At 43.4% G+C, this 122,500-nt stretch overlaps 2 protein-coding genes across 3 annotated transcripts; both read right to left on the bottom strand.

Annotated features, from left to right (window-relative positions):
- Nucleotides 1–11,661: 11,661 nt before the first annotated feature.
- LOC142493918 (serine/threonine-protein kinase PDIK1L-like) lies at nucleotides 11,662–70,187 on the bottom strand. Of its 2 annotated transcripts, XM_075598655.1 has the most exons (5): nucleotides 69,424–70,187; nucleotides 67,041–67,251; nucleotides 53,429–53,619; nucleotides 12,105–12,232; nucleotides 11,662–11,768 (listed from the first exon to the last, which is right to left on the bottom strand). In XM_075598655.1, the coding sequence occupies exons 1-5, from the start codon at nucleotides 69,985–69,987 to the stop codon at nucleotides 11,750–11,752; spliced, it is 1,113 nt and encodes a 370-aa protein (XP_075454770.1). In that variant the 5' UTR covers nucleotides 69,988–70,187; the 3' UTR covers nucleotides 11,662–11,749. The 2 variants fall into 2 exon arrangements, with proteins under 2 accessions (XP_075454770.1, XP_075454771.1); XM_075598656.1 differs by lacking the exons at nucleotides 11,662–11,768; nucleotides 12,105–12,232; nucleotides 53,429–53,619 and adding an exon at nucleotides 63,691–63,952 and having other exon boundaries at nucleotides 69,424–70,186.
- Nucleotides 70,188–106,601: 36,414 nt separating this feature from the next.
- Nucleotides 106,602–110,150, bottom strand: LOC142492204 (uncharacterized). Its single transcript, XM_075594881.1, has 3 exons — nucleotides 109,616–110,150; nucleotides 108,143–108,220; nucleotides 106,602–107,777 (listed from the first exon to the last, which is right to left on the bottom strand). The coding sequence occupies exons 1-3, from the start codon at nucleotides 109,890–109,892 to the stop codon at nucleotides 106,753–106,755; spliced, it is 1,380 nt and encodes a 459-aa protein (XP_075450996.1). The 5' UTR covers nucleotides 109,893–110,150; the 3' UTR covers nucleotides 106,602–106,752.
- Nucleotides 110,151–122,500: the final 12,350 nt, after the last annotated feature.

The raw sequence follows: 122,500 nt of genomic DNA, 5'->3' as shown, positions 1-122,500 counted from the left end.
TGTTACAAAAGCGCCGCTGTTTGTGTTTTGTTGATACTTTGAGGATCGGGCTTAGGCCCTGCCTCCATGACGTGTCTCGTGACGCCCCCTGCACTGACAAGATCATGTGCAGGTGCCGCCCATGGGTTGTCAAATGCTGGATCCAAACACAAGTTAGCACTGACAGCAGAACAGCTGACTAATCTAGGACACCTGCAGTGCTGACTTCACCCCGTGATGATCAAGTGGTACGATAGTGATTATCATATTCTGCTGTGCTCCTTGTCTTTGATTGGCTCTACAATCATCTGCTTCAGCTGTGTATCTCTCATCCAATTGGTTCACTGACCTTTATATTCTCAGTGATCCCTTCTCCAAACCGTCTGACTACCTAGTGACAAAGTGCTGTCCAAAAGTTTCTGCTTTCCATACTGTAACCTGTCTTGCCTTGCACTACCTTCTCTTGCATTCCAGTTACCTTGGCCACGGAACCCTACCCTCGACTTTAGCTTGGATATCTACCTCTCTACCTTCTGCAACCCTCGACCTCGGCTTGGATTTCTACGGCTCTACCTTCTACTACCCTCGAACCTTGGCTAAGTGACCTCAACTATCTTCCAGTCTCCTACCCTTGATCACAGCGAGTATATATACGACCTTACCTCTCCAAACCCTGACCCGGCTACACGACGTCGAACCTGCACACCGGACGTGGCATCTCGGCTTCAGGTCGGTGTTTACAAATCCCCACCTTGGTCTTGCGGTCCTGCCCTGCTTGTGGCGAGCACACGTTACAGATACATACTGTAGCATAGAGGCAACAGCATTAGCCTTGTAAGCGTTACTAAGAAATCATTACTTTGCTTTTTGCTCTATGCAATTCAGATATCCAGATATACCAGGCTGTATTCTATACATCTATTCATCCCTCAAGCCTCACAGCTAGTTTTAATCACACTGTTAGTAACACTGCATTTATTTTTACTATATTTCACGTTAAGGGTTCTTTATATGTATAAATGTCACATTTTGGAGCACATTTGTCTTATTAACAACACCATATCATTCCAAGTGTTTGTTACTAATTTGAAGAGAGTTTAAACTGCGATCCCTACACCATTAATACCAAAGGTGCAGCTAGTTAGCCACTTCAGATGTGGCACAGCTGGGATTTCTATAACTAATCTCTCTAATTAGTTTAATTCTTTAGAAGATGAATTTATTTAAAATGTACCAATTAAATATTTTTTAATCGATGCTCACAGAAATACTTTATCATATCAATGATATGAAATTAACATTAACATGATATATGTATTATTGCTGATTAAAATAGGGTGTGCACCAAATAAGAGGAACTATTTTTCTTTAAGTTACCTTTTTTTATTTTCAATAGTTCAGTGTTAAATTTCATATATATTCATATAGTATTTGGAGCACAAGTACTTGCTGCTCCTAATAACTTCTGGTAATTGGATGTGCACCATCAAACTCCCAAATCCTGTTGATGACAAGCTAATGTTGCTTCAGCAATGAACATGTCTATACCTCCCAAGGTTCAGTGTGTACTTGTTCAACTTTACGCTATTTTAATTCTGAAATTAACATACTATATTTGTCATTAGCCTGTTGTGCTGTTTAATGAAGGATGCTTAGTGACGTACACTGCTCTGCAGTGCTTGTACTGCCACAACGCCAGCACTAATAGGACAAGTTCATTTTCTGGCACTGTGAAACCATTTCCCCTCAAAATAACAAGAAACATATCACATTTTAGTAATAATATATATTTACACTGTAATAATAACAATAAAAACACTCTTAGCAACTGTAATAAAAAAATTATTCTTAATTTGATGTTTAATGCAAATGAATGTATGCATTATTACATATTAAAATATGGCAAATAAATCCTCCCTTAAATTCTTTTTTTTTCATGGATACACTAAAATGTTGATTTCTGATACAAATAGCACGAAATAATAGCAAAAGTGATACCTTAATTCAACCCCTTCTTAAAACGATGTTAAACCGGAATATCCCTTGTAGTTCTTGACATGCCATAAACTTTGAGTGCTTTGTCCCATTGTGATTTTCTGAATTCAAGAACAGTACAACTAGTTACTTAATGACACTTCTACCACTGCTTTGATATACTGATGCAAAATGCAGTATATTCTATCTGTCATTTAAATGGAAGACACTACCAATCCATAAAACTTATAGGCAAAAAAAGTCTATAGAAATGGAAGTGAACTTCAAAATATATAAAATGTATATATTTTGCCCCCCTAATTTAAAATTTTTTTTTTAATTTCTTTATTACAAGTGAACATAATATAAAACAGATGTTAACATATATTCACAGTAATAGCACATCATTGTAATACATAAATACCTAAAAAGAAAACAAATATATGGCTGATATTTGATATAGATTCCAAATGCAGAATAAATGCCAGAGTATTCCATTAATAGAAAAACAACAAATTACATATTTTGGCAAGTCCTCTAGGTTCACTTATTTTTTTATATATTTTTTTTAAACCTTCTTACTTTTCTAACCAGAAGTGAAAAATTGGGAGGAGCGCACGAACCGAATGGAGCAGAAAAGGACCCAGAATCAAAATATATAAAAAGGGTACTTTATTGTGTCATGAGACCCATCCAACGCGTTTCGAACGTCACAGCGTTCTTTATCAAGGATAAAATACAATGTGATACCACCCATTAAATACCCGCTTACTTGCAGCCAATTCGCGCCAAAACAACAACGCGATGACGTCATGACACAATGCGCAAAGACTTGCGCATGCGCAGAACGCCACCGCGTGATCTAAGGGCGGAAGTGTATATGCAGGAAAGAAGAAAGGCTAAAATAAATGAGGGCAAATAAATCCAATGGCCTCAATAGAACAAAAAGGGGTCCGGAAACCAACTCAAGTAGGGATAATAACTAATGATACTACATACCATAAAGATGAATAAAGGACAAAAAAGAAAAAGAAAGCACTATAAGACATATATGAACCCAAAGAATATTAAAAGTAATTACAATTTAAAAACAAGAAAACATTGCTAGCTAATAAATGGAGATAACCAATATGACACAATAATACATCAACAAAAATATAACTAATTAAGATGTCAGATGATAATATGTGGACTTAGAACATAATATATAAAATATAAAAGAGACATAGAAAAACAAAAAAAGAAGAGAGATAGAAAAAAACAGGAAAATATATAAAAATTAAAAAATATAAATAATAATTCAAGAACGTATTTATGAATAAGAATTCCTTGGTTCAACAATGATCTAAACCTACAAGAAATGGGCCAATTGCCATTCAATATTTAAACCCATAGGGAAGCGCGTTCTAAGAAGAAAAATCCAATACGCTTCCCTACGGTTTAATAAATTGATACGGTCACCTCCTCTAGGTCTATTATGAACTAATTCTACTACTGTATGCCCAAAAATGAAAAGTTCCCAATGCCTCCCTGTCTACATTCGGAGAAGTGTTTGGATACTGGATGATTAGTTTCATTCAATCTTATAAGTCTTAAATGCTCTAATATCCTGACTTTAAGAGCTCTGATCGTTCTCCCCACATATCTTTTACCACAACCACATGTTATGAGGTATACCACAAATTTACTATTACAATTTATAAAGCTGTTAATGTACAGTAGAATTTTTTAATGTGGTTGCCCACTTTATTATCATGTGGATGCGGTAAACTATCCTGATTTTTTTTTTTAGAAGGTTTCATGTGTTTGCAACCACTACAAGAACCACATTTGAAAGAACCCCTGGTGATAAAAGAAGAATTACTGATTCTAGGGATAGTTATGTCACTTGGGGAGATATATGAACCAACAGTTCTCACTCTACGATACACAAATTTGGGACCTGAACCAGTATCCTTATTCAATACTGGGTCCATAGATAAGACATTCCAAGGCTTGGATATAATTGATTTTATCTTTCCACTTTGGTTATTAAACTGTGAGATAAATAGTGGACATTTATAGTCAGATTTATTGTGTCTTTGGTTCTTATATTTATTTTTGTAAGTTTGTACATGTGTATCAAGGGGAGAGTGTCCAATATCCCGAGTGGGCAACAAAGATGATCTCTCTGGGGTAAGATGCTAAGTGTAAATGAGCGCTAGTGCAATACTTATACAATACACACAGGGGGAACAAAACCTGAGATACAGTCCTTGGATGAAGATAGTCCTTGAGCTGCCTTGGGGGTTGATCTGGGATCTTCCACCCAGATTAGGAAGATGTGTGTTGAAAAACCTCCTATGGCGCTGAGGATGGATGGATGGAACAGAGTCTTGTGCAGAAATGTTCCTATGAGGATTACCTCAGAGAGGGAAACAAGAGAAATGCAAAAAACACCACAATAGTGTATTACCCTTTAGACAATGTAAGACATAATGATTTGAAGTATAAAGAGCATTTAATAATTAAAACAATTGTATCTACAATTGGTGTAAAACATGAACTGTAATAATAAACAGTAGATGATCTTCTGTTGATAAAAAACAAAAATAGGGGCTTCCCAGCGCTTGCCTTGCTGCTCCGCCAAGAGTAAAACTGAAATCCTACTCACCGTCCTTGAGTAGGACATGTGCAGTGGTACGGGGTCTTTTGCCAGGGGTTGCCGTCTGCTGCAGGGTGCCTGACGTCTGCTCAATGCATGCGGGGAGATTTCCTGGTGTACTCGTGGTCTCTAACACGCCGAGTGAATTACAAGCGTCTCCTCCGCTGACGTCACAGCCGGATTGGTACAGCTACGGTGTCCCTGGATGCCCACAAACCTTCCTACGCGTTTCGAAACACCTCGTCACGTGTCTCTTCGTCAGAGACCACGAGTACACCAGGAAATCTCCCCGCACGCATTGAGCAGACGTCAGGCACCCTGCAGCAGACGGCAACCCCTGGCAAAAGACCCCGTACCACTGCACATGTCCTACTCAAGGATGGTGAGTAGGATTTCAGTTTTACTCTTGGCGGAGCAGCAAGGCTTCTTTCAGCACAAGCGCTGGGAAGCCCCTATTTTTGTTTTTTATCAACAGAAGATCATCTACTGTTTATTATTACAGTTCATGTTTTACACCAATTGTAGATACAATTGTTTTAATTATTAAATGCTCTTTATACTTCAAATCATTATGTCTTACATTGTCTAAAGGGTAATACACTATTGTGGTGTTTTTTGCATTTCTCTTGTTTCCCTCTCTGAGGTAATCCTCATAGGAACATTTCTGCACAAGACTCTGTTCCATCCATCCATCCTCAGCGCCATAGGAGGTTTTTCAACACACAAAGATGATCTCTCTGTATTAAGGGCAATATCAAATGCATCATTGATGCTAGTCTCAGAATAACCTCTGTCAATAAATCGTTGACTAAGACCCCTAGACTGGGAAAGGAAACTACCAGGTGTAGAGCAGTTCCTTCTCAGCCTAAGGAACTGTCCCTTAGGAATAGCTCTAATAACATGGAATGGGTGGCAACTGTCCGCCCTTAAAAAAGTATTTCTTGAGTTTAATTTCCTATAAACATCCGTTTGAATTATTTTATCAATGTCCACAAATAATTGTAGATCCAGAAACTCAATATGGTGTGAGAGAAAATTAAGAGTGATTTTGAGATTGTAATCATTGTTGTTAAGAGTATTAACAAAAGAGTGCAGTGTAGTGACATCCCCTTTCCAAATAATAATTAGATCGTCCACAAATCTTTTATAGAAAATGATATTGTTACGAAAAGTGTTGGTGCATGAAAAAATAAATAGTGCTTCCCACCACCCCATAAAAAGATTTGCATACGAAGGGGCAAAGCTCGTACCCATAGCAGTGCCAATTAATTGTAAATAAATTGATTAACAAAAGTGAAAAATTGTGCGTGAGAAGAAATAAAATAGCATCTAAAATAAATGCAGATTGAAAGATCGAAATTTCTGGTATCTCAATGAATTGGTGGACAGCTGCCATCGCATGATCATGCTGTATGATTGAATAAAGAGATATAACATCAAGTGTTACCCACAAATAATGATTGTCCCAAGTGACATGCTTAATTTGACTAAGAAGAGTCCAGTATAAATGAGGGTAACTTTTTTTTTACAAAAGGTTGAAGAAAATTGTTAACATATCTAGAAAGACCATCTCCTAAAGATCCAATACTAGAGACAATTGGCCGACCAGGAGGGTCGACCAATGTCTTATGGATCTTTGGGAGATGGTGGAAGATAGGAACAATAGGGTGTGATGGAATAATATACTGAACCTCATCACTGGAAAGAACCTCCATAATGACACCTGAATCTACTAGTTCAACAAGGGCTTCCAAAAAGCGCGGTGTGGGATCCGTGGATAGCACAGAGTAGGACAAGCCATCATCAAGTTGGCGTAAAGCCTCCCTGACATAACTGTCTCTACTCTGCACCACCACAGCACCCCCCTTATCTGCACTCTTTATAACCAATGAAGAATTAGTTTGAAGAGCTTTCAAAGCTAAACGTTCGTCTTGACTCAAATTATCATGATTGATTCGTGAAAAAGAAAACCCTTGGGCTAGAAGACGAAGGTCCCTGATAGCCAAGTTTTCAAACATTGTTAAAAATTGACCATTAATGTGAGTGGGGTAGAAGATAGAGCTCTTTTTTAGACCACAATTCCATTCGGAGAATGTAGGGACACTAAATTCATCAGGAATCTGCTCTGTTAAAAGATCATTCATATCGTGTAGAGTGCAAAAATCATTAAAAGTATGCAATGCAGTAGATACCGGAGGAATGGTGTCAGGTGAGGGGACATCACCCTCGGTAACGGGTGGTGTCCCCCCATCCAAGCCACCTACCCCAGTCGAAACATCAACACTATTATCAAATCCATCAAAACAAAATTTCAAGTATAATTTGCGGACAAATTTATACATATCAATTGTAGTACCGAATAAATCAAAGTTCATAGCAGGTGAGAACTTAAGGCCCTTATCCAGGAGTGACATTTCAATTGGAGAGAGAGTAGTTCCTGAAATATTAATAATATTTGGAAAGTCACTCAAAATTTCTTCCTTTTTGGAGCAGACCTGTAACCTCCTCCCCCTCCCCCTCTTCTAATTCTTTTGTGTCCTTTTGAAATAAAGGGAAAGACTTTTGTTGTTGTCTTTGTTGATGGTCCTGTTGATGATAAGAATGTGCATCGTGGGTAGATTCAGAGGCAGATCCAAATTTAGACTGATGACCCCAAAAGGTGCGACTTCCTCTGCCTCTTCCCCTAAAGGGAACACCACATCCATGATGACCATCATGATCTAATGTGTGAACAAAGGATACAGAATGAGAGGTAGAGGCCGTTTCTGCATCTGAGATGTCAGATTCACCACTCGGATAATCTGTGTTCTTGGTCTTTAAGATAGATTTATTAGGATTAGACCTAAAATGAGTGTTTGAATTATCTTTCTTGAATGATCTATCTTGAATAGGAGTTACTCTCTGCCAGTGATATATTTGATGTTTTTCATAATCATATCTGTCTCTATCATATTTACTTTGTTTTTTAGACATAATACCACATTCAATATCTTTTACTGTTTTGGAGAGTATAAGATCAAATTCTGTGAAACCATTTAAATCTTTGAAGCTATATAAGTTCTTTTGTAGATCTATTATTTGAATATCTAACTGATCCTTTTCCTTTATTTTCTGTGCAACTATTAAGTCCATCTAGCGAAAGGAGCAATCATTTAAGAACGCTACCCATTTATTCTCAAGGTCCAAATCCTGGAAGCCAAAAGTTGGAGCTTTTTTGACACGTTGTCCTCTAGGTATTCTTTTACATTTTGAGTAGTTCTCCAAACTTATAATATCCCACCATAAACGATTTTTATGAATTAATAATCTTTCCAACTTTTGAAAATGGATTTTGAGATCAGAAATGTCAGTGGTATCCAAGACCACAATATTATCAAAAACACGTAGTGCTTGTTTTTTCATTTGTGTGTCATCACAACAATTGAAGGTATATGCTGAAGAAGTTTCCTCTATGTCATCAGTGGTATCTCCTATCTCCTCCATAATGGATGCAGTCAGTGTAAAAGGTTCTCAGGTCATAAAAATAAAAAAAATGAAAAAATATATATATATGGGTCCTTTCCTTAATCTCTGAAGAAATCGTACCGACAAAACGCGTTGAATCAGTGTTCATTCGTGACGCGAAGTCCTGGCAGTCAGAGATTCCTCCACACAGCACTTCCGCCCTCAACTTCACCCAACCGGAGGTGACGTAGACGAGAGCCGAGACGCGGAAGTGAGTTTCACAGCGTGTGTACCGGTCTAATACGCACAGAGGAGAGTTGGGATTTCGTACCATGAATTGATTTTATGTACAAAATGTGAGTGCACATCCATGTTTTTATTGTTCTATTTTTAATACATTTTGAGATATACTGCGCAATTAGTACTTTTCGATTATTTTCCTGGGTATACCAACCACGGATGGGAAAAATTCACTAGCAAAAGGGGTTTCATATGCAGAGTTCCTGATCCATTGCTCCATTCAGAGAGAGAGAAAGGTGTCTCTGTACTGCTTTATTGAAAAGGAGAAAGTGGATCTATTTTTCACTTAAAACAACAATTAATCTGGTTGAAACTGTACCATACTATGTCGTTTCTATTGTTTCTTTCATTACGTCGATGTGAACACTGGCGCTCCCCTGACCTTTTGAAGAACATTTGAACGCAGCGAATGAAAGAAGACTAGATGACTCTCAATTTCCAAATGAACAAACTCCGATTTACTAAATATCCAGTCTCTGACATATCGCACCAGTGCAACAAGATTAAATATCCTCACATCTGGGCGGCCGAGACCTCCTTCTCTAAATGATTGTATTCTGGCAATATGGACCTTTTGTTTCCTATTATGGCAAATACAATTTCTAAAATATCTATATACTTTGGAGGTATCTTTCTTTTGACTAGCCAGCGGTAATTGTAGGAACTTATTTGCATCTATAAATAGACCGACATTATTTGGTCCTACAGCCGGTACAAAGTTCAATCCTTTAGCTATTAATTTCCCTTGGTCTGAAGTAATTCTTTTTGGCTTACTGTACATTAAAAATGCTAGTTATTGTCTTTTTGTTTTGGAGGGGGGAAGGGGGGAGTTTCTCTCGCCTTCCTCTAAAGCTCTCTTTCTTCTTATTGATCCCTGGATCCCCTGATCATGAAAATCTGTTCCTGGTCTCCCAGGAGTTCTGAGGAGGAATCCTCTCTATAAAATTAGTTCTAGGTATAAATGTATTAATGGCAATGGTTGCCTCACGATTTTCTTTGTGTATGTAAAAGATCCTGAATCAGCCCTTCTTTAGGGAGTGTCAATGTATTTCCTATTGAATTCATTTCCTTCATATATTCCTCTTTTTGAGAAAACATTTCTACTATTTTCTTCCATACAGTATGTCTTGTTCTGGGGGTATTGAAAGGTCTATTTTCATGGCACGTGTATAATTTTGTTGTTGTTACCTTCTCTTAAGAGTTGTTATGCCTCTCATTAGAATATTCCCTATGGGTTTTGTTGGAAAAATCTTTTTTTCCTTTGTAATATTCTGTGGTCTTGGGAAATTTCTCTCTCCCAGATTCTCACCCTTCTTTATGATTTTTATTCCAACTTCTATAGTTCCCTTTAGGCTGAGTTTATACTCTGTGCTTTTGTGCTTACGAGTGAGTGGGCGGCAAAAACAAATTCCAGACTCCCTATGAGGCTGCCCCTTTTGCGCGCGAGTACACGACGGAGAGCGATGGCGGGTAAGCATTTTCAAAAGACAAAGATTTTTGTCTTTTGGCGCGGCGGCCGAGCAATGGTCACGGCGGTGGCTCAGCCAATGAGTGCAAACCAGCCATGTGACGTCACTGCCCGCCCCTCATCGCCTGAACATCGCTTTCCAAGAAAGTTTACAGATCACTTGTAAGCAAGCGGAGTGTATAATCCCAGCCTTATTAGAATAGTCTTCCTTATCCCTTTTGCATTTCTTCTGTTTTACTTCAAGTATGTTTTGTTCCAAACTGTCTAAATTATCTTGTAGTTCAATATCCTTAACTTTAAACAGATTGAAATTCAAGTGGTACTAATTTATTCTTAATTAAGTTAATTTCTTCATCTAGATTTTCTAAACTCTTCCTGTGATGCATACTGTAGTTATCAAACGCATGCGTTCACAGGAACAGTTATCCAGAACTTTGTTCCAGGCTAAAGTGAATAAATCCTCATTCAAATAAAAAATTAGAGCAGTACAAGACGCAAAAATTCAATTTATGGATTAGCAGATGCAGCTAATTTCTTTTCTGATCTCTGATATCTGACTGGCAGTGAAAATGTAGTCGGATTGATAGAGACATTTCATTTAAAAAAAAAAGTCCCACCTTCTGTACTCCAAGAAATATTCATGCACAGAAACGCTTTAGGGTGTGCTATAAAAAAAGATACAGATTTAGCAGGCTTTAATACTCCCACTGCCATGTTGCAGCGGAAAACACACACACAATGTGCCAGAGGGAGCAGACACCATTGTGTTTAGCTGTGAGACAAAAAAGGGGGAGACGGATGCAATAGCAATAACACCTGCTAAATCTGTATAAGTAGACTCCAGTCTAATACTGCCCCCAATGCCCAAGTGAACTTGGTCTATGACTTGAGTGTTTTGAGAAATATCACAAACTCTTAAATTACTGGTGTTAAATTCCAGCTACCCATAAGTATTTACCATAAACTTTGAGATTGCATGATAGGACCTTCTTAACATAAAATGTGTACGATACTTTTTGTGATACAGTCACTATCTCTGTATGGGCTGGAGTGAGGCTGCTGCTGTTCTTTCCAGCCTACAGGGTGTTAACCTCCTCTGGAGCAGCTAGCTGTAGTTGCAACTATATAAACAAGCAGTACTCCTGATTGAACAGGTGTAAAAGGCAGGCAGAGAGCTGCACACAGAGATTGCTCTCCCCAGAGAGGGGGTAGAGTGATTTCTCCCCAGCAAAGAGTAAGCTGGCTGGCACAGTCCCATAGGCTTGCTGAATGGTGGTCACAGAGCCTGCTGGGACTGCCTGGGTTGCACACCCAGGAAGAAGCAAGGATGCGAGTCTGCTGTGGAAGCAGGGCTGTCCTGTCCAGGACATTTGATCCAGAGGGATTTCCTGGACTCTCATTGGACCGAGTCCCAACAACAGATAAGGACTAAATAAGGTATATTTGGGGTTCCCTAAGGACTGTTGATATTGCTGCTAACAGGGTGGGTTATTTAAATCTGGGAACCAGTTTAGTTGGCGAGCAACAATCAGAGAGGGAGCTGATGTTTAAACATTCTCCTGATAGCAGTAGGCTTTCATTTTACGATTTATTTTTCCTTAAAGGGACAATGGGCCTATTGTTATTTAACCTATGTAAATAAACCCCGTATAAAGAAATACAGAGTTTCCGGCCTTAGTATGGGACTCACGACTCCACAACGTGACAGAGGTATCACAATGTATTGCTTTATTTTGTTGAGGGATAGGGTCATTTGTCGAGAGGAGGCGTTTGTTGGTGAAGGGCATTTGATGCAGATGGTAACCCTTTGGTGAGTGAGGGAGTGTAGTGGTGGCATTTGAGGGGGCTATTGTTGAGTAGGCTGGACATATCTGGGCTCGTTCAGTAGTGGAAGTAGAGGGCCATTCCCAACCTAGATAGTTCCTGGACCACTGTCCTGGCTATCCCGCCTTCGGCAACCTTGAGGAAAAGTATGAAAACATATACATATGTAGCATCCCCAAACTCAACAAATTCATATTCCTTTCTATGAAAACACTGGGTTTTTTCCTAACTTGTGTTTATTATTTTATGCAGTTAATGGGGAGAGTACAGAAAGAAAAATTATGACGGAGGGGGGGGGGGGGGGGGGTAGAAAGTACATATAAGCTTTTAGTTACATCACAATAGACCTGGCAATGTGTACATACAATTAAAATAAAAAACTGGATTTCAAGGTTCCTAGTGAAGGAGAGCAGGCCGGTGAACAGGGGAAGGAAACTTGGCATGAGACTTTTGATTGGAATACTTTTATACCTCATAGGGGGATCCAATTCATCATAATGGTTGGGCTCCCAGCTCATATTGTCAGAAAGAAATTGTCCGCCTCCCTCGAACCCATCCATGTCAGCCAAGGGTCCAAGGTTTTTCGGAAACAGTGAATTCTGTAATTTAAGAAACTAGTCAGTTTATTCACGCTCATTATAAACCATATTTTTTGAGGGTTATTTGGGCTAGGGTTGTGCGTGGGCGGTTTCCACATTACTGAGATACAGCACCTGGTGGCTGACAGTATGTTTGTGGCTAGTTTTTCTGGGTGATGCCCTCAAACTGCTTATTAAGCAGTACTGCCCATGGGGCCAGGGAAAACCTGGTTCAAAGAAAGGTGTTAATCAGGCTTTGCATCCATCTTTATCTGTGGGCAGGTCCTCCACCAGGTATGGAACATTATGCTGGGTTGTCCACACCCTCTGAAACACAATGGAAATGCTGTGGAGTAAATTTGATGTAATATGGTTTGGGTAGAGGTATCCCTTGAGTCCAGACGCAAAGTGCATTTTTCTTGCCTTCAAATACTTTCCTGGCAAACTAATCTGCCTATTTGAACAAGCTGCTTACCCCTATTACACGCAGCACTTATCTTAGATCTGACTCTAAAACACTGCTCAAAGTCCAAAGGTACAACAAGGAATCTGGTCGCTCCTTCTCTTACCATGCACCTTAGGACTGGAACAACCAACCAGAGACTCTCAAAACCACCTCCAGTATAAGTAATTTCAAGACTTCAGCTGTCTCTCATTTTCATATTGTCTGTAACTGTTACATACGCCCATAACCATATTATCTCTAACTGTCCTGAAATGTCTGTAAATTGAATGTAGAACCTCTGTTCATTTAATGTAACCATGTATTTTCACCATAACTCTGTGCCCAGGACATAACACATTGAGAGTTACCGCTCATTTTCTAGTATTTCCTGGTAAAACATTTTATAAATTAATGTACCATCTATAAAAAACCTTGCAACCATTTTCTTTTATGAGTATATTGATTGATCCCTTAGCCACTGCCATGATTTCCTCCCATTCCTCCTCATCCAGTGTCTCCCCAATATCACATTACCACTCAAATAAAATTTGTCATCTGGTTTGGTGAGAATAAAATTCTGGTAGAAGACTGACCAGTGCTTAATGGAGATTGACATATCACCTCATGATGAATGTTTGTGTAGAAGGAACAAGTATTAAGGGATTGGATAAAATGTCTAATTTGGCTATAACAAATGTGTTCAGAATAAGGGACCTCATGTCTAACCCTGAACTCCTCCATACTGTAGGTCTAAGTACCCCCAACTGGAGGAAATGTCCGGCTCGCGTCAGCTCTTTCTTTTTCTACCACTGGAAGTTAAGGTCTTCCATACCTGGAGAACTGGTGAATACTGAAGAGGGGTAGCATAGGAGAAGACCTAGAGGTGAGGCTGTACTTTCATTTGAGGAAATCCCACAATTTAAGAGAGTGAAGCAGTAATTGGTTAAAAATAGTATTATCATGTGACCTGCATTTCTCTGGAAGCCAAAGAAGAACTTACAGTTGGATAGGGGCAATATCTTCCCTTTCTATATCCACCCAACACTCTGGAGCCCTTGTCTATGTGTCAGAGGACCAGTTGGTTCACTTGGACTGCTCTACAGTAGGAAATAAAACAGGGGATGGCAAAACCTCCTGCATTAGTGGGGCGAACCAGAATTCTACAATGTACAGATGCAGCCACCAGTATTAGAACACTTACCTGGGAAATTCTGGGGCAGTCTCACAGTAAATGCCTCAACATTTCTGTGAGATTCTTAATGGCCCATCGGATTAACACATCAGGGGTCCCTGCAGTACTATTCAGTTTGAATGAGACTGCAGGGACCCCCTGCAGTGTTAATGCGAATAACACCCTGTGCATCTTATCTGTCCAAATGAAACAGGATGTTTTACGTTGGAACTCCTTTATATCTGCAGTCTTAACCAGGAAGGGGAGCATGCAGAGTATTTTAGGGAGGACATTCATTTTGACCACCTGTATTCTCCCTATCCAAGAGATTGCATACATCGTCAAGGATTCCATGCTTTTGGACATGATGGGTAGTTGGCCTTATGTAGCGAGCCCACTGAAGTAGTGAAGTTAACGCCGAGATATCTAAGCTAGGATTTCTGCCATTGGAAATCAAAGTTGTAGCTAAATAGCTTGACGACCTAGGTCCTGGTTAATCCTAGCGCCTCTGATTTGGAATGACTGATTTGAAGCTCTGACAGAACACCAGAATCTTAAAGTAGGTGGAAAACATTAGGGAGAGAAGTCAATTTGGTTGGTAAGCGTTAATATGTTGTCTGCAAAAAACACTCTTGTGGGTATGGGCTCCTATTCGGGCACCTGAAATGTGTTTTTCCACATTTGATCTTTCATAGCAGCTAGCGGTTCGATGTATAAGGCAAAAAGTAGAGGGGAGAGCGGACATCGCTGTTTAGTCCTACCACGAATGGAGATGATCTCGGACCTGAAACCTGAATTAATTAACTCTGCTGTGAGGGAGCTATAGCGGCTTTTAATAGTGGTTAAGAATCTGCCCGATATCCTGAACATCCCTAGGATCTGAAAAAGAAAGCACCAGTCCACTTTGTCAAAGGCTTTTGCTGCGTCTAGGGCAAGGACCACTGTGGGTTTTTTGGTAATGTTAGCCTTGTAGATCAGGTTCATTAATCGTCTGGTATTGTCAGACACCTACTGTCCCGGCAAGCTTTATTCTAAAGCTTGCCGGGTGCATAGCGGGCTAACCGCGGGGCTTCTCTCCGTTTAAAACGGAGTTTCCCACGCGGTGGCCACTTCAATAGATAAGCGCTAAAGGCGCTACTATTGAAAGCGCCCGAGGCGCGGGAAAACCGGCCGAAAATAGCCGCGCGCCGCCCGCAGCTGTTTTTAAACTGCGGCGGCAGCCGCATTAGTTTTAAACCGGCCGCCACTGTATGTGCGTGGACCAGGCCGGGTATGAATTTATTTAGTCTGTTAGCCTTGATTTTGGCAGACATCTTTGCCTTCCTTCGGTATCAGGACTATATTGACCTTTAACATTTCTTTTGGGATGGGGGTTTCCTTAAGGATACTGTTGCAGAGGTTTGTGATATGTGAGAGTAACATGGCTGAGAATGTTTTGTAGAAGAGGTAGGAGTAACTGTTTGTGCAAAGGGTTTTATTTGGTTTTAGAGCCTTCATGACGTCTACCATCTCTTCCACCGTGACCATATCATTCAACTCGCTCAAGGCTGTTTTATTTAATTTGAGAAATTTGATTGTGCTCAACATGGAGACCGTGGGCTCACTGGTTGGATTATTCCGAGCAGTACTGGTGCCATCATAGATAGCACTATAGTAACTAAGGAACTCTTTTAATATTAATTCTGGATTTGAGGTTAAGTTTCCTGACTGTTGTTTAATGGTGTGGATGTTCCTATTTTGGATTTTGTTGTTCACTTTATTGACTATCATGCTGTCTGGTTTATTCCCTTTCTCGTAGAACTATTGATTGGTCCAGCTCAGCGCTTGTTCAGTGGGTCAATCATACAGAGAACAAACAACACACAGAACCCCAGCAAGACCTTTTTGAGAACCCCTGAGCCCCCCACAAAATACATATGTTGTGATGCCATCACTGCCCTCTAGGGGCTAGAATGGGGCAGTTGTGAGATGTTGCAGCTCTCAGTTAATCCTTCTGGAAATGGCTGTTCAGCTGGTAGTTAATGAAACTAATTAGCCTGTTCTGAATAGTCAGTAAGTGCTTTAAAAGGATGGAAGCTGCAAGAGGAGCTCCCCAGCTAATGGAAGCTGGTTAAAAGAAGTGTGAGAGACACTGATGAGAGAGCTGTGCTGAAGCAGTGACGGCTGGTTACAGAGCAACCACAGGAGTTTCTCTGAGTTCCCGTGGGGCTGAATCCCAAAGAGAGGGAAAGACGATAGACTGTGCTGAATCAGTGATGTCTGCGCCAACACCCGGACTTACAGATAAGCCAAACTCTTACTTGATGTATACAGAGACTTTATATGCTCAGCAATAATAATCTGTTTGGGGTGGAATGAGCTTAGCTATACACCCAGGTTAGTAAGAGTTGGAGCTGAATGTGTAGTTAGCTTTCCTAATGGAAATAGGATTTTATTTTATTATTTGTTTTTTCTTAAAGGGACAGTGGGCCCATTTATTTAATCCCTGTAAATAAACCCCTGGTTAGAAGATAGTGTTTCCAGCCTTATTTGGGACTAAAAGAGACTGCAACGCTGTGTAGGAATCACAATGTATATAAGTGTCAAAAAGGAGAGCTATTGAGAGTGGCAAATGTATACAACAAGCGACAGAGAAGCCCAATGCTACATCCAATATGACAAAAATACACAGTAAAATACTTATATATTCTCTTGAAAAAGGGTAATTTAGTTTAACCGTTTGGCCAAAGCATTGTAAGCCTGTGAGCCACGACAAGGCAGACCCAGTTCACAGGTCCTAACACTACCAGATAAAATACTAATATACCTCTATTAGGATTACAATTCTCATTTACCTCTATAAGGAGGGAGAAAGACCAACATTGGATCTATATCCAGTAAAATGAAAGTGACCTGCTGACTTGGGAACTGGGGGGGGGCGAGCTTAAAACCTGGGAAGGAGGGGCCACTAACCTCCAACAGCTGAAACAGTTGACATTTATATACATATATATTTTGTGGGGGCTCGGGTTCCCAAAAAGAGCTTACTGGGGTTCTGTGTGTTGTTTGTTAACTTATATTCAGTTCACACAGGGAGAAGGATGGTAAACATGGAGCAAGTAACGGTGTATCCATAAAGAACCTGCTTGTTCTAACGAGCTATTGGTGTGTGTGCAATTCCGACGGGGAATTATCTATGTTTTGATTAAACGTGTCATTTTAGTGACTTGCAACCTGGGGGAGGGGAGCGTTGGGACCCCTTGATTCAGAGAAGGGAACAGGCACATGAAATATCGGTAACATCAACAACAAAACCAAGAACCCAGAACACACCATCGCCTCCAGGGGAGTCAAATCCCCTGAGCGCCATAGCCTCTCCTTTGCCTTGCAGTCAGCATCACTCATGTGGCCCCCGGAAGCCAAAACCCAGCTGGCCTTGCGACAATCAGGTCTGCAGTGGGGATATCTACAGGGAGAGTAAGTAGATTAGAATCACTTGCGGTAATCACATATAGCTGGATTCACGAGTCTGGATTAGTGGTGCGACGAGCAGCAAAGAGTTTCCAGGAGGAGCACGCAAAAGAGGTAGGCAGGCAAGCCAGGATCAAGGCGGGCAGAATCGTTAGACGAACCAGGGTCAAGGCAACAGCAGAGAAGGAGAAAAACTGGAAGGTATCAAATACTGTAGGTATCAAAAAAGTAGAAAGGAGGGTGCGTATCCCATAAAAAGATTATTTATTGGTCATGGAAAATCAGGGCAATGGAGAGCCCTACCAACGTTTCACGCTTCACAGAGCGCTTTCTCAAGGTATACATATCACAACTTTATTAACATATATATATATATAGGCACAGAATGACATAACCAGCCAATATTCACAGCTCACATGCAATCCACCCACTTTGATTGCTAATGGTCTTCTGATGTGTATACACCTAATCAGTATATTCAGACACAGAGATGACAGCGACTAACTCCACCCCCAACTACCAATCCGGAGACATGCATGGTCTAGCAACCCCCAGTAGTACGCGCTTGCGCAGTAACCAACTGAGGGAGAGTCCTCAATGTCAATGGAGGCCGTGGGGCATGGGGAGAGCGTGTCATCAAATGGCCCTGACTGTATACCTCACTGGGGCTCTAAGTGCACACGCAACTGCGCTCTGCAAGACACTAGTCCCTCCCCGCAGTGGGAGAAGACACAGTGAGCTCCGGACCATCGGCGGAGTGCGCTTGCGCAATACCAACCGTCGCGTCAGAGGCTCACAGAATACCCCAAGTGCGGGGTGGGAGAATGAAAAGCCAGAGCGCCGAATTATGCGCAGCACAGAGGGTGAACACATAGTGTGCTGTGAAATACAAACACATAACATTATTAAAATCAATAAACTTAAAATATATATAACAAAGAAAACATATTTGTAGAACCCCCCTGTCTTAATCTCTTCTAAATGATGTTAATCGACCAGAAGGGGTAAATAAAAACTGACATTTGACATATGTATAGTCAAACCAACATCCTGATTTGTTTAGGGAGCTGATGATGGTGAATAAATAGAGTGGATATAGAATGGCAAGCAAAGAACGTGAGATTGAGTGGAGAAACCTAATATAATGTGATGATAAGATGTTTTTTGTCTAGAAAGGTTCCACCATACATATATGCCCATGGTTGCTTTGCACATATATCCACTATATAACCTTAGCCAGTACATTCAGCTGTTGAAACATAACGAAGTATATAACAGATATACATATAATTGACAGAAAAAATACTCTATCGTAGCTTCCAAGATCATTTTGAAGCTTATTAAATAAACAAGTACAAAAAGATGTAAGAGCAACCAGTTAAAGGGAGGAGAGCAACATATTGAGGAAACATTTTGAAAGAATGACATCCTCAAAAAAGCGCCTTAATAGAAGGGCATCTTGTTAAAAAATAATAAAGAAAAGAAAAGAAAGAAGACTGAAAAGAGAAGGCATAACCAAGACAATAATATTTACCATGCAATCATAAATCAGATTGCATTAAGTTACATGATTACATAATAGACCAACTCAGAGCAAAAAATAAATAAAAAACAAAAAGGGGGAAAAAAAAGCAAAAAACTACCAAATCAAAAATAATTATAATTTCCGCTGTGGAAAACAAAACATTGGGCGAACCCATTCGAGCCCTTAAGGTTAGAATTATGGAACATGTGCGCCTAATTGAAAGAGGTGATCTTCTGCACCCTGTATCTAACCACTTCTCATGTTGTAGTCAGGGAGGCTTGTCAGGTTTTTCCTTTATGGGAATTGAACAAGTCTCTTGTTCCATCAGAGGTGGTGACAAATTGAATGCGCTGAATCGACGAGAACTCTTTTGGATATTTACTATCAAAACAAGGGTTCCTTCTGGCCTGAACACCGATTGGGATTTGGGTCCGTTTCTGGATAACTAGACCACCCTTTATCTTTTGGGTAGGTTTGTCGGAATATGGATCATGATCCCATAGTGAACACCCTTTAATATTGAGCCACCCATGGATTGTACTTATGCATTTGCACTGCACCTGTACATTAAAATTTTCAATATAATTCTTAACATAACTTGATGAATGGAATGTTTAACGCAATTTGAACATGTATCTCAATTGGCTCTTGATCATTATTTTTGATTTGATAGTTTTTTGCTTTTTTTTATTTATTTTTTTTGCCCCCCCTTTTTTTTTGTTTGCTCTGAGTTGGTCTATTATGTAATCATATAACTTAATGCAATCTGATTTATGATTGCATGGTAAATATTATTGTCTTGGTTATGCCTTCTCTTTTCAGTCTTCTTTCTTTTTTTTTATTTATTATTTTTTAACAAGATGCCCTTCTATTAAGGCGCTTTTTTGAGGATGTCATTCTTTCAAAATGTTTCCTCAATATGTTGCTCTCCTCCCTTTAACTGGTTGCTCTTACATCTTTTTGTACTTGTTTGTTTAATAAGCTTCAAAATGATCTTGGAAACTACGATAGAGTATTTTTTCCTGTCAATTATATGTATATGTTATATACTTTGTTTCAACAGCTGGATGTACTAGCTAAGGTTATATAGTGGATATATGTGCTAAGCAACCATGGGCATATATGTATGGGGGAACCTTTCTAGACAAATAACATCTTATCATCACATTATATTAGGTTTCTCCACTCAATCTCACGTTCTTTGCTTGCCATTCTATATCCACTCTATTTATTCACCATCATCAGCTCCCTAAACAAATCAGGATATTGGTTTGACTATACATATGTCAAGTGATAGTTTTTATTTACCCCTTCTGGTCGATTAACATCATTTAGAAGAGATTAAGACAGGGGGGGGTGGGGGGGTTCTACAAATATGTTTTCTTTGTTAATATATATTTTAAGTTTATTGATTTTAATAATGTTATGTGTTTGTATTTCACAGCACACTATGTGTTCACCCTCTGTGCTGCGCATAATTCTGCGCTCTGGCTTTTCAACCTCCCACCCCGCACTTGGGGTATTCTGTGAGCCTCTGATGCGATGGTTGGTATTGCGCAAGCGCACTCCGCCGATAGTCCGGAGCTCAGTGTGTCTGCTCCCACTGCGGGGAGGGACTAGTGTCTTGCAGAGCGCAGTTGCGCGTGCACTTAGAGCCCCAGTGAGGTATACAGTCAGGGCCTTTTGATGACGCGCTTTCCCCACGCCCCACGGCATCCATTGACATTGAGGACTCTCCCTCAGTTGGTTACTGCGCAAGCGCGTACTACTGGGGGTTGCTAGACCATGCATGTCTCCGGATTGGTAGTTGGGGGTGGAGTTAGTCGCTGTCATCTCTGTGTCTGAATATACTGATTAGGTGTATACACATCAGAAGACCATTAGCAATCAAAGTGGGTGGATTGCATGTGAGCTGTGAATATTGGCTGGTTATGTCATTCTGTGTCTATATATATGTTAATAAAGTTGTGATATGTATACCTTGAGAAAGCGCTCTGTGAAGCGTGAAACGTTGGTAGGGCTCTCCATTGCCCTGTTTTTCCATGACCAATAAATAATCTTTTATGGGATACGCACCCTCCTTTCTACTTTTTTGATACCTACAGTAGTGCTCTTCCAGTTTTTCTCCTTCTCTACTAGCCTACCCCTTGGATGGAAGCACACCTGGGGACCCCTCACCTTTGGATCGCATGGACTGTGCAGCACTCAGAGTGAGTCAATCGCTTGCTACAAGTTTTCCTGTTCAGGACTTTATTTAGACAATTGGTACGTTATAGGGTGTCATTATGCTCAATCTTCCTGGTGTTATTGTTAACAACAGCATCACTTATTAGTGAGCTTACCATCCGGGACTGCAACCCAGTACCTGTCTTCTATCAAGTTTATGTTTAGGGGTCCCCCCTACAAGTATCTGGTTATTCATTCATTTATCCTACTGTTGGGGTCTTTAGCATTACGCAGTCACATGGTCAAGGCAACAGCAGGCAGAATGGTAATCAGCGGCAAGCTGGGATCAGAAACCAGGAAGTCAAAGGATATGAATTAGCAGGAAATGCAGCAAGAGAGCAACACAACCTCACGTCAGCACGCAAAGCTGTTATATGTTGTGAAGCAAGGAGTCATGAGATTGGTGCTTTTTATTGGCCATGGAGGCCGTGTGTTGCACAGTTGAGTGCTTAAGAGTTGTTTAGAAGGAAAGGTAGGAAGGAAAAACCAGGGGAGCGTTGATACCTTTAAGAAGAAAAAAAGACAAACATAGTGCAACCTGTAGCAAAATATGTTATAAGGAGCTCCCAGCCGGGCACCACATACTAAGGCCAATGCCTAATGGGATATAGCAGCAGGAACAAATCGGAGGAGATAATCTTTAGAAAAGAGAAGCACACGTGCAGTATCCAATAAAATACAGATTATCCAAAAATGATAAAAGTGGAGGCTTACAGAATCCCAATGGGAAAACAGCATTGACGGTGGTGATCTCAAGACCACATCACAGCGTCTCTGTGTCAGCAAACCGCCACGGTACACTTCAGCCTGGAGCCGTCTCGTCACTTCCGGTCTTGGGGCCGTTACGTCACTTCCGGTTGCGCCGCCGGTAGGAAAACAGCTACGGATACCCAGGCACTCTCTCCTTCTTGATTATGAGGTCACGCTCAACGCGTTTCGCCGTTCTTGCAGACGGCTTCGTCAGGAGTAGCAGTGACCTGTCCTGGGTGTCTTCTTTATACCCATACTACTATCAAACTCCCCTCCTCCATAGGATGATTGATAGAACATCCCCCAAAGTCACGGGCCAATTACATACATGTGACCGCACACAGGGAAATACATATACTTAAAAACAGTGATAAACATTTAATTATACAATTATAATAAAATAGTTTAATAGTATCAAAGCATATTTTAAAAACATATTGAAAATAATAATCCTAACTCGTAATAAAATACACATTAAAGTATATAAAAAACACATCAGCTATCCTACTCTGTCCTAGTCATATTGAGCAGGCGATAGATGAATCTTAAAAAGACAAAGAAATTAGGTTAGAATACAACATCAAATTCCAATAATCTTATGAAATGAGGCATAGTTATAAGGACTTATATAAGGATTTCCATATATCTGTTTTTGTTTAGAAGGAAGCAATCCCTGTGCGTGGGTCCTGAAAGTGACTCAGCACCTATGTAGGGGTCTCATGAGCAGTCAACTACCTCGAGGCGCTCGGACCAGTACAGGCATCCAGAGACGCAGCAACACCAGGGCCTCTTACAAAGTACTCACAGTCTGGTTCTCAGGTAGATTCTGCAGCTCCATCTCGGCCCGTGCAGGACCTCACTCCAAGGCATCCTGCCATCCACCAGCTCAGTGCCACTTCTACTCCGGTGCCCTAGTAGATTGCAACAGGGCCATAAGTTTCTCGCCTTGGAGATCTAGCCCGGGATGGGTGCTTCTGGCTGTGGGTCAGCCATTGCAGCATGGCAAAGGGACCCTGTCTGGGTACCTTGAACTAGGTAGGCCTTTGTGGTTTAGGCTGAGACCAGTCTGGGGATGTCCTCTTTGGATGAGGTTCCATCTCTCTAGCAGGGCCTTCACCTCTCTGGGGTCGCTGATGGACGCCTGGGCTCCATTGTAAGAGGCGGTTAACTTATAGGGGAAATCCTATCTGTATTTCATGTTTCTCTGGAGCACCTCTGTGATTAGCCTCATTTCCCATATCTTGAACAGGGTAGATGGAGAGAGAGAGAGTAAATTTGGATTCCGTCCAGATTGGACATTAAAGACTCCTTAGTCACATAATAACAACAACAACTTTATTTACAGAGCACTTTTCTTCCAATGGGACTCAAAACACTTCGCAGTTACAAAAAGGGAAAAAGAAGAAAACATTTAAGGTTATAAACGAGACCAAACGCAAGGAGAGATACAATACAGGATGGGACGGTACTGTAGTTATTAAATGCCGGACAGGTTGTGGTTCATTAATTAAATGTCAGGGTAAACAGGTAAGTCTTGAGCATGTTTTTATAGACTTCCAGAGAGGGGGCCTCTCAAACTGTACGAGGCTGACTGTTCCAGAGAGTAGGAGCAGCGTGGCTAAAAACTCGGGTCAAGGAGATTCTGGGAACTGATAGGAGTCTCTCCTCTGCAGATCAAAGTGAGCGAATTGGAGTATAGGGAACTAGAAGCTCTTTTAGATAGCTGGGACCCTGGTCATGTAGTGCTTTGAATGTCAACAAGCCAATCTTTAAATACATTTGCAATTTAACAGGCAGAACAAGTGTCACGTGGCAAGAATGGGTCTGGTTCGTTAACAACCTGGCCGCAGCATTCCGTTTTGAAGGATATATATTATGAAAAATCATAAAGTGTCTGGACACACTGTGTTTTTCATATCCTATTCTATGCGAATCTATATATGGGTACCTAGGAAAAACTTTACATCTGATCCAATAATCTATTTGCAGATATCAAATTTGATAGACTGTATATCCTGTAAAACGACATATGTCAGTCATATCTTCTTGAATGCCCTTGTAGCCTTCAATACATTGGGAGGACCAAGCGATTCTTAAGAATAAGAATCTTGGCACATCTAAGAAATATTAGAATGGGATATGAAAAACACAGGGGGGTCATGCACTAAGTGGTGAAAAAGTGCTGTCTGAACTCGCCATGTTTTTTGCGTGTTGCCCTCGCAGTATGCAGGAATGCCCGAATCCCTGGCGAATCCCTGCGAGAACAACATTTCCAAACATGGCGAGTAGCCGGTGGCGAGAAGGGCTCCCCTGCTGAGATCAGCCTGCAACAGAGAGAGATCCGCCACTCTCTCTGTGCAAATATCAGCTAAAAAAATAAATCTTTTTAATAAAATTTGTATTCATATTGTAGATGTGCAGGGGGTCTCCGGAGTTGGTTTTAGGTCCGGGGACCCCCTGCTTCCTGAGATACAGGCCCCGTTATGGGATGCCGGTATCCCTCTGCATTTAAATGTCCCAATCACTTGACCCTGGGATGTAAACAAAGCAGAGATACCGGCACCCCTCGGGAACCAGGGGGTCCCTGAGCCAGAAATCAATGCGGTTCAGCTCAGGAGACCGAAAATGATGAAGTAACGGGGGTCACTGCATACGGAACTCAGCCAAAGAATAAAAATAAAATCACGTTCTCTCTGTGATGTACAGCATTACTATTTAATAAAGCTGATTTTATTTTTATTCTTTGGCTGAGTTCCGTATGCAGTGACCGCCGTTACTTCATCATTTTCTTGCTACTATTTGGCTGGAGCACGCAGGCAGTCCTTTCTGCATTAGGAGCCGTGTCTCCTCTCCAGCGTGCAACGCATGGTGCCGCCCCCTTGGGTTGTGAGGAGCGCCAGAGCGCATGACACGCCGGGTTGTCCCAGAGAGGCTGTCCAGTGCCTGCGATGACATCACATACATGCGCAGTGTTTGCAGAGCTGGGACCGCAAGACGGAACGAGCAGTGAAGACACCAGGTCGGGTTAGGGCAGCAGGCTTTAGTATCCCGTGAGTACCTATTCCCTGCTCACTAGCCCCCCACCCAGGTTATCAGTCTGTTTCCCGTTCTCTGTTTAGACCTTTATTGTTTCATTGTATTATCTGCAGCAGGATTGCCATTTTCACTAAAATCATATACATCAGAAGTTGCACAACACGACTACCAGTCATATGCAGGTTAAGTTGAGCACCGGACATTACGGTGTTCACTCCCCTTACTTCACACAGCTCAGGAGACCCCCTACTCCCGTACACTACTATTAAAAATACATTAAAGCAGCTTCAGTACCATAGCGGCTATCCGCTAAGGCAATGAAGGGGTTAAGTCACAATAGCATGTTTATTGGGGACAATTGCCCCCAATAAACATTGCAATAAACAACACCCACCCCGTGTGCCCCAAACAACCCCTATACCCCCTAACATACAGTACATATATTGATTTTGGATGCACAGGAATGATACTATAGGACGGCGGTGGCCCTCGGGTGTTCCCCGCGCGTTCCCGGGGGTCCCCGCTTGCCTGCAGTACCAATTATGTGCCCCAAAAAGAATTTTAAAAATACATCAATACTTTTAAATAAATACACCCCCCCCCCCACCCCCTAACACATACACTACAGTAATGGGCAAAATTACTATTATCCACATATGGATAATAATGCATTTGCCCATTTCAAATACATTTATCACAATAAATAAAATAAATACATCTTGCACTCACCCTTGCCCGGCTGCCACACGATGAAGGCCGTCCTCATCTTCACCACCATTTATGTACCCCTCCGATGCTGCAAAACATACACAAGAATTAAAAGAGCCAATATAATGTCCCCTAACCCCTTAATTACCTTAGAGGTTAGTAACCGCTCTAGTAATCAAGAGGTTAACCCACCCTCCACCACCACTTACTCGGGAGGCCTAAACACCCTCCCCCACTACCCACCCGTGATGCCTACCCACCCTCCCTTGGGGACAATACCCCATTCCCCCACCCCCACAAGAAAAACAATACAGAGAACAGCCCCACAATAAACATTACTATATTTAATAAACAATACATAACACACACACACACCCGTGCCCTCCATAAAAACATGATTTATTCTTTTACATACAGGGTTAATATCACAGACCTAAGGGAGTCCTCGGTGGTCCTGGTGGGTGTCCGCAGGCCCCACAGTGCACTAGTACCCCAGGGTCTGGGCGTCTCCGGGTGGTTCCTGCCAGGTGCCGTGGGCCTCCAGGTGGTCCCCGCGGGCCCCAAATGGGGCCCACGGGTGTCTGGGAGTCCCCGGGTCAGCCCCACAGGTGTCTGGGGGCCCTTGGGTGGTTCTCATGGGGGTCTGGGGCCCTCGGGTGGTCTCTGCGGGTCCGTGGGCCCTCACAATTGTGTGGCCCCCGGTTCTTCCCCGCAGGTGTCCCCCATGTGTGGGTCCGCAGGTGGTACCCGTGGGTCCCCAGGTGGTCTCCAGAGGTCCCTGCAGGCCTAAGGAACCAACCCTGTTATGGCAAAAAAAATAAACATGTCATATACATTTAAATAAATCAATACAGCCCCCCCCCCCCCCCAACAAACACATACAGTACAGTAATGGGCAAAATAACTATTATCCAGATATGGATAATAGATTATTTGCCCATTATTAAACCCAACATTAGCATGCATAAATAAAATTTATAAAAACAGTTCTACTTACCATAGCAAATATGATGGTCATCCTTCTCTTGAAACTGCAAGTTCCCTCTGTCCTCCGTTGCCAGAAAAATACATAGCAAAAACATTCTAATGTCCCCTAACCCCTTAATCACCTTAGCGGTTAATAACTGCAAAAGTAATTAAGGGGTTAACCCTCACCCTCTACCCACCCACAAGGCCTAACCACCCTCCCCAGGCAAGTACCCCCACCCTTCATCCATTCATTTGTACAGTGGCTGCATTATACATACACACACACACACACACACACACACACACACACACACACACACACACACACGATTAACCAATATACAAATAAGACCATCCACTGAAAGAGTGTTTGAGCCGCACCTTTATGTTTTCACTTTTATTTCACTTTATTATTGTGAAATAGTATCACTTTACAGTGCACTTTGTATTCATTTAAGATTTGTTTCATGTACAGTGTATTTTGCTGAATTACACTTTTGTTACACTTACTATCAATTAAGCGCCCATCCTTGTACTTTGTTCTCACCCAGTGTTCTTCAGGCTCCTCTCATGCGGCAGCGGGTGAGGTTGCATTGTTAGCAGATACCAACGGGGGTTCCCCACTAGCAACTAACTGGGAACACTCTGGTCTGGATACAGTGAGTGCCCCTATTCACTTCTCCAGTAGTGGGTTTCCCAGCCATACTTTTTGCAACTGTTGCTCATCTCCGCAGCGCCTCCAAATGTAGCACCTGTTTCCCCCCTGCCATGGAAGATTTGGCCACTACATGGGTTTTTCCCCAGTGCTGTCGCTCACTTGCTTGGTTCAGGAGGTCTGAGTTGCTCTGCAGTTGGTAGTTGGAAGTACAAACAGGCAGGCTTTCTCCATCTCTTACAGTGCAGCACCTCCATCCCATGAGGATCCTGCTGAATGCAGCATGGTCCCCACAGGCAATACTCCTTCCCAATAATCACACACCATAGTTGGTCCAACGGCAGGTTTATTGCATAGCAGCATGGTACATCTCCGTCCCTGGAGCAGACACCAGGGGCTTGAGGCCCCAAGAGCCCCCCCCCCCCAATCTCCTTTACCCTCTTGTAGGGAAAATGGGTATCACACTGTACCATAATCATCACCAACCTCAATTTGGTGGAGTGTCAGCTTTTATACCGGGGGGAAGGACTTGTAACCCTGCCCCATAACAGGGCAGGTACTGACAGGCATCACTCCATATACATATTATCCAGTCAGTACCCTCCCCAGGTATGACACTGCAACTGCCGGTTTAGGCCTGCCCCTGGATTAGGCAACATAGTACCTATCCAGACTGCAATTGCAGGCTAGGCCCTGCGCAGGAGTTTAACCCCAACACTGCTTGTTCCTATCACGACTTACAGTGTTGAGGCAAGAAGAAGAAGTGACTGATTCAGTCTCTCTCTTACTGCGTGTCCATTATATACAGGTGCAGCCAGATAGGATTCACACCAGGCGAGTCCCATTAAAACAGAGGGACCCCCACTGTGTTAATCCGATGGTCCATTACAGCCTGCTGTGCATTATCTATCTGAGTGGTTGCGGGATGCTCAGGGATTTTCCTCAAACATTGGCTCAGAACCGGCAGTTGCATCTGTAAGTATAACTATTGCATAAATAGATTTAATATGCAGAAATTATATGCAGTAGAGGCAACGTTTATTCTAACATTTGCCGTAAACTAGCCGGGTTACATTCTGGGTATGTTCTGGGCTAGTTTGAGGCACGTTTAAGGCATTTCTGCATTGACTAACGACCCATAGGATTAACACAGCAGGGATCCCTGGCAGTCCAATTCAGTTTGAATGGGACTGCCAGGGACCCCCGCTGTTAATCTGATAGGCCATTAATCAATGCAGAAATGCTGGGGCTAGTTTAAGGAAATGTCCAGAAAAAAGGGAGAATGAACTCCAAAGTTCCATATGCTAAACAATCATATGTAGAAGTATACAATCACTGTCCAGGTAAAGCCAAGGATTGGAATCTCCAAGCAGGTATAAATTATAAAGTACATGAAATATAAACATGGGGTGGTGTTTGATTATATGAAGGAATCAGTCGGAGGTTAATGAGCAAATGTGGACCTGGGGCACAGAGAAAAATGACCACCGTCAGACTAACTGTGACCCATAAGAGTCCCAATAATGCTAACCTTACCGACTGGTCTCACAAACCACCCTTTCCAGCCGTGTGAAAGCTTGATGACGTGCCCCGCGATGAGCCATGAACCGCTGGCGGGTATGCCGTGGCTGGGAAAAACACGTGTGTGTGGCGTTCCTGAGAGAGACGCCGGCCGTGGAAACCGCCACTCCGCTGTAGGCTGGCAAGCCTGCCCCTCACCTCACCGATGTGTGTGGAAGCTGTATGGGAGCTGTGCCTCTGCAACCGACTGTGCTGGTCTGGGAGCCCACGTGATGGTACGTGCGCATGCACTGGTCTTCCTGGGGCTGTGCGTGAGAGTCAGCCGCGGCGCTGAGAGCGGGGATCGGTGTGCGGTATCCTCTGGCGTCTGTCAGCTGGATAACGCCTTCCGTGAATAATTATCACCTGCTGCGTTTGGAGATGCCTGTGTGCTCCATTCAGAAAGGCATAGCAAGGTTGTAGAAGGAAAAATGGTCACTACGTCCTGAAGCACCGATCACAAGCTTGGTAGATTAAAAGTTCTTTATTACAAAAAGCCATAATGTCTTGATGTCCAGCTTTTTGTAATAAAGAACTTTTAATCTACCAAGCTTGTGATCGGTGCTTCAGGACGTAGTGACCATTTTTCCTTCTACAACCTTGCTAGTTTAAGGAAAGTTTAAGGCATGTATTCAGAATGTACCTGGGTGTTTCCTGGGTTTTTTGGGGAATTGCCACTGGTTTTTGTTCGAATAAGAGTTGCCTCTACTGTAAACCACACGCCCAAGGTAAATGAGTACAATGGCAAAGGGAACAAATTAAAAATGTGAATATATTAAGTGTTACATCACATAAAAATAAATCTACTAAGAAATTTTAAAACATTAGTGTTAGACACACACATAGATCTCTGGATTCATATGCTGCTCTGTGGTCTGTAAATTGGAACAGAGAACAGCAAAAAAAAAAAAGCACGCAGAATACAATGATTAAAGTGTACTCATGACAGATATATTGAAACAAATAAAAACATAGTAAACCATAAGATAAAAACACAATACAGAACAGTATATCTGTTTTAATCATGTAGTTACCAGTAGGTGAGCAGGGTCCACTGAAAATAAAAAGTTTTTCTGCAATTGTTAAACAGAATTGGACCTCAGGAAATTCAGCTTTTTAAGTGGAATAAATGTTGGAAAAAAAGCCTGCATGCCTAATAATCCAAAGTAATTAAGTGAATGTCAATGCAGTGATCAATATAATAGAGAGGAGTGCTGCACACCTCAAAAATAGACAAATGATACAATTACCGGTGCTCCAATGTTAGAACGAAAGCCTGCAGTCAGTCCTGGATATATAGAAAAAGGAACAGGGGGCACAACGGATTTAGCAAATCCAAACTCATTTATTGAGCCAACACAACGTTTCGACCGTGATGGTCTTTTTCAAGTGACAATGGCATAAACAAAATCTCTTCTAACAACATATAAATAGTGCCCCAAATCCCCACAATGCAACCTGTTCAATCAGTGTTGATGGAATCCATGTGCTTAATCAGTCCCTTGAACCAATGTCCAGTGTATATACTTGAATAGGTGATCCCCAACAGATGTGAGTCCTCCTGTAGATATCGTGATGTTCATGTCCTCCCACTTCCTGGTTATTCGGCATCCATCTTCGTGACGTCATCATTCCGGGTCCTCAGTGGCTGGAACGCAAAATCCTCATGCATTTCAAGTGCGCGCATGCGCAGTAGATATGCGCTCGATCTCCATCTCCTTCCAATTTGAGACGCCTGAAGTGCAGACTGCATATGAGTCATTGCACAAGCGTCAGTCTTTAATCATTCTGGGTCCTCAGTAGTTGGAACGTAAGATCATCATGCGTTTCAAGTGCGCACATGCGCAGTAGATATCCGCTCGATCTCCTTCAAATTGAGACGCCTGAAGTGCAGACTGACATCACGAAGATGGATGCCGAATAACCAGGAAGTGGGAGGACATGAACATCACGATATCTACAGGAGGACTCACATCTGTTGGGGATCACCTATTCAAGTATATACACTGGTTCAAGGGACTGATTAAGCACATGGATTCCATCAACACTGATTGAACAGGTTGCATTGTAGTGATTTGGGGCACTATTTATATGTTGTTAGAAGAGATTTTGTTTATGCCATTGTCACTTGAAAAAGACCATCACGGTCGAAACGTTGTGTTGGCTCAATAAATGAGTTTGGATTTGCTAAATCCGTTGTGCCCTCTGTTCCCTTTCTATAAATGCAGTTATCAAGCCACACTAAATCAACCAAACCTGTTAGGAGGAGTAAGGATTGTTCAGCCTAAGGACAGAGCACTGGAGAGAGGTACTTGTGGCCTCCATTGTCAGGAGTTCTGGCGCCAAATTCAAAGTTGTGTGTTGCATGTGGAAACTCTTTTGCGAACACCGGTGGGCTCTTTGACATCCAAAATCAGAGATTCCAGGCAAAGGAGGTAGGCGCCTCGTCTCTGCCAGCTGATTTCTTCGCTCCACAAATTGCCGAGCACACTCAGCTGGGACGTTTAGGCAACACACAGCACCCGCACAGCACCAAGTTTGCTGAATCAAAGCTGGTCACATTTGAAGATCGTAGGAGAAATTTGAAACGCTGATACTCACAATTGCTGCAAACTAGCAGCCGTGCATGAGAAAAACAGAGTCCACAGATAGCGTTCCTTACTCACAGCTTGTCAGCTATTGATGAAATACAATGCAAATGTTGCAATACTGGTAGAGCTCGGAGTGCAAGCCACCCTACGCGTTTTGTAGCGCTCTGCAACTTTGTCAGGGTATGGTTTGCACTAAGACTATCTGGCAATATTTATGCGAGCCCTCTAATTTGGGATAATTATTCCAATTCGCCCAAGACTGCAGTCAATAATAACAGAAGATGAAAGATGTTACTTAATAGCAACAAACCGTGTAGTATATTGTAACGGAAGCCAATGGATATACCAGATGTATCTAATTTACATTGCCAGACAGTGTCAAAAAATGTGAAATGTAATGAATGTTGATCATAAAAATATAAATGATACTAAAACATGTATATATAAAAATATACATCATAATTAAATAAATGACGTTACATTTATTATAAAAAAACACACAAAAAGAGTGAGAGAGAGGAAGAGAGGAGAGAGGAAGAGAGGAGAGGAAGAGAGAGAGGGAAGAGGAAGAGAGAGAGGAAGAGAGGAGAGAGGAAGGAAGAGAGGAATAGAGGAGAGAGAGTGGGAGTCATTGTTATATGTATGTTGCAGTTAGTGTTAGCTATATTCTATTGCTGGCAATATTGCACTATAATTTCTCTCTGTGTTTTTTACATATCACGGAACGCACGGCCGTAACTTCATCTGACCATCTGGTAGCAAAGGATCAGAAGGGTTCTGGACACTTTCTCCATCTCTTTTTGGACTTCAAAGACTCACACTTTTTGGACTTGTAAGGCGCCCCTTTTTCTTTTTGTTTTACTGTTCATTCTGATTTGTACTAATCAGTTATTCACCAGGCAGCCTAGCCCGCCATTAGGGGGTTAAATTCCTATAGGCGTCTTATTATTCATTCACTCATTTTTAGTGCTAACATTACACCACCTCTTTTTCTGTAATTGCAACCAAAGTTACATAAAAATACCTTTTAACTCAGAGTCCTGATGTCCAAATTGACTGAGTGAATAAGAAGAAAATACTCACAAAATGGTATAAAATAGTCTCCTAACACTTTGGAGACTTGTATCTCACTGACCGTCAAGCTGGAGTTTTCTGCTGAATCAGTTGATATAATTATCCCGATATCTGTGGTCAAATTTTTTTCAAAGGTTCCTGCTTCTAAAATAAAAGGAGGGATGAAGAAAAGCCTCTCATGGCTGGGTTACCGGGTATAGATGGTAGTACGATCTTCTGCGGAGATTTCCTTGGTCTTTGGCACCGTGTTATTCCTCCACTGCTCTATGTTAAGACCTCTGGCTCCCTCTGATCCTCGGATGCTCTCCGCTGTACCAATGAGACCTCGCTCTTCCTCTGATCACCGGATGCTTTCCGTTACACAGTCGGGACCTTTCTCGTCCGTCCTCCTACGTTACACAGTCGGGACCTTTGTCGTCCGTCCTCCTACCGGCAGCCTCCCTTCGATATCCGGATCAGCTCACTGGTATTTCTCAGCTCCACAATGGCCCAACACTTTCTCCCACTTCGAACCCAGCAGTATCAAGCTGTATCCGATACGGTAGGGCCATAGAACGGAACCCGCCGTATTAGCGGGGCCCACCTGTACACAACAAAGTAGGTGTTACAATTTATAAATCGTTTGTCTGGATAATCTTGCCCGTGGATGGAGGAAAAAATCTTGCTTCTATGTTTCAAATATTTACATGTGATGCAAGAAGCTCCTCCACATCTATAGTGTACTGAGGGTTTAACAGGTAAAAAGTTGCAGGACTTTTGAAACCTTCTTCAATTTTGACGGTGCAATGATATTCTTAAGATATTTAACTTTTCTGTATATCATGCATGGTTTATTAGAAATGTGATCCTTCAATATGGGGTCACATATCAACACTTGTCAGTGTTTATTAACAATACTTCTAAGCCTGGATGCAGATTGTGAATATCTAGGAATAAAAGTAGTACGGGAATTTAACTCAGTTTTTTTGGATTCTATATCCTTAACTCTAGTCAAATGTTCTTGTCTACTGTATCTAGAGTTAGGGCTCGATTAAAGGATCTATCAAAAAGAGTGTTTCCTAGTAACCCTTCTGTAGAAAGCTATTTTTCAAAAGATGGGATTGGCGAATAAATTCCTTAGGGTCAGAGCAGTTTCTACACAATCTGTTGAACTGCCCATAAGAAAAATAATTCAGCCACACAGGAAAATGATTGCTACTATCCTCTATATAAATTGTTACGGGCCACATCTTTGTGATATACATTAGTTGCAATCTTCCCATTGGCGTCAATAGATAGGACAATATCCAAAAATTCAATAGATTGGGGTTGAATATTATATGTAAACTTTAAGCCCCTATTATTTTCATTAAAGTGGCAAAACTGGTCAACGAGACCAGATTCACTCCCTTTCCAAACAATGATGATATTATCTATATAATGACCATAAAGGACCAGGGCTGCCCCAAATGGACTGTTACGCCAAACCATTATCATCCTCCCAACATCCCATGAAGAGGTTGGCGTAACTGGGCGCAAATTTGGTCCCATGGCCGTTGCACAGATTTGCACACACAAAAAAACAACTCATCATTGAAAGTGAAATAATTATGAGTCAAAATAAATGTAGTGCAATCCAAGAGGAAGTATTTTTGTTTATCACACATATTATGATCTTTCTCCTAAAAATATCACAAACTCACCTTAGCAAACATGACACCCTCTACAATTCAATATACCGTTTTGTTCTCCAATGCAACTACCACACATCACTGCAAAATGCTCAAAGAACTAGATTTGTCACCACTTGAGTCTAGGTGCAAAGTTCATCTTTCCTGTCTTGCCTTTAAATACTTTCTGGGCAAGCTACCTGTCTACCTGGACAAGCTCCTCACCCCTACCATATGCAGCATTTATCTGAACAGTCCAAAAGACTGTTCATGGTTCCAAGGTTCAGCAAAGTATCCATCCACTCCTCCTTCTCTTACCGTGCACCCCAAAACTGGAACAATCTACCGGAGACTCTCACAGCCACCACTAGTCTAAGTTCTTTCAAAACTAAATCTGTCTCATGTTAATCTGGTCTGTAACCGTTACATACTCTTATTATATATATATATATAAATATACACACTATCTCTAACCGTGCATGCAATGTCTTGTATATAATGTATACCCTGTTCACTTATGTAACTGCATTTGTAACCATGTATTATTTGTCATCTTAACGCAATGCCCAGGACATACTTGAAAATGAGAAGTAACTCTCAATGTATTACTTCCTGGTAAAGCATTTTATAAATATAGAAATTCCTTCTCCGAGTTTGTGAATGGGTTGACCCATCCGCCTTGGTGCAGCGCAGGTGCTGTGTGTTGCCTAAAACTCTCCGAGTGTGTTCGGAAATTTGTGGAGAGAAGAAATCAGCTGGCAGAGACAAGGCGCCTACCTCTTTTGCCTGGAAGTTCAGATGATTTTGGATGTCAAAGAGCTCACCGGTGTGCACATAAGGGTTTCCCCATGCAATACACAACTTTAAATTTGGCGCTATAACTCTGGACTAAGGAGTCCACAGGTTCCTCTCTTCAGTGCTCTGTCCTTAGGAGCAGTAAAGGTTTTTCAGCCTAAAAGGTTTGGTTTATTAGTGTGGCTTGATCACCGACACTGTGCATTGACATTCATCTAATTACCTAATTAATAGGCTTGCATGATTTTCCCCAATACGTATTCCACTTCAAGAGCTGAATTTTTTGGGGTCCAATTCTGCTGAACAATTGAAAAAAAAATTTAAAAAAATTAATTTCAGTGGACCCTGCTCACTTTCAATTCAATACCTACTGTTAACTACATGGTTAAAACAGATATACTGTTCTGTATTGTGCTTTTATCTTGTGTTTTACGATGTTTTTTGTTACAATATATCTGTCATCATTAAATTGATTGCATGTTGATAATTGGATCCTGGGTGCTTTTTTGCTTTTCTCTGTTCCTTTCATGTTGCGCCTTACGGGTCTCTCTATTCCCATCACTCCAATAAAGTGGTGGCTTCAAGATGAGCTTCTCAGTATAGCAAAGGTCCACATAACATTAAAAAACTAACAGGTATCTTACTTTAGACTAAAAGTGACTAATGACATCTCATTCTCCACAGTGTAGGCAGCTGACAAATCTGTTTTGGAGGAGAAAAATAAAGTTTAGCCTCTTACAGGAAAAGAATGAAAAAAAGAACAGATTCAGTCCCTGAACCCTGAGCTAGCAAAATTAGAGTACAACTATAACAGAACCCCAAATTAATCAAACACGTTAAAAACTCTAAACCATATTCAAATAAGACACTGAAAAGGCAATGAGGTGAACCTTCTGGCGCCAACACTCCACAGATCTTTGTAAGTGCTAGACCTCTGTGACAGGATTGCTTTCTTCATTGATTACCCCTGTGGGATATTGCTGTGCACCCAGGGAAGAGTCCAAACTATGATGCGAGTGCTCCAACCACTTTCTATTAGAGGTGAACCAAACAGCTATTTTTTTAATATGCAATTTTTTTTATTTGATTGATTTTGACAGCAGGGTACATAAAAGAAAAAGGGAGGGGGGTGTCCGTTTACATGATTTACAACAGACATAGTCATAACATCACATTGCCGTACATAGTAGATAAGAGAAGCCTACATTTTCAGGTGCTTACCCTCGCTGCCCCTTCGGGGGGGGACCCGGCTTCGCGAAGGGTCAGGACCTCCCTGGCGCTTTCCTTTATCTCACTTCCAGGGTCTAACCGTTTTGGATTAGGTCCCTCTCACTTTGGCTATATATTGGGATTCCCCAGTACCGCCCCCTATCTAGATATGTTATATGAATGTCTTTATTTATATAGCGCCATTAATGTACATGTGACAGGAGGGGGTAACCAGGCTATAAAATAAAGGTCAAGCCCATGTGGTTATTATCCCTGCTCCATGTATAAGGGTCCAAGAGAGTTAGCTTTTGGACTCAGTAATTGTACCATTTCATTTTATTGTATGTAATAAAGCCTTTTTTTGTGTTTTTCCCTTTCCGGGCATTCAATCAAGCAGGGATTGCTAGTGTATGAGTTTGAAGGGGGATTTTGCGGAGGAACAGTTGTCAGAATTTGCCTAGGAGAGTTAACCGTTCCCAAATAAATGTACCCGGGAGTCATACCTGATTCTCGGATACATGTAAACACATTGTCCTAGCAATAGTTCCCCTTGAAAACATAAGCGTGACTCACCACTAGGGTACCCTGCTTCAGCACAACTCGGAAAGGAGAATGAGGCACGGGGATAAATATGTATTCCTGTAGATGAGGGAATCCCTGGGTTAAGGGTGGTACCCCAGCTAGTGCAAAAGGTGACCCACAAACAGTATATGGTTTTTGGGTGCCCAACCATACATAAGGTTGGGGGGACTCAGAGTCCAAACTGAGTGAAAGGGAAAGTGTGTGGGGAAATAAGGCAGACAGAAATAAAGAGACATGTTTCCTTTTCTGTTCCCTGTACCTAGAGACTCCAAACTTGGGGAGTCTAAGTCTTAGATAAGGTTTTGGGGTGAAAAGCAAGTCATTTTGAAGTCTGGGGATAAAGTTACTGGTGGCCCTATAATTCTCCCTGGTTTACTCGCATTATTTTCAGGTACCTGGGGTGAGTTGCATTTTGGCCTTACAGTGTCTCCCAGACTCCTACTTTTCAAACCCTAAGATCCTCACCTAATGTTCCAAATAGCTGAAGGGGTTCCCTGATTCTCAGCGTTTATTAAAACGTATTTCAGTGTGTTTTACATTCGGAACCGATGTCCAAACAGGCAACCCGTGCAAACAATAGGCACCGGTATGTCTGCTTTACATCAGAGTTCAAAGCAGCCAGAGGATGCCCAGAGATGTGAACGGCATTTGGTTAGTGGGGAAAGGCGAGTACTGGGTGCGGAGATCAATGGCCGTTCTGCGGGATGTCACTTGCTCTGCCAGACCTAGAGGCCAATCAGATTGTGTGTTTCCCTTGAGTAGGAGACGAAAGAGCGGAGGTGGGCTTTTCAAAGATGCTTTGTTTGTAATAGCAAAGCAACTGGCTTCGATTTCAAGCCTGCCCACCAGAGACCAAGTCCAGCATTTTAGTGAATGTAGCGGTGGCATATGGAATTTTATGCCGATTTGGGTTCCAGGAGATTCCAGGCCAAGTCCCGGTCAGGGTAAAACTCTTCCAAAGAGTTTTCAGCCCCAGCCCCAAAGTAAGTGTGTCTTTTCGTCTGTATTTTGTGTTTTATTGTGTGGAAGAGAATTTATGCCGAATAAATTACAATTTATTGCTCTACCTTGTTTTGCTCAATGAATGGTCCTGGCATAAAGTTGTAAATAAACTGGTCTCCCGTGACAGCGCTTCACAGTAGTAATACATGTGACAATCATGTACAGTAAATAATAAATAACACAAATAACAGATTATGGGAATAAGCGCTTCAGACATAAAAGTAACATTTAGGAAAAGGAGACCCTGCTCCGAAGAGTTTATAATCTAATTGGTAGGAGGAACATACAGACACAGTAGGAGGGCATACTGGTAAGTGTGTCTGCAAGGGGCCAAGCTTTATGTATCAGGTGTATAGTGTTAGCCACGGAGCTATTCATATGCTTCGTTAAGCAGGTGTGTTTTAATGGTGGATAGAGAGGGTGCTAGTCGGGTATTGAGGGGAAGGGTATTCCAGAGGTGTGGGCAGTCAGGAGAAAGGTATAAGGCGGGAGAGGGCTTTAGATACAAAGGGGGTAGAGAGAAGACATCCTTGAGCAGAACGCGAGTAGGGATGGTGCACAGCAAGAAATTAGGGCTGAGATGTACGGAGGGGCAGAAGAGTGTAAAGCTTTAAAAGTGAGGAGGAGAATTGAATGTGTGATACGGAATTTGATAGGAAGCCAGAGAGGGATTTCAGCAGGGGAGTCACTGAGACAGATTTAGGAAAGAGTAGAGTGACTCTGGCAGCAGTGTGTAGGATAGATTGTAGGGGAGACAGGCGAGAGGCAGGAAGGCCGGACAGCAGGATGTTACAGTAGTCGAGACGGGAGAGAATGAGGGCCTGTGTCAGAGTTTTTGCAGTCGAGCAACAGAGGAAAGGGCGTATCTTTGTAATATTGCAGAGGAAAAAGGTTTTAGAAACGTTTTGAATGTGAGGAGAAAGTGAGAGAGGAGTCGAGTGTGACCCCTAGGCATCGTGCTTGCGCTACTGGGTGTATGACTGAACTTCCAACAGTAATCTGGAAGGAGATAGTGGGGCCAGGTTTGGGAGGAAGTATAAGGAGCTCTGTTTTTACCATGTTAAGTTTAAGTCGGCGGAGGGGCATCCAGGATGATACCGCAGAGAGACATTCAGAAACTTTGGTTTGTATAGCTGCTGTAAGGTCAGGGGTCGAAAAGTAAATTTGTGTGTCATCAGCATAGAGGTGATATTGGAACCCAAGAGATTAGATTAGGTCACCTAGAGAGAGAGAGTGTACAGAGAAAAAAAAAAAAGAGGAGAGGTCCCAGGACAGAGCCCTGGGAAACCCCCACAGAGAGGTTGATAGAGGAGGAGTTGGCAGAAAAGATGATGAAAGTATGATGGGAGAGGTAAGAGGAGATTGACCTTACGTCGACCCCTGGATACCTGCTGAGAGGATATAGGGTTGCCATACTTTGAGGAATTCACTGCACGTATCGTTTGTCAGGTATTGGAGCTTCTCATATGGCATATGAATCCCATTCTATTCTTTATTTTGGGTTCTCTGAACCAGACAGCTTTTTATGACAAAGACAATAAAGCAAATAAACAATTTAGCAAAATATTTACGTGATAAAGGTCAAAACTGGGTCTTTACTTCATTGCCCGAAGCATATTAAATCGAGAATTGATAACATTTTTATGAATCTCTGGAATAATATACCAGGCAGTGTGTCGGAGAAAGCGATTAAAGACTATCTAGATCAGGCCTGCAAAACTCCAGTCCTTGAGGGACGCAAACAGGCCAGGTTTCAGGATATCCCTACTTCAGCACAGCTGGCTCAATTAATGGCTCAGTCATACTGAGCAGCAAATCAATGTAATACTCAAACAGAGTCCATAGGTATCAAAACAACTAGGTCAACCTTTCTCCATCGAAGAGATACTACTCAATAAAATCCCTTAAGCCCTCCAACGCGGCAGGCCCAGATGACTTCTCAAATCAATATTATAAAAAGTTTTCTGCTATTTTGGCCGCTAGATTGCTTTGTCTACTTAATAACGTTTTAAGAAGGGCTAAACTACCTATTGAGATGTTATCCGCCACAATTTCAGATCCAATGCTGATCATTCTTCCTGTAATTATACAGGTAAATAAGAATTTTAACTCAGGGAGTGTTAGGACCTGCTAACGGTTATGCCTTGAAGTTGGCTAGCAGGCCTAAGACGCTTTGGCCAAAGGGTTGAACTAAATGACCCTTTCCCAAGAGAATAAATAGGTATTGCACAGTGTATTTTTTTTTTTTTTATCACATTGGAAGTAGCTTTGGGCATGTTTGTTTGTTTTTTGTTGTATACATTTAGCCACGCCCACTAGCACACACACACACACACACACACACACACACACACACATATTTATATATATATATATATATATATATTGTGGTAATGTTTGGGGTTTCTCAGAGCTTGTTGGGTATGTGTGTGTTTACAATGAAAGGAAACTGTTTTTTTTGGGTGTGCTTAAAAACAAATCACATGACCCAAATTATCGAAGAAGCAACCAGGAGAGGGGCAATACTGGATTTGGTAAAATCAAACAATGTAAAAGTAATAACAAATATGCAAGTCCGGTAACATTTGGGAAACTGATCAGAACATGATCTCATTTGAAAGAAATAATCAAAAAACATATTATACAGGTTCAACACAAACTTAATTTTAGAAAGGCAGATTTGAATAAATTGAGGCATAATCTACAAGGAATAAATTGGGATTATGTTTTTCTGGGAAAAATGAGGAAGATAAATGGGCAGTCTTTAAAACATTGGTTGGAGAGGTGCGGATCGTTGAAGGTACTTAGCCATGGTCTGGATTAGAGATGTGCGGATCGTCGTAGTACTTTGCCGAGGTCGGGATTGGAGAGGTGCGGATCGTCGTTGGTAGCTGGGGTCAGGAGCGTAGAAGAGCGGAGTCCAGAGGAATAGCCGGGGTCAGGAACAGAGAAGCTAGGAACCGTAGTACAAGACAAGACTGTGGAGGCAAGGTTAGCAGTTAACACTTCACACATAGGAAGGTTTATGCTCAGCGGATTTGCCAGTGGGCTGGCTGAGCATATATAGGAGAGAGTTACCAATGAGGTTGCAGATAGGAGGGTGTGTGTCAGTAAGACTGACCGCAACTGGTAGTTTGGGTGCAGGAGACAGGTGTGGAAAGAATCCGTGATGGCGTGATATGTGCGCACGCTGACCGCGCACCGATAACGTAGCCGCGTGGGCGGAGTCTGGACCGGAGGGAAGCGTATTTACCTCTGCGCGGGATGCGCGCAACCATAGCATGGCGGCTGGTCATAGGAGGAGGAAGAGGAGTGCAGTGATTGACGGGTGGAGCGGAGGGCCCGATCACGGGTTGGGGTAAGCACCGGGTGCACTGAGCACGTCGCAGACCATGGATCCTGACGGGAATAGAACAAAAGTTGCAAAAGGGCAATTACATTAGCAAAAATGGATAATGAAAAAGGAATTGCAATAGAAAGTAAGATCCATCCTAACAAGTTCTTTAAGTACCTCAATAACAAAAAAATTAGAGAAGAAAATATAGGACCCTTTCACTGTGAGATGGGCAGGCAGATTATAGGAGATAAGGAAAAAGCAGAGGTACAGTATTAAACAAATTCTTGAATTCTGTATTTATCAGGGAAGAATCAATTGCAATAATAGTGCCACAATAGGAAGCCACAACCTCTATATTAACGAACAATTGGTTACCTGAGGAAGAAGTTCATAGGTGACTTGATAAAATTAAAGTAAATAAGACACCTGGACACAGTGGCATACATCCAAGAGTTCTTAAAGGTACTAAGTTAACTAAACCATTAGTTAATATTCAAGGACTTCATAACCACAGACTCAGGATCAAAAGATTGGCGTAAAGCAGACATGATGTCTATACTTAAAAAGGGAGCTAGATCACAACCGGGGAATTACAGACCTGTAAGCATAACCTCAATAGTGGGGAAGCTACTTGAAGGTTTAGTACAGGATAATATTCAGGAATACCTATTGGGAAACAAAATTATTAGTAATACTGTAGTCAGCATGGATTTATGAAGGATAGGTTGTGCCAAACTAACCCTATTAGTTTCTTTGATGAGTAGGAATTTAGATCAGGGTAAGGCAGTGGATGTGGTCCATTTAGATTTTGCAAAGGCTATTGATATCGTCCCACATTAGTTTAGTGTACAAAATACAGCTAATTGGACTCAGTAAAAATATTTGCACCTGGATTGAAAACTGGTTGAAGGATAGACAACAGAGTTGTCGTAAATGGTACTTTTTCAGGTTGGGCTAAAGATATGAGTGGAGCACCTCCGGGATCGGTACTGGGACCCCTGCTTTTTAACTGGTTTATTATTGACATTGAGGTTGGCACTGTTAGGACTAGTAGGTCAGGCAAGAATCTACGCTTGTGTTAAGCATCCATTTTGTCTGATCATAACTAGTTAAGATTCTGTAGTCAGCCTTCTGCTGAAATATAATTCCTAATGCACTCAGTTTCTGCCAAATTATATTTCCTTTCTTCCTGCTCAGGATATTGCTAAGATACTTTTTGTATTGTCAGTCTCCTGCTCTTTTAGTTAGAATATAATAGACCGATTCTCTGAAAGAGGCAAAATAGTATAATTAGTTGCTAAAGATTCAAGTTCTCTTTTAATAACAGACAATGAATAAGCTATGTATTCAGACATTGCCTGTATTGGGAGAAACACGTCCCAAAATCATGCCACTAATATGTCCTGCCCAAGACACACCCAGGTTACGCCTATGTTACACCTCTAACCAATATCTTCTTTTTCTGGTATAAAAGTCATTACCCTATGAGTAATAAATTGAGACAAAGGATTTGAAACTTTTGCGTTATGTTTCATTTCTTTCGTATTCCCGGCCTGTAAGTTCAACAAAAATCGGAGATTACAAGTCGCAGGGCGTGAAAGCTTCTCGGGAAGTCTGCTGCAAACGGTGCAGATTGTGTATCCAGTCACAAGGCCTTCAGCTTTCTTGGCAAAGGAAAGGTTCCTCTCAGTTCTGAAGCCTAGGCGAGGAATAAAGGTTTTCCTTCAGGCACAGAGAGCAAAGTCTCCATCTTTGCTGATGACACTAAATTGTGTAAGGTAGTAGAATCAGTGCAGGATTTAATTTCTCTCCAGAAGGACTTGGAGAGACTGGAAACTTGTGCAGGTAAATGGCAGATGTGGTTTAATACAGATAGATATAAGGTTATGCATTTGGGAAACAAGAATAAACAGGCAACTTACATTGGGAAAAATTAGGAGAGTCCTTGATGGTGAAGGATTTATAGTAGGTGTGCTTGTAGACAGCAGGCTTAGCAATAGTACTCAAAGTCATGCAGTCATGTCCCATTGGACATTACGTCATCACGCAGGGCTCCGCTTGCGACCTGAACGGACCCAGTGCACTCTGCATCATCCCTGGAGAAGTGTAGCAGGCAGCCTGTGGATCCATCCCGCCTTCTCTGGTTGAACCAACTTAGAGATCGGATCCCTCCCCTCACGGTTGTGAGTTGGTTATCGGAGGATACCGTCATCCGGAGCAGAACCTGTTGGCAGTGATTGTTGTTTCACAAATGCTATTAAATAGCATACATCTGTAAGTGTGCTTGTTTCCCCTCACCCCCTTTTGTCTTCCCCCTCCATTTTTATTAAACTTTTATACGCTATGGAGCATGCGCTTTTCGTTTTCTTAGGTCATTACTATTGGATGTGGTTCATCTTGAAAAGCAGCCTGGTCTCCTTCATTTGGATTTCCTTGTTGGACATTTTTTGGACACTTTTTGGAAAAGGGGTTTTGTAGATATATGTTTTGTCTTTGTTGTCTGTTCATTGGTTCATTCACAGGTGTATTTGTTGTCAACACCATTCACTGATATATTCACAATTAGTAATGAATTGGTTTATTGCCTACATTTACGTTGAATCCATTTTATGTGTATCTATTGACACACTTTATATATACACATCACATTTTATTCTAGATTTGGTGCTGCTTTTTTATATTATATATATTTCACTGTATTATGCAACCCATCCAGCATGAAAATCTTTTGACAGAACCAAAAAAGAAATCTGACAAAGATACATTTCCAATGAATTGATAAGACAGTCACTATGACAGTGGCAAATTAGTTTTTTCCCACTTTTGAATGACTTGAAATATAATACTATATTCTAGCACTGAATGAACTGAAGCAGAAAACCTATCTTCGAAATCAGAAAAGTGATGATCCAAAAAAAAAACACATATAAGAAGAGATGGCAAGCATTTTTGTGCCTTAGCGTTTCAGTCTTAATTTTTCCACAATGGTTGTCAAAAACAAAAATCACTTTCATACAGTACAGTATCATACATTTTAGTATATACATTGGCTGATCAAAGCCTTTAGGAAATCACAGGACTGATACAACTGTGTAAAAGGACATATACAGTACAAGTGAAGAGGTACAGTAATAAAGTGTCTTGACACTAGAATGTGCAACCATCTTCCCGTCTGCAATTACTTTGTACACATTTACCTAAACTTTGTCCTAAATTAAGAATCCAGGTCTTTAATACTACTGCTGGTCTATATGCAGGTTTTGCCATCTGAAACGATCTTGGCAAATGAATTTCCATCCATTTGTCGATTGGATCTCCAAATGCATTCCTATTGTTTAATTGTCTTGAAAGCTTTCTAGAAATAGTGGCATCGACTTTCAGTACTGTATCCCATCTCATAACGTCTTGTTGCAATAGAAATACATTTAGAAATTGTTTGGCAAAGTTGTTTCTTGTCAGGTTGTTCCCATTCCACTTGAATCATTTCCATGCACTAGCAATAAATATATAAATATAAATTGTATTGTATTGTATGTCTTTATTTATATAGCGCCATTAATGTACATAGCGCTTCACAGTAATAATACATGTGGTAATCAAATAAATAACAGATAATATAAATAACATGTAGCCTGGAGCTCCCGTGGCTCCTGGAGACCCCCCTCCCTTGTTGCAGCGCGGTCGTGGGTGCCGACGGACCCGACGGCTGCTTCCAAGGGTGGGGGCTGGAGCAGGGAGCAGCGCGGCTTCCCCCGCATGCGGCCGGTTGCCGGGGACGCGATCGGGCCGTTGCTAAGGCCGCGGTCGCGTCTCTAAGGTCCCGGCGGCTCGGGAAGCAGGGCGCTGCCATTGCTATGCGCGTGGCGCATGCGCAAGGACCCGATATCACGGAAGGCCCCCAGATAGCTCGCGCATGCGCGGAAGGTAGTGCAGGGGTAGGGAGAAGTCGCGCGAGAGCAGGGAAAGCCCATGGGAGGTTAGGGCAGCCCAAGATAGATCGCGCAGGCGCAGATGAGCATAGGAAAAGCCCGCGAAGCCCTAGCCTACCAGGGAAGGCTCTGAGCAGGGACTACGAGTCCCATGAGCCTCTGTATGCCCCATGTGACACCAGGGAGCCAATAGGGCTTAGGAAGTCTCAGCAGGCAAGTGGATACATTTCGCGCGCTGAGGCCACGTTAGACAGTCAGAGACCGGAGCAGCCCAGGGAAGGAGGTAGGGTACAGGAGTCAGGGACTCCCTGTACTAGGCCAGCACCCCCAGGGTCTGAGGTAGCTAGTTACCCTCTGAGAGTGTTGCCAGGGACTGCCCTAGAGAGGGGGACCCTGTCACTCAGGATAGTCAGTTGGAGCAGGGGAGCTGTGAGGGAAGGATGGGTGCGGGGAGCGAGTGCAGCTCCTGCGGCCCTATAGGTACCCACACCCCAGGTAGGCCCCAACCCCCCACTAGGTTAGTGGGTAATTGCTGAGGGAGGCCCAAGATAGGGACGCTGCCCTTAGTGTTAGAGTGCTGCCTTGTCAGAGTCATGGCTGTCAGTGCTGTGAGGTCTGACAGGCAGGCACCTTGTTGCGCAGCACGTTGGCTGCCAGCATCCAGTGAGCAACAGCTTGCTCCTGTAGGCGCTGGGACTCGGTAGGAATTAGTGAGGCGGAGGGGACTTGGAGAGTTAGGGGAGTGGGACAGGTCATTAACCCCTGTAGGCCCCTAGGAGTTTTCCCCAAGCCATTGCAGGTTGCTGTGCTATAGGGACGGCCTATAGGATAGCGCGTGCCACTTAGATTAGATAGGGACACAACGGAGGCTGCTGTTCCTGTGAAGCGGTTCGGACCCACGTTGGGGTCCACAGAGACTATTCCAGAGTGGGACCGCCCTGGCGGTCCGCGTGCCAGGAGTTCGGTTGGAGGATCAGAAGGAGTAATCGCCCGACTGATCCTTTGTGAAGTGTTGCTGACCCGAGCACCGGAGTGCTCGGCAGGTACCTACAGTCATAAGTGCACCACCGGGCCCTTAGCGTAAATAATGACTGCGCAGTCACCCATTGACTCTCATCTGCTAGAGTGCGGGACATTGGGTGGGGTTCTTTGGACACTGGGTGGGATCACCTGGTGTTGGGGAAGCGTCCTGCGAGACGTCGCGGTTAGTGTCTCCTCGTGAAAGGGACACAGGTTATTCTGAATGTGATGTGTTGGATTGCATGTTAGTAAAGTCCCTAGTTATTATACATGCTGTCTATGTGATTATTGTGTTTGTCCTGCGAGGAACCACTCCCCCTTTGGTGGGAGCCATCGCAGGTGGAGGCGCTGCATCGTTGTAAGTAAGTACCCCTAGTATAATTGCCCCAGGATCCCCGTGGCGGAAGCTCAGCCCTTCTGTGAGCCAACAGGTATAGCACCAGCACCGAGTAACACTATATGTTCCCTGCACCCCCACACTGTATCTGCGATTGGGGGGGGGGGGAAAACCCGTTACAAACAGATCATGGGAATAAGTGCTTTAGACATAAAAGTAACATTTCGGAAGAGGAGTCCCTGCCCCGAGGAGCTTACAGTCTAATTGGTAGGTAGGGAGAATGTACAGAGATAGTAGGAGGGAGTTCTGTTAAGTGCGTCTGCAGGGGGCCAAGCTTATGTATCATGTGTCTAGATATTTTCAGACTCCTCAATCTGCATTTTCTTTTGTTGTCTTAATTAAAGACTACTAATTCCACATTAGACATAGGCGGGGATTCACAATGCTAAGATAAGGGTTATTGTGGAATGGCCTTTGACCTCAATGGCAGTTAACACAGTATCAAGTATCCATATGCTGGATCAAAGCCTAATGAATTTCCCCAAGTCTCCTTCCTCCTCTGAAGACTATTGTGCTTGATTTGTATATAGTCTTTAAATCTGAGTCCCTGAATCAGTCTTGTAGGAGACCTGGATTTATTTGTGTACTTTTAGGACCTCAGACTTGTCTGACATTACTCTTTCATTCACCTTACACTTTATCCAATTCTGGTATTCAAATACTACCGCTTTCAAGTAATCCTCACGTTGCTTTCTTGCAAAGGTCTCAAGTAAAATGTTATAAACAGGACAAACCTAAAGAAAAAGTGCAGGCTGTGTAGAGCTATTCAAAAAACAATTGATAAAAATCAATATAGACACCCTAATAACAATATAAGGTGATGTAAATGTTGTGGGCTGCCAACTAAAATTCAGTAACAATCCCAAAGTGAGTGATAAAACAGACATAAAAAACAAAAGATAGGGGCGCCCTTAATCTAAATGAAATAATAAAAATAAAAATAAATGAAAGTTGGATTAACAATATTCGTTAACTCTACAGTGATTGTGCACAGATACAACCGTGTAATAATGACTGGATGCTGAAATAGTCCCAAAGAGTTCCAAGGATGAAGATAACTGGAACCAGCCATAGCTCAGCACATGAAAATTAATAAATAAAACAACATAGTGTAATATTGTTAGGAGACAATGCACCTTAAAAATAAACAAAACAATATATGGTAAAGTGATTGAGCAAGCACTAAATTAATAAAAACTATTTAATAAAAAGACAAAAATCAAATAACAAAAATCATTAAAAACATCCACTGATCCTGCGTCCGGCAACTACATATAAGAATCCTACTTACAAGCTGCAAGTAGGTCAAGCGCATAGAAATAACTCTGAAGGGCTGCTCCTCTGCAACAGGTGTGCTGCCGGGATGTCCTCTCCCTCTCCTACCCAGACCCGCTGGGTGTGCGGAAAGAACCACCGTCTGCTGGGGAGTTGGTTCGTTAGCCTTCAGACCTCTCCTGCTCGCAATCTCCAGCTCACTGCTCCGCCTCTCTCTCGCGAGAGAATCCACCATCGGAAGGGGCTGGTGCTGATGTCTGGCGCCAAAGATTCTCGATCAAGGAGGGTATGGGCATGAACGCGCAGATCGCCGAGACGCAGGGTGTGTGACGTCACCCTACGCGTTTCGCGGATTGATCCGCTTCTTCAGGGGTAAGATGTGCGGAAATAGTCCCTCCGCCTTAGATTAAATAGTCCCAAAAATGTCCACAATAATGGAAGTCATGTGAAATCCATCATTAAAATCACAACAGGCCTGCTCAACACTTAAAACATAAGAACATATTAGTTCTATAACCACAAATAGATCATAGTTTCATTCAGATTCAACCAATGAATAGTTACAAATAAGAAAAATGCAAATAAGAGAAATAAATGTATGTATGTATGTCTTTATTTATATAGCGCCATTAATGTACATAGCGCTTCACAGTAGTAATACATGTGGTAATCGAATAAATAACAGATAATATAAATAACAGATCATGGGAATAAGTGCTTTAGACATAAACATAACATTAAGGAAGAGGAGTCCCTGCCCCGAGGAGCTTACAATCTAAATCATAATAAACAATATCAATAGCAATGGTGGTATTGATCTTGATTATACAATTGATAATGTTTGAAAAGGGATCTTTCACCCATTATAAGTAATCTAATGTTAGAAATAAAAAAAAAAATAATAAATATACACATAATGAAAATAAAAAATGTTAAAAAATAAAATAATTAATAAAATTAAAAACCAATTGTAAAACGAATCATAATAACAAATATCCTTAATAGAAATGGTACTTGGGGATCTCAATATCGGTGATACTTAAATGAAGATCGTATTACCACCTTTACAATTGTACTAGGATAACAATGTATAATCAATCAAATTCAAACATATTGTACATATGTACATAAACCTAATCCTGTTCCTATATTAAAAAGAAACATGGATATATTTAGCAATCTGGGATGCAATATAGCTTGGAGAAAAAACAGTATAATATCCTAGAGATATATCATTATAGGAACATTATATACATTATATATATAGACATAACTGTAAATGTCAGAACAAGGAAGCGACAAATTGTAGGGAATTATTCTGGCATTTCATGGAATAAATCCAGAGGGGGGTTTTAAGCCCCCAGTGGAGCAAGAAACCCAGGGCTGCACTCATGAGAGAGAGTATATGATGGAACATACAATATGTCCCGGGCCAATAGCCCTAAGCTACGCAACAACAAAAAAGGTTTATTAAATATATATACAAGGGAAAGGAACATCCGTGTGGTCATACCCACGTACTGCAGGCCGCAGGGACATTCAAGCAGATATATGACCTATGCACAACTACACCTTATCTGAGTTTTGATATTATATTTGCAAGACGTGACGTTTGAAATGAATTCCTTGGCGTTACGACTAAACTTACAAGCTGTACACTTGTCACAACATACATAACCCTTAGATCTTGACGGTAGATGTTTGTTGATATTAACAGGACAACTGGGAGATAATTTTTGTTTGAAATTATTAGCTTTTGTAAAGATAATTTTAGGCCTTTCTGGCAGGATTGTGACCAGATCTTTATCTCTGCGTAATAGTGGCCAATGCTTTTCAAAGACCTTTGTGATGGTCTTTGAAAAGCATTGGCCACTATTACGCAGAGATAAAGATCATAACGCCAAGGAATTCATTTCAAACGTCACGTCTTGCAAATATAATATCAAAACGCAGATAAGGTGTAGTTGTGCATATGTCATATCTGCTTGAATGTCCCTGTGGCCTGCAGTATGATCACAAGACCCATTAAAAAGGAGGCTCTATGAGCATATCTATAATATCGGTAAAAGTTTAATTACCCACAATGTTTCTTTACATTTCAAAAATTACCATAACCAAAATCCGAAAGGTTTAAAAAGTGTGTAGCTATAGAGGCGCCCTTTCACAATTGGAGAGGTGGGGACAGGGCAAAACAATTGGCGAAAAGGGAGCTATACTGGATCTACGAGCTTAAGACATTGGCCCCTCAGGGGTTGAACGTAGAATTCAGTATAGCACCCTTCCTGGTGGATTAACCCCTTAATGCCTGTTTTGTTCCATGAAATACCAAAATAATTCCCTACAATTTGTCGCTTCCTTGTTCTGGCATTTACAGTTATGTCCATATATAATGTATACAATGTTCCTATAATGATATATCTCTAGGATATTATACTGTTTTTTCTCCAAGCTATATTGCATCCCAGATTGCTAAATCTATCCATGTTTCTTTTTAATATAGGAACAGGATTAGGTTTATGTACATATGTACAATATGTTTGAATTTGATTGATTATACATTGTTATCCTAGTACAATGGTAAAGGTGGTAATACGATCTTCATTTAAGTATCACCGATTATTGAGATCCCGAAGTATCATTTCTATTAAGGATATTTGTTATGATTCGTTTTACAATTGGTTTTTAATTGTATTATTATTTTATTTTTTAACATTTTTTATTATTTTTATTATGTGTATATTTATTATTATTATTATTATTATTTCTAACATTAGATTACTTATAATGGGTTAAAGATCCCTTTTCAAACATTATCAATTGTATAATCAAGATCAATACCACCATTACTATTGATATTGTTTCTCTTATTTGCATTTTTCTTATTTGTAACTATTCATTGGTTGAATCTGAATGAAACTATGATCTATTTGTGGTTATAGAACTAATATGTTCTTATGTTTTAAGTGTTGAGCAGGCCTGTTATGATTTTAATGATGGATTTCACATGACTTCCATTATTGTGGACATTTTTGGGACTATTTAATGTAAGGCGGAGGGATTATTACCGTACATCTTACCCCTGAAGAAGCGGATCAATCCGCGAAACGCGTAAGGTGACGTCACACACCCTGCGTCTCGGCGATCTGCGCGTTCATCCCCATACCCTCCTTGATCGAGAATCTTTGGCGCCAGACATCAGCACCAGCCCCTTCCGATGGTGGATTCTCTCGCGAGAGAGAGGCGGAGCAGTGAGCTAGAGACTGCGAGCAGGAGAGGTCTGAAGGCTGACGAACCAACTCCCCAGCAGACGGTGGTCTTTTCCGCACACCCAGCGGGTCTGGGTAGGAGAGGGAGAGGACATCCCGGCAGCACACCTGTAGCAGAGGAGCAGCCCTTCAGAGTTATTTCTATGCGCTTGACCTACTTTGCAGCTTGTAAGTAGGATTCTTATAAGTAGTTGCCGGACGCAGGATCAGCGGATGTTTTTAATGATTTTTGGTATTTGATTTTTGTCTTTTTATTAAATAGTTTTTATTAAATTTAGTGCTTGCTCAATCACTTTACCATATATTGTTTTGTTTATTTTTAAGGTGCATTGTCTCCTAACAATATTACAATATGTTGTTTTATTTATTCATTTTCATGTGCTGAGCTATGGCTGGTTCCAGTTATCTTCATCCTTGGAACTCTTTGGGACTATTTCAGCATCCAGTCATTATTACACGGTTGTATCGGTGCACAATCACTGTAGGGTTAACAAATATTGTTAATCCAACTTTCATTTATTTTTATTTTAATTATTTCATGTAGATTAAGGGCGCCCCTATCTTTTGTTTTTTAAAACAGGACAAACCTATTTTGTTCTGGACAACCTCACTATTTTGAAGCCTTAGATTCTTCCTTCATATGCACGTGGGCTAGGAGTCAAGTCAAATGAGAAATAAGAGAAAACATAGAACAAAAACAAATGTCTACACTAACAGGGCACTGGCTTACCTTCCCACCTCGGTGAATGGCCATTTATTACAGAAGATACAAGGTGATCTCTACATTGTTTGGCTCCTCTAACATCAAAAACAACTTTGAGTATGGTTGTATATCTTTATTTTAAATATATTAAAAGTATAACAATATTTTGGAGAGAAGGAGCAGCTCAGTGAGTAAAGACTTTGGCACAGAGTTTGAAGCAGGGAACCTGGTTCAATTCCCAGTGTCGACTCCTTGTGACCATTGCAAGTCACTTTATCTCCCTGTGCCGCAGGCACCAAAAACATATATTGTAAGCTCTACGGGGCAGCACAAATGTCTGCAGAATGTCTCTGTAAAGCACTATGTAAAACTATCAGCGCTATACAAGAACAATTATTGTTTAACTTGGCTAAATATCAAATAAATAAAATCATATGTAATGCGCATTTGCTTTATTATGTTTTTAAAGTACATAATGCCCTTTTAGAGCTCACGCCTTTAAGCCAAAGGCTCAATGAAAGTGTCTGAGGTTCTTTATATTTTACTTGTCTACCGTGGAGGCCAGTGAATGAAGACGCATAGCTGCCGCAGAACCTCTTCTGAAGCAGAGCGGTCAATTACTGCTCTGCTTGCCAAAGTCATGCCTCCACAATGCCTTGCACAGAAGAATAGTGGTGATGGACAGCTCTATTTCAGAAGAGGTTAAATGTGTTTACCTATATACTTAGAAATTCGTTAGGGAAAAAAAAAAAAAAAAGAAGATATTGGAGTCATAAGAGGCATCTAATTAAACTGATTTGTTTTAAATTATTTGAAACTCGAGTGTCAAAAATAGGAAATGCAGCAAAAACATTCCTCAAATTACCATACAGAGATCACTATTATACTGGACTTTAACTGTTTGAATTAAAAATACAAATCCATAAATAAAAGCAAACACATGAACACCAAAAATACAATAACTTTGGCTCCACAATTAAAAGTAAATATTTTTTTAAACCACACATTTTCAATGACTCAAAGGCCAATTATTGCTCCTCCCTAGAGCAGAAGTAACTAAAATACTGTATTCACCCTGATCAGTAAATAATGTATGTTTGATTTGTGCTAGATAACTAAATGTGCTAGATGACCTTAAAAGTACATATATTGCAAGTACTGTACTTAAATAAATACGGAAAGCCAATTTCAAGATTTGGAGTTGAGAAGGTCAGCATCACTTGAGATGTGTAAAAAGGTTACTTTGTATATTTTATTGGTTTTCATGGACTGCTGGATGAATTTCACTGATCTGTTACATGAACGTGTTTTTCATTTGGCCTTACACAAACTCACTGTAACTGCTTTATCAGCACCACAATGGGACATCCCAGACATGTAAAAAAAACCAACATATGACGTAAAAGCTTAATGACAAACGAAAACTTGCGAGTACATAAAGGTCATTTCTTAGTGCTCATATTTGTAGTTTGGATTTTTTTTAAATGCTATAATGTTCTGCTTTAAATGTTTTAGCAAAAATTAACAGAAAAGTTGTTCATTACGGTTAGAAAATTAAGTTCATGGTCTCAACTCTAAAATGTCTGTGTATTGTGTTCTTTCACTCCATATTTAAGTCCTCAGCGACCATTGACTTAAGCAACATTGGGACCTACGTTTGTAATATTTATTGGCCTCCTGCCTAGTCTCCACCCTTTTCATGACCCTAACCACCTTGTGCATTGATCCTTCTGTGATGACATTGTAACTGTAATGGGAGACCAGGCCTTTACAACTTTTTACCAGGATCATACATTGAGCAAAACAGGTAAAGTGAAATAAATTGAAAATGTATTCGCAGGAAAAGGCATACACACAATGGAACACAAACTACATAAGAAGAGAGACACTTACTTGGGACCTGAGGTTAAAAAAATAGACTTTCCTAGCAATTTGGCACGTTAAACAAGAGTCTTTAGTTGACCGGGACTTCGCCCGAAATGCTCTGGAACCCACATCGGCATGAGGTTCCAGACGCCACCACTCCCTTCTCTCCGGAGGACTTGAAATCACTTGACCGGGACTTGGCTCAAAACGTCCTGGAACTAAAATAAAAAGGAACTGGTGGCATAACTTGTTCCTCTTAGCCAAGAGAACCATTTCCCCAAGTGCAGTACCGTTCCTGCTGTAATTACCTCCCATCTCAATATGCAGTATATCCCTGCTGTATCTCCCTTTACAATTTGCAGTACCGCCCCTGCTGTATTAATAAAAATGTGCCCATGGGTATATTTCCTTTACTTCCACCACCCCTGAACATTGGATCCCCGCCAATTAGACACCACATTCCTCACAGATAATACAGACATCGGTACAAACAGTGGTGTGAAAAAGAAAGTACACCCTCTTTGAATTCTATGGTTTTACATATCGGGACATAATAACAATCATCTGTTCCTTAGCAGGTCTTAAAATTAGGTAAATACAACCTCAGATGAACAACAACACATGACATATTACACTGTCATGATTTATTTAACAAAAATAAAGCCAAAATGGAGAAGCCATGAGTGAAAAACTAAGTACACCCTTACTGCTTCCATAGGAATTAAGATGCTAAGTAGCAGACAGGTGCTGCTAATCAAATGCCCTTGATTAATTGATCATCGGCAAGTGTGACCACCTCTATAAAAGCCGAAGTTTTAACAGTTTGCTTGTCTGAAGCATTCAGATGTGTGTTAACACAATGCCAAGGAGGAAAGACATCAGCAATGATCTTAGAGAAGCAATTGTTGCTGCCCATCAATCTGGGAAGGGTTATAAGGCCATTTCCAAACAATTTAAAGTCCATCTTTCAACAGTGAGAATGATTATTCAAAAATGGAAAACATTCAAGACAGTTGCCAATCTTCCCAGGAGTGGACGTCCCAGCAAATTCCCCCTAAGATCAGACCGTGCAATGCTCAGAGAAGTTGCAAAAAAACCAAGAGTTACATCTCAGACTCTACAGGCCTGTTAGCATGTTAAATGTTAAAGTTCATGAAAGTACAATTAGAAAAAGACTGAACAAGTACTGTATGGTTTGTTTGGAAGGGTTGCCAGGAGAAAGCCTCTTCTCTCTAAAAAGAACATGGCAGCACGGCTTAGATTTGCAAAGTTGCATCTGAACAAACCACAAGACTTCTGGAACAATGTCCTTTGGACAGGTGAGACCAAAGTGGAGATGTTTGGCCATAATGCTCAGCCAAACACAGCATATCAGCACAAACACCTCATACCAACTGTCAAGCAGGGTAGTGGGGGTGATGATTTGGGCATGTTTTGCAGCCACAGGACCTGGGAACCTTGCAGTCATTGAGTCGACCATGAACTCCTCTGTATACCAAAGTATTCTAGAGTCCAATGCGAGGCCATCGGTCCAATAGCTAAAGCTTGGCAGAAATTGGGTTGTAAAAGTTGTAAAAATGTTACAACAAAAATTCAGTTATCAAATGAGTTTATTCAGAGTGCACACAGTGGAGACAGCTTCAAAACAAAAAGCTCTCTCCCAGATAACACGGTATGCCATATATTTATACCCTAAAACCTAAAGCTCCACCCCTTTATGGGGGAGCTTGCACGTCACTAAATATGACATCATTTTGTAATACATAATACTAAAGCTGATGTAATTTTGTAATACATAATAATATTGGATAAATGTATGTAAGCTAAAAATCATTATGGGGTTAAATGTGATGTCAGTTCTGCCACCTGGCATATTAGTATGAGAAACAGTTTCACTTTAAGAATCTGAGCTTATTTTAGACTGCGCTAAGGCCGAGTCCCCAGTGCGTTTTGTGACATGCGCGCCCGGCGGCGGGGGGGTCGCAAGCACAGCGCTAACCGCGATCTCCAGGAGAGAGGGAAGCTTGCGACGGGAGGGGGCCTGGTCATGGATTTGCGGGGGCGTGGCCATTATGTCACGCGGCTGGTTCGCCCTCATTGGGTGAACCGCCAATTTGATTGAGTTGTAAAAAAAACCTTGCAGCACGGCTCGTGATGGTGTCTACTGGGCCAAGCCCCATTGAGGGGCGGTGCTTACACGCACAGCGCACGCCGTGCGCACAGGCAGTTACTGGGACCGCAGCCTAACAAGGCTTCTCATAACTTCTGGTCTGTTTACACTTTCATTTGGAGCCGATTGGATGAGGAAAGATCAATAAAATCAGCTAGGAGCGAAAACATTCCATTCTCTGTTTCACACGTTCGTTCACACAGATTTCTTCACATAGAAAGATGACATAAAAACTCACAAAGACAAGACGGTGGACTAAAATAGTCAAACAAAATGGCTTCTTAGATCCTAATGCTGTTATGTCAGACCCCCTAATGTCTCAACTTTGTCAGGGTCATGCAACAGGACAATGATCCCAAGCACACCAGCAAATCTACAACAGAATGGCTGAAAAAGAAAAGAATCAAGGTGTTGCAATGGCCCCGTCAAACTCCAGACCTCAACCCGATTGAAATGCTGTGGCTGGACCTAAAGAGAGCTGTGCATAAACAAATGCCCACAAACCTCAATGAACTGAAGCAAAGTTGAAAAGAAGAGTGGGACAAAATTCCTCCACAACGATGTGAGAGACTGAAAAAGTCATACAGAAAACGATTACTTTAAGTTATTGCTGCTATAGGTGGTTCTACAAGCTATTGAATCATAAGGTATACTTAGTTTTTCACACATGGATTCTCCATTTTGGCTTTATTTTTGTTAAATAAATCATGACACGGTGTAATATGTCATGTGTTGTTGTATTTACAGGCATACCCCGGTTTAAGGACACATCGCCCAATAGACAAATGGCAGATCGCGCATGTGCCTGTCAGCACGTCCTGAACAGCAATACCGGCTCCCTACCTGTACCAAAGCCGTGCGCAAGGGGGGAGACTATAGAGCCTGTTACAAATGCGTTATTTACATCAGTTATGCACGTATATGACGGTTGCAGTACAGTACATGCATCAATAAGTGGAAAAAAGGTAGTGCTTCACTTTAAGTACATTTTCGCTTTACATACATGCTCCGGTCCCATTGCGTATGTTAATGCAGGATATGCCTGTACCTATTTTTAAGACCTGCTAAGGAACAGATGATTATTATTATGTTCTGATATGTAAAACCATAGAATTCAAAGAGGGTGTACTTTCTTTTTCACACAACTGTACATCATAGTTATTACATTTAAGAACAACCAACATCACGGGTGACTGGCTGGGGTGATATGGGCCTACACTTGTCACTTAGGGCAGGTGTCTCTGGGCAGGTGGTGGGGGACAGTAGAACAGGCAGTCAAATAGAACAGTTCTAGCGGGTCACACTCCGTTTCCATGCTAGCATAGCGCGCACGGATAGAGTCCAAAGTGGGGTGCTATCTTTCAAGACCATCCCGATAGGCATAGTCACTGCGGCACGATACGGTAAGGTTCAGACACCTCTACGCCTTCGGAAGTGGAAGGGACTCGGCACTGATACAGTGTGGATCAGACACCTCTCAGACTCTGCATAATGTCCCGAACAAGGTAAAACCATGGCCTTGATACAGTGCTCATCAGGCACCTCTCTTGCGGCAGCAGGTGAGGTTGCATCATGTCAGATACCATCCGGGGTACCCCGCTAGCAACCGACTGGGAACGATCTGGCCTGGATACGGTGAGTGCCCCCATTCCCCTTTCCTTCAGCGGGTTTCCCAGCCATACTTTGCCGCCCCTTTTGCTCATCTCAGCAGCGCATCCAAAATGTAGCATCTGTTCCCCCCTGCCACGAAAGATCTGACCAGTACATGGTTATTGTCCCTGGTGCTGTAGCTCACCTGCTGGTTCAGGAAGTCTGAGTGGCTGTAGTTTGGGAGCAGCAACAGGGCAGGCTTTCTCCATCTCTTTACTGTGCAGCACCTCCATCCAGTGAGGATCCTGCTTAATGCAGGATGGTCCCCACAAAGGCTTGTTACATTATAATACATTAAAAATGTCATTATTTTTTTTTTTTTTAATGCCAGAAGAATTTTCTCGCAGTACAAAATACACTATAGGTGAACCATCAAATGAACAATAAAGTGAATAGAACTATAAAAATAAAAGGTGAAACGATAATATTGCTATATATCTTTACATATAGTCCATGTGCCATGTATTGCATTAGTGTTATTAGATACAACTCTATGAATGTGTTCAATAATTAATCAATAATCATGATTTGGCCAAAGTGAAATATGTGAAGTGCCCAAAAAAATTATTACAACAAATGGTGTTTTATAAAAATAATGTCAAATTCAAGTGAAAAAAAAGTCCGGGAGAATATTAGATATAACGTTCTAATCAGTCTCCTGGAATCATATGCAGCTCTTTTCAGCAGAGAGGCCCATCTAAGTGGAAAAAACAAGAAAAAAAAAGCACCCAGAAGCCACAATGTAAAGTTCAAAGATTTTACTGATCTTGTAAATATAAAAAGACAGGGTTTAAAGGCAAGTACACACTTATTGCCACAATTGTAAATGGAGCATACAGATAAAAATACCTTACTGGTAATATTCCCAAGTGAACAGGCAGATAGAACAGATGCAAGAAAATCCGTCTCCGGAATTTCACTGATTAGTGGCTAACAGTAGATCTTTTAGGAGGAGCTGCATACCTTTGAATTGAAAGTGAGAGATAACAGGATGCACTGATGTATAATGCGGACTGGACGGGACTAGGATGTGCTCATAAGCCAGCAGATGAAGGGATTTTTTTTTTTTTTAAATTGCTGGTCGCTCCCTGTCCTCTGGAGTCCTAAAAATGGTAATGTGACTTTGGCTAATGTGCCAGTGGGACCACCTGCTGAACGTCTGCATTTGCAATCCCTGAGACACAGGTAGAATGAGTGTGTTCTGACAGAAATGTCTCTGTCCTGGATGCGTGTGCAAGTGTAGCCTGATCCAATGGCTGCAGACACACAAATTGCCGATGGAAGTAGGTGCAGAGCGCGCGTATAGGCAGACTGGCTCCAACCCACAAATGTCCGGATTGATCAGCTGGGAGTACTGGATATGCACAGAACATGCGCCATTCCAGAAAGGGTATTCACTTCTATTTCCTCCGTCAGCTGAAATCGCAGGGTCGCCATGCAAAACTTGAAGTCTGGAAATCAGAGAGATAGACGCACTACAGTCCGATTCATCCAGAGGATACTGGAAGTGCTGACTGAAGCATCACGAGACTGCGAGCACACGTAGTGAAGTGGTGAACCTGCAACTTGCCAACAGCTCGGGAGATTATCTCCATGTGAAAAAAATATGGACAGGGGAGGCTGTACAGAAGAAAGAGGGTCTGGGGTTACTGGTCATCCATTTTATCTCTTATATTTTATGTGGACGCGTGAGGAGTGTTTGTGGGTAAGGCATTTCGCTGATAATAGAAGTTTCAAGGCTGTGCCTGTGGCACAACGCCCAGAATTATTATGATACAATTTATCAGTACCCTGACACACTTTGTTGTACCATTTCTGTATGAAAGCATGTATGAGTGGGCAAGGTTTGCTCCGAGACTATTTCAGGATATCAGGTTCTTCGTAAGGAGATTAAAACTTAACGTTGGTAAAAACAACTGTAATGGGAGGGAGGTATTTTATGCTAACCAAGCTCAAATAAAAAGGAAAAAAACCTGGGCACTGCGGATTTCTGCTTAGAAAATTTATTTGTGAGCCAAAGATGTATGACGTTTCAGCCTCAATGGCCTTTCTCAAATGCAAATGGCATTTTCATTTGAGAAAGGCCCTTGAGGCCGAAACGTCATACATCTTTGGCTCACAAATAAATTTTCTAAGCAGAAATCCGCAGTGACCAGGCTTCTTCCTTTCTATTAGATATTGGAGTACCTCACAGAGATTCCTGAACCAGGAGCACCGGTATTTATTTCTTTTTGCGGAGTGCAGCATTACTCTACAAATAACCAAGCTCAAATAAAGCATATGTAGAGTTTATAGATTGTAATAGGGCAGTGCCACTATCTTCTGTAACCAAGACTATAAATACTGGGGTTGGTACTACCCCACCCCTGATCACGCTGGAGCCGTTTGCTAATGTGTCATCTCCTTGTGCACTCGCAATAAAGATTCCTTGATACTCACCGAATCAGTCTGCAGCTCTTGGTGCCCCTGGGGTACACCCCTGAGAAGGCTGCGGTCACAATCACATATTGTATCTTTTTTAAGCTTTACAAAGTATGCTTTGTAAACACACATTTCATTGATTTTATCTATTTGATATTAATGTGTTTTAGACAATCTGCACTATTGAGTCTTTTCTGCATTCCCTCAAGTTTAACCTATTGACCAGACTACACGGATCAAAAAACTGTCACAGTTTGGGATATAAGAAAAGGAAAAAAAGGGGGAGCACAGGTAGAGGGGTGAAATGGAACGAAATATGGTTCAGGTGTGTTAATCCCTGAAACAATGACGGTGGTGGTGTTAAAGTGTGTATTAACGCTTAACACTTACACGGCCTTGTGCAAATGCTGTCGCATCAAGGTATCTTTCGGTCTTCTCTCTGTCTTGTGTAGTTCTTCTCTGTCCGTCTGTGTACTTCTGCTCCTGGTTCTTTAATGCAGTGTCACCCTCGGAATAAACGAATGAACAGACAAAAATAGTTAAAATGTCTAAAGGAAAGAAACAGGGCTAAAAAGGCTGTATAACACTCACACGGGCACGTGTGAGTGCAGTCTTTGGGGAGGTTTCTTTAAACTTCAGCAAACAGCTTAGCCTCTCAAATAGGGATGAAATCTCTATTAAAACTGAATGGACAGTGAGAATGGGATAAATCGTTGTAACAGAGTACTAATACTCACACGGCCAAGTGTGAGCCCACACTTGGAATGGTATCTTTGTTGCTCCTGCTGCAGTCTTCAAACCATGGTCCAAAGGAAGTAAGAGTGATAAAATCCTGCCCCAGAATGGTAAGGATTGGTCTTCAACAAGGAGTATAGGTCAAAGTTGTATTTGAGACACACAGCACTCAGTTACACACTTTGAATTGAAGCCCAGGCCCCGTGTGAGTGTTATATAGCCTTTTTAGCCCTGTTTCTTTCCTTTAGACATTTTAACTATTTTTGTCTGTTCATTTTGTTCATTCCGAGGTTGACACTGCATTAAAGAACCAGGAGCAGAAGTACACAGATGGAGAGAGAAGAAGAACTACACAAGACAGAGAGGAAAAGACCGAAAGATACCTTGATGCGACAGCATTTGCACAAGGCCGTGTAAGTGTTAAGAGTTAATACACACTTTGACACCACCACCGTCATTGTTTCAGGGATCAACACACCTGAACCATATTTCGTTCCATTTCACCCCTCTACCTGTGCTCCCCCTTTTTCCTTTTCTTGTTTCCCTGTACAACTAAGGATCCTGGGTAGATCCTTTTTTGTTTTTTTTTGAGTCACAGGAGGAGACCGAGAAGCGGAGGGACACCTTATGAACTCCTAAGGTTTTAATCATACTTTTATTCCCTCCTACCCTTATCATATACAGAGGTAGCGCCCGGGTTGTCTCTTTCTACAGTTTGGGATATGCCATCTTGATTTGGGATAAATGTGAGTACCACCACCACCACCACATTGGCCTCACACTTCATCCAGAGTATACATATTGCGCTTTTGTGCGCTTTTCTTTTCTCGGCTATTTATTGCGCTCCCTCATGCTTGGGAAAATATGCCAAGTACTAATTACCATCTCTGGTACAGGGTTATTTTTTTTGGCTCAGTTATCCATTTTGTCATCATACTTCCTTTTCCTAGGTTTGGCGTGCTTCGATCCAAGGTGGTGCATATCTGTCATTCTTTAAGGAGCAATACATGCTTTTTTTAGTCATTATTTTAACATAGGTTTTAAGCAGTGGTTCTCTGGAGCTGAAGCCAATTAATTTCAGCACTGGCGAAACACTGCTAGCCGATACCGACACCTCCTTTTGGAGGTATGTATCTCAGCAAAGTTTAAAGATCCCGCGTCACACGGGCCAATAGAAAGCCGAACCAGATGATGTCACAGGTTCTTATTGGCTCGAAGGGCACGGGAGCTTTGAAACACTGCAAATACATGATCCCTGCTAGCAGGACATCCCCTACAGAGGCAAGTATCTCCGGAAGTAGGGGGTTCCCGCAGCTGAACTTAATGGGGTTCTGCTCCAGAGACCTTCTTCCATCCTATGTTTAGTGTTTTTCTTTTTTTTTAATGGTCAGCCTGGATTGTCACCTTAATATACATTTATTACAGTACAGTATGTGCACTTATGACATCATCATGACTGTCCTGCGGTTCCTTGGGTAGCAACTTTGCCCATGTGTACCATATTTTATAGAATATTAACAACACGATCGCCAAACCAGGAAAAACACAACCACTTGTAGAGTGAATCACTCCGCTACTTTCTCACAGCATTGTTCACAGAAATACAGTGTCTCAGGTTGCCAACAACCACCAGTTGACTTTATACAGGTATATAGTGTAACAGTCACAAAAAGCATATAACAGTGGGTTAAAAAAACAATTCCACCATTTACCCAGTATACTCCAAGGGTATGGCTATCGAGACTCTCTCACAGATGGTATTCAGTTCCTTATGCACTCTTTGTAATAAAGAGAAATCGAAATTTAGAAAACATTTAACAATGAAGGAAAGACACTTTAAAAAAGATTTTTTGAGGGTGACAATTGTGATTAGGCAGACGAACAAAAGGACGGGGCATTGTAATAGAGAAAGTACTATTTGAAGGAAACGCCCCCGACGAAGCTTTGACTAGCGAAACGCGTAGGGTGGCGCGGTTTCTTCAAACCAGAGGCGATACAAAGGATTTTGGAGTTTGCTGGCAATTTGCCATTTACTGACGCCACACTGTTTCGAGAAACCCAGAAGTGTGGAGACAAGGAGGACGCAGAGAGCCCTCCTATTGCCATCAGCACTCTACTGGCTCCTTATCCTTCGGGACTTTCCAACGTTTGGACAGCACAGCGGTGACATTGAACATCAATACCAATGCCCCTAAAAGTATGTCACCCTACAATAGAGGTAGGCGAGGGTGGGAAAGTACAGTGAAAAAAAAAAGTGGGTTAGAAATATGCACTTAGGCTGATCTTACCCAGGTCCAACACTGGGATATGGTATATCAGCTGGAGATCACAGCTCCTGTGGCAGTCTTGCTCCTTGCTGTGAACAGATGACCGGATTGCCGGTCTCACTGTTGGAGTGTCTGTCGCATAGTGCGTGATGTCAAGAGTGAAACCTATACTCCCAGCTCTGCCTATGGAGTGTTTCTTGCCAGTGTCTACCAAGCGATATAGCTATGTGTAATGTGTAATATGCAAAAATAATTTAGCCAGTTGCCTCACAGATAAGAAACCTCCCCCCTAGATATGGATAAAGATATGTATTTTAACACATCTCTGCACAAACACAAATACAAACATACCAAAAAGTTTTTTTTTTTTAAACCACACCAGCACATCAACCAGCTATTGTTTATTTAAGAAAACTAAAATAAATATTCATTAGCACAGAAAGTCTGATAAAAAAAAGGGATACCCTGAAAAAACTACTATACTGTGAGAACCTAAATGTCCAAATGCTGCAAGAATGTAAAACAAAATAATAATATTTATAGTGAAGACTTCTTAGTTAGGACATTGACAGCTTACCTACTGTAATACAGAGGGAGAGCACACCATATTTGATAATACACTCTAGGCACCTGGGCTCACATTAAAAAGTTAGACTACACCATTAAAAAAAACAAAAAAAACCAGATGGGTTTTTGCATACTCTGGTAGCTTTACAAAATATTAGACTGCTTACTCCTGTGAAGAGATCAATGATTTTGTTTTAGATTTGTCAAGTAATTCAGGAATTCAGGCTTTGGAATGAGAGAAACCAGAGTCCATGAAAACGTCAAGCTTCTGCTTTAAACCAATACTCTTCCTCAATACCATCATGAAAGATGGGCAAGGACAGATTTGTACTAGAAGTGTAGTCATTTACACCAGTGGCATTACCCAAGATTGCAGTATCCCCAATTATATTGTTTTAATGTTCCAAAAAATAAAGTAAAGCCAATTTATGGCTCTGTTTGTAATCTACAGCAAGACAGAATAGAGCCAAAATATACCATTTGAAACAGTTATAGTTTTAATAAGCTATGCCCCAGACCTCTGACGCTTTTCTCCATAGGAGAGTTGTTCAATTCTAATCTCCAACTGGGATGCGTCAAGTCTCTCCTTTGAATTTAGGGCCAGCATGTCAATAATAAGGCTGCACACTTCACTTGGCATGGACTTCTTATTCTTTAAAGGGATTTGCAGCTCAAAGTTGGGGTTCTCCAGAAGTGCTTCTCCCACAGATAGAAGATTCTTTCCTTGACATATGTATACCCCTAGGAATAAAATAAAAAAAAGTCTTCCATTAGCTAGGGAGACGGAGTGGCTTGGTGAGTAAAGACACTGACTTGACACTGAGATTGCTGCAGGGGAGCCTGGTTCAATTCCCGGTGTCGGCTCCTTGTGACCATGGGCAAGTCACTTTATCTCCCTGTGCCTCAGGCACCAAAAACATAGATTGTAAGCTCTACGGGGCAGGGACCTGTGCCTGCAAAATGTCTCTGTAAAGCGCTGCATAAAACTAGCAGCGCTATACAAGAACATGCTATTATTTTTATTAGCTACCCAATAAAAGTTGTCATTCAAAGTGTGTGCAGAAAAACAAAATTTTGATGTAGTGAATCATCATTCAAGAGCTCCATAGAGGAAATTAAAGTGATCTTTCAAATACTCCGTGTACAAAGCCTTCAAAACCAAATATAAATCTATGAAGAACGCCAACGTTGGTTCGATAATGAAACAATTAACAAGCTTGCTTAGAACCACCTATGCAAAATTTAAAAGAACCTGGGAGCCAAACAGAATATACATTCACGATTCTAGATTCCCTCCGTCCTGCATCCTTATCTAACCAGAGATTTCGCTGATCCCTTCCAGATGTTAATCTCTGAGTTTCCCAGATGTTAATCTCTGAGTTTCCCAGTCTCACTCTATATCCATTTGGCAAAGCGAACATGAACACTCTTTATAACTCCTTGTGTGGATTGATGTAACTTTCACTGCTGATTCTTCTATACTCTGTATTCACTGCATTTCAATGATTTGTAGGACACTGATCCATCTTTTCCCCTCCACCCCCTTCCCCCCCTGTACCTCCTTGCATCAGAAAATGCAATCCCCAGAATTAAACACAAAAATTAAAAATACATTGTTAACCATTTTAATACGTTCTTTCGATTAGGACATAAGGGAGCCCAAGCATCACTAAGTTTTTGCAACTTTTTAAAAAGGATGATTGGAAATAGTTTTATATACATGATTCATGAGAAAATGGTAAACCAAAAACAATAAGATTTAAAAATCTCAATTTTATTAGTCAAGATTAAAGATCTACCTACAACGGTACACATTTTGCTTTTTTGTTATTGTATTCCGGCTGTAGTAATGCAATGTTACTACTGCTGCCAAGTCTGGACACTGCTGCCAAGTCTGGACACTGCTGCACTATTTCAGCATTACAGGTTATCCTCACACACAATCTTTTAGCAACAGCTACAGTATGTGTATTTGTCCAGTGCCTGCACATGGACTTCTAAGGCAAGGAAACAGGACACTCACTTCATAGTTAATGGGCAAATTCATGCAGCTCCGATACGGGTCAACACACTCAATTTGGCAAATAACCCCCAATTAAAGACAATGGGAGTTTGCACCAGATCAGGCACATTCACCTGCAACAGAGCTTGATAAATGTTTTAAAGAGGTGCTATGGAGCAGTCTTTAATCTTAAATGTAACCAGGGAAAAAAAGTGCAATCCCAGTCAAACAGAAAACAAAAATGGAACAGTAACTGGCTTCCACAAAGAAATCCAACAATGGTAATAGCAAAGATTTGGCGGCATTCATTTTTGGGTTAAGAAGTTACAAGTTAAATTTCTTACAGGCACACTATCAATGTTTCTTCCATCCAGTCCTCAGAGAACCAATAAAGTTAAGGAGGATGGGTGAGGGGAACTTTGTCATGGTATTCAGCAAGTGCTTGTGCAGCCAGACAAAAGGGAGTAGTCAGAGGTAAATCAAACCTCTCCCACAATCAACTTCAAAATAATTTACAAATATCTAAGGGGAAAAAAATGTTTTGTTTTTTTTGCTCAACTCTGGTTACTGGACAACCTAGAATTAAAAACTTCTATAACTCCAAACTTAATAAAAAAAAAAAAAAGGACAAAACCATAGAAACCACCATTACATCCAGCTCAATACATTTGCCTTAAAGTTAGAGAACCTGATACGGGACATTTAAACTTGCAGGAGACACCGGCACTGATACGGAGACCTGTAACTCGGGAAGCAGGGAGTCCACGGCCCTGAAAGTAGTGCGGTTCAGCTCCGGAGACCCCCTGCTTCAAGCCTATATAAGAAAAATAAAATCAGCTTGATCGGATATTAGAGCAGTGCAGAGGGGACGCTTCCAGACTAGTGCGGCCAGGAAGGATTAACGCAGCCAATAGTCCCATTCAGAAGCAGGGTCCCTCACTGTGTTAATCTTTATGGGACAGTAGTGTACTAGGCTTTTGGGTATGGGGAAACTGCAGTCAAGCTTAGTAAGCCAAGATTGAGCTGCAGTTCTATTGCAGCAAGTGTTTATAAATCATGTTCCATCTGTAGTAGGAGGGGCCTTTTAGAGTACCACCTGCAGAATTAAATTTCCTGACCTACTCAAGCTAAGGATGGAGTAAACCCTACGGTGCACACTGCAATGGGAAACAGGAACATCAAATACGGCTATAATCCAGTACCTGAAATGTGAGGGGGATATTGGAGGCCGTTTAAAATTGTCTTTTTTTTTTTTTTAAAGTGGCGGAGGAAGGAGATTAGTCCTAATAATATATGGTAAATTGCCTGAACTGTATTTTTTGGGGGGAGGGGGATAACGACACCTATCCACCCCATTCGTTCCACCTATGGGCCTTTGTTTGGCTTAGCTGACCCCCAGTCGCTGATCCAATAGTGAAGCCCAGCATACAATCAGGCACCCATATCCAATTGCTCTTTAAAAGACTGGCTATTTGAGATCTTAGAGGTCAGCTTGTCTGAATACGTCATGGGACGTATACCAGAGGTGGTGTTTCAGATTGTGGCATGTTGCATTTTGCAATCACAATATTACAAGTTCAAGGTTTTTTTTTTTTTTTTTTAAATAATTTTTTAATAATTCTCATGACCTAGTACAGATACTGAAAATTATTTCAGTAAACTATCTCTATTAAAGAGAATTATACTGGTCAATGAAAGAGCGTTTCTTAAAAATCTTTGCAATTTCCCCAACCCACACAAGTCACAACACAAAAATAATGTTTTAAAACCACCACAAGTCTGGCTTGTATACCACTTAAGATACAAAGATCGGTAAAATGAACTTACCAAGCAGCTCTTTCTGTGAATCTGCGTCCCTGAACGTAATCATTTCAATCATAGCCCAAAAGAGAATCCCAAGGGAGAAGATGTCCGCTTTTGCAGTATAACGCCCTTCATAAACCTCTGGTGCCATGTAGAAATCAGAGCCACAGGCTGAGGAGAAGCGATGCTGATTCACATTCCCTTGGCAGACTTTACTAAGACCAAAATCTGCTACCTACCAACAGAAATTTAGAGGTTACTTATTGCCCTAGATAGGGAGAACCCATCCCTTGGATATAGAAGATCAACTAATCTCTTGCAATCTAGAAAAATTATAGAACTCAAATGATCAATTGGTTCGATTTAGTGAAGCTGGGGAATTATATTAAGTATAATAGAACAAGGGGATTGAGAATACTTAAAACTCCATCCTTTCAGACAGAGGTTTGTTTCTTACAGACAAAGTTTGGATGATACCATTTAATTTTTTTTTCTTCTTTATTAAAGAATTATATACAAGAAAAGTTTAAAAATAAATAAATGGAGAAAGCAGTGCTGACCAACTTGGAACACTTGAGGACCACAAAGGTACAAAATTAGAATCCAATTTTAAACTTAAGACAAAGTTACAGCCATTTTTAATAAAAACAGAAAATGTGTCAGGGTTAATGAACATAATCAGTAGAAAACAAGGTCTACAGATAAATGCTTACCACCCATCAAAATTTGGCACACCAACTTATTCATATATGGAGAAACTACCAAAAGATCACATACAGAGAAACAGTTCTAGCAAGTCACAAAAAGATGTATCTCAGTTCGCCGATAGACTTTCCAGGGGATCAGTTCTCAGATAATAGAAAAGCATCATATTCAGACATAACGTCCCCAATCCTGCCAATAGTACTTTGGATGCCTTGGTGGCGACATCCAGTCCACAATGCACCCACTATTCTTATTGCAATATTTACATCATTGTCCCGATTAACAATTGGTGCGGTTTACACCCTAGGACTTTAGTAGGCGAGCCCCTACTAAAGCCGCTCTCATTGCGGCAGTAGGGGCTCAGTGCCGAGCAGCAGCGCGCCTCAGCACGGGTCAGCGCCTAAGCGATGGCCATGCCCGAGGCCTAAGGACTTGGGCATGGTGCCTCGGTCCATGCTCCTGCTCTGCCTCGCCTGCAGAAGCTGGTGCTTTTTTGTGGCCTGACAGGTGAGGCAGTGAGCGCGCTTTGGGGGCGGGACGAAGGTGTGGCGGTGGGGCGGGGCTAGTCCCTCATCCCCATTGGATGTTTGTTGTCACGTGACCGCTCCTCCGCTCCCCTCAGCGCGTATATTTAAACTTGCCTGTCGCCTGCATTTCCACACTCCTCCGCACGCATGCGTAAGCGGCTCCTGAGGCTCGCGGTCCCACTAACTACTACAGCGCACGCCTGTGCGATCAAGCCCCGCCCACCCAGTTCCTCCGGTCCCAGTCCCTACCTTGTCGCTCACCTTTCTCCAGCGGTGCGCGACAGGTTTTCAGGCAGGCAGGGGAGTTTGAAATTGGCATTTGCGACGGAGGCTTGGCCACGCCCCCGCCGGCGGTTCAGCCAATGAGGGCGAACCAGCCGCGGGACGTCATGGCCACGCCCCCTCCCATCGCAAACGTTCCCTCTCCCCTCAGACCGCAGTCTAGCGCTGTGCATGCGCCGCCCCCCCGCCGGGCGCGTGTCACAGTGCAGACTGGGGACTCAGCCTAAAGCCGCGCTGATTACAGATGCAGGGGGTATAGAATGTCAAAAGGGGAGTGTTCTGTCTACTTTTTCCATTTCATTTCCTACTGAGTGCGAATAGCCATGCGGCTATTTGCACTCAACTGTGAATATCCACTGCCGACACGGCGGGTGACGTCACACGTCGCCACCGGCGAAAGTTATGTTTCGCCGGGCGGCAGGGACACGGGATTCTGGCAATTTGATTTGTTCAAGGGCCGTCACGTGACGAGACAGCCCTTGAAAAATAAAATTTTGCCTGCTTCCAGTTTCCGCGACGGCGCTCTGTCGCCGGCACTACACGCGCACGCGGCGGCAATGTATTTGTTTTCGGGCAGCGTTGCGTCGCCGGCACTATGAGCGCGGCCTTAGTTACGTTAACATTATATGAAGTTTAGTGTGTAAACAAACTGTAACCAAGTAGAGATCAACTATTTATATGGGGGGGGGGGGGGGGGGGAGGAGAGTAACAAGCCTGCAAAGATAAAAACAAATGAATGGGATTTGAAAATGAGAAATATATACAGTACCTCCATTGATTCTCACCTTGATACATACACCCCACAGGCTGCCTTTACTATGCTCCTACACCCGCCTCCTCCTTAAGGGGTTGAATCATGTGCCCCACCATTTCCCCACCCAATGAGGACACACCTTGAGCTCGGGCCCGGCGGGTCCCTGCGACACCAGCACGTTGTCCGGCTTCAGGTCCCGGTGCACGATGTGGTGCCGGTGCAAGAAAGCCAGGGCGCTGCCCAGCTGCTGCATACAGCTCCGGTGCAGCCGGCAGTCCGGGGCCCGAGACAGCAGGTAATCGTTGAGGTTTCCCCCGTCGCAATACTCCATGACGAACCACAGGAAGCAGGAGCCCGCCCCCGCCGGGGCTCTGCGCCCTTTCAGGCAAGTCTCTACAAGCTGAAGGTGGCCGCCGGTCTCCCGGTGATGGCGGCGGCTGACGGGCTGGAGGGTGCCCGCGCCGGGCCCGCTCTGCAGCAAGCACTCTTCCAACCGGATCACGTTACGGTGCCGGCTCTGCACACTCCTCAGGGCCCAGAACTCCTGCAGGGCCAATTCCACCGTCTCCGGTACGCTGCACCGCATCCTCTTCACCGCCACCCGCAGGCCGGTCTCGGACACCGCCGCCTCATACACCACCCCGTAGCTGCCCCGGCCCACCTCCCGCACCAAGCGGTACTTGGGAGGCTGCTCCGCAGCCATCGCTTCCGCGGGAGAGGAAGCCTTCAACACAAAATGAAACCCTCCTTCCCTTAACGGTGGGGAGATATTGAACCGGGGGAATGAACGAATCTGTGGTGATTTTACGCGGTTTGTGCGTATGGGGGAAGCCGCAAAACCCGTGGCGCAGCACAAAATTCAAACGGTGGGCGGAAAGCTGTTTTTAAATCCCGCCCACCTGCTCTAACTCCTCCCCCTCGCTGTCAGAAGCACGCTTTCTGATTGGTCAGAGCATGTGTTTGGCGCCAAAATGAGTGGTCTGAGTGAACTTGAACACAATCACTTCCCCAGAGGGGGGGGGGTGTCTCTCCTTGGGCCTCACTTTCAATGTGCAGACCCTCCATAGAGGCCTAAGTAAACTAAGGGCTCTGCCAGGGTGGCCCTGAGAGGGCGGTCGCACTCACGCTGGCCGCTATGAAACACATTGAGGCAATGTGTGTGGCCAGCGTGGGCGAGTGCCTGCGCCATGCTTGGCGCTTAGCCAGGGTTGCCACCTTCGACTGACAGCCAACCCGGAGATTTTTTTAAAATGACACTGTTGCCATGACAACGGGGCGCCATACAACGTCACGCGGCGTCAAGTTGCCATGACAACGTGGCACCGCATCACGTCATGACATGTGGCATCTCATTGTCATGGCAACGGGAATCACGTAATGCTGTTACGTCGCGTGACGTTCCCGTTGGCATGGCAACGCAGCGCCATTTTACATCGCGCAGCCTTATTGACAGTAGTTGTAGGGGGAGATGCCGAAGACATTGCTGTTGCAGGTACGGTTGCTGCGTTAATGGTATATGGAATTCTATATTACCTTATGTAATTTCTATTATTTATAACCATCGCTGATGACAATCTCACAAAACTTCACGTTTGTGGAAAGCATCTTGAATCACTAGTGGCGGTAGCAGCAGCAGCAATACATTGCCACAAGTTGCATACACACACATATACAGTGTGTGTGTGTGTGTGTGTGTGTGTGTGTGTGTGTGTGTGTGTGTGTGTGTGTGTGTATATATATATATATATTAAAGTGACAGAAAGTATAGACAGCGCCCTTCACACACTACACCTAAATTGCTGCAGCCCTGACAGATGTGGCAAGTATTGCACCAGGCAGATATGCCCAATAAACAGTAGTGTGAAAATAACTAAATGTATTCTGGCAGGAAAAACTAAAAATGACTATTTAATAAAAACAAAAAAGCAAAAAGAAGTGTGCATAACATATAAAAATAGAATAAAAAATTTAAAAAAACCAATAAAAAAGATATATTGCCAATGATTGTAAGTAAAAATGACACTGAGTGTCACTGGGACTTAACTAAAAAATGCAAAAATAAAAATGGGTTCATGTGATAAGCAATGAAAAAAAATTCAATACACGAATATGAGCTCATAAATGCAGTGAATATTAAAAATACTTAAGTCCACATGTGTCCATGATAAGTTGATTTGCAAAAGGTCCAGGCTGCTTCTTCTTGGGCTCACCGAACTCCCACAGTACCTATTAGAGAAAAAGAGAAAAGAAGCGCCCGATCCTTGTATAAAATCAGATAAACAAAGTTTTAATATCTCATGGACAAGACAAATGCACACTTACAATTTGTCTGATAAAATAAAGCATGTTATGGGACCTGCCCATGCACCAACTGAGGACTCCTCGGTCTCTTCTTTGTGTGTGAGTGTCAGTATTGCCTCCAAAAAGGATGTTGCTGTCAGCTGCTGTCTCCAGGGGAGTAATCCTTAGTGTTTGGGAGCATTCAATCTCCACATGCGGCCGCATTAGCCTTTCTTCTCACACTTGAAACCGGAAAATAATCTTCAGGCAAGTCCTTACCTCCTCACGCTGGTGCTGGGAGCTGCCCTGTCACCATAGGTTCACTGCCAGATATCCCTACGCGTTTCTTCCGACTGCGGATTTCATCAGGATTTTCATCCGCAGAGTCGGAAGAAACGCGTAGGGATATCTGGCAGTGAACCTATGGTGTCAGGGCAGCTCCCAGCACCAGCGTGAGGAGGCAAGGACTTGCCTGAAGATTATTTTCCGGTTTCAAGTGTGTGAAGAAAGGCTAATGGCGGCCGCATGTGGAGATTGAATGCTCCCAAACACTAAGGATTACTCCCCTGGAGACAGCAGCTGACAGCAACATCCTTTTTGGAGGCAATACTGACACTCACACACAAAGAAGAGACCGAGGAGTCCTCAGTTGGTGCATGGGCAGGTCCCATAACATGCTTTATTTTATCAGACAAATTGTAAGTGTGCATTTGTCTTGTCCATGAGATATTAAAACTTTGTTTATCTGATTTTATACAAGGATCGGGCGCTTTTCTCTTTTTCTCTAATATATGTGTGTGTGTGTGTGTGTGTGTGTGTGTGCGTGCGTGCGTGCGTGCGTGCGTGCGCGCGCGCGCGCACACACACACACACACATATACATACACACACACACACACTATAAATAAATATAAATATATATTTATATACATCCCAGTGCACCTTAGTAATAAATAAACAGACTTGAAGCAGGGGAACAGGCACTTGAAGCAGCAGCCCGAGCAGCAGGAGGAGGAGGAGCCAGAGAGGATGGAGTGACAGTGTGATTCAGTGAGCACTGAGCAGCGTGGCATCGCCATGCAGGGCAGGACAGGAACCGGTGAGTGACCTGTAGCTGGCTGTAGTGGAGACAAAGAAAGTCAAGGAGGACTTGACTTCCGAATTGGGGGTACTTGGGAGCGCTCAGCAACCACAGCCATCCAATCCTCTGCCGCCCGGCTCCTGTCATTGACGTCAGCGCACCACTGCTCACTGCCGTCCAGACCACCCGCCCACCCGGAGATTTCAGGGACAAACCCGTAGCCCGGAGAAAGGGATGCCAAACCCGAAGTCTCCGGGTGAAACCCGGAGAGGTGGCAACCCCGCGCTTAGCTGATGCAGAGCAAGCAAATTTGAATTTGCCGCCCGCAAGCGCGTCACGTGAGCGGTTGGCCCAACGAGGGCGAACTAGCTCCGTGACGTCGTGGACGCGCCCCCAGACACGCGCGCACCTTAGCCGGGCACAAATCGCCCCCGGCCGAGCAGGGCGCGTGACGTCAATGCGCACAGGCGCCAGCGCGCCCGCTCCCTGCTGGCCGCAGCCTAAGGGCAATGGCATGTTTAAGAATTCAAGAGTAACTGATCTGACAAGTTCAAGTGTCTTTTTATATATATTTTTTTGTTTTAAGTTGTATAACTTCCATAATAAATAAATGCTTTGGGTGGGTGTTGAAAGACAATTCTCAAATCTGCAGTTACAGTATGTTGTTTTGTTTTTGTGGATTTTGATTTTAAAGTACTTAGATGTATGTTACATTTTGAGCTCTTGGCTGGGAGGCAGAGTTTTCGGTACGGTGTTTATGCAGAAGATCTGAAAGGTTATTAAGTTAGCATAACTTTTTAATTTCACCCCTCCCTCTAATGCCTTGCTGTCTCTTGTCCCCTCTTCCCCACCTTAATCTCTCCTCCATCATGCCATGCTCCTCTTTGTACTCTCTCCTCCCCTCTCTTTGCATTCCCTGCCTTAGGCTTTGGTCCCGCTGCGTCCGGCGGCGTGCGCGGCCGCACGGCCGCGGGCCACCAGCTCCTTTCCTCCAGTCTGGAGGTCCCCGCTTGCTCCTTCCAACGTGGTTGACTGCGTGCTGTGACGCGTCAGCCGGCCGATGCTGCAAGCTTCTGGTGATCAGAAGCGCTGACGCGTCACGTGGTGCGGCAGTCAGCCAATGAGGATGGGAGGGAGTCGGCTACGGGATGGAGGGAGGCGGCTACCCTCTCCCTGTGTTTGCTGAGGGGGTGACGGGGCACAGATCCACTCACTGTCTCTCCCCGGCTATGGTTTGTGGGGAGCTGCAGAGACGGAGGTGGGGGGGAGGGGGCTGTGACATCCGCGGGACCACACAGCTTGGAGAGGGACATTACCCCCTGTCATGGCCGCGACACATTTGGCCACGCCCCCCACGCTGAAAAAAGTCAGCTGCAGACCGCAGATCGCGGTGCAGTGACTTGCACGCGCCGCCGGCAAGCAAGGCAGCTGTGTGCAGCGGGGCCTCAGCCTTAGGCTGCGGCCAGGCAGGGAGAGAGTGCGCTGGCTCTCATGTGCGATGACGTCATGCACTCCTACTCGGCCGGGTGATTTGTGGCCGGCTAGGTGCGTGCGTGGGGGGCATATCGGGGGGTGCGGCCAAGACGTCACGGAGCTGAGGGTGAACCGCTCACGTGACGCGCGAGGGAGCGGCAGATTCAAATTTGCTTGCTTCGGCAAGCAGCTAAGCGCCGCGCAGGCGCTCGCTCACACTGGCCACAAACATTGCAGCAATGAGTTTCATCGCGGCCAGCATGAGCCCGTCCTCTCAGCGCCACCCTGGACGAGGCCTTCTGCTGAGTCCCCGCTGGCGCTGACCGTGCTCATGTTTGAGCGTGGTGACGTCACCAACGCTTCAAGCATGAGCGTTTTGTTCTCCTGTCCTGCAAATTTTTTAGAGCAGGAACGGAGGACGTGGCTATTAAGGGAGGGGGCGTGTCATTGGCTGGATCGGGGCTTTGTGTGTGTACAGTATCTGTGTGTCCATTCTCTCTCCCCCTCCCCTTCCCTCTCTCCCCCCTTCTCTCCTTTCTCCCCTTCTCTCCCCCCCTTCGCATCTCTACGTTCCCCGCCAACCCCCCCTTCGCATAATTGCACCTTGTGTTTCCCTGTGGGTCTGTCATTTTATCCTACTGTACTGTATTACAGTTTTCTTGTTTTTTTTGTTTGTTTGTTTTTTCACACCAGTTTTACTCTCATTACACCCTCTACCCACTGAATGTGGGCTGCTGCCTACACACACTATTTTTCCCTCACGCTTCTTCTTGCAGAAACTGTGACTCACATGTCCCACATTTTAAAGCCCAAATCCCTACAGTAGCTACAGGTACTGAAATTGCAATTAGGAGAAATCACTTGCTCTTGTAACAGCATTACAATCATGTCATGCTTTTTGTTAAGCCTGCAAACTCTGAGTAGTACATGCCATAGCTGTCCGCTCCCCCCCCCCCTTCCACCTCTCTCCGCTCTGCACTGCCACTCTCTCCCCATTGGTCAGAGCAGGGTCTGAGCTCCGAAGTCAAACTCCCTTGTCTACCCAAGCAACAAGCTTTGGAGAGTGTACGTGCCCGCGCTTGAGCAGGGACGTGACAATTCACATTGCAGGAACTAAACTCAGCAAGCACTGCGCGCTCCACGCTTGCGTGGACGCAGCCTTACTGTGTCTGCTACTCTCCGTGCACACTACACTGCCTCCTCTCCTACTTATCTCATCTGTCTCCGCTCCTTGCTGTCTCTGTTTCCTCCTATTGACCTTGCTGTCTCTTTCCCCCTCTTTGCACTCCCTCCTACCCGATGTGTGCACTGCTCTCCATTCCCTCCTCATCCCTCTGTCTCCTCTCCTTGCTGTCTCTCTCTGTCCTCCCCTCCTTTCAGTCTCTCTGTTTCCTCTTCCCTCCTTGCTATCTTTCCTCTTTTTTCATTCTCCTCCCTTCTTTACACTCTATGCCTTACTTACTGTGTCTGCTCCTCTCTGTGCACATTACACTCCCTCCTCTCCTAGTCATCTGTTTCCTCCTTGTAGTGTCTCTGTTTCCTCCTTCTACTCATCTTGCTGTCTTTCCTCACCCATGTTCACACTGCTCTCTGCTGTCTCTGTCTCCTCTCCCCTCCTTTCTATCTCCCCACCCTGCTCCATCATGCCATGCTCCTCTTTACATTCTCTCCACCACTCTCATTTCACTCTCTGTCAAACTACACTTCCTCCTCTCTTACTCATCTCATCTGTCCCCTCCTATCCTTGCTGTTTCCACTCTCATTAAAATCCCCTTCCCAGTGTTTCCTGGGTGAGTGAGAGGTCGATCAATCTATCACAGAGGGGGATATAGGTATGCATGTGTAAAATGTCCTTATTTCCCTTTCTTCTATTAACCCAGCACCACAGTACCCAGCATTCTGGTCTCAGCACATAAAAAGAAACGTTTATTTTGAAGATAAATACTCACATACAAAAATAGTACAAAGTGTCAGTGACGTTCCAAATAAGTCATTCTATTCTTAAAGATAGTTGCATAGTTTTCTGTTTGAGTGGAATCCTTGTATTTGATCTTAATATCATGATAAAACTTCTCTCCATCATCTCCTGGTGTTAACCCGTCTCTCTCACATACTTCTGGTGTAATCCCTCTGTCCTCCCCTCTTCCTAGCTAGCCTGCTAGATATTTATTCAGATAATATCCCTTAGTCAGCTCTTCCTATCACTAATTCTATTGCCTTTCCGTTTCAATTCAATCCTTCAGTCAGTGTAGCTCAGCAGCTACAATGTATTCTTATATTACTAAGGTAACAGAATCTATTGTTACAGGTTGTGGCTCAAACTGCTGGGGACATTGGTAACAAATTATCACCAACAGGAAAGTGTTGCACAGATCTTGCACTGCTGGGGAGGTGGCTAAACCTGCTATAGAAATCACAGGATGCTCAGTGTATTAAAACTCATTCAAAATGGCGTTGAGTTGAATTAAAAAAAAAGTAGTAAGTATTATCTAATACTACAGAACTGATTTATTTAAAAAACGTAGGATATTGCTGGGATTGGACCTTTAATATGCGTTCTTCTCAAGGAGGTCTTCTTTCTACCCCCTTTGTGTCTAAAGCCCTCTGCCGCCTTAAATCTTTCTCACTGACTGCCCCGCACCTCTGGAATGCCCTTCTCCTCAATACCCGACTAGCACCCTCTCTATCCACCTTTAAGACCCACCTTAAGACACATTTGCTTAAAGCTGCAGTTCAGTCAATATCCTGCATGTTTGTTTTTTTTAATAAATCAGTTCTGTAGTAAGAAAAAATACTTTTAGCATTTTCTGTTTTTAAAAAAACAACTTTGAAAGACCAATTTTCTTGTATTCTATTTTAACAGCCATTTGCTAAGGCACTGCCCCTTCATGTCCTGTCACAAGCTCTGGCACACCCCTTTGTCAGCCCTGCCCTCCCTCTAGCACTTGTCAGTTCAGGATTGCTCATGAATATTCATGAGCTTCCACTGCCAGTCAAGCAGATTATAAACAAATGCCAGCTTTTAATATGTCACCAAATTTCGACCTATCAATACATGGAAAACGAATTGAGCTGCAGCTATACAGTTCTTTAGGTAATTAGAGATTGCACACATGAAATTATTGAAGTAAAAAAATAAATGTAAAAAAAAAAAGACTGAACTGCAGCTTTAAAGAAGCATAAGAATAGCACTGTGGATAATCCTGGACACATGATACATAAAGCTTGGCCACCTGCAGACGCACTTACTAGAATTCCCTCCTACTGTCTCTGTACGTTCTCCCTACCTACAGTACCAATTAGACTGTAAGCTCCTCGGAGCAGGGACTCCTCTTCCTTAATGTTACTTTTATGTCTGAAGCACTTATTCCCATGACCTGTTATTTATATTATTTGTTATTTATATGATTACAACATGTATTACTACTGTGAAGCGCTATGTACATTTATGGCGCTATATAAATAAAGACATACAATACAATACCAGATAAGGTCCTTCAGCTTCAAAATGATATCATATGACAAGGAACTGCCCACGCCTCCATACAGAGAATAACCTAATATGGCATGTCTTCTGGAAAAGAAGATCCAACCTAATGCCATAGCTTTTTCCGATTGCATCAGCTCTAACCTGTGACGACTCAGGAGATTCCTTCCCCTCCTTGTCCCTCTCTCCCATCTCCTGTTGCCCCTTCTACTCCTTGCCACTCCTCTCCTTTGCCTTCCACCTCTCTCCCCTTGCCGCAGCGCGTTCCCCGCAGGTCTCGCATACCCACGCGGTCCCTGAGTCCCTCCTATGATCCTCCCCGCTCCCTCTCTCCCGCGGTGCCCGCATTACCTTCCCCTGTGGTGGCATCCGTTCCGTTGCCTCCTCCCTGCGTGGTGCCCGCGGTGCAGCGTTCCGCACGCCTGGTGACGCGTCCGGTGCGTGCGCTCCCTCAGCCCACGAAGGGCACGCGCACACGCTCCTCCGCTGGTCTCCCTGACCCCCCTGCTCCCTCCTCTCTGCCTCTGCATGCCGTCTCGCGGTCGCAGGTCACGCGCGCGTTTCCCTTCTCTGGGCTTCGTGCTCCCCCTGCGTCCTTCCCTTGCTCCGTGCGGTCCCTCTCTGTGTTGCAACCTGTGCGCGCGCATCCCCAGCTTACAGAGGGCGCGCGCACATACTCTTCTTATCCTGTTCCCCATGTCTCCGCCTCCCAAGCCATCCAGGCCATTCCCCTGACTGTCCCTACTGTCTCCTCCTCTTCTCTCCCTGTCCTATCCCTGTCGTCTCCCACTTCTCTCTCTACTCCTCCCCTCTCTCCTATTGGTATGCCCTCCTTTATAACCCCTGTCTGTCCACTTCTTCCTCGCTCTGCATAGTTCCTGTTTCCCTGTGTGTACCTGACCTATGCTGTGCTCCCTCTGTGTTCCTGTTGTTTCCTGCTCCTGTGTTATCTTGGATTTCCCTGGCTTTGACCCCTGCTTGTCCTGGACTACTCTGCTCTCTGGTATCCCTTTGAACCCTGCTACGCATTCTACTTCGCTTACCTCTGGCTTCCTAGGACCTGGCTTATACTCTGACGATTCTAACCTCTGGACTCCTGAACATTGGCACACGGACACGGCTACTCCTACGGACATCCCCAAGCGTTGCAAGTATAACTAACAACTCTTCCAACAGGCCCAGCAACGCCATACCACACTCCGGGCTTGCTCCCACTGCTGTGGGTGTGTGGTATCATACCGTTCCCACCTCAGTACTGGGGTCTAGCCAGGTCTGCGGGCATACAGGCGTGACATTATGCAGAGCCCAACAAACGCAGACCCCCTGAGGTGGGTACAGTGGTGGAGATAATTATTCCTCTGGAAACCTTACAATTCGTTAGTACCCAGCTGTCCACTGTCTCCCAGCAATTGACTAATGTTTCCCTTCGAGAAAGCCCTCCGGCTTCAACGCCACCAGTGGCTACTTCCCACGCCAGCCCTGGCCCATGGATTCCTTCTCCGAATCACTATGATGGAGACCCCCTCAACTGTTTCTTAAACCAATGTGAGGTGCAGTTTGAAATGTCCCCCTCCCTGTTTCCTACTGGTCGTACTAAAATTGCATACATATACGCTCTGCTCACCGGAGACGCTCTCGCTTGGGCCTCTCCCCTACGGGAGCGCAAATGCAAGATAACGCAAGATTACCCGTTGTTCAGACGTGAATTTCAACTTGTGTTTGATACTCCCTCTTCCATATTACTCAGGGCCAAAGATCATCTGCCAAATACGCCATCGAATTCCGTACAGTGGCCGCCGAAGTACAATGGAATGATGAAGCTCTCGCCGCCACGTACTGGAACGGACTCTGATACGTTAAAAGACGATCTGGCTACTCATGCCCGGCCTACGTCCCTAGAGGAGTTAATCACCCTGAGCATACGCATGGATCAGCGTGCGCAGGAGCGACGGCACGAAAGACACTGTTCTTGTTCTTCCCCTGTTGTTTCTCACAGGTCGCCCACTACTCCTCTCCTGGCCCTGGAGGCAACCGGAACCTATGCAGGTCGGCAGTCAACAACTCCAGGCAACCGAGAGAGCGCGGCGTCGCCAGAACAGGCTGTGTTTCTATTGTGCTTCCCCGGAACATCGTCTCCAGAATTGTCCCCTGAAGCCGGGAAACGGGTACACCCAGTAAAGGTAGAGGGGCTTCTACTGGGTACTGTCTCTCCTAACCCCTCTCCTTCCGAAGCTCTCCCAAAGAAGTTTATGCTTCCAGCCACCTTGGAGGGTCCCAACCTTGTCGTAAAGGTTGAAGCGTTCATCGATTCAGGACCGGGCGGTAATTTCCTGGACCAGCAGTTCGCATTGGAGAATCAAATTCCCATGGTCAGAAGGAAGAGCCCTATTGGCCTTGAGGCCATCGACGGACGACCGCTCCAGCTGGCCTTCATCATTTGGGAGTCTATTCCTCTTACCTTGACCCTGGCTGATGGTCACAAGGAGGTAATTGTCTTTGACGTGTTCCAATCCCCTTCCGTACAAATTATTTTAGGATTGCCTTGGCTTCAACTCCACAATCCGCGCATTGATTGGTCCGGTACTCTGCCTATCCAGTGGCCCTCGTCCGCAGATGCTATGTCAGCGGATCCTCCCGTGGTTGTGCTTGCCGGTCTGGATTCCGTACCTGCCGATCGTATGGCCCTGCCTGCTGTGTACCATGAGTACTTGGACGTGTTCAACAAGGTACAAGCAGAGGTTCTCCCTCCCCACTGTCCGTACGATTGCCCTGTCGACCTCATCCCTGGGAATGTCCTGCCGAAGTCTAAGTCTTATCCACTCTCCATCCCGGAGACCGAGGTCATGACTACTTATATTCAGGAAAATCTGGTAAAGGGATTCATCCGCAACTCTACCTCTCCTGCCGGGGCTAGCTTCTTCTTTGTGAAGAAGAAGGATGGATCACTGAGGCCATGCATCGACTTCCGCGGACTCAATAAGATCACGGTGAAAAACTGGTATCCTCTTCCGCTCATTTCTGAACTGTTCGACCGTCTCCAAGGGGCCTCTATCTTCTCAAAACTTGACTTAAGGAGTGCCTATAATCTCATTCGTATAAGGGAAGGAGACGAGTGGAAAACAGCGTTTAACACACATTCTGGACATTATGAATATCTTGTTATGCTTTTTGGGCTATGTAACGCCCCGGCCGTGTTTCAGGAATTTATGAATGACATCTTCCGTGATGTATTGAGAACTTTTGTCATTGTCTATCTAGACGACATTCTTATTTTTTCTAAAAATCTGGAGGAACACATTCAACATACCAAACTTGTGCTCTCCAGGCTTCGTTCTAATCGTCTTTATGCCAAGATGGAGAAATGTCTGTTTCACCAGGCTTCCACGGCCTTCCTAGGCTATATCATCTCCAGCCAAGGTTTTTCCATGGACCCAGAGAAGTTGAAGGTGGTTCTCGACTGGCCACTCCCTAATTCACTCAAGGCTGTGCAACGTTTCTTGGCTTTGCCAATTATTACAGGAAGTTTGTCAAAAAAAATTCTTCTATTGCTCTTCCCATCACCGCCTTGACCAAAAAGGGCGCCGACGTCTCATCCTGGTCACCTGAGGCCATTTCAGCCTTTGAAATTCTCAAGAAGGCGTTCGTGTCTGCTCCCATCCTTCGTCATCCGGATACCTCCCTCCCCTTTACTTTGGAGGTTGACGCCTCAGATGTAGGAGCTGGCGCAGTTCTTTCCCAGAGGACTTCTCCCCAAGAGAAACTCCATCCTTGTGGGGTTTTTTTCACGGAAATTCTCAGCAGCAGAAAGGAATTATGATGTCGGTAATCGCGAACTTTTGGCCATCAAGTTGGCTCTCCAAGAATGGAGACACCTTTTGGAGGGTTCCAAAGAACCAATCGCTATTTTCACTGACCACAAAAATTTGTTATATATTGAGGGGGCTCGTCGCCTAGGCTCCCGCCAAGCTCGCTGGTCACTCTTCTTTTCCCGCTTCAACTACACCATCTCGAATATTCCTGGGACCAAAAATGTTAAAGCGGACGCCCTTTCTCGTCAGTTTGCCTCTGAGACTGAAGCTAAAGAAATTTCGGAACCTATTCTCCCGGCCAAGTGCATAATTTCTGCTAACAACTTCAATGTGTTGGATGAGATCAACAAGGCACAAGCGCATATTCCGAGCAGGTTCAGGGTACCAGAAGGACGTCTCTACGCTGCTCCACATTTTCGCCATAAAGTGTTACTTTGGGGTCATTCCTCTTGAGCAGTTGGTCATCCAGGCTTCAAAAGGACGGCAGATCTCATTAAACGGACCTTTTGGTGGCCTAAGATGAATCAAGACATTCTCGAATTTACCTCCGCCTGTCCTGTATGTGCCCAGAGTAAAACTCTCCATCATAAACCTTCTGGACTTCTTCTACCACTTCCCATCCCTGAACAACCCTGGAAACACATTTCGATGGACTTTATTGTTGAGCTGCCCGTTTCCAAAGGGATGAACACTATTTTGGTCGTGGTTGACAGGTTTTCGAAGCAGGCACACTTTGTTTCCCTCAAGGGTCTTCCAACTCTTCCACCTTGGCAGACGTCGTCTCCAAAGAGATCTTCAGGTTGCATGGCATTCCCATTTCCATTGTCTCGGATCGTGGGTCTCAGTTCATCTCAGAATTCTGGCGGGCCTTCTCTCAAAGATTGGGTATCTCTCTCTTGTTTTCCTCTGGATACCATCCACAAATCAACAGTCAAACTGAAAGGATGAACCAAACTCTTGAACAGTATCTAAGATGCTTCATTTCGGACTCACGAGATAACTGGGTGGATCTTTTACCATGGGCCGAATTTGCCATAAATTCCTTGAGTAACAAGTCTACCCAGGAGTCTCCTTTTTTTATCAACTGTGGCTTCCACCCCAGTAGTCTCCCTCTCTCACCTTCTCCTTCTGGTGTTCCTGCAGCCGACTCTCATACAGTATCACCAACTTACAAGAATCCTGGAAAAAAATCCTCAAGTCTTTAAAGTCTGCGGTTGCCAAACAAAAAACCAAGGCAGATCGCCACCGTCAAAGGGGTCCTTCCTTCAAACCTGGTGATCTGGTGTGGCTGTCTTCCAAAAATATTAGGCTCAAAACCCCTTCACCCAAACTGTCCCCTAGATTCTTGGGACCATTCAAAATCTTAGAGAAGGTTAATCCAGTAGCCTATCGTCTCGATCTTCCTCCCACAATGAAGGTTCCGTCCGTGTTCCATGTTTCCCTCCTAAAAAGAATTAATTCCCAGTCCCCATTTCCCAGACCCCTCTCGGAGACCCAATCCAGTGTCCACCCTGGGCCAACAGGAGTACCAAATAGTCTCTCATCGACTCTCGTCTGTCTAAAAATAGACTGCAGTTTTTGGTACACTGGAAGGACTACGGGCCTGGGGAACGTTCCTGGGTACCTGCACATCACATCCACGCCCCAAGGCTACTTTCTCTATTTCATCAGAAATTTCCCCTCAAGCCGTGGTTGGATCACTCGGAGATTGATCCTCAAGGGGGGGATACTGTGACGACTCAGGAGATTCCTTCCCCTCCTTGTCCCTCTTTCCCATCTCCTGTTGCCCCTTCTACTCCTTCCCACTCCTCTCCTTTGTCTTCCACCTCTCTCCCCTTGCCGCAGCGCGCTCCCCGCAGGTCTCGCATACCCACGCGGTCTCTGAGTCCCTCCTATGATCCTCCCCGCTCCCTCTCTCCTGTGGTGCCCGCATTACCTTCCCCTGTGGTGGCATCCGTCCCGTTGCCTCCTCCCTGCGTGGTGCCCGTGGCGCAGCGTTCCGCGCGCCTGGTGACGCGTCCGGTGCGTGCCCTCCCTCAGCCCACGAAGGGCACATGCTCCTCCGCTGGTCTCCCTGACCCACCTGCTCCCTCCTCTCTGCCTCTGCATGCCGTCTCGCAGTCGGAGGTCACGCCCGCGTTCCCCTTCTCTGGGCTTCGTGCTCCTCCTACGTCCTTCCCTTGCTCCGTGCGGTCCCTCTCTGTGTTGCAACCTGTGCGCGCGCATCCCCAGCTTTCAGAGGGCGCGCGCACATGCTCTTCTTATCCTGTTCCCCATGTCTCCGCCTCCCAAGCCCTCCAGGCCATTCCCCTGACTGTCCCTTCTGTATCCTCCTCTTCTCTCCCTGTCCTATCTCTGTCGTCTCCCACTTCTCTCTCTACTCCTCCCCTCTCTCCTATTGGTATGCTCTCCTTTATAACCCCTGTCTGTCCACTTCTTCCTCGCTCTGCATAGTTCCTGTTTCCCTGTGTGTACCTGACCTACAGTATGCTGTGCTCCCTCTGTGTTCCTGTTGTTTCCTGCTCCTGTGTTACTTTGGATTTCCCTGGCTTTGACCCCCGCTTACCCTGGACTACTCTGCTCTCTGGTATCCCTTTGAACCCTGCTACGCATTCCACTTCGCTTAACTCTGGCTTCCTAGGACCTGGCTTATACTCTGACGATTCTAACCTCTGGACTCCTGAACATTGACACCATGTAAGCTTCCACTTGTCTCTCCTGTGTTGATAAAAGTTTTTTATTGTCTGCACTATGGTTCTCTCCTTTTATCTTTGAGCTCGGAATCATTTGCATCACTTACCATCTGAGGGTCATCTGCCACTGTGTTGGATTTCGCTCTGATATTCTGCTCCACTTGTGAGTAGAACAGTCATAGATTATTTGATTCACTTGTTTCATTATTATTACTGTATTGCACTATGTTATTTTTCTTTATTCTATGGCAAGAATCTGGCTACCCTAATCTTTGAAACTATCGTCTGCTGAGCTCTGGGAACAAGCTCTTTAAGGGTAGTAGCAAGATTATTTGCCTTTAATCACTTATCACCATTTATTCACGTTTATTCACTGTATTACACAGATAATCTGTTTTAAACACATTTTTTCACATTCACTTTATAGTGTTGAGCGCCATCCAGTGCTTTTGTCCAATAGGAAAGGAAATCCCTGCCCCGGAGAGCTTACAATCTAAATGGTATGTTGGGAGACTTACAGAGACAGCAGGTGAGGGAATAAGTTGTAGATGGCAGTGCTTGCCCACAATGGTTGGTAGGAGGTACTGTAGGTAGGTATGTACGCATATCTTTATTTATATAGCACTATTAATGTACATAGCGCTTCACAGCAGTAATATACGTGATAATCATATAAATAACAAATCATACAAATAATATTTAATGGGAAGAAGTGCTTTCAGACATAAAAGTGACATTTAGGAAAACTAGTCCCTACCCGGAAGAGCTTACCATCTAATTAAGAATTTACAATACCGCAGATTATATTCTTAAAATCCACGAGCGGATTGCAGAATCCGCGGATTGGATTATTAATGATAAAAAAACGGGGAAAAGGTGAATCACCCTTTTTGAGATTAATCCGAAGACCAAAGGAACCGGCGGATCCAAATCCGCTTTAAAAAAAATTGCCCATCTCTAATTGGGACGCTTCTATGGAGGGGTGAGTTTTAAGATTGGTCGGTATTAAATTAAATGGGTTGACACGATTAGCAGGGAAAGAGGAGGCAGGCAGGAGTGGGCGAGAGCAGGTGTGTATATGGTTGGGTCCAGAATTAGGAGAGATTTTCCCAGGAGCATGAAGGAGGAGTAGAGAGGTGAGAAGATGATTTGTGGGGGTGCTTTTTATTGAGGGGTGTAGAAGTTGTTGGGAAAGGTGTGTACATAGTGATGCAGTGTATAGGCACAAGCATAGGTGGAGGGGAGGGGAGCTGAATAAATGTGGATGAGGAGGAGCGTGGGGGAGTGGGGGAGAACAGAAAGTTTACAAAGGAGTGAGGAAACAGCCAACAGGAAAAGCAATAGGGAGGGCATAGTGAGATGCAGGGAGAGAGGTAGGAGGAGAGAGTTCCCAGGTATTGGAGGATAAGAAGAGAAGAATGTGAAAGAGCAGGTGTATAAATCAGGCCTGGGCAGGCAGTGTATTACTGAAGGTTAAACAGCATCTTACAAAGTTAGTCTATAGATGTGTAAAAATTGTCAGAGAATTTAGAAAGCCAAGTTCTCACAGTTGTAGGGTTGATGATGAATTCTACTATTCTTCACCTCCAATTTGAACTCCACAGACACTTTCTATGTGACACTTAAAATGTTACACAGCCAATGTACAGTCTCATTACACAGGATGTGCAATCTCATTGGCTGTCCCTGGATGAGTGACAGGCTGATCAGCCTATCACAGTGGGGGAGGGATGTGAAACTTAACTGGTTGTCCCTGGGTGAGTGACGGGGCGAGCCTATCTAATGAGGGGAAAGGATTTGCATCCTCACTGGCTGTCTCTGGGTGAATGGCAGGCTGTTCATCCTCACAGAGGAATGTGCAGACATCTTAGAGAATTATATATAGAGATAATGATGGATCCCATATGGCCGGAAGGCTAAGATTTAATTATGTTTGATTATGTTTGATATATTTTCCCACTTTTAAAAAGAAAATTGTGACCGTCGGGTTAGCAAACCATACCCTGAAATAGTTGTTCGAGACACTGTTAAAAGAGAAGATGTGCTTGAGACATATTGATTCGTCAACTGTTTTTGTTTAAAGTTACTGTACTTAACCCACTGCAAAAATCCTAAAGTGGATCACTGATATGTAATAAAGTACTACAGTAGGTATTATTTTTATGACCAAAACACTGCTGTTTGGGTGCTGTAACATGCTTGTAAGGAAGTGTTTATTGTAATCCAGTTATAAATTAAACGTTCCTGTTAATGGGAAAAAAACTATCAAGCATCCTAATTGCCAGATTAAATCAAGTGATGATGTTTCCATCTGCACCCTGCCAGGAAATGATTAACTCAGTTTGAAGTTATTAGTTTTAACAAGGGACAGACTAACTACTTACTTCACTGTCTCTGTTTTCCTGATTACACAGCTACTCATAGGAAAAATAATGTAGTGAAAGGAGGACTGTTTTTTTTAAAGGAAGAAGGTAATGCTAAATGATTAGAAATTTCCGGATTATATTTGACAGGGAGGAGGCAAGCTTTGCAGTAGTTGTCTGCAAATTGCCTGTGGTTTTGTCTATTCTCAAATTATGCCTTTTGATAACAATTTAGCTTTTTTTGACATGTAATATCCTAGCTCAATTATGTAGAAATTGAGAAACATAGAAGAAGAAAAAAATCTCGGCATACGTCAACAGCTTTTCAAGCATAGCGCCATGTCTATTTGAAAATTGAGACCATATCGCATAGAAAGATCAAATAATAATAAAAAAAATTTAAAGACGGGGTGTGTGCAGAGCACGCACGATCTAAGTGAAAAATATTTATGTGTTGTCACTGAAATTGTAATTATACTCTCAAAAGTCTTTTATTCAATCAAAAACATCAAAATCCAATTTCAGTGACAAACACAAAGAAGTTTCACTTACAACGCGCATGCTCGGCACACACCCCAGCTTTAAAAAATGTTTTTATTTGAAGCTGTCTCTTTAAGTGCTGTGTGGGGGTTTTGCAAGGGCTTACAGGGCCCTTCTGCAACGAATGGGTTTAGCTCTCTCAGGAAGTGTGCGCGCCTCTTTCCTTTGTCGTGCGCGCATCTCTTCCCACCGAATGAATGGAAAGTGGAACGGAAGTAAGAAATCTATCGCGCGCACATCCCCCAAACTCCTTTCTAGGCGCTACGTCACTGGCACTATAAATAGTCGCACTGCTGACGTGTGCGCTCTTGAAGCCGGTTGGCGCGGAGTCAGCGAGGGCAGCTTGTAATCATCTGAGTGAACCGGCTGTGAAACAAGCTCATCTGCTTCCCGGGTCTCCTGCTTCCCAACATAATGGTTGGCTAACTCCTAGCCGTCAGGTCCATGTGCAGGTCTTCTGTAGCCGCCTTCAGGAAGAATCCCGGAGCCCTCGCCCTGGCCCTGAGCCAGCAGCAGCAGCAGAGGTGCTGTGAGTGCATCAGAGTGTATGGGAAGAATCTTATATAGGCATGGGTTGGTGCATCCCTTTAACTCCTTCGTTGCTGGGCGGGGTTACATAGCACGGAATGGGTTAAAGTAATGCACTAGTTCTGACTGTAAGTAATTCCTAAACTTCTTGCAGTGACATTGTCACAGAGTGCTCACCACAAACAAGGCGGGCCCGCGAGGCTGAGGTGGGGAAATTGATCAAGCAGACACGTCCGGAGTGCAGAGTGGTAGTCGTGTAGCCAGGTCAGGGTAGGAGAGGTCAGATTGGTCGAGGTACCTGCTGTGGTCAAAGAGTGGAGAGATCGGATGGTCGTTGATGCTGTGCCGGGGTCCAGGGGTAGAGAGAGTAGAATAGTCGAGTCTGTAGCCGTGGTCCTGGGGTCAGAGAAGTCAGGAGTTCGGGTGCAAGCTGAGGTGAAAAATACAGGAAGCGACACAAGGCAAGGCAACAGGAAGCTGGAGGTAAGCACACCAATCAAAACAAGTTTATGCTCAGCCAATTTGCCAAGAGGCTGGCTGAACATATAAAGCACAGAGAGTCAATGGGGAGGCTGCAGGGAGTGAGCATCATAGGTATGTGTTATGGAACAAGAGCCACATTTCTGACTCACCCCCCTCTCTCCTTTGCAGTTTCTGCCTGTCAGAGTTTATTCCCAGCTGCATGGAGTCTGCAGACACATACTGTGCCTGCGTGGCTTGCAACAATGTTGCACTCCTTGCCTGCGAGCATGACATCAGTGAGCTGCTACAGCAGTCTCTGAGATCCTCACCAGAATGGGCTAGTCTGCCCCCCCTCCTGTTTGTTCAGACATGGTCTGCCCCTAGACTTTTCCTTTGCCCACACCGCACCTCACTTCCTTTTCAACCCTGGAGACAGTGAGTAAAGAACCTTTCTCTGTTTATAACCCTTGGTGAGGCCATCTCTTTTTACCGGTTTCTAACTAATAATCACCACTACACACCATCCACAAGTATCTGTACCCTGCTACCTTTTCCCAATAAAGTGGAGGAAATATTACAGGGCTTGGAGTGATTTAAAAGGGAACTGTGTTAATGCTATCGGGAGCCATTCATACCAACGTGCCCTGGCTTCAGAATAGTAAAAAGAGGACCGTGTGCCTTGGGAAATACACACAGAGGAGCTGCTACCCACAGCCTTTATGCTAAAGATACAAGCGAACAGCTTACATAGCAAATATATAAACAGCAGTCTCTCACCACATTGCACAAGCACGTTGCTACACAGAGCCACAAGCCTCTACACAGCAAACTACCACAGCTTTATGCAAAGACAGTGAGCAGCCTTACTTTGCTAATACTACACAAAGGAATCACACAGCAGCTACTACTCAAAGACTTTATGCTATACAGAATAGTCTCTGCACCCCAGGACAAGCAGCAGCTTCACTCTGCCAGACAGGGCAGCAAGCTTTATACAGCAAACTGCACACAGCCTTGCAACTAACAGTGCTTCTCTCACAATACCTAATTGCCTTTTTCTCTGTCTGAGTCCACCCGCTGCTCAGCCCCACAGTGAGGAGCCAACGGACATCTGTAAGTACAGCTACCCCAACGCTGCACGCTGCAGGACACCGCTCGGCATCATCTGAGACAGACGCCCATCGCTGACAGGTAAAAGACCGCACGCCACACGCACTGGCAAAGGCCTACACACACCTACAGCATGGCAGAACTCAGAGCCTCACCAGACATCACGCAGGAAAGCGATCTCTCAGACACAGAGACCGCTGCGCATCTGCAACAGGCGCAGGCAGGCGCAAGGCCTAAACGGACAGTCACACTGACACAAAAGGCCCGCGAAAAATATGAGAATGACATTGAAGCACACCGCGAAAGGTTAGAGAAGGCCTGGGAGGACACTGGTCGTGAAATATGTAACGTTGCAAGCACTAGTGATCAGGAGAAACAAATTAGGCAAGCTATAGCCCAATTGAGGTCAAGTCACAAACGTTACCAAATGCTGTCACAAACATATCTCGCCTACCTAAAAAGAATTAACACAGAGGAAAGCCTCAGCGAACGCGACCAGCAGGAGGCAACTGACCTGGAGCGTGACGGCTTCGTGCAGACCACTATTACTGAGGCCGAAGACCAGAGAAAAGACCTTTTGCTGGAAACTGCATCGCAGCGCTCAAGCATATCCAGACACTCATCAAGGTCAGCAAGATCAGTGCAATCTCACGCGTCTAGCGCAAGCGCGAGCGCTACCAAGGCGCGAGCCACAGCAGAGGCCGCACGTGCCAGGGCCGAATATGGTCGGAGAGAGGCAGCCGTAAGGGCAGAAAGAGCGCGCATAGAAGAGGAGGAGCAGAATGCTACCGCCGCCGCTGCAAATGCTGCCGCTGCCGCGGCGCGTAAAAAAGCCGAATTGGACGCGGATCTAGAGGCACTTAATCAAGAGAAGGAAGCCGCCGCCGCCATAGCCCAAGCCGAAGTCCTAGAAGCAGCTGCGAGACAGGACGGCGGGGAGCTACCGTACAGACGGATAGCTTCAGAGGATCCAGCCCAACGCACTGAAGACTACGTAAGGAGCCTCTTCAGCGTAAACACCAGCGCACCATCTCAACACGGAGGGAGCGACACCACAGACAACGAAGACTCGCTAGGACCACGAGGAGAAGACGCTGCTCTGTCAATGGCATACGCTGCCTGGGATAGCCACAGCCGCAACAGCGATCCACACGCCAGAGCGCACACGGATGCACCACAACAGGCTCGTAATCCAGGTACACCCACGCGGGAGAAAACAGCCCCTCACACTGGCCAGCAGCCATCACGCGTCCACGCCAAGGAAGAGGCGACCGCACAGACCGTCCCAGCAACTACCTCAGAACGGGGCAAACGCGCCGACGTCTCAGGTCTGACAGACATAGCCAAGTACATGATCCGGCGCGACTTGGTGCACGCAGGACTCATCAGCTTCGACGACCGCCCTGAGAACTACAGGACGTGGAAGTTCACGTTCAAAGACGCAATCGACAGCTTGGACTTCTCAGCAAGGGAAGAGCTCAACCTGTTAGTTAAGTTCTTGGGGAACGTATCCAGGGAGCAAGCGCAGAGACTTCGGACGGCAAACGCACATCAACCCCAAGTAGGTCTGGACCTAGTGTGGGAAAGGCTAGAAGAGACCTATGGCAGCCCTGAAGCAGTCGAGGATTCACTCTTCAAAAGAATCGAGAGCTTCCCCAAGATCACGAGTAAAGACTACTCGAAGTTACGAGATCTTGGAGACCTGCTGCAAGAACTGGAGTTCGCAAGGAAAGACCATTCCTTAATAGGTCTAAACGCCCTAGATTCAGCTCGTGGCGTGAGACCCATCCTGGAGAAGCTACCCTTCAACCTCCAAGAAAGGTGGCTTTCACAAGGTTCCAAATACAAAAGGGAGAAGCAGGTTGTCTTCCCCCCATTCTCATTCTTCGTGAGCTTCATCTGCGAAGCGGCAAGGACAAGAAACGACCCCAGCTTCATCTTAGGGGCGCAAACCACATCCAGCGCCAGCCACCCGAGGAACGAAAGGTCAACAGCAAGGTACAAGGACTCCAGAACACCCATCTCGGTCCACAGGACGGACGTGCCCCCTACGACCCACGCGAGTCCCAGCCAGACGGCCGACAGGGACAAAAAACCAAGGGACCTTAACAAAGAATGCCCTATCCACAAAAAGCCGCATCCACTTAACAAGTGCTTCGGATTCAGGATGAAACCCATAGAGGAGCGAAAGAACCTACTCAGGGAATGGGGAGCCTGTTTCAAATGTTGTGCTTCCACAACTCATTTATTCAAGGACTGCAAAGAAGCTATGAGATGCACAGAGTGCGATAGCGACAGGCACATAGCCGCTCTACACCCGGAAGCTATGAAGCCCAAAGCAAGCAAAGCCCCTAACCCTCCGACAAAGCAGGGCGGGGAGGAAGAAGTGGGAGACACCCCCCCCCCGACGTCAGTAGCATCCAAATGCACAGAATTATGCGGAGAAGGAGACGACGGTAGATCTTGCTCTAAAATATGTCTGGTAGCAGTGCACCCAGAGGGACAACCCCAAAGAGCCAAACGGATGTATGCAATCATCGACGACCAGAGCAACCGATCGCTGGTCAGGTCAGAATTCTTCGATATGTTCGGCATACAAGACAGTACCTCTCCTTACACTCTCAGAACGTGCGCAGGGCGAATGGAGACTACAGGGAGAAGAGTGAATGGCTACACCATATGCTCAATAGACGGCAAAGTGAGCATGCCCCTTCCCACACTCATCGAGTGCAATCACATGGCGGAAGATAGGACTGAGATCCCCACGCCAGACGTGGCGCGACACCATCCCCATCTAAAAACCATTGCCGATCATATCCCACCACTAGACGAAGATGCCCAGATCCTGCTGCTACTTGGCAGAGACATCATGAGAGCACACAAGATCCGCGAACAGCGAAATGGGGACCACAACGGCCCAAGCGCCCAAAGGCTCGATCTAGGATGGGTGGTAGTTGGAGAAGTATGCATAGACAGGATACGAGGACCCGACAACGTAGGCGCCCTACAGACGAACTTGTTGGAAAACGGTCGTATATCCCACTTCAAACCTTGTCCGAACCACTTTCAGGTCCACGAGAAGCTCGAGACCAAAAGGAACTACGGAGACGCGCCTGTGGCAAGAAAATACCCCAATGACCTAGGGAGTACAGTGTTCCAGACAACAAAGGACGACGACAAACAGGCGCCATCAATGGAAGACAAAGAATTCTTGAGGTTAATGGATAAGGAGCTCTTCAAGGACGAATTGGGCAGTTGGGTGGCCCCACTACCTTTCCGTTCGCCAAGAAGACGCCTCCCAAACAACAGAGACCATGCTATGTCTAGGCTCGCTTCGCTCCGCCGCAACCTACAAAGGAAACCGGAGACCAAGGAACACTTTGTGGCCTTCATGCAAAAAATCTTCCACAGTGGCCATGCAGAGTTGGCGCCCCCACTGAAAGAAGGCGAAGAATGCTGGTACCTCCCGTCATTTGGCGTCTACCACCCCCAGAAACCTGGCCAAATCCGAGTGGTATTCGACTCCAGCGCTCAGCATCAGGGAGTCTCCCTAAACGATGTTCTCCTCACCGGGCCGGATCTGACGAACAGTCTTCTGGGAGTGCTGATCCGCTTCCGCAAGGAACCTATCGCCGTAACCGCAGACATTCAACAGATGTTCCACTGCTTCCTTGTGCGAGAAGACAACCGTAACTACCTAAGATTCCTGTGGTACCAAGATGACGACATAGAAAAAGAAATCACGGAGTACCGCATGAAAGTACATGTCTTCGGGAACAGCCCATCACCTGCAGTGGCAGCCTACGGCCTCAGAAGAACGGCCCAAGACGGAGAAGCAGAGTTCGGAAAAGACGCCAGGAGCTTCGTCGAAAGAGACTTCTATGTGGACGACGGATTAAAATCAGTTCCCACCGAAGAAGAAGCCGTAGATCTACTCAAGAGGACACAAAAGATGTTAGCGAAGGCCAACCTAAGGTTGCACAAAATAGCTTCCAACAGTGCCACAGTGATGAAGGCGTTCCACGCAGATGATCAAGCAAACGATCTAAAGAATTTGGATCTGGGGACCGATACGCCTCCCATACAGCGGAGCCTGGGGATAAGCTGGAATCTTAAAACAGACACCTTTACGTTCCAGGTAGCCATCGAAGAAAAACCCTTCACACGTCGCGGAGTCCTGTCCACCGTTAACAGTCTCTACGACCCGCTAGGATTCGTGGCTCCTGTCACTATACAAGGGAAGTCCCTCCTCAGAGAAATGTCCTTCGAAAAACAGGAATGGGACACCCCACTACCTCCAGAAAAACGGAAAGAGTGGGAAACGTGGAAACACTCCTTGAAGGCCCTCGAGCAACTTCAAATCCCACGCCCCTATTCACCTATATCTCTCACCGCCGCACACAGCAAAGAGCTTTGCGTGTTCTCAGATGCCTCCACCAAAGCTATAGCATCGGTGGCCTACCTAAAAACCACGGACGTGGATGGAAGTTGCCACATCAGGTTCATCCTTGGCAAAGCTAAGCTGGCGCCACAACCTGACCATACTATACCCAGACTCGAGCTGTGTGGTGCAGTGCTAGCAGTAGAACTGGCGGAGCTTATCGAGAATGAGATGGACAGCAAACCAGATGCCGTCAAACTCTACACAGATAGCAAGGTGGTACTGGGATACATCTACAATAAGAAAAGGAGATTCTACGTATACGTAGCTAACCGTGTAGAAAGAATCAGGAAGTCAACCCAACCAGAACAATGGCGCCACGTGCCCACAGAGCAAAATCCCGCAGATCACGCCACCAGATCAGTACCCGCATCTCAACTGCAGAATACGTCGTGGCTCACAGGACCAATGTTTCTTGCGCAGCCTGCAGAAACGCTACCAACCCCAGTTGACGATTTTGAACTCGTGGATCCCGAAAAGGATACGGAGATAAGGCCCCTACAAGTATCCGTGGTACTCACCAATGTATCGCACAAAAACGCATTCGGATCACATCGATTCCAACGCTTCTCAAAGTGGACGGCCCTTCTGCGAACAGTAGCCCATCTCGGGCATATAGCCTCCTCCTTCCGCCAGACACCAGACGGTAAAACTACCGGTTGCCACGGCTGGCACATCTGCAAAGAGCTGCGCACCGTAGAGGAAATTACAAAGGCTAAGGAAACTGTTCTCAGTCATGTTCAAAGGGAAACATATGCGGAAGAGATCAATTGCATTCGCGGAAAGAAGAGTGTTAACAAAAACAGTCCACTTTGGAAGTTGAATCCCTTCATCGACAACGACGGCCTCATGAGAGTAGGAGGCCGCCTCAATAAGTCCCAACTGAGCAGGGAGGAAAGCAACCCTCTTATCATCCCTGGCCGGCATCACATCGCCACTTTGTTGGTGCGCCACTACCACGAACAAGTCATGCATCAGGGACGACACTTCACCGAAGGCGCCATTAGGGCGGCGGGCATTTGGGTCGTTGGCATGAAAAGGTGCGTGGCCAGTAATCTCCACAAATGTGTTAGGTGCCGAATGCTGAGAGGCAAAAGCCAAGACCAAAGGATGGCGGATCTACCTGTCGACAGACTTAATACAGAACCCCCCTTTACCTATGTAGGACTTGATGTATTTGGGCCCTGGATGGTCATCTCGCGTAGAACTAGGGGCGGACTAGCAAACAGCAAACGATGGGCGGTACTCTTCACCTGCATGAGTATGCGAGCGATACACATCGAGGTTATAGAATCTATGGATGCTTCAAGCTTCATAAATGCCCTCAGAAGGTTCTTCGCAGTCAGAGGACCAGTTAAACAAATACGCTCCGATTGTGGCACCAATTTCGTTGGAGCATGCAAGGAATTACAAATAAACACTAAGGACAATAGAGACAATAGTATCCAAAGATACCTGCGCGACCAAGAGTGCCGTGGACTTTTAAGAGACATTGTGGTGCGTCAAGCTAACCAAGAGCTGCGCACCCACCTGGCTTCCCTTACTGGAAGGCCTGGCCAAAGGACTTTGATGCCAGTGGTACCAGCCGGTATCACATTGCTATGGAAATATGGACCTTTGCAGTATATTGTTATGTTGTATGTATTGTACATATGTTCCACATAGCTTGCCATATAGTGGTATCTACAGATACCAGACGTGGAGTGTTATGGAACAAGAGCCACATTTCTGACTCACCCCCCTCTCTCCTTTGCAGTTTCTGCCTGTCAGAGTTTATTCCCAGCTGCATGGAGTCTGCAGACACATACTGTGCCTGCGTGGCTTGCAACAATGTTGCACTCCTTGCCTGCGAGCATGACATCAGTGAGCTGCTACAGCAGTCTCTGAGATCCTCACCAGAATGGGCTAGTCTGCCCCCCCTCCTGTTTGTTCAGACATGGTCTGCCCCTTGACTTTTCCTTTGCCCACACCGCACCTCACTTCCTTTTCAACCCTGGAGACAGTGAGTAAAGAACCTTTCTCTGTTTATAACCCTTGGTGAGGCCATCTCTTTTTACCGGTTTCTAACTAATAATCACCACTACACACCATCCACAAGTATCTGTACCCTGCTACCTTTTCCCAATAAAGTGGAGGAAATATTACAGGACTTGGAGTGATTTAAAAGGGAACTGTGTTAATGCTATCGGGAGCCATTCATACCAACGTGCCCTGGCTTCAGAATAGTATGCTTTGTACCGATAGGCAGGGGCAGAGTCAGTAACAGCTGTGGGATAATGGATTGCATTAACCCCTTGAGTGCCTGTGTCTTAATAGACTGGTCATTCACTGGGGCATCACAAGACTTGCTATTTTGATAGCTAAGGTCATATTTTTGCATAAACTTCTTCAGAAACAACTATTTATTGCTTTATATTTGGTCTCAACTGTCCAGTTTGTCTTGTCGTTAAATATTTGCCTTTTTCACGGGTTGAAGATCATTTCATTATTTTGGGAAGAATTAATTATCAGGTACATTTTGATTTTGCTGATTAACAATTCATGTAATGAAACTATTGGTTATGGTTCTAATCCTCTGAAGAGTAAGCTGTAAATTGACAATCTTACACCGTGGCTCAAAAGGAAAGTGTTTGATCAGTGCCTCTGCTCATGTATAGACGTGAAATGTGGACCCTAATTGCGAAGGCAAAACAGAAGCTCCAGATAACCCAAAGAAGTATGGAGAGATGTATGCTGAGTATACCCGAAGAGATAGGGAAAAATTATGGATGAGTTTAAACAAAAACAAAAGTCTGTGACATAACACTGGTGAAAAAATGAGTGTCACTGAGACGGATGTATTGCAAGAAGAAATTACCATTGTTTGATAGGGCTGGTACTTGAATAGATTCCAAGGGATATCAAAAGACCAAGACAAAAAACAAAAGTAACATGGGAGGATGAAGGTCCCCTCTGATGGCGATTGACACTGGTGCGGATCTGCTGGGCCTTGCTGCACCAGGTACTACTCTCCCTCCAGTGGATCTCTGCTCTCTCTCAGTGGGACTCAAACTGCCCCAGGTCACAATCAATCGAGCCTGAAGGCATTCAGCCTTGTGCAGATCTGACTCTCCGTGTCATGGCCGCCCCCCTTAAAAGCTCCTCTCTCTCTTAGTCCCACCTCTTCCACAGCCTTTTTCATTGGCTGCTATTATGTCCATCACCAGTCACATGTCCATAGCACACTGGAGAGGACCCTGCCAGGGGGCAGTGTGAGTGCGTTGCTTGCATCACAGAGGGGGTTATATATACAAACACTTTCTTTACCTTATTTGAAACAAGGTCTCCCTTAGAGCTGAACCGCGGCACTACAAGATATAGCAATTCCCTTGTTCCGGAGATATTTTATGTTGAAATGCCCTTACAAAAATTATTGTCTGTGAGAAACAATATGGCTACTGTGGTCAGACTCACCCAGACAGCCAATAGAAAGTGTTTTTTTGTCAGCAATCGGAACGACCCCAGAGATTTGAGTGCTGCAGTTGATCTCCAGAGGGTCCCTGGGTTCTTATAAATGTTCTGATTTGAAATAAAAAAGCTGCTATAGATGTAGGACAGGGCGACAGACTTTAATGTTCCGTAGTTAACAGGGATATTGAGAGAGTCAGATACAAATCATTGGAATCGGTAGAAAAACGAGGGGTGAGCAACCTTCTGAAATAACCTAGGGGTATTAATGAGATAGCTGATGAATAATCTTAACTGAGAAGTGCTTCATTGTGCAGGAAGGAATAAGGTGCTCATGTACTTGAACAATTCTGCATTAACATTTTGAAGATAAAACATGAAGAGTGCAGGTGTTTCAACTTAACCTACCTATTTTTAATATGCTTTAAATTCGTCTACCCTGTTCTGGAGAAGAGTTCAGCTCCGATCAAATGACTGGCATTAATAACTTCTGCACGAAGGAAAGAATAGAAGAGCGGATTGAATTATACAAATTGTCCACTTTATCTAGGGGAATATGTGAGACTGTGACAGGGAAATACACTCTGTCACTTCGTAACAGACAGACTGCCCCTGACTGAGCCAGTTCAGGGTTTCCAGTGTAAGGGCTGTTATATACAGCGTGCGGCCGCGCGTACCAATGTGAACGCGCGTGCACGTGCCGCATGCTTTTTGTGAGTGTGCTGTGTTGAGTGTATACAGTGTTGAGTGTGTTTATGTGTATATGTATGTGTCTGTATGTGTATGTATATGGGTGTGTGTGTGTTTATGTGTAATTTATTATTTATTAAAAAAAAAAAAAACATTAGTAAAAAGAAAAAATGTATTAGACTTGTGCAGATACACACACACACACACACACACACACACACACACACACACACACACACACACACACACACACACACACACACACACACACACACATACATTTGAGCGCAGGCAGCGGCGCGAAAAGATGAATTTCCTCATCTTCGCCGCTGTCTGTCGGCTCCCCTCTCCCTGCCGCGCGCGCGGCCCTTGTATAGAAAGGCTGACTGACGTCAGCCAACTAAAAATCCACGCACACGGCGTAGCATGCGCACGGCACTATAGAACGTGCCTAAGTTCTGAACTGGATTAATTAATCAGGCTACTAACCCTATATCAGGGCTGAGGCAGAGCTCTCAGGCAGACTGCAGGAGAAGGGCATGGCTGCACAGCCTGTTACTCTGCTGAACCACCTGCATGCTAAGCCTAATGACCTGGCTGCTGTTTCTCCTAAAGGACCAGAGACTGCTACCTTACCTTTTTTTCTGTACTATGCAAACAAACTATCTAAATAAACTCTCTACAAGCGCTTAAACCAACAGTGTGATGTGCAAACAAAAAGTGATAAACAGATCATTCTAAACACAAAAAATAAATGTGAATAAGAAAAATCAATAAGAAAGCTGCCAAGGGGAGCTACATAAAACAGATAGGGCCTCATGCAGTAAGCGTTGATAAGGGAATTATCGCCATTTTATAGCCAAAATTGGGTTTGAGATTCAGTAAGCGCCGATAAGTGCTTGATTTCGCCAGGTTTCGGAGCCGATTATTTTGTTATGGCCAGTCGGCTGCCGATAAGCCTGTTTTCGCCACTGATCGCCACTTTTTTTAAATCGGCTGGATTCAACAAAAAAAATCAGCTTATCGGGGCTGATCGGCACTACGAAATTGAGATGTTATGGCCAATTTCTCCCGCCAACTAAAGTTGGCAGTTTGGAGGGGAGAACGATCGCTAAGGCTGCCGGAACGGCACTTAGAAAAAAAAAAACTTCTGTACATCAATGGAGTCAATGGAGCGGGGACGTATAACAGTATAGTACTGTTTACGTTTCATTGCTCACAATACAAACGTCATTTGCATTACAGTGTGGGGGCATTCCCTGCATTGTGTCACAGCTGACGTGTATTATTTGCATAACATTATACTTTTACATGTTTTCAGCATTTGCGGGTCACATTACTCATCATGTGATGATGTGGCAAGGGAAAATACTATACTCAACTCTTAAAGGAGAACCTCACATCATATCACACATTTTATTGAACTGAGCGACAATTATTTACATGATGTTACACATGTCACACATGTCACACATACACCGTATATTCATCTTCCTTTACATTACACAATGCTTGTAATGTGTCACGCATCTTTAAACGTTCATGTACATCTGTATTCTCATGTTTACATATAGTTTTGGGTCCTCCCTATTTTCATGACGTCACTTATTGGACGCTCAATCACATTGCATGTTTACATTGTAACCGTAGCATTACAAGCACTTCAACCTAACTTATACACACATGTACAGTAATTCATCATTGGGACACCTTGTAAACTCATTCTATACCAACTATCCTCATTACAGAAATGCATGCATATGCACACGACTATTCATTGTTGTCAACATGTGACAATAACATGCCTAATTACACATGTTACACCAAACTTTTCCCACGTCAATCTCAGCCTTTTTGTCTAATTACATGACTGACTGTTGCGTTCACAAGTGTTACATGCATTGCACATTACACTATTTATTTTCAACCAATCTTTGTACAAAGCTTCACGTCACATCATTGGCAAATATCATCATTCCCTGCAGAATACACACAACAAATACTTCTAAGAACAACTGCACACAGCTTGCCACAGAAGTACTTTATTATGTTAATGTAACACCTTGCATTTTACTATGTCACCTGACATCATCACATACCTATTTAAAGGACGCCCATTACCTGCTCATTCACAGCTACTCATTTCAAAATGTTGAGATTGTTTAGGAGACGGAGGAACATTCTTTTCTATGACATGCTTGATGATCAAGAGAATCATATAGGGCAAGGGAGGGACACACCGAGGGACAGTGACAGGGACAGTCACGCGGATACGACAGGGACAGGGAGAGGGACAGGCCGAGGGACAGGTAGAGGGACAGGAGATCAGAGGAGAAGACAGAGGAGACAAGTTGTGCCTCGTCCGCGTCTGTACAGGGAGAGAACCCTGTTAGATGGGATGAGTGAGGAGGAGATTGTAAGTCGCTATCGTTTGAGTTCAGCAGCAATCTTATCTCTTTATGAGGAGATAAGGGGAGATTTAGATTTTTTCACAGCCAGAGGTCGTGCAGTCCCTGGGCTTGTTAAAATGCTGTGCTCATTACATTATCTTGCTTCCGCGTCATACCAGACAACTGTGGGCATAGTGGGCGGGGTCTCGCAATCTACATTCTCGCGGGCCTTGACCCAGTTTCTCTATGCACTCAATAGACGCGCTAGGAATTATATTCATTTTCCTACAGAGGCGACAGAGTGGCTGGAAGTCAGGACTGGCTTTTATAATATAGCAGGGATACCATGTGTGCTGGGTGCAATCGATTGCACACATGTTGCTTTGATTGCACCTAGTCAGAGTGAGCATGTGTACCGCAATCGTAAGCACTACCATTCACTCAATGTACAGGTGGTATGTGATGCCACGATGAGGATAATGCATGTGGTACCCAAATTCCCTGGTTCCAGTCACGATTCCTCTATCCTGAGGAACTCTTCAGTCTTCCATGCGTTCGAAGAGGGACATTTTGAACATGGTTGGCTGCTGGGTGAGTACAGATTTACATGTTCTAACACAAAACACATTTTTATGTAGGAATGTTGGCATTGTACAATTTGATCACTAATGTCAGCTTATGTGTGCTCCATTCATTATAGGTGACTCAGGATACGGAATTAGGCCGTGGCTCTTGACTCCGGTGCTAAACCCTCAAACTGAAGCAGAGGAGAGGTACAATGCAGCCCATATATCTACAAGATCTGTTATAGAGAGGACATTTGGCCTACTCAAGACCAGATTTAGGTGTCTGGACAGAACTGGTGGGGCTCTTCTATACAAGCCTCAAAAAGTGTCTGATATTATCCTTGCCTGTTGCATTTTGCACAATGTTGCACTGAGGCACAATGTACAATCAGACCTAGCTGAGCCTTTGGTAGACGAGCATCCCACCCATGTAGCTGCTGAAAATGAACAAACAGCCAGTGGTGGCCAGACACGCCAGAATCTCATCAATTCATTTTTTTCTTGTAAGTAAAAACATATATGTTCCAAGTTATACTTTTATAGTTACATTATGTTATCTTAACAATAATGTTTTTTTATATACCCTTCTGGTAGGACACAGATGAATATGGGTTGCACACCTTTCTTTTCTCTGCTGTGTGCACAAAGGGATGTGGCACCGGTATGTTATTGTTGCACAGGTTATATAATCCCTCTTCAATTGTACTTTAGTTGTGTGTATGTGAATACAACTGGGGTAACAAATCACTAATATTTTAGCATTGTGTTGTTCCTTATGCTAACACAATACACATATTATGCCCATACTCATTCATGCTTCTAGTATGCTTACATACAATGTTATTGGTGCAGTGTAACATGTACATCCATATGATGTGTACACCAGGCTGATTTACATTTTGAATGTCATTAAATATACATGGTGTTGCACATTCAACACCAAATACACACTTTGCTGTGTTGTTTACGGTACTGAAGATGGCATGTCAATGTTTGCAATTTATATATTGTTCCTTTGCATTATAGGTATATCTCCAGTATGACTGATCATGGTATGTATATTTGCTGACATCTCTCATAAGATGTGCCTACATCAATCTTCCTATAATTATTTGAAGTCAAAACCCAACATATTGGTTTAAACACAAATGTAACATATATGTACTTTCTATATCATGTATATGCATTTAGCTACTCTTGAGCTTTCATGTGCATTGTATTAGAAAATGATTACTCACATTTCATCACATTTTATGTATGTTTCCTTATAAATTCCATTAATGTAATATAGATGTGTTTGGAGACAAGGGGATAACTGTACTTATTTGTTTACTTACGGGAGCTCATTCATCACGGATGAAATTGACTGATCCTAACACTCCATGCATGAATGCCTGTAATCACAACAATGCGTACTACATCTTATATTTAGCAATGTAGGTGTTTTTTAATGCTAGGAATTAATAGTCAACATTAATTTACATTTGTGACATGTGTATGTATAAGTCACACGTGTGTGGATGTGTCCTACATGTACCAAGTGTAAAACTGTTAACAGAAAACACAATGTTGTTGCAAATGTTACTGTCATTTAGCATTTCTAATTTACCAATATGACAATGTTGGTAATATTTTTGCAATATAAATCACGTCACTTCATCATTATCATGATGATAATTATCAAGTATTCTCACAATTGTAACGTCAATCACGTGCACATTAGCATAGACACACTTTTTAAGACAACTGTTTGTGTCTGTATCAATTTGTGTAGGATCCATGTATAACACCGACAAATGATAACACCAGCTTTATTATGGTAGCTTATATCATCATATTGACTATACTATGTATTTTTAGAACGTTTAATAAACACAGTAAACTATAGTTAGTTAGGTTAATGAAATATACACAGAAACGTACTTCATTACATGATGTTGATGTCATATTCAGAACATCATGCATTGTAGGGGACCACAACATCTGGCCAATAACATTATTTGCTACAGTCCCAAACCATTTTATCAACATACCCATGTAACAAGAGATTTTTAACAATAAATGGCTAGTTGGTTGTAAGTGTCCTTTACATTGGGAGAAGGAGTGGCTCAGTGAGTAAAGACACACACTGGCACTGAGAGTTTGAAGCAGGGGAGTCTGGTTCAATTCCCGGTGTCGGCTCCTTGTGACCTTGGGCAAGTCACTTTATCTCCCTGTGCCTCAGGCGGCAAAAAATAAATTGTAAGTTCCACGGGCCAGGGACCTCAGCCTGAAAAATGTGTCTGTAAAGCGCTGTGTACAACTAGCAGCGCTATACATGAACATGCTCATATTATAATTATTATTCTTATTCTTATTATTATTGTTACATAGTTTCGACAGTCATACGTTCCATTACACAATAGAATACACAAATGTGTTAGCAGAGTGGGAATGGTTGTTATATATAAAACACACCATGCCATAAAATGATAGTAGTCATTAAAGAACACTCAATAAAAATTCATGAGGCACTATTTTGCAACATCATTATGTTAATTAAGTGCTTATGCAATATAGGCATAAGGGTATCACATTTTTAATTGTTTGTTAATAAGCGCTGCAAGCAATATAAAATTAGTTCCATATGTAGTATAGTAGTCGGTGGCTCCTCCTCACAATCATCTCATATAAAGGTAGACTCTTCTGAAATCATACATTGATCCGATTGTATCTTCCCTGACATCTCTGAAATACAGCAAACACATGATGGTCAAATATGGCACCTTACTATATATGTATCCGTGACAACGCGTTACACAGCTCTATATGATTGTGTACATACACACGTCACTCACTTATATGTTAGAAGTACAAGTGTACATCAGTATGTAATGTTTATTTAAATTTGTAGCAGGCATAACTATGTATATGAAGTGAACGTTGCCTGTATACTGAAAAATGTGCGCGCACATCTTAGTGTGCGCACGCACTTCACGCTTGGCTGCACTAACTGTTAGCGCATGCGCAAAACAAAGCGTACGTTGTGCGTTCAATACATCTTGAAAATACCATTAAACATAAAATCTTTATTTCAAATACAATGAATACGAAACTACATTCGTTCTAAACGAGTACATCTGTATTCTTTTTAAACAGACGTGTTTGGACAGAAAGGACGGCCGATAACACAATGCGCAAATGCAATACGTGTGACGTCATGTTAAACCAGCGTGAAACGCACGCTAACACTCCTCCCACTCAATTAACATTCGGCTAACGCCCAGTTGACGCCTACAAACACTGAGCCGCACACGACACACTGCAGTTACCGTTACTATAACAAAACATGACAGCCAATAGGCTTTGAGGCGCGCACGTCGCTTGGGGGCGGGACTTACATCCGTAATCCTTTTTAAGGACGCCTTGGCCCATGACAAGGGTCCCACGTCATACGTGGTGGACCCGGTTTTAAATGTTGTAGATGTTGCATGATAACAAAACAGGTATGTGTTAGAGTTAGGGTAAAATGTTGCTAATATGTTTTAAGGGATAGGAAAGTACGTATATTTATTCCGTCAGCAATGTGTACTACTCTTTCACGTTCTACTATATTGTATTAGGAAACAATGTGTTTGTGATCGCTACATGTTATGCAGTGTGCAATGTTACGCTGTATCCACGCATTGAAAGTGAAAATGGTGGTTACAAAAAAAAAAAAAAGTTTAAACGCAGAGTCAACGCATAACGATTGTTATATTTACCATTCTTCTAGAATTAACTCTTCGTCTGCCTGCAACTGGTCGCTCCAGAAATGCAAGGCATTTTCATCCACGCTTGACCCAAACGCTGAATCCAGTATGTCACACATCTCCTCCATGAAGCGCTCATAGGAATCGCCACTGCTTTCTTCAAACAATTGGTCCGGAGGTAGGTTAATTTCTTCGGGTACCCATTCCAATGCATTTTCTGCTGAAAGGCTTGCTACATAATCATAGTAGTTTTGTTCTTGTACAATGTGGGTTTCTGGAATGGAGGGTGCAGATATTGCAGCAGGTATCGATTCACACGGAACAGTAGTAGCGGATCCATTGCTATTGGCATTAGGAATAAATATGCCTTTAAGCACAATATGTGTGCCCTCTTTGACGGTGAAATGTTTTTCCTTCGCAATCTTCCAGAAACCATACTTGTCTTCTAGCTTATCCTGCACAAGTTCAAAACAGTCATTAGTTGATAAAGTGAATCTTACTGAGGAATTAAAATTGCGCGCATGCCCACGGTCTTGGTAATAAGGATATTTTGCTCGAATCAAATCATAGATTTGGCGTGTGCTTGCTTTGTGTCCGCAAGTTGATAAAATTGCTTCTGATACCATGTATTTATACCCTAACTGCGGATTTTGATTTTTAACCAATTCTTCAGCCATTGCAGATTAGCACAAAAGATGTGTGCAGGTATCTGTCCTTTGCTCATAAAAATGAAACTGCTCAATGGCTAACAAATTTCTGTGTTTCCTTTTCAAGGTCAACAAAAGTATAAACTTTTACTCCTCATTTCAAACGCCAATTGGATTTGTAGTTTTAATTGGGTGAACATTTGTGGTTTGTGATAGCCGCTTGTGGGACAAACATGTATCCTTTTTTTTTTTATCTCGTTTCTGAAAACATTCCTACACTTGTAATTAAGTAACATTGAGTTTTCTTGCAAAATAACAAAGAGCACTGTGTGAAAATAGTGCTTAGACAGCCATATCAGTAAATACACACACCTGCAAAATGAAATGTTTCTTTCCCGCATACATTTCTGTGTGTACTGTATTTGAAAGTCTGGTTAACTCCCTGTCTGCATGAGTTTAAATACGTGTGTATCTATATATATATATACATATATCTCTCTGATAAATATATATATATATAAAGTGTATATTGTACTATATGTATATTGTGTGTATATATATATATATATATATATATATATATATATGTATATATATATGTATATGTATATATATATATATATAGTGTATATATATATATATATATATATATATATATATATATATATATATATATATATATATATATATATATATATATATATATATATATAGTGTGTGTGTGTGTGTGTATATATATATATGTGTGTGTGTGTGTGTGTGTGTGTGTATGTATATGTATATATATATATATATATATATATATATATATATATATATATATATATATATATAATGTATATATTTTTTTTTTTTATATTGCAGGAGTACACACAACATATTGATGGCAGTAAGTAGGCCTTGTATGAAACCTATTTAAATGGTGATAAACATGAGTGAATTAAGTAATAAACATTTGTTTGCGCCCAATACTGTTAGAGGCTCACACTTAGTATAGTTTTCAAACATTAGGCCTGTATTATTAAAATACTGTGTTTTCACAAGGAAGCATGAAGTGTATGTTTTTTGTAAATACATCTATACCAGTTTAGATAGTACTATATATACATACACACACACACACACACACACACACACACACACACACACACACACACACACACACACACACACACACACACACACACACACACACACACACACAGTGTGTGTCTGTGTGTGTGTGCATATATGCATACATACTACATATATATTAGTATAAATTCAGAGATGTTCTTGAAACAAGAACACATAAATGATTAAAGGACAACATTACAATGCCCAAGCAAGGCAAAGGTAAGTAATATTTTACACATAATCCTGCTGTACACGTACAAGAAAGATGTTTGCAGTTAAATAGGTTTTTTTTTAATTGCATGTGAATGATATGCACATGCAATGATTACATCAAGTAACACACCCAAATGCAATGTTTTGCTGCAAAGTCAATGGCAGCTTCTCTAAACTTAGCAACTGGCTCCTGGTGGACCATTACTGAACAGACGATTAATACATTAATATTTATAACACTATTCTTTAATTACGACTGTTAACATTTCCAAAACTTCACGTGTACAAGAACATACTTGAAAGTTTGGAAACAACACAGTCTTCTGCATACATACAATATTAATTAGATAATCTGAAGTCAACAAAACAAGGCCAAAGACATATTTAGTGAATTATAACATTTATTTTTTTTGTTCCTTTTGAGATCGAGTAACAGGCCTGCTTGTTGTCTCTTGTATTTTCCTTTTTCGTTTGGCAACAACTTTAGCCACAACAGAGCCACTTTGACTGGCCTCTGGCACTTCACGGGCAGGGCTTGTGGCCAGTGACTCACCTACAGGGCTTTTGGGCAGTGACTCACCTACAGGGCTTTTGGGCAGTGACTGTTCACCTACAGGGCTTTTGGGCAGTGACTGTTCACCGACAGGGCTTTTGGGCAGTGACTCACTTACAGGGCTTGTGGGTAGTGACTGTTCACGGACAGGGCTTGTGGCCAGTGACTCACCGACAGGGCTTGTGCCCACTGACACATGTGAGCAAGTTGGTAGACACTGCACAAGTGATGGTTGGTCTGTTTCATGTGTGTCTTTTTTTGTTTTTGACCAAAAACTGGTCAGTAGTAACTGCTTGTGTTTTGTTTGTGTCGCCTCCTTTGTAGGTGTCAGCTGCTGATTTTGTACCGATGGCAGCGGTAGCATGTCGTCAGGAACCTGCACAGCAATGTCTGCTACTTGACCGGTAACATTCGGACCTGGTGAATGAAGATCAGAAGCATGTGGTGAAAACTGACCAGCATGAACAGATCCTGCCTGTGAGGTGTTCAAGTTGAATTGTGGTACATTAGTCATTCTCAAGTAATTAGCTTGTGTTTGCTGAACAACTAATGCTTCGAATGAGGTGTTGATTTTTTGCAACTGTTTAGGCACTTCAATGAAGACTCTGTGGAGATGTGCCAATTGTGAAACTGTTTCTTCCTGCAGTGCAATCATCCTTTCCAGCACTGTCATCAGGTCAGAATGGCGACGATTTTCTGCTTCCACAATTTTTCCCTCAGAAGCTACAATTGCATCGTATGTGGTATTTGCTGGACGATTTGGCGGTAAAACAGTTTCAATTGGAACCTCTTCATGGTCACTTGCTTGTATTTGTGTGTCTATGGCGGCATCATCATCATCATCATCATCATCATAATCCTCATCATCATGTTCTACAAATAAATGTACACATTATTAAATGGCATGTTAATCTCTGCTGTGTTACTATGTAATTCTACTGTGTCATAAGTAACACCTAACATGTTTCCATACGTTTTATAACCTCACATTAAAAACTACCTTGACTTAAGAATAATGTTTGGACTCAGTATGAAATATGAGTGAATGAAAACTTGCTGTAAACTCACAACTCCTACATGATAGTTAACATCACTAACACAATACATGTTGCCTTACACTTCATTTTCACTGACACTAAGTAATCCTATTTAAAGAACATGTGCAAAACAAATAATGAACATGACAACATAACATATAGAAGAGCACATATTATATGGCCACCAACTGATACACTCACCTTCTAGGTGTGTTGAGCTGGCTGACCCAGGTGAAGACACTTGTTCCGTCTCAGGTGACACATGTCCTTCAGGGGCAACTATATATAACAATAACATAAGTTTTACATTTACATGTGTAAATATTGAACAAACAGTTATTGTATGTTCTGTATTTATGAGTACCTAACAGCATCATTTCCTTAACCCAAAATGTGTGTGTGAAAGTGAACATAAATAGTTGTAATAACAATGTACATGCCTGTGTACTTAGAACTTTTGAGTTCCCTAACATAAAACATACTATGTTTCTGCAGTAATGCGTGAGGATAAATAGATTAAATTTGAACATAAAAATCATATGTTGTGTAGTGATATCAGTATCATAATGTACATAACTATCATGAGATGACCATTCACAATGGTTATCATGAAGGTGGTCATATTGCAAAAAGTGTTGTTTTTGGTAGAGGATATGTGTGGTACATTAATAGAAGATGTGGCACACCTGAATGTGGCTGTCACTCAACAAGACAACACATGCAGTGTGTGATAATGTGTTGTTGATAGTAGTTCAACTATAGATATGAGTGAACTAATGTGTGACGTACGCTTTGATAAGTAATGAGTTGTTGGGGCATTTAGTAGCTAAAGTGAAGCTTTCAAATGAGTGTGATTAACTTCAGTTGTGCTAGTCAGGTTGTAATAACGGTATTCCCTTCCCCAAAAAGCCTAATCAGCCACACCTTTCAATTACTTGAAACAGGTGAAAATGGTGTGAACTAAGTTGACCCTAAAATGAGCCTGTAATTTGTGTGTGTGCTGAACCCCACCCCCTCTGTTGAAGTGTATGCTGTGATGAGATATTAATTGCAGCTGCTTTAACACAATGGTAGATGAGCTAAATAGTCGTGTGCAGTTTTTAAGTTATGAAAACAATGACATAACATATGATACATGTGCCTCATTATGCTGTCTGTATATGAGTTAAAGCAAAAATGGACCTTTTCATAAACAACTATAGATGTGTTAGTGCAAGTGATGTTTGTAGGCAGTTGCATGCAATATATTTGATGCATGCTTAAAATAGGCAGTAATGTCATGTTTGTCGGAGTAAAATAAATAAAATACACAATAATATTATACATATTTATGTTCTGTACCTGTAGCTAGTAATAATTTCTCATTAACATGTGTTACACATGTGTACTACCCTGTTGTTCCCCATCTTCGCCCACCATCAATTGCTTCCACTGCAGCAATGCATTTTGGGAATTCACATGTAAATGAGCACGCAATGGCACGTGCTATATTAGTTACTGCTTTTAGTAGGACTACAACATATATGTCTATTTTGAGATATATATATATACAGAATCAGACATATACATATATAGATGCAGGTATGCTTATATTGTGAAGACAGTATAAAAAGCAGTGTAAATATGCAAAATAACTGTAAGCAACGACACGCCTAGTACAGTAATATTTCTCACCTGGTGGAAATTGTGAGGGATAAATTCCAATATCACGGTCACCAGGTAAGCCTTCCACGACGACGGGAAGTAATTTTGCCCGAAGCAGCTCCTCCAATGGAGTTAATATCAGACGTTGTGGTGTCGGCCCACCTCCAGTGCCAGTAGCATGCACGCGTTGGTCTTGTATTTTCTTTTTCAATTTTGACCTAATATCATCAAATCTTTTCCGACAATGATACTTGTCCCTGACACTATTCCCACACGCATTGACACCAATGACTATTGTGTCCCACATTTCTTTTTTGCTTGATGAACTTGTCCGCCCTTGAAAAAAATACAAAATATATGAGGTTAATTAATAATAATAGAAGCACCAGTTTCCTACACTGCTAGCTGTTCCAAGAGATAGCAAACATGCTGTTTTAGGTGTAATATGTGAAGCACATGAGCATTCACTACTAAACCTATACATGTAAGCAAGGTTGCATTAATATTGTATGCAGTTATGGCAAATTGTACGCCTGAGTTTTGTTGTCCTTGTAACGCATGATAAAAAGCTGTGTTTCCACACTAATTAACATAGAAATATATTCTGTACCCATATTTGCATATGAACAAAACTCAGATGACCTAGGATCACATGTATTTGAATAATAAATGTAAAGGTACACTTACCTACTAAATGTCCATAGATACTGTCATAGTGCTCCAGAATGCCAGTGACAAGAGCTGTATTTTCCTGGTCATTGAAGCGAGGATTACGTGGCTTCTCCACACGTTTCTTCCGAACAGGTTTAGGGTCAGAGCTTGGCTGGTGCTGACTGGACTCTCCTTCTTCCAATGGAAGAGCCTCCAAAAGCTGGCCACCAGCAAGCACGCCACCACCAGACACCCCATCAGCAACTGCGCCACCAGCAGCACTCCCAGCACCAGCACTCCCACTCCTAGCACCAGCACTCCCACTCCTAGCACCAGCACTCCCAGCACCAGCACTCCCACTCCCAGCACCAGCATTCCCACTCCCAGCACTAGCACTCCCACTCCCAGAAACAGCACTCCCACTCCCAGCAACAGCACTCACACTCCCAGCAACAGCACTCACACTCCCAGCAACAGCACTCCCACTCCCAGCAACACCACTCGCAGCACCAGCACTCCCACTCCCAGCAACACCACTCGCACTCCCAGCAACATCACTCCCCTGAACAGTACGTTCACTCCGACGCGTTCTCGCACGAGTAGCACTCCCACTCCCACCAGCATCACTCTTCCCACGCTTTGCGGGCATACTTCCAGCACTCACAAAAAACACACAAGAAATGTACAGCCAATCACACGAAACACTTCCACATATAAAACAAGACAAAGATATAAACAAAACAACAATGGACAAAGCTCACCCAATACACAACAAGTCTCTCAGTCAATATGCAAATCTTCAATCAGCCAGCTCTGTGCGTCTCTCTCTCTCTCACTCCCAACAACACAGAGAATGATTAGCAGTACACGTTGCCTTTAAATATGGCGCGCTATCCAATACATGCTTGTTTCGCCTGATTCAGCAAGATTTGTGATTGGGCAACCTAACAGCACCCCGCCACGCACGCCGATACACCTGTGTGTGATCGGCTAATCATCGTGAGAGTGGGCGGATTTGTTTTCGGGTTGATTTTGAATGTATTCGGCACTTACTGCATACGGAGAGGAAAAATCGCCAATAACATGCCTAATCGGTAAGCTTGCCGATTTCACATAATCGACGCTTACTGCATGAGGCCCACAGTCCCAAACCTGTTAGACAAAATGAAAATACAAAATAAGTGTCCCCGGCGCTAGTGAATAAGGTGTCCAAGATACCGTAGTCCAAATGACAGTCTTAGAATAAGAGACAATCCGGATGGGTAGAATAACCAAGAGAGTTCCAGATAGGTAGGGATGTCCTTATGGAAGACCTCCAAAATGATTCTGGGAATAAACAAAAACAAAAGACACACCAATTGCGCAGTATGAAAGGCAAGGACCCCTATCTAGAACATAGAAACCCTACTTACAAGATAATATCATGCTCGTGCAGGGGAGAGAATCTGTACTTGTGCCACATCTTCACCTCGGTTTTCCACGGACCCCACGTGATCTGACGAGATGGTTCCCCTTAAGATGGTAGTTGGGCTCACGGGCACACCGATAACAGCAACACCCAATGATAAGGGAAATAGGACACAGCCTGGTGTAATACGTAACTACACTTTTAATAAAATATAAAAACAACAAACTACCCACACTTACAATAAGTATGAGGTAGCGATACAACTCACGAATGCCGTCCGCAACCTGCTTCCAACCCGATTAGCACGGAGATCGACTAGCTATCAAGAGCACCCGCGGCTCGCCAAATGATGACGTCAGCAGCACGAGTCACTTCTCCGGCGTCGGGCAGCTACAGTGGCTGGGCAGGCACGCACAGAACTAAGAACTAAGGAGGAGCTTAGTTCTGTGCGTGCCTGCCCAGCCACTAGCCGCCCGACGCCAGAGAAGTGACTCGTGTTGCTGACGTCATCATTTGGCGAGCCTTTGTGCTAATCGGGTTGAAAGCAGGTTGCGGACGGCATTCGTGAGTTGTATCGCTACCTCATACTTATTGTATGAAAGGGGACCCAGGATAAGCGGGATTTGGTTAGTTCACTCAAAGTTCAGTGGGTAGGAAGTGTTAGATAATTAGGGGAAGCGAGGCGGGAGCGGCGAGGGGAGGCCTGCTCCGAAGTCTGCATGGGCCAGGCGCTAGTGAAAGGGAGAAAAGTCCCTAGGCGCACTAGTGCAACCCATTGAGTTGGATGTTCGGGGAGAGGAGTTAAACACCATACCTCAAGGCCGAACATTCTGAACAAGAGTCACAAGCCCAAAGGCGGAAGTCTCGGCGAGAGGAGAGAGGCGAGAGAACGTCGAGAAAGATTAACTGTGATTGTTATTGTATGTGGTGTTGTGTATGTGTCCACCCCCATGTCCCCTTGTGTATGTCCCCTCCCCTTTGTCCTTTCAGACGGGTTAAGAAAGAGAAAGGCGGTCGGAGTAAGACGGAGTCACACGGGCAGGCACGCTCGGCAAGGCATGAAGAAGCTACGTCAGACGGACCTGCACATCCCTGCTAATGAGTAAGGACATAGTGTTAGTATCCCATAATGTTAAGGGCCTCAACAGCCCGGCTAAAAGGAGGGTCGCATTCAGAGACTACAGGCGCAAGGGGGCAGAAGTGCTCTTCTTACAGGAGACTCATTTCTCTCAAACTAACTTCCCCAAGTATATCGATAAAGACTTTCGGACCCACTTCCTAGCCTCAGCTCGAGTAAAAAAAAGAGGGGTAGCCATCCTAATTCACAACCGTATACCATTCCGACTTGACAAAACATATAGCGACAGAGAGGGGAGATATCTGATAATCACGGGCTCCATTAGGGAGTATCCAATAACATTCGCTACAATATATGCCCCGAATGACAATGCTACTTCTTTTTTCAATAGTTTCTTTGATAAGCTAAGTAAAGTCGCAAAGGGGAATATCATAGTAGCGGGGGACCTGAACAGAGTCCTCAACCCCAGTCTAGACCGATGCACGACCACTAACAAACCACACAGACACGACGTATTAACTCTGACAAAAGGCATAACAAGCTGTCAACTTATAGACATATGGAGAGAGCAACACCAGGGAGAACGCGAGTACACTTTCTACTCCCACCCACATAACACATACAGCTGGATAGACTACTTCCTGGTGTCCAATAGATTGGTCCCTGGGGTCTCTCGCTCAGAGATCCATGATATTTCATGGTCTGACCATGCACCTATAGAGCTGCGGTGCACACTGATTCCACTAGACAGACCTCGAGCGAATTGGAAGCTAAACGAGATCCTATTAAAGATTCCAGATCTCGGGCGGGAAGTAGGGGAAAAAATTCAGGAATATTTTGAGGACAACGAGGGGAGCGTAGTGTCACAAGCTACACTGTGGGAAGCTCATAAGGCAACCCTCAGGGGAATATTGATGAATCTGGCTGCCAAACGGAGAAGGGAAAGAGAGAAAAAAACTAAGGAGCTAGAAACTCAAATAGCTGAGCTCTCTGCCCTGCACAAAACCAATAAGCGGGAACACACGCTCAAACAATTATTAGACACCAAAATTAAACTCAACCTCCTCCTCACCTCCCAGGCTGAGAAGGAAATGGCTTGGTCTAACCGGAAATTTTATGGAAAGGCGAACAAACCTGATACACTACTTGCCAATAAGCTAAAAAAGAAGCTTCAAAATAACTCTATTCACGCAATTCGGAACCAGCAGGGAGACCTTACCTCCATACCTGGGAAAATAGTAGAGGAATTTAAAATCTACTACGAGAAGCTATATAATGGAGACAAGGTCACTCACAACACTAAAACGGGTGAGTTATTGACCACCTTCCTGAAAGAGGCAAAATTACCAACCTTAGGAAGGGCCGAGAGAGAGGCGTTGCAGGCGGACTTTACTCTAGAGGAAATATTAGAAGTCATCAAAGCATTAAAACCGGCTAAGGCGCCGGGGCCCGATGGCTTCTCTAATCTATATTATAAGAAATACGCTAAAATTCTAGCCCCACATATGCTAAAATTATTTAACGGGGTACTGGAGGGGGCCTCCTTTCCAGCACAAATGCTTCAGGCATCCATCTCTGTGATCCACAAACCTGGAAAGGACCCGGCAGACTGTAAGAGCTACCGGCCCATTTCACTGATTAATTCGGTCATCAAAATCTATTCTAAACTTATAGCGAACAGGGTGGGTAGTGTCCTTCCCAGGTTAATTCATGCGGATCAAGTAGGATTTATCGGAGGAAGGCAAGCGGCAGACAACACCAGAAGAATCATTGACCTGATTGATCTGGCCCAAAAGAAAAATACATATTCTATGGTGTTGAGTCTGGACGCGGAGAAAGCCTTCGACAGAATAGACTGGCCTTACTTAACGGAAACCTTAGGGGCATTTGGCTTTAGAGGACGCCTACTGCGGGCCATCATAGCGCTGTATGAGGGCTCAACGGCGAGAGTGAGGCACCAGGGTTTTCCCTCTGAGCAATTTCACATAAAAAGTGGAACGAGACAGGGATGCCCACTGTTGCCGTTGTTGTTTGCCCTCTGTATAGAGCCCTTGGCGGCGCACATACGTAATAGCCCAGATATAACAGGAATCTCAGATGGAGAGCAAGAGTATAAGGCCGCTCTGTATGCGGACGATGTTATCCTAACATTATCTAAACCGCTCACGTCCCTTCCTAATGTATTTGGAATTCTGAGCAAATTTAACCATATTTCCGGCTTTAAGATTAATCAGTCTAAATCAGAAGCCCTCAATATAAATCTTCCCAAAGAAGTGGAAAAACTGATTGATCTCAACTTTAATTTTAAATGGCAACCCTCCGCTATCAAATATTTAGGGGTGTATCTTACACGGGACTACAAAACTTTATATAAAGCAAACTTTCCCAGGTTAATAAAGGCGTTGAGGGAGGATCTCAGGGTGTGGGCAAAAGGGGGCATCTCATGGATTGGAAGGATACACTGCGTGAAGATGAATCTCCTCCCAAGGATGTTATATCTTTTCCAGAGCCTACCTGTACCATTGGTTCACTCTGACATCCTCTCCCTTCAGTCAACAATCATGAAATTCATTTGGAATAAGAAAAACCCAAGAATTGCTAAGGGGATATTAAAGAGACCCACAATAAGAAGAGGGCTAGCGGTACCTTGTTTGTTCGCTTACTACAAAGCGGCCCAATTGGCTCAAATTCTCCAATGGCACACAGACCCAAGCCTTAGGAGATGGATAGAGTTGGAGAAAAAGTGTTGTGCACCAATTGACATCCAGAAGCTGATCTGGCTGCCCAAGAGAAGGGTACGCCAAATCGGCACGCCGCTACAGGCCATTGCCAGTTCACTACGAGTATGGGAGGCCACTAAATTTAGTTGTAAATTAACCACAAAAGCATCACTCATGACGCCAATCATTGGCAACCCAGATTTCGCTCCAGGCCTGAACTGTAAAAACATGGTGTATTGGATACAAGCGGGCATTACCCGTCTTGAGGATCTGGAGGGCAGGATACATATACAAACATTTGAGCAAATTAAATCCGCAAAGGATATCCCAAATACAGAATTTTTTAGGTACCGCCAGATCAGAGATTTTTACAACAAACCCCCAATTAGACCAGCACACACTAATTTTGAGCAGCTGTGCTCCAGAGACACGGACACAAGGGGACTCACATCTAGAATGTACAGGGAAGTAGTCTGTCCGGAGGCGACAAGCGAGACCCGGTTACACTACATGCGACAGTGGGAGACTGACCTAGGGGAGACATTAGAGGACGAGGAATGGGAGCAGATCACACAAGCAGCAGCTAAAAGCTCCATATGTACCACACTAAAGGAGAACGCGTATAAGGTCCTGATGCGGTGGTACTACACCCCAGCTAGATTGGCTAAATGTGTTAAGGGCTACTCCCCGCTCTGCCCAAAACGGTGCGGGGAGGTGGCTGACCTGCAACACATGCTGTGGTCCTGCACAAAAGTGGTCCCGATTTGGGAACAGATTAGAGATTGGTTACAGCGGATTCTTGATTGGGAGATCCTCCTGGACCCGTGGCTGTTCCTGCTGGGAAGGCGGATCCAGGGTATGTCAAATGCGACGCACAAATTAATCGCGCATTTCGCAATAGCCACTAGATGCGAGATTGCAGCATTATGGAAGCAACCAGAAATTCCAGTTATCCCCAAGATTCGAAATAGGATTTGGCACGTTTGCCGGATGGAACAATTAACGAGTTTGGTTAATGACACCGGCACAAACTTTCTAAAAGTCTGGTCGCCTTGGTTGGCTCAGACAGATATCCCCGGGGTGAATGCCACCGCAATTCTGCTATAATAGGCTCAGACGCGTTCTCCTCTGGAGGACAGAGACCAGACGACAAATAGCGACGAACAGGTAGTTGACAGCCCCTTGTGTAGTAATCAAACACGCCAAGCCTATAGGGATAACAAGGCATTTTCGAGATAGAAGCAAAGAGTGTTAACCAAAAAAGACACGAAGCTCTTAAGAGACAACACGTCAGCAGGAATACCCGGAGAAGACCCCTCCCTCTCCCCCCCTCCCCTCCTCCCCTTCCCCCCCTCCCCTGTCCGTCGTCTGGTCTGTCTTGTCTGTCCTATATGTACGGTTCGTGTTCTATACTGTGGCAGTTAAAATCGCCTGATGTATGTTTTAAAAACATTATTGGGGGGACGTAACACAATGGGATGTGATACAATGTAAGAACCTGTGACCCCAATAAAGAAAATTTGAAGTTGAAAAAAAAAAAAAAAGTCTGGGGAGACTTCCGGTGACGTCAAGTGAAACCCTACTCACAAGATACTGGACAATAACAGGCTGTCCAGTATTGTCCAGTATTGTCCAGTATCTTGTCCAGTATCTTGTGAGTATTGTCCAGTATCTTGTGAGTAGGGTTTCACTTTTACCCATCCGGATGCTTGTGATTTCAGTGACCCTCCAGGAATCCAGTATTAGTCTTAATAAATAGCTTTGTTTTAATATTTCAGCCTTGCTAGTGTGTTCACGTTTGTCTGTCATGTTTGTGTTGTGTTGTTAGCCTGATACGATTTTAGTCAACAGTGATTGGCGTACTGCACCATAATTTGTTTTTTCTTCTTTCCACATATTGCACTGCCCTCTGATGTGAGATTCCTCCATCACCAGTTCATTTAAGGACTCCATTTGGACTTTACACTTTATGGTTTGGACTTTTCATTTTATATTTATTGTGGCGCCGGTATTCTCTTTTTTTCCAAGCTAGAACAGCAGCATAAATCTACGGCATCTAAAAAAACGCTTAAACAACTAAATCTAGCTAGATCTGCCCTCAAACAGACTCAACTCGAAGTAGAGAAGACACTAAGGTGGTCGAAGCAAAAATTCTTCGATAAAGGCAATAAAGCTGACAGGCTTCTAGCCTCAAAACTCAGGGGCACGAGAGTCAAATCTCAGATAGCCCGCATACAGACACGAAACGGACAGACCACATACATAGAAAAAGAGATAGCACAGGAATTTGCAGACTTTTACTCTGACCTTTACAACCTTCACCCCCCAACCCAGGACCCGGTTAGCCTTAATACTATCTCACAATATCTAGAGCAATGCAACCTGCCCACCCTATCCCAGGAAGAGGTAGAGAAGTTAAATAAAAATGTCTCCCAAGAGGAACTATCTGAAGCCATTAAATCACTCAAATTAGCCAAAACCCCGGGCCCAGACGGTTTCTCGAACTCTTATTATAAAATGTTTATGCCAATCCTCTCTCCATACCTATTAGATATGTACAACTCCTTCCTCCAAGGGGAACCAATCCCCGCTACGATTACAGCGGCAAATCTGGCTATAATCCACAAGGAGGGTAGAGACCCGCTCCTCTGCGGTAACTACAGGCCTATCTCCCTGTTAAATACCGATCTCAAAATCTACAGTAAGATCTTGGCAAACAGGCTAAATCCAATTCTCCCTAGACTCATACACATAGATCAAGTAGGTTTTGTGTCAGGAAGACAGGCCTCCGACAACACCCGCAAAATTGTGGATATAATAGACCACGTGCATCTCACCGGATCCAAAGCAATGATTCTGAGCCTCAACGCTGAAAAAGCGTTCGACAGAATCAAATGGTCTTTTTTAGACCAAACAATGCTGAGGTTCGGCTTCAGTGGCCCTTTCCTAGAGGGAGTGAGAGCCCTCTATCAAAACCCGACAGCGTATGTCAAACTATCAGGTGGATTCTCGGATCCAAAAAAAATCAGGAACGGGACCAGACAGGGCTGCCCACTTTCCCCTTTGTTATTTGCCCTAACCATTGAACCTCTAACGGCCAAAATTAGAGCCGAAAAAAGTATCAAGGGGATCCAAATTGCGGACCGAGAGTACAAAATTTCCCTAATTCGCGGACGATGTGATTCTGACCCTCAATGACCCCCTTTCCTCCCTTCCTAGCCTTCAAAGGCATCTGACTCAATTTGGGCAAGTCTCTGACTATAAGGTCAACATAGACAAATCGGAAGCCCTAAATATCTCCCTCCCTCCCCAGATGTGGAAACTTATCCAAGCCCACTACAAATACAAGTGGAACTCCACCTATATAAAATATCTGGGGGTCAAAATTTCAAACTCGTATAACTCCCTTTATCAACACAATTACCCCCCTTTGTTTGACCAGATTAAAAAGGACTTGGAAACGTGGAAAAAATACCAAATTTCCTGGTTTGGAAGGATAGTGTCCATAAAAATGAACGTCCTCCCACGGTTACTATATTTCTTCCAAACCCTCCCCATCGTAGTGCCACACCCGGCTCTAAAGAACATCAAGTCATTAATGCTCCAATTGATTTGGAACGATAAGAGACCCAGGGCCTCATGCAGTAAGCGTCGATTAAGTGAAATCGGCAAGCTTACCGATTAGTCATGTTAATGGCGATTTTTCCTCTCCGTATGCAGTAAGTGCCGAATACATTCAAAATCAACCCGAAAACAAATCCGCCCACTCTCACGATGATTAGCCGATCACACACAGGTGTATCGGCGTGCGTGGCGGGGTGCTGATAGGTTGCCCAATCACAAATCTTGCTGAATCAGGCGAAACAAGCATGTATTGGATTGCGCGCCATATTTAAAGGCAACGTGTACTGCTAATCATTCTCTGTGTTGTTGGGAGTGAGAGAGAGAGAGACGCACAGAGCTGGCTGATTGAACATTTGCATATTGACGGAGAGACTTGTTGTGTATTGGGTGAGCTTTGTCCATTGTTGTTTTGTTTACATCTTTGTCTTGTTTTATATGTGGAAGTGTTTCGTGTGATTGGCTGTACATTAGTTGTCTGTTTTTTGTGAGTGCTGGAAGTATGCCCGCAAAGCGTGGGAAGAGTGATGCTGGTGGGAGTGGGAGTGCTACTCGTGCGAGTACGCGTCGGAGTGAACGTACTGTTCAGGGGAGTGATGTTGCTGGTGCACCGAGTGGTGTTGCTGGGAGTGGGAGTGCTGTTGCTGGGAGTGGGAGTGTTGTTGCTGGGAGTGGGAGTGCTGTTGCTGGGAGTGGGAGTGCTGTTGCTGTGAGTGGGAGTGTTGTTGCTGGGAGTGGGAGTGCTGTTGCTGGGAGTGGGAGTGCTGTTGCTAGGAGTGGGAGTGCTGGTGCTAGGAGTGGGAGTGCTGGTGCTAGGAGTGGGAGTGCTGGTGCTGTGAGTGCTGCTGGTGGCGCAGTTGCTGATGGGGTGGATGGTGGTGGCGTGCTTGCTGGTGGGCAGCTTTTGGAGTCTCTTCCATTAGAAGAAGGAGAGTCCAGTCAGCACCAGCCAAGCTCTGACCCTAAACCTGCTTGGAAGAAACGTGTGGAGAAGCCACGTAATCCTCGCTTCAATGACCAGGAAAATACAGCTCTTGTCACTGGCATTCTGGAGCACTATGACAGTATATATGGACATTTACTAAGTAAGTGTACCTTTACATTTATTATTCAAATACATGTGATCCTAGGTCATCTGAGTTTTGTTCATATGCAAATATGGGTTCAGAATATCTTTCTATGTTAATTAGTCTGGAAACACAGCTTTTTATCATGCCTTACAAGGACAACTAAACACAGGCGGTCAATTTGCCATAACTGCATACAATATGAATGCAACCTTGCTTACATGTATAGGTTTAGTAGTGAATGCTCATGTGCTTCACATATTACACATAAAACAGCATGTTTGCTATCTCTTGGAACAGCTAGTAGTGTAGGAAACTGGTGCTTCTATTATTATTAATTTACCTCATATATTTTATATGTTTTTCAAGGGCGGACAAGTTCAGCAAGCAGAAAAGAAATGTGGGACACAATAGTCATTGGTGTCAATGCGTGTGGGAATCATGTGAGGGACAAGCGGAATTGTCACAAGAGATTTGATGATATTAGGTCCAAATTGAAAAAGAAAATACAACACCAACGCGTGCATGCTACTGGCACTGGAGGTGGGCCGACACCACAACGTCTCATATTAAGTCCATTGGAGGAGCTGCTTCGGGCAAAATTACTTCCCGTCGTCGTGGAAGGCTTACCTGGTGACCGTGATATAGGAATTTATCCCTCACAATTTCCACCAGGTGAGAAATATTAATGTACTAGGCGTGTCGTTGCTTACAGTTATTTTGCATATTTACACTGTTTTTTATACTGTCTTCACAATATAAGCATACCTGCATCTATATATGTATATGTCTGATTCTGTATATATATATATCTCAAAATAGACATATATGTTGTAGTCCTACTAAAAGCAGTAACTAATATAGCACGTGCCATTGTGTGCTCATTTACATGTGAATTCCCAAAATGCATTGCTGCAGTGGAAGCAATTGATGGTGGGCGAAGATGGGGAACAACAGAGTAGTACACATGTGTAACACATGTTAATGAGAAATTATTACTAGCTACAGGTACAGAACATAAATATGTATAATATTATTGTGTATTTTATTTATTTTACTCCGACAAACATGACATTACTGCCTATTTTAAGCATGCATCAAATATATTGCATGCAACGGCCTACAAACATCACTTGCACTAACACATCTATAGTTGTTTATGAAAAGGTCCATTTTTGCTTTAAGTCATATACAGACAGCATAATGAGGCACACGTATCATATGTTATGTCATTGTTTTCATAACTTAAAAACTGCACACGACTATTTAGCTCATCTACCATTGTGTTAAAGCAGCTGCAATTAATATCTCATCACAGCATACACTTCAACAGAGGGGGTGGGGTTCAGCACACACACTAATTACAGCCTCATTTTAGGGGCAACTTAGTTCACACCATTTTCACCTGTTTCAAGTAATTTAAAGGTGTGGCTGATTAGGCTTTTTGGGGAAGTGAATACCGTTCTTACAACCTGACTAGCACAACTGAAGTTAATCACACTCATTTGAAAGCTTCACTTTAGCTACTAAATGCCCCAACAACTCATTACTTATCAAACCGTACGTCACACATTAGTTCACTCATATCTATAGTTGAACTACTACTATCAACGACACATTATCACACACTGCATGTGTTGTCTTGTTGAGTCACAGCCACATTCATGTGTGCCACATCTTATATTAATGTACCACACATATCCTCTACCAAAAACAACACTTTTTGCAATATGACCACCTTCATGATAACCATTGTGAATGGTCATCTCATGATAGTTATGTACATTATGATACTGATATCACTACACAACATATGATTTTTATGTACAAATTTTATCTATTTATCCTCACGCATTACTGCAGAAACATAGTATGTTTTATGTTAGGGAACTCAAAAGTTCTAAGTACACAGGCATGTACATTGTTATTACAACTATTTATGTTCACTTTCACACACACATTTTGGGTTAAGGAACTGATGCTGTTACGTACTCATAAATACAGAACATACAATAACTGTTTGTTCAATATTTACACATGTAAATGTAAAACTTATGTTATTGTTATATATAGTTGCCCCTGAAGGACATGTGTCACCTGAGACTGAACAAGTGTCTTCACCTGGGTCAGCCAGCTCAACACACCTAGAAGGTGAGTGTATCAGTTGGTGGCCATATAATATGTGCTCTTCTATATGTTATGTTGTCATGTTCATTATTTGTTTTGCACATCTTCTTTAAATAGGATTACTTAGTGTATGTGAAAATGAAGTGTAAGGCAACATGTATTGTGTTAGTGATGTTAACTATCATGTAGGAGTAGTGAGTTTACAGCAAGTTTTCATTCACTCATATTTCATACTGAGTCCAA

The sequence above is a fragment of the Ascaphus truei genome, chromosome 4 (genome assembly GCF_040206685.1).
Source record: "Ascaphus truei isolate aAscTru1 chromosome 4, aAscTru1.hap1, whole genome shotgun sequence".
Classification (NCBI taxonomy): Eukaryota; Metazoa; Chordata; class Amphibia; order Anura; family Ascaphidae; genus Ascaphus; species Ascaphus truei.
This window is presented reverse-complemented; position numbering and strand designations above follow the sequence as displayed.

Bases quoted from the DNA above. Each gene is read 5' to 3' on its own strand.
- LOC142493918 (XM_075598655.1), bottom strand. From the start codon at position 69,987: ATGGCTGCGGAGCAGCCTCCCAAGTACCGCTTGGTGCGGGAGGTGGGC. The intron at 53,620-67,040 runs GTAAGTTCATTT...TTTTTATTTTAG, and splicing joins TTCACAGAAAGAGCTGCTTG to TTCCAGGACGTTTTGAGCCA. The intron at 12,233-53,428 runs GTAAGTGTCTCT...CTTAAATTACAG, and splicing joins TTTTTAACCTCAGGTCCCAA to AATTCACTGTTTCCGAAAAA.
- LOC142492204 (XM_075594881.1), bottom strand. From the start codon at position 109,892: ATGTGGGACACAATAGTCATTGGTGTCAATGCGTGTGGGAATAGTGTC. The intron at 108,221-109,615 runs GTGAGAAATATT...TGTTATATATAG, and splicing joins TCCCTCACAATTTCCACCAG to TTGCCCCTGAAGGACATGTG. The intron at 107,778-108,142 runs GTGAGTGTATCA...ATTTATTTGTAG, and splicing joins CAGCTCAACACACCTAGAAG to AACATGATGATGAGGATTAT.